Source organism: Dermochelys coriacea, chromosome 8 (genome assembly GCF_009764565.3).
Source record: "Dermochelys coriacea isolate rDerCor1 chromosome 8, rDerCor1.pri.v4, whole genome shotgun sequence".
Taxonomy (NCBI): Eukaryota; Metazoa; Chordata; order Testudines; family Dermochelyidae; genus Dermochelys; species Dermochelys coriacea.
Window position 1 is genome coordinate 103,533,251 of NC_050075.1, and position 121,896 is coordinate 103,655,146.

General features: G+C 47.4%; 3 protein-coding genes and 1 long non-coding RNA gene across 8 annotated transcripts; 2 read left to right on the forward strand and 2 right to left on the reverse strand.

The window, feature by feature from the left end:
* Nucleotides 1-36,615: 36,615 nt before the first annotated feature.
* Nucleotides 36,616-61,599, reverse strand: LOC119860297 (vitamin D3 hydroxylase-associated protein-like). Of its 2 annotated transcripts, XM_043491067.1 has the most exons (17): nucleotides 61,361-61,599; nucleotides 60,061-60,174; nucleotides 58,692-58,829; nucleotides 57,518-57,651; nucleotides 55,616-55,822; nucleotides 54,731-54,756; nucleotides 51,430-51,554; nucleotides 50,805-50,930; nucleotides 48,808-48,905; nucleotides 46,923-47,022; nucleotides 44,732-44,775; nucleotides 42,045-42,084; nucleotides 40,842-40,950; nucleotides 39,956-40,101; nucleotides 37,143-37,643; nucleotides 36,928-37,064; nucleotides 36,616-36,866 (listed from the first exon to the last, which is right to left on the reverse strand). In XM_043491067.1, exons 1-16 carry the CDS (start codon nucleotides 61,568-61,570, stop codon nucleotides 36,948-36,950), a joined length of 2,235 nt encoding a protein of 744 aa, XP_043347002.1. In that variant the 5' UTR covers nucleotides 61,571-61,599; the 3' UTR covers nucleotides 36,616-36,866; nucleotides 36,928-36,947. The 2 variants fall into 2 exon arrangements, with proteins under 2 accessions (XP_043347002.1, XP_043347001.1); XM_043491066.1 differs by having other exon boundaries at nucleotides 36,928-37,643.
* Nucleotides 61,600-68,987: 7,388 nt separating this feature from the next.
* On the forward strand, nucleotides 68,988-91,090 carry FAAH (fatty acid amide hydrolase). 3 transcript variants are annotated; one of them, XM_038414826.2, is made up of 15 exons: nucleotides 68,988-69,205; nucleotides 71,882-71,995; nucleotides 73,378-73,521; nucleotides 74,607-74,740; nucleotides 75,251-75,457; nucleotides 76,813-76,853; nucleotides 78,228-78,352; nucleotides 79,507-79,632; nucleotides 81,230-81,327; nucleotides 81,998-82,097; nucleotides 84,155-84,195; nucleotides 85,745-85,784; nucleotides 88,177-88,285; nucleotides 89,592-89,737; nucleotides 90,794-91,086. In XM_038414826.2, exons 1-15 carry the CDS (start codon nucleotides 69,041-69,043, stop codon nucleotides 90,920-90,922), a joined length of 1,719 nt encoding a protein of 572 aa, XP_038270754.1. In that variant the 5' UTR covers nucleotides 68,988-69,040; the 3' UTR covers nucleotides 90,923-91,086. The 3 variants fall into 3 exon arrangements, with proteins under 3 accessions (XP_038270754.1, XP_038270753.1, XP_043346479.1); XM_038414825.2 differs by lacking the exon at nucleotides 68,988-69,205 and adding an exon at nucleotides 70,714-70,839 and having other exon boundaries at nucleotides 90,794-91,085; XM_043490544.1 differs by lacking the exons at nucleotides 68,988-69,205; nucleotides 84,155-84,195; nucleotides 85,745-85,784 and adding an exon at nucleotides 70,714-70,839 and having other exon boundaries at nucleotides 90,794-91,090.
* LOC122455464 lies at nucleotides 71,508-97,242 on the reverse strand. The gene is made up of 2 exons (XR_006273681.1): nucleotides 97,084-97,242; nucleotides 71,508-72,067 (listed from the first exon to the last, which is right to left on the reverse strand). It is a non-coding gene; the product is annotated as an uncharacterized LOC122455464 (long non-coding RNA).
* Nucleotides 97,243-97,261: 19 nt separating this feature from the next.
* Nucleotides 97,262-118,973, forward strand: LOC119860532 (vitamin D3 hydroxylase-associated protein-like). 2 transcript variants are annotated; one of them, XM_038414330.2, is made up of 15 exons: nucleotides 97,262-97,605; nucleotides 99,376-99,489; nucleotides 101,005-101,148; nucleotides 104,708-104,841; nucleotides 105,164-105,370; nucleotides 107,310-107,350; nucleotides 108,109-108,233; nucleotides 108,532-108,657; nucleotides 109,804-109,901; nucleotides 111,340-111,439; nucleotides 112,510-112,553; nucleotides 115,250-115,289; nucleotides 116,723-116,831; nucleotides 117,785-117,930; nucleotides 118,646-118,973. In XM_038414330.2, the coding sequence occupies exons 1-15, from the start codon at nucleotides 97,396-97,398 to the stop codon at nucleotides 118,826-118,828; spliced, it is 1,821 nt and encodes a 606-aa protein (XP_038270258.1). In that variant the 5' UTR covers nucleotides 97,262-97,395; the 3' UTR covers nucleotides 118,829-118,973. The 2 variants fall into 2 exon arrangements, with proteins under 2 accessions (XP_038270258.1, XP_043346477.1); XM_043490542.1 differs by lacking the exons at nucleotides 112,510-112,553; nucleotides 115,250-115,289.
* The last annotated feature ends 2,923 nt before the right edge of the window (nucleotides 118,974-121,896 follow it).

A 121,896-nucleotide genomic window follows, 5' to 3' on the forward strand; every position in this document is an offset into this window, starting at 1 on the left:
AAAGACTGCAGAACGTGGCCACGGATTTTGAAAGAAAAATTGTTGTTTGTGTTACTAAAAATAAACCCATAAACAATTAAAAAGGAAAGAACTTTAAAAATTGAATGTATATTTCATTATTTTTGCTGGCTGTTTAACTTTCCTGCATTTCACTCAGCTTGGGCAGGGAAACCAGATCAGTGAGTTTCACTTCCCAGTTCTAGTTAGTTTCAGTTCCCAGTCCTAATCATGAGACAGGCCCTAAAAATCATGAGATTGGCTTAAAAATCATGAGATTTGTAATAAATAATAAATGTGGGGTTCTTTTTCTCTGCCTTCTGGTTCTGAGCCTGTAGGTTACACTCAGGTCATGCTTTCTATCTTTTCACTGCAACCATGAGGGCTAGAAACTTTTTTTTTTAAAATGAAAGCTAAGATTCTCACACGTTCACAAGATTCCAGGAGCTGGGGCTTTAAGAAAAACAATAAAATATTGCAAGAGCTGGCAACACTGAGTTTCTGTTTCTGATGCACTAATGCAATGCTGCTAGTCCTGGGTTTCTGGTGCTTGTGTGAATTTTGTTTTTTAATTATTATTAATGCACCCCATACACTGTTTTCACTGAATTTAAAAACAAAATTCATGAAAATATTTCTATTTATTTCATGTAGATTTCGTCAAACTTAAAACAAAAATCTAAATTCTAGGATGAAACAAAATTTGCAGTTTCCCTTCAAAGGGTTTGAGTATTTTTATCCATTTCTATCTTTCACTACCTAATTTCTACTTGTACATCCTATGCCTTGAAGAAAGCACTTTCCAATCTTCTGTTCCTTGAAAGATCATTGATTACACTTCATCTGCTCTCGCATTTTCAAACAGGTTGTGTATGTTTAACATAGAGTGAATAAAGGGCCTTTCTGTTTATCCAGATGGCTTAGAAAGGTAATAATACTGGTCCGGACCTTATGAAGAAAGGATCCAGCAAATCTTTGCTGCTATTAGGTTCATAGCTAAATCAAAACTTTGAAATTTACAGGTGAAAAAGTTGAGATTCCCTATGGTCTTAGCTTTCTGAGGCTAGCACCTGAATATTTCCTGTGTAGATTTCATCCAGTTTGAACATTACAGACCAGGATATCTGAGATGGTGCATTTTTATTATTGTTATGTAGAGGTGAATCCCACTCCTTCTCCTGCCCCTCCCAAAATTGCCAGAATTTCTAAACTTTCAAAAGCATTTGCATTCCATTGATTTGCAAACCTGACCAATGTTTTGGTTTCCAAAATGTTCTGCTGTTCTGGAACTTTGTTGTTTTCCAAATAAGAACCTGTGGGGGAAATTAAACATCTTCAAATTAAACAAACGCCACCATGTGACCAGTCTGACCAATTGGAGTTGCTACGGTAAAATTGGTACTCCTTTTATACCTCAGCCATAGCCTTTTCTGACTTATTTTCAAGCAACAGGGGGGCCCATGTCCACAACATAGAACTCCCAGGAATCCCTGCCTAACTCTGTTGTATATCTGAGCATCATCTGCTCCATCGGGTGGAATTTCCAATATCACATCTCCCCATTCAGGGCAATGATTATTCTTTCATCATTACACTGAAAGCTTTATGTGAAGGGAAGGGCACGGAGAGTGGGGGAGAAATCCCATGTGGGACAAAAGAGTCCCACCACCCTGGGCCGATAAGAAACTTTAGCCCTATTCACAACCTGACAAACGCTGGTAGAATATGATCCTAATCCTGTTTCCAACATTCTTTTCGCCACTCGGCCTCCCAATTCCATGCTGTATTCTTCTAACTGTCGCTTTAGCAAATCCCCCAAATAGAATTACTAGGGAGATAAACATCAAAGGGGATTCAGAAATCTACAGTAGGTTCACACAGCAGGAGAAAGAGGGGCTGGTAGAAAGACACCGCCCACCTCGTTGCGTTTTTCTCTGATTGCATTCCAAAGCTTTTCGGACTCTCTCCTGCGCTCTGAAGATCAGCCATCCTGACCAGCGTTATGTTGTTATGTCTATTACAATAGCGCCTCAAGGGCCCCCAATTGAGATCAGTGCCCTGGGGTGCTAGGCACTGTACATCCACGTACTAAGAGACAGTCCCTGCCCCAAAGAACTTGCACAATCGAAATAGAGAGAGATAAAGGAAGAATATTTTACAGACAGGGATCTGAGACCCAGGAATATTAAATCATCTGCCCAAGGTCACACAAATGTCTGTTGCAGATCTCAGAACTGAACCTAGGTGTCATGAGTTCCAATCCAGTGCCTTAATCACAAAAGCCACCTCTCCTTTCTATAGGTCCGCTCCAGCCAGGATCAGGACCCATAGTGCACAGCACTGTACATAAACATACAAAATCAAGTGTCGTGCCCCAAAAAGCCTTGTAATATAAGAACTGGCTTATGTCACTCAGTTCTGTCACTCACTCAGCATCATTTTTGGGGAATGAGCCACTGTCTGAGGCCACGAACTGCATTTAAATTTGCCATCCAGTCGGCTTTTAGGCCTGTAGGTTCTAGGTTCAAAACCCCAGTCAGTTAGAAACTGATCTGATAGGCGCTGAGAGATAGAATCATAGAATATCAGGGCTGGAAGGGACCTCAGGAGGTCATCTAGTCCAACCCCCTGCTCAAAGCAGGACCAATCCCCAATTTTTGCCGCAGATCCCTAAATGGCCCCCTCAAGGATTGAACTCACAACCCTGGGTTTAGCAGGCCAATGCTCAAACCACTGAGCTATGATGTCCTTTTCACAGCCTCCTTTTTCAGGTTAAAACCACAATTTTAACAGGTTTTTAAAAGTTGAGACTGAAAAGAATCAGCAGCCCAGGAAATAGAGGTGGGAAGAAAATAGAAAAGAGAGAGTTTGAGCTCAGTGTAAATGTGAAATTGCCCTAGATCCGGAGAGATGGAGATTCCAGTAGAACCCTATGTGACAATAGCCACAGCTGGGAGTATAAAGGTAATAATTAAAAACAAAGTGGAGGATGATCAAACATGGCACTCCAACACAAAAGGAAATAGGCAACAGCTACTCCGTACCATACATTATGAGGCCAGAAGTTGCTATTGTGATCATCCAATTTGACCTCCTGGACAGAATAGAAAGCCCCAAGAAAGGTCTGTCTCCTGCCCTGTCAAGCTTAAACTTTATGGCAGAAAATTCCATTGTGCCAGAGGAGGGAGCTGTTGACCACAATATTCACCTCAGAGCTTCAGGTGATCTGGGTCTCTCAGGGATGGTCTAGATAATACTTAGTCCTGCCATGAGTGCAGGGGACTGGACTAGATGACCTCTCGAGGTCCCTTCCAATCCTATGATTCTATCTTTTAGACATGCTGGACCCAGCTCATTGAATGCCTTGAAGACAAGGACCGAGACCTGATTCAGTATTCTATGGGAAGCCAGTATGGAGAGTTGGGGAAAGGTCTTTCCTGGTCATTCATTTGCAGTAAGTCCTTTCAAATATGTTTATCTTGCTTTGAGTGGAATTTGTCAGTGAGCTGTTAAGATGTTGCCCTTGGAAAACCCAATGCTATCCACACACTTTCACTCATATTGAGCCGCTTCCTTTTGTTTAGGGGCCATGTTTGCTCATCTGGCTCTCACCTGACATGTTTTTTCTCCAGTGAAAATGGGGAGAAAAGCATGGAGGCTCTAGGGTTTACACAAAAACACCAGCTCGTTCAGGCCAGAGATGGAAAAGAGATGCTGTTGCGAGTGGATTAATGTAGAAGATTTCTCCTTTAACAAGACTAGGTTCAAATCTGCATAGGGGAGCTTGCATCCTAGTGTCCACACAGGCTAATTATAATGTTCTTGTAATTATATAGGGCCTCTCATCATGCAACATTCCATGCTTCTTTGCTGTTTATTCACAGGGGACAGGAAACTGCGAGTCCGGATACATAGAGCTGCTGCATGATGATCTCTTTTGGGCAAGAGGGAACCGGCAGGAAGTTCTGCCCCTACAACTCTAGATCTTGCAAGATCTGTATAGAGGGCCTCATGCCTCCAAGCCCCCAATAGCTATTGCCATGGGCCCCCAAAGTCCTCCTGGGGTCAGGGTGTTCACTGAGTAATAGGAAAACTAACTCTCATTGATGGGCTGAGTCATCCCTCTGGAAGCTAAGAGGAGGATTTGATTTTGTACTAGGGTCATGCCAGCCATCACTGGGACGGAACACAGCAGCTGTTCAACAGGGCAGAGCATGAGCCGAGTGCAGGGCAGCAAAGACGAATCCTGTATCCAGTTGTAAACACAGGGGGAACTCAGTCCAGCAGACTGGATGTCTTTCTAAAAGATAGGCTCTCGTTCAACCAGATGTTATGGTCTGTGTAATAGACTCAAAGAAATGTAGGCCTGGAAGGGACCTCGAGAGGTCATCTAATCCACCCCCCTGCGCTGAGGCAGTACCAAGCAAACCTAGACTGTCCCTGCCAGGTCCAACCTGTTCTTAAAAACCTCCAGCGACAGGGATTCTACAACCTCCCATGGAAGCCGATTTCAGAGTTTAACAACCCTGATAGTTAGAAAGATTTTCTTAATATCTAACCTAACTCTCCCTTACTGCAGATTAAGCCCATTGCTTCTTATCCTGCCTTCAGTGGACATGGAGAACATTTGGTCATTGTCCGCTTCATAACAGCCCTTAACATATTTGAAGACTATTATCAGGTCCCCCCTTAGTTTTCTCTTCTCAGGACTAACCATGCCCGTTTTTTGGGGGTTTTTTAACTCTTCTCATAGGTGAAGTTTTATCATTTTTGTAGCTGTCCTCTGGACTCTGTCTTCTGGAGTCTCTCCATTGACTTCAATGGCAGTTGAATCAGGTCCTTTGATCTGCCAGATGAGCCCATGAGAGAACAGAAATCTGTTCCTTTTTTTGAGTTTACACCATATCTTTCATTTGCTTTTGCAGTATTCTGGATGGAGGACGTTGCATCACCACAAATTGCTTCGTACAGTCCAGATGGTTTGCATTTGCCTACAAACTTTTTGCCTTAACCGGAATATTTCATTTAAATTGTAGCTTTAATTTTCACATTCCAGCTGCAGTCGATTCCTTCTGTTTAACACACTTCATATTTACGGTGCTACTTCCAGAGAAAGCTGGGACTGATGCTGCTTCAAATTCCAAGAACTCACCTCATCCAGTGAGAAAAAAGCTTTAATCACAATACAGCACAGACATTCTACCATTTGCCATTTGGTCCTAAGCAACCTTTATCAGGGTTTGACAGCAAAGCACCCTGATTTGCATCCGATGATGCAAGCTCTGCACTTGGAAATCTTTAGCAACCAGACAATACCAAATTATTCTGCAACATAAACTTAGTACGGCAGAAGGGCTGCAGGGTGTGATTTGGTTCAGTGTTTCCTTCTTAAATATTTAAAGTGAATTCCATACCAACAAATGGCACCTTATTAAGGACACTAAAGTACTCACTTCAGCTTTTGAATTTCACAACAGATTAAAGTTGAAATTGTGAAATTAAAAAAGCATATTTTAATGGCAGTTTAATTAATTTCCCTCCATTTTTCAACCTACTGTAGTGCTGAATTATTTTTTCAATATTTTGTTTTTTATTAAAGGGGTGGGATGGAGAATTTTGAAAACAAAAAAATCTTGATCAGCTCTTAATAAGCACGTTAGACACTGCAGTAGCATTATGCTAAACTGTGGTGTTTTGGACTATTATTACAGAATTAGATGCAGGAGTGAGGTCAGATTGACAACCCAGGAGAGGCTGTAAGAACAGGCACAGAGAGATGTTCCTAGAATGATCAGGGGATTGGAGGGCTGATCGTATGAGAGGAGACTAAGCCCTGGTCTACATGGTGAGGGGGTGGGGGGGGGGAAATCGATCTAAATTACGCAACTTCAGCTACATGAATAACGTAGCTGAAGTCGATGTACTTTGATCTACTTACCACGGTGTCTTTACTGCGGTAAGTTGACTGCTGACGCTCCCGTGTTGATGCCACCTGCACCTCTCGCTCCAGAGGAGTCCCGGAGTCAATGGGAGAACGTTTGGCGGTCGATTTACCGCATCTTCACTAGACGCGATAAATCAACCCCTGCTGGATTGATCGCTCCGGAGGTAAATGTAGACATGCCCTAAGGCCTGGTCTACGCTAGAAAATTAAGTTGGCTTAACTACGTCACCCAGGGGCGGGAAAAATCCACACTGCTGAGCTGCATAGTTAAGCCGACCTAACCGCTAGTGTAGACAACACTCAGTCAATGGAAGAATTCTTCTGTAAACCTAGCTACCACTTCTCAGGGAGACAGAACCCCTCCTGTCAATGTAGGTAGCATCCACTGTGTAGGTAGAAGCCAAGGAAGGGGAAGAGCTATTGAAGTAGAGAACAATGTGGGCACGAGAACAAATGGAAATAAACTGGCCATGACTGGAAATAAGAAGGTTTCCCTACCATCAGAGGGGTGAGGCTCGGGAACAGCCTTTCAATAGGAGTTGTGGGGACACCCTAACTAGTTATAAGATAGAGTTTGATAAGTCATGAACAGGATTATAGGATAGGGTTGCCTGAAACAGCAGGGGACTAGAACTGAAGACCCCAGAGGTCCCTTCCAGTCCTGTGCTTCTTGACAGAAGAAACAGCAAATAAGCAGCCACCAGAGCAGCCTTCTGATGCACTACTGTCCATCTCTGACAGACATTCAAGCAATTTTACGCCCCCAAATGGCACCAAGATCCAAGTCCTCCATCCAGTTGTCTGCTAGGTCTCTGGTATTAACTCCAGTCTTCCTAGAGTGAGTTCCATGCTATTCCCATTGTATTTCTAAAGCCAGACAACCCTTTCCTCAAACACAAGTAACAGTCATTAGCTAGAGAAGCACTCCACATCCAACAGCTAACGATCTTCCTACCACAGTACACCTGATCAAGAACTAGCTAAAAGAACAACCACTAGGGGGCGCTCTCACCACCAGCGGTCTAGCCCTAAATATGTGCTAGGTCTCTGCAATCTCACCATTTTTGAGCATCTTACTGGTTGCATTTAATATCGACACATCCATCCCCTCCAATAAGATGCAATTTCGGTGTCAGCTGTCCATTGAAAAATGTTGCTATAGCAAATTCCTGTCTATGGCACTTGTAAGCCCCATTACCATGAACTTTTTACAATCTTTAATGGGGAGCTAGGCATGCAGAGACTAAGTGATTTGCCCAAGGCCACAAAAGATGTTGGTGGCAGAGCAGGGAAACTGAACTCTGGTCTCACCACTGTGACATGCTTCCTCATCCTTTGGAGGCTGCTATAACCCAAGATGAATTGGAGCATTTGAGAACAAGATCCTCCTGTGTGAGAAGTGTATTAATCTTGGGTATTTTTGGAGATCTCTCCCCAGTAGGTCAGTTAATGTCTTAGCAATATCTATTTACTTTTCATACCATGTGTGGCATTAAGGTTCCACCATTCACAGATTACAAAGTCAGTCTATGATCATCTAGTCCAGTGGCTTCCAACCTTTTTATGCCCAAGATCACTTTTTGAATCTCAGGGCAACCCAGGATCTACCACACCCCTTCCCTAAGGCCCCTCCCCTTCCCCAAAACTCCACCCCCCTCAATCCATCATCTCTGTTGCTCACTCTCCCCCACCCTCACTCACTTTCACTGGGCTGGAGTAGGAGGTTAGGGTTCAGGAGGGGGTGTGGGCTCTGGGCTGGGGCTGAGGGGTTCACAGTGTGCGACAGGGCTCTGGGCTGAGCCTGGGGTAGGGGGTGCGGTGCAGAAGGGGCTCCAGGCTGGGGCAGAGTGTTGGGGTGCAGGAGGGGGTGCAGGGTATGGACTCTGGAAGGGAGCTGGGGTACAGGAGGGGGGTCAGGGCTGGGGCTTGGGCTGCAGGAGGGAGTTCGGGGTGCAGAGGGGGTATGGGATGCTGCCTCCAGGAGGGGGCTCAGGGATGGGGTGAAGGATGGGGTTTGGGGTGCTGGCTCTGGGAGGGGGGTGAGGGATGGGGGTGCGGGAGGGGGCTCGGGATGCAGGAGAGGGTATGGGGTGCTGGCTCTGAGAGGGGGCTCAGGACTGAGGTGCAGGAAGGAGTTTGAGGTGCTGGCTCTGGGAGGGTGCTGGGGGTTGGGGTGTGGCTTCTCACTGGGCAGCACTTACCTCCAGCGGTTCCCGGTCGACAGCGGGAGCAGCAAGGTTAAGGCAGGCTCCCTGGCCTACCCCGGCTCCCCACCACTCCCAGAAGGGGCCAACGCACCCCTGAAGCCCCTGCGTAGTGCACATGGCTCCGCATGCTGCCCCTCTCTGCAAGCACTGCCCCCACAGCTCTCCTGGCCAATGGGAGCTGCAGGGGTGGTGCTTGCAGGCAGGAGCAACGCGTGGAGGGAGACCCCTGCCCTCCCACCCCCAGAGCCATGGGGCCGCGCTGGCCACTTCCGGGAGTGGAGTGGGGCCGGGGTAGGCAGGGAGCCTGCCTTAGTGGTAGCCACGCTGCACCACTGGAGATCGCGATCAACTGGGAGATCCTCTAAGATCGACCAGTCAATCGCAATTGACCGGTTGGTGACCACTGATCTAGTCTGACCTCCTCCATAATACCAATTAGAGAACATCCCTGAACTAATTCCTGTTTGAATTAGAGCCTGAAAAACATCCAATCTTGATTTAAAAATTGCCCATGATTGAGAATCCATTACAAACTGTTCCATTGGTTAATTATCCTAGCTGTTAATGATACACTCACGATGAGCTCCTCCCAGCTACTGGTTAATGGTACTCTCCTTATGGGATCCACAGCCCGGCTCCTTCTTTCTCAGGTTGACTGAAATGTCTTCCATGATTAATAATGGAATCCAGAGTCCTGGAGGTTGTGAAGATCTTGGGCAGATCTGCGGCAAAAGCAGGATTAAGTAAGTGTTTCCAGCACAATAATGGAAATTCTTTTCTGTAGAAACCGCTACCCCAACTTGAAACTCTAGACTCAGGCGTGGCATCTAATTTAATTGAAGACAAAAGCCAAAAGCATTTAAAATTTGTCACTCTTTTCTTTCTTTTTTTTAGACTGGGCAGCTTTATCACAAAATGGTTGGGCTCTAAATCACTTTTGCACTGATTTGTTTTTGGTTTGTTTGTTTTTCCCTCCGCAGAACATTGAATGCAGAAGGGCGTGTCTCGTCTCTGCAACACAAAGAGGACAGAAGGATCAGAAATCACAGCAATGCCAGGATGCCAATAAACATTCATTCTGCTCAACTTATTGTTCCCACTTATGTTTAATTTACCTTTAAGTCCTCCGGTCACCTAAAAGTTAGTTGCGCACAGATTCAATTGAACTCTTAAATGTCTTACATAGGTAAAGCATATGCTTCCAAAAGGCGAGGCATCAGGCATGCAAACGTGACCTTCTAGCCTCTTATTCTTATACTTCCTGCTTGTTTAGTTTCTTGTTCCCTGGCAAAATGCTGCTTTATTGACACCATTATGGCTATTCCATCATGGATCACACCACAACCCTGTTTCAGGAGAATTCACATGAGCCCTGAAATGAAGGACATGCCAACCCCATGAAGAGCATGGATGTGTTTAGCCTAGTATCTAGCCATGATATAGCTCAGAACATCTGCAAACTGTGGCAGGTTGGCGGGCATGTGAATACCCTGGAGTACCCAGAAAGATGGTGACTGGCCAATGTGACCTACCCAGAGACAGTGAGGACAACTCTGGGTAATAAAATGTTACCCACAAAGAGATGGATTATTCACTGATTACTAAGCTTTAACCTAAAAGGAAAGGAGTACTTGTGGCACCTTAGAGACTAACAAATTTATTAGCTTTAACCTGGCTCTCCTTAAGCATACAAACAAGAGCGAGAACACCAGCATGCATTTTGACTCCAGTATATACCTTCAACTGTAGAGCCACCGTATTTTAAATTTAAATAGAAAGAGGTCTCCACAGAGTTTGATGCTGAAAAATAAAAAAAGTCGAAATGCCTCCGCTCTCATATTCCTTACCCCCTTGCTCTACCTGCTTATATCTAATCTTATATATATGTTATATATGGTTCCATGAGGCACGTAATCTACAGTTCACATGCTAGCAGAACTATGTGGCCTGGTCTACTCTAGGGAAATTAAACCAGTGAGAGCACCTGGAGAGCTCACAGGACATCTGCATCCACACCTCTCTACTGTCTATGAATGGCCCAATGAACAGTCAGAGCAGATAACCTTCCAGCGGGTTTAGCAGCTGGTTCAAAGTTAAACAGTTCATCCGGAACTATGTTTGCATGAACACAGACACAGAGAATCTGAAAGAGGTGGACTAGTCCACCGGATACTGTCCCATAATGCACTTGTTGCCTTTTGAAATCCCCCAGGACTCATTGCTTCTGGGACCTGAGCCAAGACTTGTGGGGTAGGTATGCAGAGTCTATTGCAATTAAAACAGTGTAGGGACAACTGTTAGGGGGGCAAAACTTAAAGCAATTCATCATGACTAATGTGGACGCACCAGCTTGTGCTTGAACCACTTCACTTATGAAAGGGATACAGTGTACCCCCAAGTCCTACCTCACTTAAAAACTACTTGCTTAAAAACCAGACATAAAAATACCAAAGTGTCACAGCACACTATTACTGAAAAATTGCTGATTTTCTCATTTTTACCATATAATTATAAAATAAATCATTTGGAATATAAATATTGTACTGTACTTACATTTCAGTGTATAGTATATTCAGCAGTATAAACAAGACATTGTATGAAATTTTAGTTTGTACTGACTTTATTAGTGCCTTTTATGTAGCCTGTTGTAAAACTAGGCAAATATCTAGATGAGTTGATGTACCCCCGGAAGACCTCTGTGTACCCCCAGTTGTGATTGAGAACCATTGATCTAGTGTAGATAATGTCTCAAGAGCCAGCCCTGCCTGAAGTGCCCTGAACATTTCTTGAAGCCGTTGGGATTAAGCATTAAGTAACATCAGTCCTTGCAAAGTAAATTCCTACAAGGGTTCACTTTCTCATTGACCAAGTCTGTCTACATGGTGGGAACTTCCCCAAAAAATTCTAGCCAGTTTTTAAACTAAATCTGTTGAAATTGGCTTTAAATAAGGGTGGGCAAAAAATTCAGTCAAAATGTTTTTCCAACAGAAAACTGGGTTTTCAACTAAACAAACGTTTTTGTGAAAAGGATCCACTTTCCCTAGAAACCTTTGGTTTTTCAGGGAAAAGCGTGAAAACCAAAATATATTGGCCCAAAACAGAAATATTTTGATTTTCAGCCAAAATTTTTCAGCATTCAAATATCAGCCAAAAAAAAATTAAACTTATCCATGGAAAATTTAGATGAAAATTATGGTTTTATTTTGTTTTCATCAAAATGTTCCATGGGGGAAATACAGCAACCAACCACTTTTTGACCAGCTCTAGTTTTAAACTGGTTGGATCTGTAGCATAGACCAGGTCTGGGTATCCTGAATCATTTTTACTTGTTGTGATGGGTCTGCAAAAGTGTTCAGGCCATCTAAGCCTTGTCTACACCACAGCACCAACCAGTTTTGAAACCAGTTTAGCTAAACCAGTTTTAAAACCGGAGAGAAATTTTTGGAAAATATCCTGGGTGCACACTGACCAGTGGCTCACTTTCCATGAGTTCGGTGTGGAGAAGATTTGTACTTTAAAGTTTATATAACAGCAAATATCCTAGTCAAAGATTCTTCCTCGTTTCTTTCCCCCTCATCTTCCTAAATATAGTGAAATTCACATTTTATGGTATTTTCTACCTATTTCATAGAAATTCCTTGGGATTTATTTGTGCAATGACAAAGCTGCTACCATTATTCAGAGGAATCAATTGCTGTGAGATACAAGCACGAAGATACTGCTTTCCAGTTCAAAACATCGGGAGATTAGATAGATTGGATGGAGACAGCAAGTGAATGAACAAGCCTAAGTACCCTCATAGACCCAGTGACCATAAATCCTTGATTGTGATTGGTCCGGGCTGGATAACGCCAGGAATAGGCATATTAAACACACGAATGTCAAATTCTAATTCATCTCTTTAATGTTGTACAGTAGAAGGACTGTAGCCCCCTGCTGCTGTGTAATTTCACGCTAAGGAGTCTGATGGGGTTTCCTACAGACTGATCCTTTATGGATCAGAAAACTCACTTTCTCTTTGTGTTAGAGGGCCTGGAGATTATCTCATTAACCCCTTTCATGCCAGACCTGATTAAACAGAAGGCTTTGCCTCCTCTAAGGAATCCTATAGCGCATCCCAGAGGTGAACAGCTTGGGGTTTTGCTGTTGTTGTTTTTGTAAGTGAAACCCTACAAAAGGAATAAAAATCAAAGGCCAATAATCTACCACATTTACTTGAGGGATGGACTTGCTTTGCCTCTGCCAAACCCACTCAAACAGCACGGCCACGTCTAGAGAACGGAGCTGGTTGTCACAAGCAGTTTGGTGCATCTACGCTAGCGCTGCTGAACCTGTTTGAGTTTTACCTCGTGTCCACACGAGCGCAGTCCTTAAATGACTTTCAGTCACAATGCCTTCTGGGCGCCTATCCCTCCATTCCTGGCTCAGCTCCCAGGAGATTGTGAAAGGCCAGCAGTGCATTATGGCACAGTCGCCAGAGAACTAGTTGAACGGTTTCAGGTTGTCTGCATCCACACTGGCTCTCAACTGCTTCAGACTGAACGAGTTTAGCTCTAACTGGCTATTTCATTAACCCTCCTTCCAAGTCATCTTTTTGAACTGGCTATTAGACCAGTTTAATTTCCCTAGAGTACATCAGGCTCATGAACCCAAAACTTATGACTTCACAGAATCCGAAAACCAGAGAGACAGAGAGAGCAAAAAAAAGCAGAGAAGGAAGGAGTAATTAGTATGATCAAATAAACATATCTTATAAATCATCCCCAGGTCCACCCCGTTTCTGACAGTCTCACTTATGAAGGAGGGTTAGGAAAGTCTTTTCCCAACGGGATCACAGTTCTGGGATGGCATAGAAGAGCCAAGAGGTGGCCGACTATAAAGGGGATTCTGTCCTGAGGCTACTGGACTCTTTTTCTGTCTGCCAGACTGACTAAAGACAACAAGCCCATTGACCTCCAGCTTTAGACCACTCCGGTGGCAGCAGGACACACCAGCAGGCCATCCTACTGCTCACTCTGCTTGTGAGTTACAGCACTAACCCGTCTGTGTATTTTCTTGTCTATTTCGATTGCAAGCTCGCCAGGAAAGGGGTGACTCTCACTGTATGTATGTACAGCGCCTAGCATCGTGGAGACCTGATCTCAGTTGGGAACCCCAGGCGCAACCATAATACAAAGAGGAAATAAATAATAATAATCAGGAATCTGGTGGATACGATGGCTAAGGTTATTTTTATTATTTGTATTGCGTTCGCCCTAGTCACATGCCAGGACTCCCTGGTGGTAGGCGCTGTACAAACACAGAACAAAAGCACAATCCTGTCCCCAAAAGCCATGATGATGAGGGCTACACACAGATCAATCCCTGGGGGATCTTCTTGGCAATGGGGGACTTTCCAGGTGATGCAGAGCTAGGGGAGACGCCACGTCTTCTGCTCTTACCACTAGATGGCACTCCCTCCCAATGTGGCCCCACATGGGCAATATGTAATCAATGGATGTTCTGAGCTAGAAGACAATATAATGTCATTTTCTACCCCCTGCCCCTCATCTAGGCTCTCCTTCCCCAGCCTGGCAGGGTTAGCTCCTCCCTCTGAAATGCTTCTAAACAGAGTGTGAGACAAGCTGTTTTTAAACTGGCTAATGGCCGAGTGGCAGCGAGTTGATTTTGCACTTTTCCTCACATGCCGTAGAAGAAACTCACAGGATAGAGGGGCCCTAAAAGGCAGCATGCACAATTTAAGATGGTCACAAAGCCCAAGGTTAGATACAGGTTGGTGCTACAAAATTCAGATCTAGCATTTCAAACCTCACACTCTGAAGTTTGGGGTTCTTCAGACCAAAGGACTCTGATTCCTATTGAATGACTGAAGATCAGATCACTTGATGCAAAGTGAAGTGAGAATGGAACTGGATAAAATAAATACAACAGACTCCCCGGGCTACACTGTGAAGAGAGGGAAAGCCCACACCACTGCCATAGGTTAATGATCATCACCCTGAACTGCATTTAGGCCATGTTTGATTTAATTCGTGTTGGTCCTGCTTGGAGCAGGAAATTGGACTAGATGACCTCCTGAGGTCTCTTCCAACCCTAATCTTCTATGATTCATGTCTACACTGCAGGAGGGAGAGCCAGATTCTATTCTGCCTCCTGTATCATCAACAGAACTCTTAACTAAGAAGATCCCACTGCAGAATTTTGTTAATAGAGAATGACAGAAAGAGCCCAGCTGGGATTTTCGGAGCCCAGGCAGAGTTTGCAATGCCTGAAGTGTGGGAAATGCTGAGTATCAGATGTTTTAGAAATGTGTGCCAAGTAATGGAAAATAACAGTACAAGAGGTGGGGCTGTGGGTGGCAAGTTGAAGGACAAGGCCAGAAGATTTTGGCTGGACTGAGGACTAAACTTTGGCTGAACTAAGAACTAATGAGATAAGCAGCACCTGAGAGTCTTTACCAACACAAGATAATGGAACCCAAAGATAAGAATGATGAGAACATTGGGTGATAAACAACAGAAAAGGAATAAACAAGTGCTGTATATATATGGCTGTGGGAAGGGAAATAAAGTGCTTTTTACCAGCAACTGTGTCAGTTGTCCTGTAAGCCAGCCTGCTAGCAGCAACACTGAAGCTAGAAAATAGACTTGAGACTCAAACATTTGGTCTGGATTGGTGTGGAATTGAGGGGAAATAAAACACAGAACCCCATGACGCACAATCATTGCAGAACCCCCCACCTGAGTGTTGCCACATTGCATTACACTCCGTTTGCTAATTTGCTGGCTGCTCCAACAAACCACCACATATGAAAGGTCCTAATTAGTCTTACTGCCAGTGGAATTTTTGCCATTGATTGCCATGGGAGCAGGAGCAAGGCCTAAATTCTTAGAGCTCCAGATCCGGATAACACTTAAACTCACGCTGACGTTCCATTTAAGTCCTGTGCTGAAATGCTGCCCTGGACTAAGAATGCTTTGCTGAATCAGGGCCTTAATATCCCCTCCTGGCCTGCCTGATGCTGTTAAATGCAATCACTTAATCTGGTGCAAGCAACGTTTATATTTCAACTGCTTTGTTTGCTGTATCGTCCCTCATCTACTCACGCTAAGCCTCGCCGAAGAACACAGGGCAAAGGTCACCCCCATCGGAGGCACCTTGTAATGTTAATGAAAAACAACCTGCACTTTATCTGCAGCACTAGCCTTGCCTAGGTCTTATCACAGCCAGTCAATTATTTAATGGATCTCTGAGCATTAAATAATCCTCGCCCAGCTCAATGGTTGTGTAAATCTCTTCCTGGCTGCTATATAGTTGGATTAGGAGGTGCTGTTCAGCATACCCCCACCCCCAGATAATGCTCCAGCAGAGGACACAGAAAGTCTCATAGGAGAGTATTTTTCTTCCTGATTAATCAAAGCATTTTTCATTCCAGTCCCAGAATCTGCCCCTATTTCCCTGGCACCCACAAACTGCCATGCCGGGCATCTGTCGTCAGGGCACATTCTCTACAGCATGGGGAACAGGGGCTTCTGGGTATCTAAAGGAACTACCTCCTTCTCTGCTCTCTGTAGCCGATACGGGGATGAGGAAGCTAGGAAGTTATCCGGTCTTTTATTTCACAGGGTCCAACCCTGGAAGGGGCTGAGACCCAGATCTTCAAAGATATTTAGGGACCTAAATCCTATGGGGGTTAAGTACCTAAATACCTGTGAGAATCTGGGCCTTACTATAAAGACTACACATGGTGCAAGGCAACAGGGAATCATGGCCTGAGAGCTCCACTCATCAATGCCCTGAGGGGCTAGGAGCTTTGGCCCTTAAGCTAGAAGTTTCCCACTGGCTCATTGAAAGACGCGATCCCTGGCTTTGCAAGGGCTGTGAAACTGTCCCTGGGTAGCCATCCCCTTTCTGTTAAGCATTCAGGTTGTGTCCAAAATGTGTTATGTGCTTCCCAAACTTATAAGAAGAGGACGTCCCTTCCCCAGAATTTTGCAGTTCTCCTGTACCAGATGGTTACTGGTAGGGTGACCGGATGTCCCGATTTTATAGGGACAGTCCCGATATTTGGGGTTTTTTCTTATATAGGCTCCTATTACCCCCCACCCCGTCCTGATTTTTCACACTTGCTGTCTGGTCAGCCTAGTCACTGGTCACCTGCAAGAGGATGGGACAGGAGAGGTCTGTGGAACCATGGACCACTTTTTGGAACAATGTTGTGCTGTTTTTCTTCACCCAAAATGTCAGATTTTCACAACATCTTGGGAATACAGCAGCTTCCCTGCAGAACCAAGAGCCATCTCAAAGCATTCACAGGTCTCACCACAAAAAGTTTTGAACAAGAAAGAACACAAGTAAAGTCTCCATGAGAGAGGCAGAGCGCAGTGCATTTACCTCCTCTGGGTGCCCCAAGCTACGAGAACAAAATGGCCAATCTAGCGTACAAGGAAAATGCTAAGAAACTGAAAGGTGCAGGACACAGAAGACACCGTTCCATAGCTACAATCCCATTCAATTCCAGATTTTCAATGCAAGGGGGGAAATGCCCAAGGCTCATGCATGCTAAATGTTACTGTTGGGGGAAAGGACATCTCCCCATCAGCCAAAAAGGGAAAAACATAACAGGGACTTACCAGCTGCAAGGGAGCAAGATGGCACTTGTGGCTGTTAGGTGCAAAATGGCCGCTTTAGGGTTGTGGCTACTGAACTCTGCCCAATTTAAAGGGACAGTTCCAGACCAGCATGCTGGGAAGTCCCAGCCAGGCATGCTTCTAAGAAAGCAACCCAGGACTGGGGAAAGTTAGTAGGAAGCAAGGCTTTATTAGTGAAGGCTGGTTGGTCCAGTGGTTAGGCATTCATCTGTGCTCTAGAAGGCTTGGGTTCAAGTCCTGCTCCTGCCTAAATATTCTCTGCAAGTTAATTAGTCTTTCCATGGCTCAGTTCCCTATCTGTAAAGCAAGCAAATTAGCATTTCCCTCCTTCCTAGGGTTGTGTGTGACCGTAAATACTGTGGTGATGAGGGGTGAGTAAGAGAGCTAGAAAATTCTGCTGGGGAAAGGGCTGCTTTGATGTTGTCCCTGCTAGCATGAAATCACGTGTGAACATTATGTTGCTCTTTAAGAAGGCAGAGAAGGAAGGGTACAGCTGCATCCCAGCTCTGTTATAGGGAACAGCAGTACCGGAAATAAACAAAATCCAGAAGTCATTTTGGACAAGTCGGTATGAAGGGAGACATGGAACTATTTTTTTCCTAAATATATTTAGTTTTTCAATTTTAAGTCTGGGATAATCAGTAATTGTAACCTGTTATTTAAGCCTTACACATCACTGTTGACTACTTGTGCTTTGGGGTCTTTCTCAGACACTTGTGCAGGCTTGGCCTTCGGAATACGATTTCTGCTATTTAGTTTCAACCAAAATTAACCAGGTGGAAAAAACATTTCCAGGTGTGGAAATAACCACAGATAAGCAAGTCCGTAGCCATGAGATAAAGAGCGATTCACTCTGCAGACAATGGACCCAGAACCCTTTGTTTAATCTCTCTGCTGAGTATATGCAACTGCTGCTGGAATACTCTGGCCACTTCTGGAGCCCATTGTTCAAGAAGGATGGTGATAAATAGGAGAGGGTTCAAAGAAGAGCCATGAGAACGATCAGAGGATTAGAAATCCTGCCTTATAGTGATAGACTCAAAGAGCTGAAGCTACTTATCTTAACAAAGGGAAGGTTAATGATGTAACTTGATTACAGTCTATAACAGCGGTTTTCAACCTGTGGCCCATGAGCCGCAAGGGGCCCAATTAGCACACAGCTGTGGCCCAGCTGAGTGCTAAAGGCCGCTGGGCATGCAGCGTGGTCCAGGCTCCTGCCTGCCCCACACAGTGGGAGTCTAGGGTCAGGGTTGCCGCCAGGCCCCGCTTGGCAGCAGTCTGGGGCTGCCGACTGGCCCCACAGGGTCTGGGTCACCAACCAGCCCTGCATGGAGGGGGTCCAGGGCTGCCTGTGGAGGGGTCTCTGGACAGGAGGCGCTGGGCATAGGGGTCTGTGAGGGGAGTTCGGGGGGGGGGCATTGTGGTTCTCAACCTGCGGCCCAGGCCCTCATTGTGGCCCACAATGATAAGTAGGTTGAGAACCACTGGTCTACAAGTACCTACATGGGGAACAAATCTTTAATAATGGACTCTTCTTTCTAGCAGAGAAGGGTGCAACATGATCCAATGGCTGGAAGTTGAAGCTAGAGAAATTCAGACTGGAAATCAGGTGTACATTTTTAACAGTGCGAATAATTAATCATTGGAAAAATTGACCAAGGGTTGTGGTGGGTTCTCCGTCACTGACAATTGTTCAGTGAAGATTGGATGGTTTTCTAAAAGCTCTGCTTTAGGAATTATTTTGGGGCAGTTCTCTGGCCTGTGTTATCCAGGGGGTCAGACTAGATGATCACAATGGTCCCTTCTGGCCTTGGGATCTATGACTCTAAGAGACTGTGTCTCAAGGGGCCTGGCTAAGCAGATTCACAACATCGCTATTTAGTGAATAGTGTACAGATGTGTTTAAGGGCCAAGAAAACAGCTGGCCATTTGCACTCCGGTCACTGTGCTTGTTTCCAATAATAGAATATCCTGGCTAGAGTCATAGAAGATTAGGGTTGGAAGAGACCTGAGGTCATCTAGCCCAAACCCCTGCTCAAAGCAGGACCAACCCCAACTAAATCATCCCAGCCAGCAGATGAGAAGGTGGCAAAGCCCAGGTGGGCATGGCTGAAAGAGTTGGTGATCTGTACTCTCTAGGCACTATACTGCACCAGCATTAGAGGGGTAGCTGAAATTTTGCCCTTGACACAGGAATCCAAGCAATGTCTAGATTTTTACCATGGCTTGGAAGCAACCAGAGAAGCAACCCTGAGACTAGAGCCCAGATCAGGCAAGAGACCACAGCTGCGGTGGATACATGGAGCCTCCGCATGGATGGCCCTGGGTATATCTGGGGTTTCTGGGTGTGACCTGTACTCTTGTCCACAGGGGAACACTGCAGGGGACTCACTTTCCCATGCCAGGAGCTACAGTCCTCCGCTCCTAATGAAGAGCGTCTTCCTCCCGCTGGTCATTCACTCCCAACACCCACCTCACACTGTTCACTCCGAGCCAGTCCCCACTACCCACAAATGCCCATTATTTCAAATGGGCTCGGATCCCTTAACATACAGTTACACTGAAAACTCTCCCCTTATCCCACACTCCCTTTATGAAAGTGGGGCAATAACTATCCTGAAGGTTAAGACTAGCTTACTGTTTCCAAGCCAATTCTTCTGCTGCTCCAGCCAGGGATTGCAGGCCAGGTTCTCAGCTCTGCCCCTTCCCTACCCCCTGCCCAGCCCTGCTTAGCCTCCAACAGCCCCTTCCTCCCTCTGAGACCAAGCAAGTAACCCAGGGGGTGTAGAGAGGACATGGGGGAAGGGACAACACTACAGCAGCAGGGTCAGGAGCTATGCTCCCAAGCAAGAATGGAGCTGCAGACTCTGTTTATTCCTAGTGCTACTGCTAGCTCCAAGGGGGCAGAGTTAAGGTTATGGGGTGGAGTGCGTGGTTTTATTGTAACGCTTGGGTTTTAGAGGTTTAAATTTAGTCACCCTGCACACTCTGGAAGGGGATGGGGCAGCATCCGGCAACCTTAACTCCCTGTTAATGACTTTTTTTTTTTAAAGTGAATCTGAATAAATTGCAAGTCCCCCATTCCGTTCAGATGAACACTTGTCTCTGAGATACAGCTCATTAACTTAATTAATTAGCAATGCTGCGAGTACCCTCTGCAGAAGCACAGTGCTAAAAAAGTCCTATCCTGCAGCATAATGTGACACTGTTTGTTTAGCCCTATCTGGGTTAGGCCATTCTAAATCAGCCTCTATTCCTTCACTTTGATAGGTTCCGAAATGAAAAGCCATTAATATTTTAAGCAGAAGGTGCTCCCATGAAAATCACTTTAAATCCCCCAGCTCATCCTCCCTGAACTCTGGCGTAATGCCGTGGGTTTCAACGGAGCAGAATCAGGCCCTGCTCCGAATCTGGGGAAGGAGCAGCAATTGAGGACACAGGCTCTGCATTAGACTGGAGACTTTTGAGCCGCGTAACCCCTTCAGTGAAGAAGTTCGTCCAAGCAGCTCCAGAGAAATAACACTTTATTCCTGGCGGTGAGAAGAACTGATTGGAGGCTGACTAAGAAGGGCTCATGCAAATGCTCCCGAATTAAGCTCTGGCTGAAGTTAGAAAGGAGGGATGATAAACACTGTGAGCTTTAAAACTGCCAAATATGCTTTGCAGGCATGACGCTGGGGAAGTAACAAACCAGCCTGACATAAGCAAAGCCTTTCTGCAGTTCCCTAAAACCAAAGTCCCATTAAAGAGCCCTAACTATTATTTACACTTCTAAATCTTAAAACCATTAACAAAAGCCACTTAATTCAATTACTTTCCCTGGGCGCCGCCGTTATTACATTCTCGTGGCGGAGCCGCATTTGGCTGTGGTTGGGGAGGGAGGGAGAGGTTGTTGATTTGTTTCCACCCTCTTCATCCCCACCTCACCTCCCCCTTTTCATCCCCACCTCGCCTCCCTTCCCCGACGTCATTGTGTGGAGCTAATGGGGTAAAGTGAAATGATGGCTCTCCCCATTGACAGGTTTATGAGAATTTAATAAAGCGTGGCGCGGATAAAATGAGATATTACAATGCCGCACCAAGCTGACTCCCCCCATGTCAGCATTTTTATGCCGGGATATTGACAACTCCTGGCCTACTCATGTCATTCGAGTGGAAAGACGCTTTTATTTATCTCTTTTTTAAAAACAGGGCCTCTGTGCTTGGTGGGTGTCCCATATTCCTGCCGCCCGGCCAGAGGATGAGAAGCTGAGGGCCAGCCAAAAACTTTTCTTCCACACGCACTTCCCAGTATCTCCTTGGTGCCTAACTCCCCTGTGGAATTATACCAGGGAGGCATCCTGATAGTCCAGGAAAGAGCCTCATAAAAACAAAAAAAATGAGGAGTCCTTGTGGCACCTTAAAGACTAATTCATTTATTTGGGCATAAGCTTTCATGGGCTAAAACCCACTTCATCAGATGCAAAAACAAGTTACTCCTCCCAGCCAAGGTCCTTGCGTTATTACTATTATAGTTCATTTTTTGTATTGTGGTTGTGTCTAGGATGCCCAGTTACGGACTAGCACCCCATCGTGCTAGGGGCTGTACAAACAGCTGACAATCTAAGTACTCCTCAGGGGCTCTCGTCTTCCTGCCACTTCCGACATGCTGGTTCTCCCTCCACTCAGAGCCTGATCCAGTCACGAGGGTCTAGCCAGTCACTGGGGCCCAGATCCTGCAATGTATGTCAGCGCCTAACTTTCATTGATTTCAGTGGAAGTTAGGGGCCTACATACCATGGAGGATCTGAGCCTGGGAGTTTTGCCGAGCCTGACCCCAACATGAAGTTAGCCAGCTGCAGCGCATGGTGGCCCACTGTTCTGCCTGTGCCTTATGCCCCGCTCCTCGGCCCCAGATTCGAAGTGTGATGTCAGCAGGTAGGAAAGAGCAGCGCCACCAGACAGCTGAGCCCTTCCCAGGAACGTCTAACTCCCAACCGGAATTGTACTCAACCGTATTTAGCCATCTAACGGCCATAATTTTTTTTTTTTCTGAGCTGCACCTTTAAGTTTCTTGGTGTCTACTGGAGGCAGCTGCCATTGTGTGTTGTGTTACATGCCACTTTGGAATAAAGGAGACATGCACCTTGGGCTCGCTCTCTCTCTCGCACACACACACAGACTTTATTTTCGTTCTTGTTTCCCCTCACTAAAACAAAAAGTCATTCAGACTCAATGGATCAGGTTGGTTTTGGTTTATGGAGGCCTGGTCTACACTACGAAGTGTAGACTCCTGGCTAGAAAGGGATATACACGCACAAAAAGTCATAACAGCCACGTATCCCAAGCAGTCACCCTTTTAATTAACATAAGAGCAGCCATACTGGGTCAGACCAACAGTCCATCTAGCCCAGTCTCCTGTCTTCCAAGAGTGGCCAATGCCTGGTGCCCCAGAGGGAACGAACAGAACAAATAATCATCAAATGATCCCTCCCCTGTCGCCTATTCCCAGCTTCTGGCAAACAGAGGCTAGGGACACTTCAGAGCATGGTTTTGCATCCCTGCCCATCCTGGCTGATAGCCATTGACGGACCTATCCTCCATGAACTTATCCAGCTCTTTTTTGAACCCTACTATTGTCTTAATAATAAATAATAAAATTAAATTTATTTATCTGTATGGACCAGGACCCTATTGTGCTAGGCGCTGTACAAACAGAACAAAAAGACAGTTCCTGCCCCATTGCCACACCAGGACTGGGAAGCAGCCTGATCTGTAAGAATGAGCATAACTCAAGAGGTCCAGAGTTTCTACACCTGACTAGCTGCATGACCTTGGGCAAGTCATTTAACCTTCCTGGACCTCAGTTTCCCCATCTGCAAAACAAGGATAGGAAAATCAATTACTTTCTCTGAGCCTCAATACATGTCGCTCACCTTATGTCAGAGCAATAGTTAGATACTTTTAAACATCCCTGTAGTTAATTAGCGAGGTCCCCGTGCTGGGAGGTACTGAAGCCAACGGCTTTGGGGATACTCAGCACTTTCTAGAGTATCTGCCAGGCACTACAGTCCTGAGTGCTGGAGGCATGCCAATAAATAAGGGAATTAAGACAGTCATGCTGATGGTAATTACACTGGCCAGAGGGAGCACCACCCTTTGTTCGAAAATGCCTCACCATCCTGACATTCGCAAAAAGAAAAGGAGTACTTGTGACACCTTAGAGACTAACAAATTTATTAGAGCATAAGCTTCTGTGAGCTACCAGCTCACTTCATCGGATGCCTCGCAAAAAGAAAAGGAGTACTTGTGGCACCTTAGAGACTAACAAATTTATTAGAGCATAAGCTTTCGTGAGCTACATAGCTCACGAAAGCTTATGCTCTAATAAATTTGTTAGTCTCTAAGGTGCCACAAGTACTCCTTTTCTTTTTGCGAATACAGACTAACACGGCTGCTACTCTGCATCCTGACATTCAAAGTCTGGCTGAAAGCGCTCGAGGCACCAAAAGGGAGGACAGGCTTATAGTTACAGCTCTGCTACTGACCTGCTGCATGACCTTGGGCAAAGCTTTAACCCCATTGTGCCTCAGTTTCCCTTCCCACCCTTTGTCTGGCTTGCCTATTTAGAACCAGCTCATAGCCCATCCTGTAGGCCCGCACAGAGGAGTCAAGCACCTACGTATGGCCCTGCAGGTGCTACCCTTCCCCTCCATATACTCACATGACGGACACATATACATGCATGCACTGTGTAGGTCTGTCCTCCCATAGTGGCCAACCCCTGAGTAAAAAGAAAAGGAGTACTTGTGGCACCTTAGAGACTAACAAATTTATTAGAGCATAAGCTTTCGTGAGCTACAGCTCACTTCATCGGATGCATTTGGTGGAAAAAACAGAGGAGAGATTTATATACACACACACAGAGAACATGAAACAATGGGTTTATCATACACACTGTAAGGAGAGTGATCACTTAAGATAAGCCATCACCAACAGCAGGGGGGGGAAAGGAGGAAAACCTTTCATGGTGACAAGCAAGGTAGGCTAATTCCAGCAGTTAACAAGAATATCTGAGGAACAGTGGGGGGTGGGGTGGGGGGGGAGAAATACCATGGGGAAATAGTTTTACTTTGTGTAATGACTCATCCACTCCCAGTCTCTATTCAAGGCTAAGTTAATTGTATCCAGTTTGCAAATTAATTCCAATTCAGCAGTCTCTCGTTGGAGTCTGTTTTTGAAGCTTCTTTGTTGAAGGATAGCCACTCTTAGGTCTGTGATCGAGTGACCAGAGAGATTGAAGTGTTCTCCAACTGGTTTTTGAATGTTATAATTCTTGACGTCTGATTTGTGTCCATTCATTCTTTTATGTAGAGACTGTCCAGTTTGGCCAATGTACATGGCAGAGGGGCATTGCTGGCACATGATGGCATATATCACATTGGTAGATGCGCAGGTGAACGAGCCTCTGATAGTGTGGCTGATGTGATTAGGCCCTATGATGGTGTCCCCTGAATAGATATGTGGACAGAGTTGGCAACGGGCTTTGTTGCAAGGATAGGTTCCTGGGTTAGTGGTTCTGTTGTGTGGTGTGTGGTTGCTGGTGAGTATTTGCTTCAGATTGGGGGGCTGTCTGTAAGCAAGGACTGGTCTGTCTCCCAAGATCTGAGAGAGCGATGGCTCGTCCTTCAGGATAGGTTGTAGATCCTTGATGATGCGTTGGAGAGGTTTTAGTTGGGGGCTGAAGGTGATGGCTAGTGGCGTTCTGTTTTCTTTGTTGGGCCTGTCCTGGAGTAGGTGACTTCTGGGTACTCTTCTGGCTCTGTCAATCTGTTTCTTCACTTCAGCAGGTGGGTACTGTAGTTGTAGGAATGCATGATAGAGATCTTGTAGGTGTTTGTAGTTGTAGGTCTGTCTGAGGGGTTGGAGCAAATGCGGTTATATCGTAGCGCTTGGCTGTAGACAATGGATCGAGTGGTATTTCTCCCTCCCACCCCACCCCCCACTGTTCCTCTGATATTCTTGTTAACTGCTGGAATTAGCCTACCTGCTTGTCACCATGAAAGGTTTTCCTCCTTCCCCCCCCCCGCTGTTGGTGATGGCTTATCTTAAGTGATCACTCTCCTTACAGTGTGTATGATAAACCCATTGTTTCATGTTCTCTGTGTGTGTGTATATAAATCTCTCCTCTGTTTTTTCCACCAAATGCATCCGATGAAGTGAGCTGTAGCTCACGAAAGCTTATGCTCTAATAAATTTGTTAGTCTCTAAGGTGCCACAAGTACTCCTTTTCTTTTTGCGAATACAGACTAACACGGCTGCTACTCTGAAACCCCTGAGTAGCGGTTTATGCGAGCAACAGCTGGTGGAACTGCAGCTGGCTTCTTCCTCCGAGACTGTGATGACTTATGCTTTTTAAGATCCAGAAGTCATGGGTTTCATCCCTGCCTGGGGGTACATATAAGGATCAGGACCTCAGTGTTAAAGCTAAATACTGGAATACAGCAACCCGGCCTTGAGGAGGAGGGAGGCAATCCAATGGGTTATGAGCAGCAAAGAATGCTGTCAAGAAAAAGGGCCAAATCTTGAGGGGCACCGAACACCGAAGCGGCAGGCGCTTGGGATCTGGCCGTCAATGCCCGGGTGAAAAAAGTTAGAATCCAAAGAATTTTAACAGTTTCCCCATTTCAAATATTTGCTTGCCCTGGGCCCAACCCCACTCAAACTGCTGCCAAGGGCCAAACTCCCTGTGCATAGTCTGCACAAAGCTAGGTTTAGACTGATCCTGGGCTGGCTGCTTATAGGGGTCAAGCCATAAGCCAAAGCCCCGATCCTGCAATTGGCCCCACACAGGCAAACTCTGTGCCAGGTGCAAGGGTCTGCTCATGCTAATCCAGTTACAGGATTGGGGGCCAAACGAAGCTCTAACACTGAAGGTTTATAGGACGGGTCCCTGTCTATAGGTATGTTTTCACTGCAGAGTTAATTTGGGCTTTTACCCGAGTGTTGCCCCTTACGCCCCTCCCATCCACACACAAAAACCTCTAACTTGAGTGTGATGGTGCTTTCAACTCAGGCTAGCTGGCCCACCCTAGGGGATAGCCTACAACTCAGATGTCACGGTCACTCAGGCTGAAACCCATGCCCGCGTTGCAATGAGGACACAGGCTAAACCACTCCAGTGCTGCTAGTCCCGCAGCGCCTTCCCATTATCCCCCCTGCGTGCCCAACCAGACAGATTCACACTCCCACAGTTCACTGGGACGGAATCACAGAGCGGCTCACCTTAGTGCAGCGCAAAGAAACACGGGACGTGCCCCAGATGTCCCACCGATGCCACAAGGGGAAATGCAGCACCAGTGAGGACACAGTCTTTCAGGATTGGGCTTTTCCGCTTGGCTGCCCACACCCGGGCTGGGCTAACCTGGACCAAGTTAACTCTGCAGTGAAGCCAGGCTCTGTAGAGTCAATGTCACATCCTGTCCGGCTCTCCTGCATGAGCACCATGCTGTGTTGTTTATGCAGGGGGGTGCTTAAGTCTAAACTTTCTATTTAAATTGCTTGCAGCACTAAAAAAAATTCAAAATATTCATTCAGAAATTCATTCAGAATTTGTCCACCTATCACCTGCCTGCTCCCTTTCTTTTTTAAAGACTAGGGGTGAGAAATCCTGCCCCCACTGAATCACTGGCAATGCTCCCACTGAGTTCAGTGGGGCCAGCATGTCACCCCACACCTATGTTTTGATTCTAAGTTAGCTGAAAATGTCCCTTTAATTCTAGTGACTAGATTTAGATCTCCTTCCATTATCAAACATGATCTGGGAGCATAACTACAGCCCCCAGCTGCTCAGGAGTCAACCGGGGGCAGGGGAGAGCGTCAGCTTTCAGCACCAGGTTCTTACCCAAAATCCCAGTTTGTTTGGGTGACCCACATCAAACGGCAGGATGGAAGTTCAATCTCGCCCTCTAGCGGTTTAAATTTGAAAGGCTGCATTGCCCTGCAGCATCTGTCCCTCTAACTGGACAGGACACAAAATAAAGTGATAAGCCAATTTAAGAATTGGAGTATATATATATTTTTAAAAAGCAAATTTTCTTATCTGATTGTAACCCCTTAGGCGATTGAGGCTGGACATGCTTTTAAGATCTAATTACCCTGCATTTTGTTAAGTCCTTCCTCCTGGATATTTAAAAGAGAAGCGCGCAATTCTCTTCTGGGTCGCGTCGGCTTCACTAGCTGGTTCTCAGGCCTAGCACAAGGTGCAATGTTTGCAGGGCAGCAGCAGCGTGGTTAAGCCAAGCAAACCTGGGACTCAGTGGTATTTTAAAATAGCTATTAAATTAAGAAGATTAATTATTATTATTACTAAAAATACCTAAATTCTGGGCATAAACCATCCAACAGTAGGACAGACTCTGTCCCTTGTTCTAATATTAAATATATCTAGGGGACTTATATGGCTCCCATTGGGGGGGTGTCATTTCAGAAAAATTCAGGGAGGGGGAACAAGTTTGTGTCAGCCAATAGAACATTATGTGATTATATAATATCCTGCAATGTCTTGGGGGAAGGAATGGAACATATAGACCTATGTAAAGTTGTGGGGGGCAAACCAAGGTCTGTGGGGCTGTAACGGGGCAGGTCACTTGCCACCATGGTGCCTCCCGTTGGCCGTTCTGGGAATTAGCTCAAGGTCACCAGCCCACCCTCCTCAAGGGGTGTCTCACCCGTCGTCACTTCTGTCTCCACCTCCAGGACCCACATCGCTCTGCAGACCGTGTTGTCCTCTTCCGGACACAGCCCTCCGGTTGTGCCTCACTCCGTTTTTTTCTCCCCTTCTGTGGGACCAACAGTCCCCAGTCATAGAATCATAGAAGATTAGGGTTGGAAGAGCCCTCAGGAGGTCATCTAGTCCAACCCCCTGCCTAAATCAGCCAGGCCTTAAAAACCTCAAAGGATGGAGATTCCACCACCTCCCGAGGTAACCCCTTCCAGTGCTTCACCACCCTCCTAGTGAAAAAGTTTTTCCTAATATCCAACCTAGACCTCCCCCACTGCAACTTGAGACCATTGCTTCTTGTTTTGTCATCTACCACCACTGAGAACAGCCGAGCTCCATCCTCTTTGGAGCCCCCCTTCAGGTAGTTGAAGTCCAACCACTTGCCTCAGTGGCAATTTGCAGTCCAGGTTCTAGCCACTCATCTCAGTGGCAGACTGCAGTCCATACACTGGCCATTCCCCTGGCCCACCCACTACTCCGGGTCCCAACCCAGGGACCCTATAGCCAGCAGCCACATACCGCCCCTCCTCCAACTCTGGCGTCTCCTTCCCTGGGCCACTTCCCCGCAGCCCTAGCACCTTCTCCGCCCTTGTATCAGGGCCTCAGTCTGGCAGCCTGGAGCTTTCTCCTATTCTGCAGTCCCTGCCCAGCACTGCTAAACCAGAGTGAGGAGGTTGGCTGATGGAGTCTCCTGTGACTGTGGGGCCTATTTCCGATCCTCAGTCCGTTCACGTATCCGGGCAGAGTTCCTCTGGGCGGCGTCCTCTGACTCCCTTGACGCCTTTGAGGAGCAGTGGGCGCTGTCCGGGGTTCTCTGCTCGGTGTCCCCGTCCGGTTCCCTTTGTTTGACCCTTTGACCGCACTCCTGTCCCTGTTATTTTATTAGTTGTCCCCCGGAATTTTTTGGGTATCTAGGTCCTGTGGATCCCCCTTTTAGGCTGGGGGGATCCTTTAGCTGTGGACGGGCTCTCCCGCCCATTTCCCAGATCCCAATAAGACTGCTCTATCTAGGGTGCTCCAGCCATCTAATCAGCCAGTCCTCCTCCTCCCTCACCCTCCAGGGAGTGACTACCCCTGCTCTATTGAGCAGCCCTTCTTATACGGCCCTCCCTGGCCCTGATTGGCTGCTCCAACAAGCTTCCCCTTGATTGGCTTTCTACAAGCCCTCCTCCCATTGGTTGGGTTTTGTGCAGGCTCCCTGAAGGCTGCTCTAACCCTCCATCTACCTGTGTGGGGCAGCCACCTCCCACAGCAAAGAATGTCCCTAGCCCCCAAGCATCTCACAGTCTTTATCTTCACAACATCCCTGTGAGGTAGGGATGTGTGGTTGTCCCTATTGTACAGATGGGAAACTGAGGCCTAGAAAAACTAAGGGGACTTGTACACTGCAGCTGCAGGGGAGATTTGCAGCTCACTAGATGTGCCCATCCCAGCGGTACTCTAGCTAGCATGCTGAAAATAGAAGTGAGGATGGCACAAGCTGTACATGCCCATCCGATCCCCCCTGGGTATCGACTTGCTTGTGAGCTTCTATGTGGAGCAAACTAGCTCGCCTGGGTACATTCACACAAGCTGCAAGCCACACCCATAGCTGCAGTGTAGACATAGCCTAAGTGACTTGTCAAAGGGCACACAGGCCGTCCGTGTCAGACCAGAGATCTGACCCCAGCTCCCCGAGGGCCTGCGCGCTAATCACTGGACGATCCTTCCATTCTGCGCACTCTGCAACTTGCCGGGGCTCAGGCCCACGGGTCTTCAGCCAACCCCTGGTGGGTTGGGGGCAGGAGGGGATGGGCCTGTAACCTATGGTGTTTCTGGGCTTCTGGGCTGCACTGCAGCCCATTGGCAATGTAGGATGAGCTGTTGTATCTCCGAGCAGCTGAGACGGCTCTCATTTATGATGGGGGCAATGTGGGAGCCTGGAGCAGCCCAGAATCCAGAGGAAGCACAGCAGAAAATTGGACCCAGTCTCTCCCACTGAAAATCACTTACAGCAGCAGCTCATCTCTTTGCGTATTAACTCCCCTTATTGGGGCAGGAGCAAGGCAGCAGCCTGAATTAATCAAGCTCCCGTGTTACAAGACCACCTCAAAGGGACCCCCATGCCCTGACTGCACCAGCGATCATCCAGCTGGTGTCAGGCCCATGAGTGGCTGTTTTAGGCAGGGTTCACTGTCGCTGAACTGACCATTTATCTAGTCATTTGTCCACAGTTGACTTACGGACTCCTTAAATTCCGGCCGATGGCAAGGGTTCCCAGATACCTCCACTATGTCTAAGCCCTGGTCTACACTATGAGTTTAGGTCGAATTTAGCAGCATTAGATTGATTTAACCCTGCACCCGTCCACATGATGAAGCCATTTTTGTCGACTTAAAGGGCTCTTAAAATCAATTTCTGTTCTCCTCCCCGACGAAGGGATTAGCGCTGAAATCGACATCGCTGGGTCGAATTTGGGGTAGTGTGGACGCAATTCGACGGTACTGGCTTCCAAGAGCTATCCCAGAGTGCTCCATTGTTACCGCTCTGGACAGCACTTTGAACTCAGATGCACTCGCCAAGTCCACAAGAAAAGCCCCAGGAACTTTTGAATTTCATTTCCTGTTTGGCCAGTGTGGCAAACTCAGCAGCACAGGTGACCATGCAGTCCCCCCAGAATGTTTCTATGCTCCCACTATCATCTCCGTCCCTGAGGTTATCGCAGATTAGAAGGCGAAAAAAACGCACTCGCGATGCCATGTTTTCCGAGCTCATGCAGTCCTCCCGCACTGATAGGGCACAGCTTACTGCATGGAGGCATTCAGTGGCAGAGGCCAGGAAAGAATTGCTGTGTTTGCTTAACAGCAAAAGTATCATGCCTCGCTAGCGATCCCGCCTGAGCCAGGTCACTGTGTGACATGAACTCCGCGCTGTGTCAGCCTTGCATGGGGGCATGACCACTTTGTGAGCAGCAAGGCCATAGATATAGATATTGCATTAGGTAGCTTCTGTAGCTAGAGAAAACATTCCTGTCCATTCGGCAAAGGCTTTGGCAAAAAAGAGAAGCCCTGTGACACACCAAACTATTAGTAATACACAACCACATGTTACATAAAGTATAATAGGGACCATGTGAGGGATACATTCAAGTTGGGTTTCTGTAGTGTAGTGGTTATCACATTCACTTGACACGAGAAAAGTCCCTGGCCTGAAAACAGGCAGAAACAGGTTCCCTGTTCCTTTTTCTGACTCCCCTCCTGCATTTTTAGTCTTAGAAGAGACCGCGCTGTGAAATTTTACTTTGAATGATATCAATTATGAGTTAAATAATATGGAAGCTCTCTCTAAGTTATAGTCTCGGGTTCCTTACCCTTTCAGCTGCTCTGATAAATTAACATTTTTGTTAGGGGTGGAGGAAAATTTTCATGAAGCCTTTTATAGGGACTAAATGCTATCTAGGACTGTGAAATAATCTTAATGTGGCCCATAGAGTTCAATCCTTAGTTCTGGATTTGTCATTCCACAAGTTGAACTGCTCCTTACTACTGTCCACGCTTCATGAGTCATGGGAGCAAGGGGCAGGCTGGGGTAGGTTCAATCACCGGCTGGGAGAGCAGCCTGAGGCAGAAGCCTCTAGCTCACATGATAGTCCAGGCAGAACTGCATCTCCATGCGATGAAACTTAAAGAAGAGAATGACCTGGAGTCACTCCCATTCGGTGCTCTAAGAGGAGGATAACCATGTCTGTCCAGGCGCCCCTGATCAACCTCACCGAGGTCAACCAGGAGCACCCAGGAGACGTACGACGGCTATCAGTCCTACTGCACCGTCTGCCGCAAAGGCAAGGAGTTGCTGCTGTGTAGCAATTCAGTACCGCATCTGCCAGCAGCACCTAGGAGACGTACAGTGATGGTGAGCTGAGTGGGCTCCAGGCTTGCCATGACATGGCAAGCATGGCAGCGGGCTGAGCGGAGCCGGCGGATGGGACCCCAGGAGCCGGTGGACAGAGCCCCAGACCGGCAGCGGGCTGAGCTGCTCAGCCCGCTGCTGGTCTCGGGCTCCCTCCGCCGGCCCCGCTCAGCCCGCTGCCTGCCTGGGGTTCCGATCATCCAGGCAAGCAGCGGGCTGAGCAAGGCAGGGGGACGGGACCCCGGAAAAAAGGTGCAAAATGGTTGTATGCTGTTGCTTTCACAGAGGGAAGGAGGAGAGCCCAACGACACGTACCCAAAACCACCCGCGACAAAGTTTTTGCCCCATCAGGCATTGGGAGCTTAATCCAGAATTCCAACGGGTGGCGGAGACTGCGGGAACTGTGGGATAGCTACCCACAGTGCACCGCTCTGTAAGTTGAGGCTAGCCACGGTAGTGAGGATGCAGTCCGCCGACTTAATGCGCTTAGTGTGGACATATGCAATCAACTGTATAAAATCAAATTCTAAAAATCGACTTCTATAAAATCGACCTAATTTCGTAGTGTAGATATATCCTAAAAGAGTCAGGCAATCTCAGACTTTCTGCCGAGGGCTGCTCTGTCTGGCAGCCATCTCTACACTCCCTTTATTGACTAGCCCCTGTCCTTCTGCGAAGGGCCAGCAGAATACTACAAAGAACTGGCGTAGTTATAAAGTCCACTGGTGGATCCAAGATCACTCTGGTGGGCTCTTGATTGGGCCCCTACGAATCAACTCACATGATATTCAATTATTTCAGAATCAGTCACTTCAATGTACAGAGAGTTGGCAAATGCAGAGAGCCCCTTAAAGATGTGTGGTTTGCCATGTTGTTGTAGCCGTGTTGGTCCCAGGAGGAGAGACCTTTCCCAGACCTGAAGGAGAGCCCCATGTAGCTCAAAAATTCACTGACAGAAGTTGGTCCAATAAACGATATTACCTCCCACACCTTGTCTCCCTTAAAGATTTGACTGTTTGCCTGTGATTATGAAGAGCATTTCGGGCTGTACAAAACTATCGACTGCATCTTGAAAGGTTTTATTACCCAAGATCATTTAAACTGAATTTCACACACACACACCCCTTGCTTTAATATATATGCAGGTGCCACCACTAACAGGGAAGTGACCAAACTGTCCCCACTTGAAGGCTTTCAAGCCAGGAGATCAGTTCAACTCTGCTCCCACGTAATCAGCTCGGGCAGCGATCAGCTTTTCCAAATGTAAATGTATGTAAATCTTTGGCAGTATCCAGAATCCACCTCTCTCCTCTCTCCCCCACTCTCTTTCCAAGCTGGTTGGAGTAATCACAGTGTGGCAGTGTTCTGCAAAGCGTTTCTGCTGATGAATGCAGTCACTACGAACATCGTTTTATGTATCATTAATTCCCTTAGCGTTCAAAAAATAACTTTCTCTGACTGCAGATAATACAGTAATCACTCACAATTGCCAATAAAATTATCTTCATTCAGCTGTGTAAAACAACTGCGGGAATATTTTTAGTGACTTACATTTTCTTTTCCTTTCTCTCTTGCTCTTTCTTTTTTAATGTTCACATTAAATGCAAAGCTGTTTTGATGCGGGTTGCTGCAATGCCGGCAGTCCCGGCTAGAAATTAGGCCCCAAGTTAATCTGCAAGGAGGTAAGAGGAAGGGGACATCGATCACAGCGAGTCCCTAATTTTCTTTCATCATGCTGCACAGGGAAACCAATTACAGGCCCAGGGCCAAATCCTGAGCTGGTGTGACTCAGCATTGACTGCAGTGCAGGGAAGGATCCAGATCTACCTTGAAAGCGACATGGGTGGTGGATGGGAGGATCCAGGGAGTCTGGGAGTGGGTGGCTTGGAAGATGAGGGCTCAGCGAGGTGCCAGCTGGAGTGGGAGGAGCCAGAGCTATTGGGAGTGTGGCACCTCACCTGGATAATACAGAGATCAAGAAGTCACCCAGCAGCAACTGGCAGAACAGAGGAATGATGCCTCCCAGAGCCAGGCTGGAAGGGAAACACAGAGACCCAATTCAGAAGCACTGGCACGTCACAGATCTGGGGGCAAATCAGCGTCAATCTTGGAGAATCTGTGTGTTGTGGGGACCTAGTCCTCCTGCTTCTTCCAGCTGTGGCCAAACTCCCTCCCATTGGGAGAAACTCCCTTACAGGAAACTCCACAGGTGGAATCTGCTCTATCAGAGCAGCCCCCCTACACACAGCATAACCAGGCACTGAGACCAACAGGACACACTGGGGGCAAGGTTGCTTCTTCCCTGCATTCCTGTGGTGGAAAGCTGGAGGCGGCACCACCCGCATGTGACCAGCCAGTTCTCCGAGTCATGAGCAAGTGATCCACGGATAACAGTTTGGGAACTAGCATGGACTTGTGTGGTGTCCTCTGGCAGGAGAGCATCTATTCCAGATAGTTATGGCCCCCTCCCACTCCCAGGCCCTGCTGCTGTTATTGCTGAGCATTTCATGCCTGCTTCTACACAGTTCCCCTTGCTAGAACCCATCCGATCTTTTTCAGAGAGGCGACGCGAGCCTGCCGCACTGGCAGAATCAAGAGGATGGAAGCTTCTTCCCAGCAACGCAATATGGCCACTGCCGAGGACAGCTGGTCTCTGCCGACCTGGGAAGTCCAGCTGGATTTGCTCCGATGACATTCCCATGCTTTTAATTCCCTGGGCGTTGGGGCCTGCTGCATGCCAAACTACTGCACCTTCGCAAGGTTTTATAGGAGCCGTTCCTGAGTATGACTAACACACTGATCTTTGGCTATTGAGAGATGCAGCGCACCGGGGACACAAGGTTTGGTCGTCAGTCTTTCACCTCTGGAGACCTGACTTCAAAGGCTGCCATGGGTCATACAAGTTTAAGTTGGGCTCGAGGGTCCCTTTTCTTTGCTCCCCATCTCTTAGCACAGACGTTTTTGCATTGTCACACCTGAGCCCCTCCCAAGCACTAAGGAATTGATCCTCACCCCCACCCTCCATGAGGTGGGAAATTCTGATCAGCCCTCTGTTCCAGAGGGGAAACTGAGGCACAGAGTGATCAGCGTGCCATACCTATGATCACTGATTTTCAGACTTTTCAAGCACTCAGAGCTCTAATTGAAGCCAATGAAAACTCAGCAGCTCTGACAATTAGGCCGAAAGGCTGCAGATGAGTTGAGAACAGAACCCAAATCTCCCGAGGCCTAGCCCAGTGGCTTAACCATGAAACCACTGTGACTCTTTTTCAGGAGCTATCCCCCTGCTCACAGCCCAGGAAGAACCTTGCACACCATCCACTCACGCTCAGCCCTCCCTCCTTCCCGCCCCACAAGCCTGGGGAAAGAGGTGGATTTGTAGCGTATCCTGAACATCAACAGATTCGGACTATTTTGGACCAAGGGAGACGAATCCCAAGGTGGGGGCTCCATCGTTCCAGAGGGGGCCTCCAGCACAAATGCGCTTCTGCGCCAGTGTCACTCAGAAGGCAGGAGCTCAAGATGCCAGGTCCCAGGCCACCTCAGTGGAGGCAAGAGGGGAGGACCGGGTGGGGTTTGTTTGTTGGCTGCTTTGAGAGAGCGAAGCACATTCCAGAGTTATGCTCATTTGCAGTGCTCAATTTGTAATGCAAGCTCAAGCAATTTTTTTGACTTTCATCACTGATGCAGCAGGCCCAGAGGTGCCGGGGCTATGAGCTGCCAGGCGTGGAGATGCGGGGGCTATGAACTGTCAAGCCCAGAGGTGCCGGGGCTCTGAGCTGCCAGGCCCAGAGGTGCCGGGGCTTTGAGCTGCCAGGCCTGGAGGTGCCGGGGCTATGAACAGTCAGGCCCAGAAGTGCCGGGGCGCTGAGCTGCGAGGCCCGGAGGTGCCGGGGCTATGAACTGTCAGGCCCAGAGGTGCCGGGGCGCTGAGCTGCCAGGTCCAGAGGTGCTGGGGCTATGAGCTGCCAGACCTAGAGGTGCCGGGGCTATGAACAGTCAGGCCCAGAGGTGCCGGGGCGCTGAGCTGCCAGGCCCAGAGGTGCCGGGGCGCTGAGCTGCCAGGCTCGGAGGTGCCGGGGCGCTGAGCTGCCAGGTCCAGAGCTGCTGGGGCTATGAGCTGCCAGACCTAGAGGTGCCGGGGCTATGAACAGTCAGGCCCAGAGGTGCCGGGGCACTGAGCTGCCAGGTCCAGAGGTGCCGGGGCTATGAGCTGCCAGACCTAGAGGTGCCGGGGCTATGAACAGTCAGGCCCAGAGGTGCCGGGGCGCTGAGCTGCCAGGTCCAGAGGTGCCGGGGCTATGAGCTGCCAGACCTAGAGGTGCCGGGGCTATGAACAGTCAGGCCCAGAGGTGCCGGGGCGCTGAGCTGCCAGGTCCAGAGGTGCCGGGGCTATGAGCTGCCAGACCTAGAGGTGCCGGGGCTATGAACAGTCAGGCCCAGAGGTGCCGGGGCGCTGAGCTGCCAGGCCTGGAGGTGCCGGGGCTCTGAGCTGCCAGGTCCAGAGGTGCCGGGGGGCTGAGCTGCCAGGCCCAGAGGTGCCGGGGCTAGGAACTGCCAGGCCCAGAGGTGCCGGGGCTAGGAAGTGCCAGGCCCAGAGGTGCTTGGGCTCAGTCTTGGCAAGCTCCGACACAAATGAAGCACTGCACATTAGGCTTTCAATGTCTCAAACGCTTTTGGGAGCTTAGCTGGCCAAAGTGTTTCGAGTCAATTTCTATCCTATTTGTTTCCTCTAGAATGATTAGAAAAGTGGCTTGGCCATCAGCCGTTTACCTCTGGAGCCCTGAATTCAAAGGCTGCCATGCGTCACACAAGTGAAAGCCAGGCTTGGGCAGGAAGTCCCTTTTTTTTTTGCCCCCAGCTGTTTGCATAGATGCTCTTGGACTCTAGCACCTGAGCACCTCACAAGCACTAACCCCTCCCGCCCCCCCACATCCCGGCTGAAGTAATGTAATTAGGGCCTGGCTTTTTTGGATGACTTTAAGAGACTCGCTTGCCACATTCTTGAGAGCACTGAAAGCACTGAGCACTGCAAGCTTCCCTGAAGAGGAGAGGATCATAGTGAGAGGTTTAGCCACTGGCCATTAAGAGAAGCCATTCAATTTCTCCACCTCCCGAGGTTCACAAACCCCACGGGCTCTCAGAATTGCAAATAAGGATTTATTTGGTTTCTCTCTTCGTGGATTCCATGTTGAACAAATGCCCCAGTTCTGTGCTAGGGGGCACTGTGCTATGGGGGGAGGTGCCAACTTTGGGAGTTCAAATGTAGTTCTCGTGACCAAACCTTGGCACTTTTCACAAGAGCTGAGGGGTTGGTTCTGATGTCCTAATCAAACAGAGATGTGGGTAATTACATGAGCTGATCCAAATTCTCCTTTCAGCTGCACGTGGTGTTCTTCACTTCTGGTCCCCAATAAAGGTGTGTTGGTGATGCTAAAAACAACAGCCATGGCCAGAGCTGACTGCATTTTAATGGAGGGCAGAGCGCTCCTCATTCATTAGGCAGTTGGCACATCAGGTTGCACGTCATGGTGGGATGGTTGTGTTTCAATGTCAGGTTGGGTTGGTTGTGTTTGCACATCAGGTTGGGAAGGCTGTGTTTGCACGTCAGGTTGCATGTCACATTGGGTTAGTTGTGTTTGCACATCAGGTTGCACATCAGGTTGGATTAGTTGTGTTTGCACATCAGCTTGGCATGGCTTTGTTTCAGTGTCAGGTAGGGTTAGTTGTGTTTGCACGTCTGGTTGCACATCAGGGCCGGAGGACTGTGGGTACACGTGCGGTTGCAAGTCAGCTAACAAATCAGTTTGAGGTCCTGTTTTTTGCACATCCATTTGCAGAGTCATGAGGGAGGCTTCTGTTTCCACATCACTTTGCACGTCAGCGGCCAGATCAGTTTGAGCTAGTGTTCTTTGCACATCCATTAGCATGTTCATTTGCACGGTCATGCAGGATGTTTGCACTTGAATATCGCTTTGCCCCGCTGTATGAGATAGCGCTCTTTGCACATCATTCTGCAAATCTCTTGCCGCATCAGCTTGGGACCCTCCATGCTGTAAGTTATCCTCAATTTGCTTTTTCTGCCTCTGGGCCAGTCTCTCCACCTCCTTCATGAACCGAAGGCACAGCTCCTCCTGCCAGGGAAGAGCCACACACTGCACCGCCACGGGCAGCCCCACGGCTCCTTCCACAGCCTGCAGAGGAAAGAAAAGCAGTGGAATATTATTAGGGACATTCAAAGGACCTGTGCTGTCATGGGGAGCCGGGCCTATAGACCAGGGGTGACCAACCTGGGGCCCCGGAGCCCCATGCGGATCTTCAAAAGTTAACATGCGGCTCCTTATCTAGGCACCAACTCCAGGGCTGGAGTTACAGGCCCCAACTGTCCAATGGGCTGGGGAGTGTTCACTACTCCACCCCTGGCTCTGCCCCCACTCCACCCCTTCCTGGGCCCTCCCCTGAGTCTGCCGTGCCCTCCCCCATCCCCCCAGAGCCTCCTGCACGCCATGAACCATCTGATCGGGAGGTGCGGGGAGGGAGGGGGAGGCGCTGATTAGCAGGGCTGCCGGTGGGTGGGAGGTGCTGGGAGCGGGGCTGGGCTGATGGGGGGCTGCTGACGTATTACTGGGGCTCTTTGGCAATGTACATTGGTAAATTCTGGCTCCTTCTCAGGCTCAGGTGGGCCACCCCTGGTCTAGAGCCTCCTTCCCTTTGTGAAAGAAGAACGGAAGGATCCTTCCACAGGACCCAAGGTTGGACTACGGGTACCCCCCTGCAGACATACCCCCGCCAGCTTTAATCTGGCCAGCTCAGGAGCAGTGAAGCCACAGCAGTGGACACAAGTAATTATCCAGGGTTCTGGGCCGGCTTGTACATCCCACGCTGGAGCATTCATGGATAGCTCAATGAAGCTCCCTTGGGTATATCTATATGCGCTGCCATCACACCCTGTGATTGCACTGGGGCCAAGAGTGCGGCTGGTAATATGTTAGGCCATGACCCACGTTCCCCAGGGGAGTTGGGTTGCAGGTTATTTTGCCATCGGCAGCAAAGCTGGCCATGAGCTAGTGGGCCTGGCTGTGCACAGGTGGCCACCCACCAGAGTGCTCTCCAGGACACAGCGGCCTGGCCCACCCCAGGGAAATTTTCCCTGGCCCAGCAGGGATCCTGTCGCAGTGGATCTAGGCGGTAGCCTCTCTGCTCTGCAGAGCAGAATTGGGCCTTGTAGTGGGGTGGCTGCCCCACTCCTGCAGAACAGGGTTAAAAGCAGCCCTGGAGAGGGCTGTGGCTGGGAAAAACTAGGCTGACTGGGGAAGCAGCCAGCTGTGGCCAGCTCAACTAGGGCCCAGCTGGCCCCGATAGGAGGGCTGTGGGCCAGAAGCTGGAGGAGTCTCTCTAGTTCTGGAGAGAAAAGGACCTGGCTGCCTGGGAGAGAAGGGTACCTGAAGCAGAGCAGTGCTGGGGATTAGGGCAAGGGAGCTGGGGAGCTCCAGCCTGGTAAAACCCCAGACTGCAGGCCTTGTTAAAGGCCAAAAAAGGTACTAGGGCTGCAGAGGGGCAGCCCGGGAATAGGCAAAGGCAGCAGGTCCTAACCCCTTGCCAATGAGGAGTGGTCATTACAGACTGCAGTCTGCCCCAGTGAGCGGGGGCAAATGATGACTGGCAATAGCCACTGAGGCCAGGTGGATTTAGAGGGCTGGGGGTTCCCCTGGGAGGGGGGACCCAGAGTGTGGAGGTACTAGAAGGGCAGAACCCAGGATAAGGGGCACTGGGGTCCAGGAGGGACACGGGGCCAGTGGCAGGCGAGACACTGGCCAGGAGGAGGCGCGCCGTATGCTGGAGAGCTAATTCCCAAGACGACCAGCAGGAGGCGCCGCACCAGTGAGTCATCGACTTCGCTACAGGCACTATCTACCAAAGAGAGAGACAAGGTCTACTGTATAACACTCAGAACCCGCAAGGGGACAATAAACTAGAAAGCAACCACCCTGTGATCTTTCAGTAACCCCTCCATTGGGATCGGTATGACAGCATCCATGTCTGTGGATATTAGAACCGTCTATGGCCACCTAAGACATCCCCCGGCTGCCATGGCCCCTCAGAATGCCATCGCAACCTCAAGGCCAGGACTCCAATCCTCCCACTCCAGAAACATAGCTCCCTGCGACTTGAGCTAAAGGAAAATCGCCATGAACAATATAGAGACAATGACACACAGTGGAGCAGTTCTGATTCCATTCAATAGAGGGCAGTGGTGCACAAATATACACTAGCCTGGTCATTATAATGGATTGTTATCTACATGCCATAGTGGACAGTCACCCTTGCTCTGAAACTTGTAGACTCTATGGATCTAGGGAATCATTCACCTGTGAAATCTGCATCTGGCCTGGACAGTTTGCTATCATGAGACATAGCAAGATCTGTCGAAAGAAGGCTGTGCTGCCCCCAAATCCTAACCTGCCTATGCCATAAAACGATGGGGATTCATCACTGTGAAACTGACCTGTCTCAGTCTCCTATCCCAGGGGTCATTGTAGTGCCCTGTGTAATGCTTCAGCTCATCCTCATCAGCCTCCGTAACGGTGGTGACCGGCACAACCCCGGCAGGGAAGTTTAAGACGTTGTACAACATGGTAGAGGAAACAGCAGCTGGAAATGGGATGCACAGACTCTGTTACTGCACACTAGGATTATCCTGGCAGCATCAGGGCTAGAACTGAGATCCTCCTGCTCCGAAAGCAGAGACACCTGCCACTTGAGCTAAAGGAGGATCACACTCAGCTCTTAGCAGTGCAGGAGCCTGTTACACAAGTACCCAATTCCCACTGTCTCCAGGACAAGGCAGTGACACACACCTACACAAGCTAATTTAACGCCGGCACCTTGAGCATCTAGCATTCTTGGGAGCTCAAATCTTACTTCTGATATCAGTATATAAAATCTGTAGCCAACAGGGACTGCATGGCTGTCAGCTTGCTGTGCAGCGTAGCCCCTGGAACTTCCTGTCAGCAATAGTATCTATAACTACCATCCATCCTATTACAATATAAAATCTGGAGTTCCCTGGGAGGAAAAACCTAACCAGGGGTCTAGTATCCTGACACTGCAAAATCAGTGAGAGAAATCAGAATCGATCAGCTTCAAACACAGAATCCATTTCTCCCCACTTTGGGGATCTGGCAAACAGCCTCTCTCTTTATACAATGGCCTGGCTCTGAAGACACCCAATCAGGCTGAGATTTAATGGCTTGAACAGTTTTCAGACACAGGCAAAAACTGGGGAGAGGGGAGGAAGAGTTAATCAAAGGTTCCTGACCCACCAAAGAGGTTTGGTTGATTCAAATTTTGCAGGATGCCTTAGGCCAGTTCTTTCTTGCACTGCAACTTACCAATGAGTCTCCCAGGATACCCCAGGGTGAAGGCAGGGCCTAACACAGGACACAGGACGACATCCAGATCCAGGTCTCTCCATCTGGAGAGGAATTCCCTTCGGTATATCTAGAACAAAGCAGCACCAGGATTGCCCCAATTTGTAGGATGTAATTATAACACTTGGCTTTTCGTCTGAGGATCTGATTGTGCTTTATAAATATTAAGTCCCCACGAGGTGATCTGGGTGAGTAATTTGGAGAAAATAACGGGTGCAATTGACCCCTGTATGGAGGGTCAGAACAACTCTTATGGACCCCATGTCAATGAGGGTTTAGGTAAGATTTAAGTAGCATGCAGCTCTTGTGCTTGCTCTTCTGCATGGTATGGTATGAGTTTCACCCTCTGCAAACAGTTTGGAAAATTCTCTTATATATTTCTTATTCCACACAATTTACCAATTTCTCCAATGCCTAAATCTTGATCTGCAGATTGTTTGCAGCTTAGTGGGAATATTTGAATTCCCTCCTTTGATCAGTTGATCAAAGACCTGATAGGTTGATCGGTCCCGTGAGATGATTTCTGTTCCTGGATTAGATGATTTGTGTGCAGGGCCTAACTAACAGCCGCGCAAATTTCAAATTGCATATTTGAGGGGATAGTTCTCTAAGCTTCAAAGTTTTCATTGTGGTTGGTTTTAGTTCTGCAATTCGAGATTCACTGTCACTGACTATTTGTGCATAAAATTTCCTTTTGACCTGCACGTGCACTAGTAAAGCTTGTTTACTAGAATATTTATGGAAAGTAAACACATAGCATGAACACAGCACAAATATTCAGATACCACTAGGCTAGGCCTGGTAAAAGAGCCTAGTTAGAACAGTTAAAATATTCACAGAAAACTCCCTCTCCAATATATATGGCTGGTAATTTCCTGCTAATGTTCCATGCTGCTGGGACCGCATGCAACCTCTTTGGTGGCATGGAAGATGCTAGCAGAAGCCTAGATGTCCAATCCAGAAGAGCTGAGTTTGCATGTGTCCCAATAGGTGCTGTTGTAGGGTGAAGAGCTTATGGGATTTTGGTTTAAAGGTTGTATCAGTTGATGACAATGCAACTGACAGTGCAATGGCCACTATGAGACTGGGGCAATAGTTCATTTCCTCATTTCCTGTCTGGTTAACAGTGGCTTTTTATCTTTTCTATTGAAAAAGTCACATTACCATCAATGCAGCATGCAGCTTCGAGAATTCTTTTGGCGACCTAAAATTAGCCGGACAGAAGAAAGTGACAGAGATTATTGAGCAGGCAGGTGACTGGTTCACTACCAAATTCGGACACAGTGTCTCTATATGGATGGTGTACGAATGGATGAAATATGGATAAAGCACAATGCAGTCGCCATCCGGTTTCTTAACACGCTGACACCCCCCTCTAGATACGCCAGGCAGCATAACTCTCTTTTAACAGAAAACACACTTCAAATATGTGGGCATTTGGAATGGGCCCAGGAGAATAACTGGGGTCCAAATTTCATAGCTGGCCCGTTTCTGCAAAGGCCTGAACCAAGACCCTTGATTCAGATAACTCTGAAATTTGAAAGGGATAAAAAAATATGGCTCTAAGGGAAAGGGATAGCTCAGTGGTTTGAGCATTGGCCTGCTAAACCCAGGGTTGTGAGTTCAATCCTTGAGGGGGCCATTTAAGGATCTGGGGCAAAAATTGGGGATTGGTCTTGCTTTGAGCAAGGGGATGGACTAGATGACCGCCTGAGGTCCCTTCCAACCCTGATATTCTATGAACTGTGTAACTACTGCAGAAATCTCTTGGGTCCTTTAATTTCCAGGAAACTCAGTAGCACCTCAACATGGTAGGTCTAAATTTTTAAAATGATCACTCTTCATCATCACCAGGGCCCCAATCCTGCAAGGAGTTCAGTGCCTGCCCAGAGCAGCAGTGAAAGCAGAAGGGATCCACACAGGAGCAGGGCTCAATGTGCATGGGGATCTGCTTACATGCTTTGCTCTTCAATTCTGAGGCCCTGATTCTAGGATCTCTATCTGGCAAAGCACTTATGCACATTTAACTTCAAGCACTATACAATTAAGTCTACCTCAGGCCACGTCTACACTAGAGACCTTATAGCAGCACCACTGCAGCTGAGCGTCTCCCACTGACATAGTGCTGTCCACACAGGTGCTTCTGTCGGTGATACTTATGTCAGTCAGGCCACTGTTTTTTTCACACAAAAGTTTTACCAGCAAAAGTGCTAGTGACAACAAAAGTTACGTTGATGTATAGCCACCGCAGTCACTGAATTGCTTTTGCACGTCCACATGATGCTTCTTGCATCGGTAGTGTGCATTTTCATCAGGAGTTACACTTGCACCGATTTCACTGTCAGGGTGGGGCACTGTGGGACGGCTTCTGAAAGGCAGCACCAGTCGATGTAAGTGACGAAGCGTCAACACTGACGCTAGGTCGACCTAACTGCATTGACCTAAGCACTACGCTTCTCGCGGAGGTGGGGCTATGAAGTCGGTGCAGTGGGCAAGTTACATCAGTGGGAGCTGCATTTTAGGTCAGCCTAACTCAGTAGCATAGACCAGGCCTCGGTCTCATTGACATAAGCCTGTGCGCAAATGCTTTGTTGAGCTGAAAGCGTCATTGAGGCTGATCAGGTGAACACAGCTGCTGTTCACCGATTCTCAGCCAGGGTCTTTCTAGTCCACAGGAAGCTGCAACCCTTCTCAGACTCTTTCACCCAGATGTCATGTTCTCCCCTCACTGGAGTGGACATTCTGGGCCAGATCCTGAGCTAGTGCCTGCCTAGCTCCACTGAAGTCAAGAGAGCCGTGCTTATTTACACAAAAGATCTGTCCGTCTGTTTGCCATGCACTTTATAACACACACACTGTACAAGGAACTGATGTGGCCTTATTCACCAATGGGAGAGCTACACAGGGGAATAAGATTTGGTCCATTTTCTTTACACTCTTCTACCCTGTGGATTCCTTGGTTTTTAATTAGAAAACAAGCCTCAAATTGGAAATGTCCCTATATTTTGCTTTGAGAATTTAATTTTTTTCCTGTCAGTTGAATTCTCCCGCAACCCAGCCTTGCCTCAGTTTCTCTTCCATTCAAACCCCATCTTTTCTAGACTGCTTTGTGTGTTATGGCAGCTGCTTTTAACATTAACACAGGGATTCAAAATGAAGCCACGATAGGAACTTTGACGTGATGTAATTAACACAGATCCTAGAGCAAAAACTATTAGTTGATTATACCCTCCCCCACATCATGCCCTTCTGTGATGTTACGCAAATGAGCAATAATTGTTTACAGGACTATTCTCCCCAGCAGCTGATAATAGCAATTTCTATGTTTGCTCTAAGGATCACTTGCAATCTTTCAGTTGTACCGACTGGTGGCACTAGCAACTTCGCAATTTGTTCAAAAGTATTTACAATCCATTCATCCACCCCTGTTGATTCTACGACAGAACATATGTCACAATTCACGTTGATTTCCCAGGAACAATGCGATCAGATGTCAGCACAACAAAGTCATTCTGAAACAAAAAGAAAAGGAGTACTTGTGGCACCTTAGAGACTAACAAATTTATTAGAGCATAAGCTTTCGTGAGCTACAGCTCGCTTCATGAAGTGAGCTGTAGCTCACGAAAGCTTATGCTCTAATAAATTTGTTAGTCTCTAAGGTGCCACAAGTACTCCTTTTCTTTTTGCGAATACAGACTAACACGGCTGCTACTCTGAATTCTGAAACAAGGAACTTATGCTGGAAAGATCTTTCTGCTTCTACATGGCTACAAACTGTACTGTGAAATCATCATTTTCTACAGTTACTTGAACAGAATGCTACTATTAAAGTTGAAAAAACAGCCTCTTACCACACTCCACACAGTGCATTCAAATAACTGGAGAATCGAGGGAACTGAAAAGAAACATGAAACCGTCAATGAGCATCATCATCGGGAAGCCAGAATCAGGGCAGATTGTCGAGAAAGGTTTTCAGTGGAAGAGGTTATGCTCAAACAGCTCCAGAGGTACTGATGTGGCACACGCCAGGATGCACATTTTGTCAAGCAAGCACAGACACTGCAAGTGATCCACTAACAAACTTACCATGGGCACAATCTTTTAGTGACAAAACTGAAGATTATAAATAGGGTCCTACCAAATTCATTTTGGTCCATTTTGGTCAATTTCCTGGCCATCTGATTTTAAAAGTAATAAATTTCATGATTTCAGCGATTTAAATCTAAAATTTCATGGTGTTGTAATTGGAGAGGTCCTAACCCAAAAATGAGTTTGGGGGCGAGGAGGGTCGCAAGGTTATTGTTGGGGGGGGAGGGTTGCAGTACGGCTGCGCTGATGCTGACGGCAGCGCTGCCTTCAGAGCTTGGCAGCTGGAGAGCGGCATCTGCTGGCCTGGAGCCCAGCTCTGAAGGCAGAGCCACTACCAGCAGCTGTGGAGAAGTAAAGGGTGGCATGGTATGATATTACCACCCTTCCTTCTGCACTGCTGCTGGCGGGGCGCTGCCTTCAGAGCTGGGCGCCCGGCCACCAGCTGCCACTCTCCGGCCACCCAGCGCTGAAATCAGCGAGAAGTGAGGGTAGCAATACCATGACTCCCCTAAAATAACTTTGTGATTCCCCTGCAACTCCCTTTTGGGTCAGGACCCCCAATTTGAGAAATGCTGGTCTCCTCCGGGAAATCTGTATCATATAGGGTAAAAGCACACAAAAGACCAGATTTCAAAGTGGAAGACCAGATTTCACGGTCCGTGATGCATTTTTCATGGCCGAGAATTTAGTAGGCCCCTAATTATGAATGATCTAACTTCATGTATCTTTCCCAAACATTTAATTCTGCAAAATCAAAACACTAACAATGACACGCTGCTGTGCTTGCACAGCGGGTTACAGCTGAGGAGCTCAACATAAGCATGAATCATTGTCCCCACTTTGCTGATGAGGAAACTGAGGCACAGTGATCAGCTGCAGAACTGGGAATAATGCTCAGGAATCCTGACCTCCTACATGCCTGCTCTAGCCACTAGAGAGACTCTCTTCCCTTAAGGCTGTGGTTTGGAAGAGAATGGAAAACAGTTTACATCCTGCCTGATGGGTGAAATTCACCCCATGCAGAAGGTCAGCACAAACCCTATTACTCACATAAGTCGCACTTTAGCCCCGGGATAGCTTAGTGCTAGGCTTCTGCCCAAGGGCAAATTTGACAGGCTGAGTATTTAAACCAACCAGAAAAACAACATTAATGTTTAAAGAGCCGCACAAAGAGAGGAAGGCTAGCCCAGGGGCTTGGGATGTTGGAAGAGCTAAGTTCAATTCCCAGCTCCGTCACGGACTTCTCGTGTGTCCTTGGGCAAGTCACTTGTCTCAGCTGACCTACAATGGGGATCCCTGCTATGCCTCCCAGAGGGTTGGGAGGAACTCAGAACTGAAGATTATGGAGGTTGTGCACATTCCTATATGGAGAGAGGACCACTCCCATTGTTTAGATTTTCCAAGGAGTGTTTCGCTGGACTCCAAAGCCCCATGGATCCACCCCTGTGTCTCTCCCTAGTGTCCATGTCCTGGCTTGCTCACCAACATTTCTGAGTTATTAGTTTGTTCCTAGGCATCTTCTGCACTCAGTGTCTGGTGTGATGGTTCGTGGTTCACACTGATAGTCAGGAATAACGCTGCAGTGAGGATGTAACTCAGGATGTAAGGTTATAAGTTGGGCTTTAAGCCAGGTTACCATTTTGACCCTTTCCCCGAGCAACTATCCCAAACTGTGTCAATACACTACGTGTTACCCAGAAGGAGATGGTTATACTCTGGGGGACGGCTTGCTTTTCACTCGCCCTGTGTAAATCAGGAGTAACTGCATTGAAGCCACTCTGAGTGAGAGCAGAACCAGACCTCAAAGAAATTTAGGTGCCTGTCTCCCATTGATGTCCATGGGAATTAGGTGCCTAGCCCTTTTGAGGATCGGGGCCTAAGTCCCCCCTGAGCCAGCTATGAGTGTGAAACGTGCCCTCTCTCCAACACTGAAGGGAAGAAGATGTAACTTACCAGGGGTTTGGTGAGGAAAGCCAGAATCTTCTTCAGGAGAAAGGGGAGTTTGTAGCAATTGATCTGGGAGCAGGAGTTGGGATCCACAGTGTCCAGTTCACTGGGAAGGGAGACAGAAAGAGGCAGTCAGGATGAGCCATGGGCCTACCCAGTGCTGATTCCTAGCCAGAAGATGTCTGACATTCATTATATAATACGGACCTCAGCTAGCCCCTTTCAGCCAAAGAGATCAACGTTCTTTGCAAACAAGTAAACCTAAGACTGAGAGATCCCCTGGAGACTAGGCCAGGCTCCTGCAAAGAGGCAGTCACTAGATCAGCTGACTTGCAGTCCCGTGCGCTAGCCACTGCATAAGGCGCAAGAAATAAACTCTCCCCTGTTATTAAGCAAGAGGCTGGAAAAGCCTGCCTCCTAGCCTCCCTGCAGCAGTAGCTTAGGTTACCATGTTACTCTTCTTCATGGCATCACTCAGTGGCACCGGCTGGCTTATTGGCTAGCCCCCTTGCCTTGATAAATGCCTGGGTATGCCCAACAGGATCTGGCCCAGAGGTTCTAGGCCAGTGGCAGCTGGTGTCCAGAACAAGTGGTGGGGCTCGAGCAGCAGGCAAAATGACATTTGACCCCATGCTCTGTGGCCGAACCCCAATAGCCCAGCTGAAGGCCGTATTTCCAGTTCAGTGCTTCCTTCCTCTGCCCCTTGCAGTCTCAGAGTGTGTCTACACTGCACACTAAGCCCAGGCTCTGAATCAGGTTTGCGCACAAGCCCCAATTCCATCGACACCCACATCCACGTGACTCAGGTCTGCAAGTGCTCCAGATCCAGGTCATAAATCCTGCTTGGGGGGCGGTCAAAGCCCAAGTCCCACTGAGACTCAGGTCCAAGCCCTGTCATTTTGCAGTGTGGACACAGCTCAAGCCACAGAGCCAAGTCAGAAGGTCTGTGTGGTGCAGGATGGACATGTGAGCACAGCTGTGAGACCCAGGTCCAGCAACTATAAACCCAGGACTATGAAGCGGTGTGGATGCTCAAGCACAGGCTTGGAAACACTGTGTGTGTAGTGCAGACATACCTAAGGCTACATTTTAGTCATGGGTATTTTTAGTAAAAGTCATGGACAGGTCATGGGCAGTAAACAAAAAGTCACCGCCCCGGGGGGGGGGAGGTTGTCCGGGATGCCACAGGTGCTGGGGGAGGTGGCCTGGGACCTCTGCTGGTGCTGGGCGGGGGGGTTGGCAGGGCTGACAGGAGATCCCTACCTGGCTCCATGTCCCTGCAGCTCCTAGGTGGTGGAGGGGCACAAGCACCGGCTACAGCCAAAGGGACTGCAGCCAAAGGGAGCTGCGGGGGCAGGGCTTGCGGGTGGGGGCAGCGTGGAGCCCCCCCCAGCCCCTCCACCACCTAGGAGCTGCAGGGCTGTGCCAGTGGGAGCCCCCCACCACAAGGTAAGCACCCCCCCTGCACCCCCAACCCTGTGCCCCTAGCCCTGAGCCCCCTCCCACACACCCAAACTGCTGCACCTCTGGGCCAGGCAGCTCAGCACCCCAGCACCTCTGGCCTTGCTATATCAGGTATGAGTGTAAAAACCTTGCTTGTGCCCCGGCACCTCTTTCATTACAAATTAAGCACTGCCTCATTGAGGGGCTTAGCTTCACCGGCCTGTCAGGACCAGCCCCTCCTATGGCAGATCTGGCCCACTTTCACCACAGCTGTAAGCGGGCAGGACTCCATGGAAGCCAGAGCAGTCAGGCCCGCAGCACTGCTAGGCAACGGTCCCGTGTGCCTGTTGCTCTTTCACTCACTCCAGGGCTTCATTTGTGGAGACCCAGCCTGTTGTCGCTAGTTACACCCACCCCTCTGCGTATGGGTGGGCTAGGTCACACTTACAATTTCTCAAGTAAAGCAGCCCCACCATCGGCAAACAGGCCCTTCATGAAGAGCTCGTTCATGACGTAGTCGATCCGGGGGGGGATGAACGGGATCAGCTGGGTGAAAGACGAGGTGGTTCATAAACCAGGGGACAATACTTCCTTGCGATTACTTATATTTTGGTAGAATCCAGAGGCCCCAATTGAAATCGGCACCCCACTGTGTTCGGCGCTGTACGTACACATGGTAAGAGCCAGTCCCTGCCTCAAAGGACTTGCAGTGCAATCTAAAAGGTCCTAAGAGATGTAGGCAACCCAATCCTGTTGCAATGCAGCCCTTGCCCTTACAATCAAACTACACTGGACAAATAACTGGGCGAAGGAAGAGATCAGGGGATTTGCCTGGCAGAGCGAGGAATTAAACCCAGATCTCTGGAGTGTCACTGCAGTGCTTTCTTCACAAGACCACCCTACCTCCACATGGCCAAGATCTGCAGTATAAACAGGACTCTCGCTCAGCACCCATCTGCACCCGGGACACTTCTAAGGGTGCAAGCCACATAGGAGCCCATAATATTATCATAATTTAACTCCTGCCTATGCTCATTTGCTAGATGACATGAACACACCTAGGAGTGTAATAGTGCTCATCAATGGTTGTGGGGTTTTTTAAGAGTTCCTGCATAATATGGGTGTAAATACTTAGATTTTAAAAGAAAGTGGAGAGGAGAGGAGAGAAAACTTTTCCTGTTTTCTTTTATTCAATTTATCCTTTTTCTTTGACATTTTGTCTTACTAAAAGTAATACCATACAGTCATACTATACAGCATCTTCTAGCCAAAATCCAAAAGCACCCTCTAAAGGTCTGATTAGCCTCCTTTTACAGCCGAGGCCCAAAGAACATAAGTGATTTGCCCAAAGTCACATGGGAAGTCCACAGAGAGTCAGGTGCAACTCCCAGTTTCTTAGTCACTAAAACCATTTTGCCAAAGGGTAAAAGCAACGCCAGAACACATAGGATCAGGTCCTTTGCTGGCAAAAATAAAACCAGCGTTGCTCCACTGAGGTCACCAGTTTACTCCAGCTGGCCCACAAGTCCTACATAAATACTATATTTGTTTTTGTTTTTAAAATTAAGAGCAAAAGATACTCCAGACTTTAGTGGGGCCAGGTAACACAGAAGAATTACTGAGAGCGTCCATCTGTTCCCCAGAACAACTTACCTGGTAGTCTGAAATTGGATGAATAATTTACATCCAACGGAGAGACTACACGGCACAGTTATAAGTACATTAGAAATACCTAGACAGAGTCTTAAACACTAATATGCAGGAGGAAGTCTGAGTGCTACCTTTGAATGGAAAGGAGAGAAATTAGAGCTGGCTGAAAATGTCTTTTTCCATCGGAAAATGCCATTTTATCGAAACTGAAATTCCACGGAAACATGCTGATTTCAACCAAATTTTGCTTTTAAAAGTATCAAAATGAAGCATTTCAAGAATGTTGAAGTGTATTTTAAAATTTAAAAAACACATACCAAAAGTCAAAACAGAAACAAAACTGAAATTGAAAATTAAACAAAACACCAGTTGAGCTAAAGCAAAGTTTTCAAGAGTTTTGTTTCATGGGAAGTGTTGAAATTTCGGTTTTTCATTCTGATTCAGGAAAAAATATTTTTCTGAAATGTCGGCAATTCCCATGGAACAAAAATTCCAGTTCCTAACTATCTTTAGTTGCAAGATCTTCTCGTTAGCTGATCCTCCTGTGTTTGTGAAAGGCATTTTAATCATTCTATGTTTCATCCCAGTCACAATCAAGGTACTATGATAACTAGGTACAAATATATGGTTCTCTGTTGCCATCTGGCATGAGACCTGGTAGGCTTCAGACGGTTAGTTAACCTACACCTTGCAGTCAGTCAGATTGCTTCTCCTTATTGCTTTGATTCATGCAGTTACATGGACCATGTGAATGAATCTGGCTATGAACAAACAGGCTGGTGCCACCGAACGTACCGTGTGTCCAGCCTCCTGCAGCAACATCCTAGTTTCATGCACAGCCCGTCTCATGCAAGGAGGTAGCAGAAAATAGCCATCCGTGTCATAGTACCCGATCCGAAGGGGGGTGGAACTGGAGTACACCTGAAAGGAGACATACCTGTCCTTAACATCTCTAGAACTGTGGGAAAAATGGGATTAAATCATCGACCAGACTCTTCCCAACTGGGACTAATGATGGGCAAACCTCCACCTTAAGCCCAATCCTAAGAAGTCTTGATTCTGATCCCTCCCTTCTCCCAACTCAATGATCCTGTCCCCAGTGGGTTCTCTCTCCCAACAAGCCCTGTGGTTGTGATTCCATCATGGATGCTGAGCTCTGTTATTCTCTTTGTCTCCGAAGCACTAGCCAACAGCCTCCTTCAAGCCCCACACATTCCATGGCCTCCCCATGTCAGAGGGACCCCAGAGGATGTCCTCCCACGCCCTGACCCCAAGGATACCAGGTCATAGGATGTGAAGACGTTGGCCAACTAAGCCAACATCATCATGGCTTTTTAGACCACAATGTAAATTTCAGCAAAAGAAGGAGCCTAACCAGTGTGACCGTCTAATGTTAATTGGTCACCATTCAATGACCTACCATCTCGTTGAAGGGCAGGGGTGGCACGGTGGGGTCCAGGTGGAACATGTCATCACACAGGAGCGCCCTCATGCACAGAACCAGGCCGTCCACGTCCCTCGCCATTGGCCCGACCATTCCTGTAACTGGAGTAAAAGAACACACATGCAGCTAACCACTAAGCCAAATGTTTGAGCTTCACCCAAGGTAGCCAGGTGTATCAAGGCCAGGTATGCCTGTAGCATACACATCGGTCTCCATGTCTGTCTACAGTTGTGATAATAGAGGAATAAACTCTTTTATTTTGAAGATCTAGAATGAACTGCATAGCTCATGGAATAAGAAACTCCATTTATTTCTAAGTTTGATCTCTTCATGTGCACTCTGCCCATATACCATCTCTAATGGAACTGCTCCTAAGGTACCAAATCTCGGAGAAAGAAGGAACCCACCCACCCCCCTGCACATGTGCGCGCGCTCACACACACACACACACACACACACAGAGAAAAGCATTCCCCCCCAAAATGTGGATAAGGTCCAAGTTCAAGGTCCGAGGGGTCAGAGCTGTGAATAGTTAGCCCAGCATGAATAAAGGGCTTTCTACGGTCTAATAAGGGGCTGTCACAAAACAGGTCTGCCTGAGTGAGGACTGGAGAAATTGACCTGCTGAGCCTGTCCCAGAGTTGAGCCAGGGAGGGACACAGCAAGAAGTCCATGGGTCAGGGGGACAGAAAAGAGAGTGTATGGGAAGAGAGTGCCCTTCTTGAAGGGCTAGGGAGTGTGGCTGGGAAGAGAGGCTATTCCTAGGGACAGTGGAAGTTTTGGTGGATCCAAGTCCCAGTTACTATATCCCACCTTTGGCTGAAACTTGCACTTAAATGAGCATTTCCCAGATTTCTTATCCAACTGAGTGGCTCACCATCGAGGTAGGACAGTTTCCATTATAATTAGTATTTCTTTGTCCTACAGTAGAACCCAGAGGCCTCACGCGGAGCTCGGCTTTGTACAAGACAGACCGTAACTCTTTGGGACAAGGGACTAAGTAGGCAAGAGACAAAGGAAGGGTTATTAGCTGGCTGTATTTCAAGGAATCCCTGTTGAGGTTACAGGGACAAACCATCCCGATGAGTCGAAAGAATAGTAAATATGGCAGGCGACCAGCTTGGCTTAATGGTGAAATCCTAGCGGATCTTAAACATAAAAAAGAAGCTTACAAGAAGTGGAAGCTTGGACATATGACCAGGGAAGAGTATAAAAATATTGCTCGGGCATGTAGGAAAGATATCAGGAGGGCCAAATCGCACCTGGAGCTGCAGCTAGCAAGAGATGTCAAGAGTAACAAGAAGGGTTTCTTCAGGTATGTTGGCAACAAGAAGAAAGCCAAGGAAAGTGTGGGCCCCTTACTGAATGAGGGAGGCAAGCTAGTGACAGAGGATGTGGAAAAAGCTAATGTACTCAATGCTTTTTTTGCCTCTGTTTTCACTAACAAGGTCAGCTCCCAGACTGCTGTGCTGGGCAACACAAAATGGGGAAGAGATGGCCAGCCCTCTGTAGAGATAGAGGTGGTTAGGGACTATTTAGAAAAGCTGGACGTGCACAAGTCCATGGGGCCGGACGAATTGCATCCGAGAGTGCTGAAGGAATTGGCGGCTGTGATTGCAGAGCCCTTGGCCATTATCTTTGAAAACTCGTGGCGAACGGGGGAAGTCCCGGATGACTGGAAAAAGGCTAATGTAGTGCCCATCTTTAAAAAAGGGAAGAAGGAGGATCCTGGGAACTACAGGCCGGTCAGCCTCACCTCAGTCCCTGGAAAAATCATGGAGCAGGTCCTCAAAGAATCAATCCTGAAGCACTTAGAGGAGAGGAAAGTGATCAGGAACAGTCAGCATGGATTCACCAAGGGAAGGTCATGCCTGACTAATCTAATCGCCTTTTATGATGAGATTACTGGTTCTGTGGATGAAGGGAAAGCAGTGGATGTATTGTTTCTTGACTTTAGCAAAGCTTTTGACACGGTCTCCCACAGCATTCTTGTCAGCAAGTTAAGGAAGTATGGGCTGGATGAATGCACTATAAGGTGGGTAGAAAGCTGGCTAGATTGTCGGGCTCAACGGGTAGTGATCAATGGCTCCATGTCTAGTTGGCAGCCGGTGTCAAGTGGAGTGCCCCAGGGGTCGGTCCTGGGGCCCGTTTTGTTCAATATCTTCATAAATGATCTGGAGGATGGTGTGGATTGCACTCTCAGCAAATTTGCGGATGATACTAAACTGGGAGGAGTGGTAGATACGCTGGAGGGGAGGGATAGGATACAGAAGGACCTAGACAAATTGGAGGATTGGGCCAAAAGAAATCTAATGAGGTTCAATAAGGATAAATGCAGGGTCCTGCACTTAGGATGGAAGAATCCAATGCACCGCTACAGACTAGGGACCGAATGGCTCGGCAGCAGTTCTGCGGAAAAGGACCTAGGGGTGACAGTGGACGAGAAGCTGGATATGAGTCAGCAGTGTGCCCTTGTTGCCAAGAAGGCCAATGGCATTTTGGGTTGTATAAGTAGGGGCATAGCGAGCAGATCGAGGGACGTGATCGTTCCCCTCTATTCGACACTGGTGAGGCCTCATCTGGAGTACTGTGTCCAGTTTTGGGCCCCACACTACAGGAAGGATGTGGATAAATTGGAAAGAGTACAACGAAGGGCAACGAAAATGATTAGGGGTCTAGAGCACATGACTTATGAGGAGAGGCTGAGGGAGCTGGGATTGTTTAGTCTGCAGAAGAGAAGAAAGAGGGGGGATTTGATAGCTGCTTTCAACTACCTGAAAGGGGGTTTCAAAGAGGATGGCTCTAGACTGTTCTCAATGGTAGCAGATGACAGAACGAGGAGTAATGGTCTCAAGTTGCAATGGGGGAGGTTTAGATTGGATATTAGGAAAAACTTTTTCACTAAGAGGGTGGTGAAACACTGGAATGCGTTACCTAGGGAGGTGGTAGAATCTCCTTCCTTAGAGGTTTTTAAGGTCAGGCTTGACAAAGCCCTAGCTGGGATGATTTAACTGGGACTTGGTCCTGCTTTGAGCAGGGGGTTGGACTAGATGACCTTCTGGGGTCCCTTCCAACCCTGATATTCTATGATTCTATTACCTCCACTTTACAGATGGGGAACTGGGACACCGAGAGGTGAAGTGTCCTGCCCAAAGTCACCCAGGGATGGAACCCAAATCGCCTGTGTCCCAGTCTAGTTCCTCTCAGCGACCCTCACTGTGGTTAATATCTGTTGCCAGAGGTTCAGACCGAAAAGGTAGCTGAAAAAATGGCTCACCTGTTTGGACGTAACTGACAGGGCCGCTAGCTCCAGAAGGATCATGGGAAATAGAAATAAACAAACACATAAATACTGTGGATAACAATAGGAGGCATTTGAAGGGGGAAGGGGGGAAAGGCAAGGGAAATAGATTTAATATCTGTCAGCAGATCAACTGCCAAGTTTAGTGGTAAGGGAGAAACCTGCCCAGTTGTGGGATGAATCAGCTTACAGCTGACCCAGCACCTACTGAAATCAAGGAAAAGGCTCCTATGGATTTCACTGCTCACTGGTTCACCTTTAATGAGGAAAGGCCAATACCTTTTCTGCACAGATAATCTGGAAATATACGGTGCCCCTCTCAGTGGGGTAATCACTGAGAATGGAAGGGGAGCAGCTCAGCGCTAGCCCCTCCGTCTAATCCACTCAGGTCCTATTCTCCACCACGGGATACAGATCTGAGTCCCAAATGAAGCCACTGGCAGTTACTCATACCCTGCAAGGCAGAATTAAGTCCCAAGGAGTTTAAAACAAGACCTGCCCATGCAGGCCCCAATCCAAAGATCACTGAGACCACTTGGAGTCTTCCCAATGATTTCAATGGCATTTGGACACAGCCTTTCAAGATCTGTGATGATACTCAGAGAGAGGGGGCTGGGTTTTCCATAGGCTTGGATTTGATTCACAAGGCCGAGGACCAGGCTGGCTCTGGGCAATGGGTTTTCACCCCCAGTGGCAGCAATTCAGGACGGGGGGTACTTGGTCTCAGCACATGCTGTGCCATGGAAGCTCCTTGTTACCTGTGAGGGGCTCTGTAGAAATCAACAAACAATCAGTCCCTTGTCAGTGCCGCAGAAACCAACGCAGCCCTTCGGCTGGCTGGGAACAGGTCTCAGCACCTACCTCAGCCTGTTGCCCGTCGGCTTGAGCCCGCACAGCCCGCAGAAGCTGGACGGCAGGCGAATGCTCCCACCTATATCTGTCCCAAAGCCCAGGATGGACCCTCCTCCAGCGATCAGCGCCCCCTCCCCTCCGGAGGAGCCGCCGGGGCTTTTCTTGTGGTTCAGCGGATTCACCGTCTGGCCGAAGATCAAGTTGCTGCAGTCGTAGCTGAGGAAGATGGAAAGCAACAGTCAGTTAATGGAAGTGAGCTCAGTTCCCGACATCACATTCCCTTCTCTAGTGCTGAAGGACACGGAGGCCTGCTTAACCTCTCACCTTACCGGGACATGACTGAAGGGTCTATGGCACCCAAATCTCAGTTCAGAAGACCATTGAAGCCGACAGGCAAAAGAGCTCAGCAGATCATCCGAGACCAAATGTCCTGACTCCTACTTCAACAGTGATCTCAATAAAGGGGGACAACTATAGGCCACTCGCTGCTGGTGAATAAGGTACAACGCAGCTCACAACTGGAGAACAACGGCAGGGGGCGGGGGCGGAGTAGAAGTTTGGGTCTCCATTATGCCCTTGATCGACCTACAATATAGTCCTTTATTGGCAGGGGCCTACCAAATTCAGGGTCCATTCTGGTCAATTTCACGGCCATAGGATTTGAAATTAGTCAATTTCACGTTTTCAGATGTTTACATCTGAAATTTCACAGAGTTGTAACCAACCCAAAAGGGGATCACGGGGGATTGCAAAGCTGTTGTAGGGGGTCACAGGATTATCACCCTCATTTCTTGCAGTCCTGGAGCTTCCTGCAGCTGGAGGAGGTTCCCAGAGGTGGAGGTGAGTCTGATCTCCCCATTTCTGCTGGGAGCACCCCAGCCAGGGTCTCCCAGCTGCTAGTCTTGCCCAGTGGATTAACTGTGCCCAGGAGCTCCAGATCATTTGGGGGCACCCTGAGCCCAGCTCTGGGACTGCTGCAGCACAGAAGTGCGGGTGGTACCACCCTCACTTCTGCACTCCCTCTGGAAGTGGTTCTGATCTCCCCACCGAGAGCAGTAGTGTAGGGGAAGGACAAGTCATGTCCCACCCCATCCCACCCGGACTAGCAGCTAGGACCCCACAGCTGGGGCACTTCCAGCAGTATGGGGGAGATCAGATTTCACAGGGAAGGACTTATTTCACAGTCCATGAGACATTTACCATGGCTGTGAAATTGGTAGGGTCCTATTTATTGGAGAGCAGTAACCTCAGCATATTTCTCCTGCATAGGTGCCTGGACTATTGCGGCTGATGGCACAGCAAGAGAACTGCACAGAAATTTCCTCCCAGCGGGAGCTGCCGGAGCCCTTGCTGCTGCCCTGTGTGAGCATTTCTGAGGTAAACGCACGAAGGGGGAGCAGGGCCTGAGCCGCCCAAACCGCACAGAGTTACTAAGAGCCGCATGGCTCTCGCTCAGCCCTTTCCATCAGCGCCTTCCTGAAGCAAAATCCCCAGCTGGGGAGGCTCTCTGGTGGGGTGGGGGGCACTCTACACTGAGTACAGAAAGAAGGGATACATTAACTTCCACTGGATCTTGAATGTTGATGGTCCAGTTGGGACCACCTTGCTGCTGAGAGTAGTCCCAGTGAAGACAACGGCCCAGTTCCTCAGAAGTTATTAGGCGCCTAACTCCCATTGATTTCAACTGACGTTAGGTGCCTAAATACCTTTGGATCTGAGCCAACATGATTAGTCACACGGGCAAGGCAATGACAGTCTGGCCTTTGGAGTTTCTCTCTCACTAAGCACTGAGGGCCAGATTTGAAGGCTACTGAAGTCAATAGCTGTTTTTCCACTCTCCCACACCGATCGCCACAGCAGGGGAATATGGAAAAGTAGCAATCCTTGTCATGAGGAGAACCGGCCAATTACTTGATCAAGCACTGGGAGATGTTGGTTTTCACAAACGGAATGGCCCCCTGGTTCTTCAGCACCTTCACTAAGACGCTGTCCTCTTGCTCCGGGTAGCCGAGGTACTGTCCCAAGCCACAGGTGGAGACATGACCCTTAGAACAGGGACAGACACAGAGCATGTTAGATACACGGGACTGACACATGGTCACCACAGATGAAACCTCTGAGCCCTGATCTGAGGGGTGGAAACGGACAGGCAGCTGCCTCCCCGTGTCCTCTGGTACGTGGCCACTAATGATGATACAAGGGCTGGCAGCTCCATTGAAGGTCCTCCTCTCTCTCCTGGGGGTCATATTTCTGAGCGATTTCCCCCACATATCCTGACTGCTGTCCAGTCCCAGCCATGAGATGCCTTCTTACAGTCTGACACCATCTTTCGCCCCCACAGCCCTCTGCAAATCACCCCCCTCTGATAACTCCACACCCCTCAAGGCAGCTGACTCAATAGATCACAGGGATCTTTCTGCCAACCTGGCCATGGTGCTGTTTCGGTGCAGTCTCATTGCGCTCACACTCTGATACAATGCAGAGGCATAATCAAGCTCACCGATATTTCAGGGCTGAGCCAACACTTTTAATGAAGTTTAATGACACTGTAATGAATCCGCAGCCACATGGAACTTCATGGCATCAGTAGGGACAGAACTCAGACCCCCTACTCCAAAAGCACAGCCCCCTACCCATTGAAATAAAGGAGAATCTCTGTTCACTGGCAGCAGCATAGAGCTTTTGACACATATGAACAGTTCCACTTCTATCCAGCAGAGGGCAGTAGAGCACAGCCACATGAACTAACACTTTTACCATAAAGAAAAGGAGTACTTGTGGCACCTTAGAGACTAACAAATTTATTAGAGCATAAGCTTTCGTGAGCTACAGCTCACTTCATCGGATGCATTAGCTCACGAAAGCTTATGCTCTAATAAATTTGTTAGTCTCTAAGGTGCCACAAGTACTCCTTTTCTTTTTGCGAATACAGACTAACACGGCTGCTACTCTGAAACTTTTACCATATCAATTGCTCTTTATACCTGTCAATACAGGTTCATGTATTTTATTACCAACGCCAACTTATTGCACTCCCTTATCTCAACATTACATGCTTCTTTAAAAAAAGGAAATACAAAAGCACCTTGTATCCAATGGGATCCTTGATACTGACAGGAACTCCATACAACAATCCTTTCTTCTTTTGTGTCCTCACTTTCTGGAGCAGACACTCCTGAATAAAATCTGTCACACAGTTCACGTCCTTGTTCACTTCTAAGGCCTTGCCGAGGAAACACAGGAGGGAAAGAAAGGGTCATTCACCTCTTTAGACCTTTAATTTTCACCCTGCATCTGAGTTTATGCTTTATAACTAAGGAAGAAAAGCAAAACCTTGTACCCAGGTCTACACTGGAAAGTTGTTTCTGATTAAGGTAGGGTGTGACGTTAAAGTGCAATAGCTATTCCTGATTAACTTCAGGTGTTATTCTGTTATTATTATTCTCTTATTCTGAAACAAGAATGCCTTATTGTATTTCATGGCATAGAAATAGAGAAGTTAGATAAAAAAAACACAAAATACTTTTGCTGCAAGGTTACAATGTAACACAACTTTGCTTCTCAGAATTCAGACCCATAACACGCACACACAAGAATGCAAAAAAAAAAAACCCCCAACAACAGAGAGAGACAAAACAGGCTGCTCCCTAAAACAAAAAGGCACAACACACCCCACCTTACTAGCTAGCTGCAGACTGACTGCTGCTGCGTGTAGGCAGGTCTTATGCTTTCCTACAGAGCCTCCTAGTGTGCAAGAAGGACGAGGAAAACCTGGCACCTTAGAGACGAACAAATTTATTTGAGCATCAGCTTTTGTGAGCTACAGCTCACTTCATCGGATGCAAAACCTGAGAACTTAAAGTGATAGATCACAATTTTCAGTTTTCAATACCCCACAGAACAAGCCATTCTGTCTCTGGAATAAGCATTTCCACCCAAGGATCTAATCGGGAACAACTTTGTGTGTAGACAGACAAGCCCTAAGTGGCATTGGTCCAGGCAAAACTCCTAACAAATCTACAGGGGAAATTCGCCCTAGTACAGAGGGCCAGCCCTAGATCTAACCAACTCTGATAAATTACTTCAAAGAGAAATTTTAAGCAAACCATCCCAGTTTATCCTAAATCTAGCACCAGTTATTGTTATTGTATCTGTTAGAGTAGGCCTGGAGGACCCAACCAAAATCAAGGCCACCCATTGTGCTAGGCACTGTTCAGACACATAATGCATCAGTCACTGCCTGGAAGATCTTACAGACGAAACAGCAAGTTAACGGGAGCGTTATAACCCCAATTTTACAGTTGGTTAGCTGAGCTTAAGGCAGTTAATTCATTTGCCCAAGGTCACACAGGAAGATGTGTGTCAGAGTCTACAGTTGAAGCCAGATCACCTGAGTCCCAATCCAGTGCTTTAACCACATCCTTGCTCTCCTGAAGAAGGAATGAGTTCCTCACCTTGTCCATGTACGTATAGAGGACACTCTCTGGTGACAGGGAACCTTCCTTCAGTTTCTTGACCAGCTCAATAAGCGGCAGAGAGAGGATGCGACTGGCCTGTACCTCTGGGTTCTGCAAGGTGTAGTAGATACGTGGCAATTATTGTGTAGAGCACAGAGCTGGTTGGAAACTCTTGTGTGTATAAAAAAAAATCAGGTGAAAACTTTCAATCAGTTGTTTTCCCCCATAAATATTTCCCCGTCTTCTGACCAGGCCTTGCAAGAATTGCCCCCCAGTTACGGGGTCAGCTTCTCTTTCTATCTTGTCTCTGGGTTTGCGATTCCCATCAACATCTGAAGACCTGTGAATTCAAGACAGTTGCATTTCATTGCAAAGATGGTCAAATTCCACCCCAGCCAAAAAAAACCTCCAAAATCTGCAAGATTTCCTGTTTTCACTCCCAAATGGTTCTAATTTCTGAGCAAACAGCTGCTTTTCCCCCCAGTGCTGTCCCAGGAAATTTGGCTGAAAACACAAACAAAATCAGTTTTTACATCAGTGCAGTATAGGGTATATGACACATAGACGATCATTTGCAAGTTTCCATGCCGAACGTGGTCTGGACTCATTGCTAAGGATCTCTTGCTGCTACATTATTTATAGCAGTCCTCTGCGTAGCTCTGAACTGTTAACTTGAGATGCGGTCTGGTCTATGACGCAATGCATTACATCAAATTCAGCCTGCTCCACCAGCGCCAACTGCTACCGGCAGGGTGCACGGTAAAGTCGAATTTCATGTAACCCATAAAAAATAATTAGCTTAGGGTCTCCCCAGATGGTAGGTCACTGCGTAGACAGGAGATGTGGCTGTAGCTCAGACAGCATTCAAATGAGTTCACTGATTCTGACATACCAGGTCGCAACTCAGCTAAACAGTCTGGTGTTATATAGGAGACTTGCATATAATTTAGGGTCTGATCCTGTTGCCCTTAAGATGAGCAGTTCCTTATTCTGTGCGTGGGGCTAGCAAGCTTGGAGCCCTCCTGGGGTCCTGGATGATCAGGGGACAAAGCAAATCTCACGCTGGGAGACAGGTCTGTGTGCTATGGGGTGAGGTTGACAGCTAAGACCCCTCTGTGCAGGAGATTATAAAGGAAACTTTCGGGCAGAAGTCGCAAGACTTCAGGGATCATTCATTCTCTCGGCTCTGAGGAGAGTTTTTTTGCATCTGGACCCAGGACACATGTATGTGAGATTGTTAATGAGATGAGTGTGCATGATCCTTTCTGAGGAGGAGAGGACTACCCAGGTGTGTCACCTCTTGTTTGAACTGCTGGACAGCTTCTTCCATCTGTCTAAGGGCACGCACTCGGTTCCTCCTCGCCTCCTCCTTCTTCTGCTGCACCAGCTTCTTCACCATCCACTTGAGCACCAGGAAGGCCACGGTGGAGCTGCAGAGCAGGACGGAGATAACGCTGGGATCCAGCTCCACCTCCGGCAGCAGCTGCCGCATCTTCTCGGGGATCATAGTGAGACAGGCCTCACCAGCTACCAGGGCGCCCTGAAATCAACAGGGCCAGTAAGGAGGGGCCGCTTTGGAGCCATTCGAATACCACCCATGATCAGCCACCAGCAGCACAGACCACTACCGCTGGAGCTAAAGGAGGGTCAGAAAACGGAAGTGCTGGTTGTTGGTGCTTCTCAAGGGGTCTCGTTTTAAGGCCCTGCTTTCCCAAAGGGCCTAGGTCCCTGCTACAGCGAGTGCATTGACGTGCCTGCGTGCTCGGTTTGCAGGCTGTGGGAGTGGGGACATTTCGCAGGGCCTTCCTACCAGGAGGAGCTCTGCAAGGTCTAGCCACGCGGCCGGTAAGATCCGTTCCCCTCACCCCCCGCCCTGGTGTCCTGTTGCTGCAGGATCTGAGCAGCCTCCATTGACGGGAGCAGGAGCTACTGGTGGGAGAAGTGGGCCCCAAGCTGAACAGCAAAGCAAAGGTCAGCTCATTGCACCAGGCTGGCTTAGGTGGCCTGCTGGGGCAGACACTAGGGGTCCAATCCCCTGGGGGGGTTAACTCCCAGCAACATCAGACAAAGACGAAGCAGGCGGGGATTCAAACCCTGCACCTTCCCATCCTTGCTCCTTCCCTGCACTCCCCCATCCATCCCCACCCCCATCCTCGCTCCTTCCCTGCACCCCCCATCCATCCCCACCCCCATCCTCGCTCCTTCCCTGCACCCCATCTCCCCACCCCATGCCCCAACAACCCCCCACACCTCCACCCCATCTTCATTCCTTCCCCAAACTCCCTCACACCCCACCCCCCTTCCTTCTCTGCACTCCATTCCCCCACCCCCTCTTTACCCACAGCCCCCACACCCGATCCCATCCCCCCTCCTTCCCTGCACCCCACCCCATCCCCTTCCTTCCCTACAGCCCCCCACACCTCCACCCCATCTTCGCTCCTTCCCCAAACTCCCTCACATCCCATCCCCCTTCCTTCCCCCACTCCCATTCTTCCCTGCACCCCATTCCCTCACCCCATCTCTTTCCCCTCAGCCCCCACAGCCCACCCCATCCCCCCTCCTTCCCCGCAGTCCCCACACCCCACTCCATTCCTCCTCCTTCTCCACAGCCCCCCACACCTCCACCCCATCTTTGCTCCTTCCCCAAACTCCCTCACATCCCATCCCCCTTCCTTCCCCCACCCTAATCTTCCCTGCACCCCATTCCACCACCCCTCTCCTTCCCCCCAGCCCCCCACACCCCATCCCATCCACCTCCTTCCATGCACCCCCACCCCATCCCATCTCCTTTCCCAAAGCCCCCCACACCCCACCCTATCCCATCTCCCCTCCTTCCCTGCACCCCACGCATCCTCCATCCTTCCCCACCTACACCCCATCTTCCCTCCTTCCCGAAACTCTTTCACATCCCTCCCCCTTCCTTCCCCCACCCCCATCCTTCCCTGCATCCCATCCCCCCACAACCCTTCTCATGTCCCCTCCTTCCCCACAGCCCCCCACTCCTCCACCCATCTTCACTCCTTCCCCAAACTCCCTCACACCCCATCCCCCTTCCTTCCCCCACCCCCATGCTTCCCTGCACCCCATTCCCCCACCCCATTTCCTTCCCCAGAGCCCCCCACACCCAATCCCATCCCCCTCCTACCCGGCACCCCCACACACACCCAACCCCTTCCTCCTTCCTATCCTTCACCCTCCATCCCCCCTCCCTGTACCCCCATCTCTGAGCCAGGAGCAGCACATTGACCTCTCTGTTGGGGGGCGTTCCAGGCTCTCTCCCTATTTCCCCTCAGGCTAAGCCTTGCTTCTCTCTCTTCAGCTCATCTTCCCGCCCCTGCTCCCCAGACCCCGTCCCTCCCAAGCTCATCGCCCTGCTCCCTCATCGCTGCCTGGCCCCTCGTGCGACGCGCAGGGGGACCCCGCTGCGCTGGGCGTTGCCTTCAGCCTCCCGCCAACTGCCCACTTCCAACTGCCATTCCCCGGGGCCGCAGAACCTCCCCGTGGCTCGGCCAGGGGCTCGGCGCTCCCTGAAAGGCAGGGGGGCCCCGACCGCACCATAGCGATCCACTTACATCCAGCACACGGAGCAGCACTGGCTGGGGTGGAGAGGCACAGGCTATGTCTACCCTGGAAAAACAACAACCCCGTGGAAGCGAGTCTCGGAGCCCAGTCAACTGACTCCAGCTCGTGCTACCGGGCTGAAAACAGCCACGTGGGCATCCTCACTCAGGCGGGAGCCCGGGCTCCAAGACCCAGCCGCCTCGCAGGGTTTCACAGCCCAGGCTCCAGTCCAAGTGTAACGCCGGCAGACCCCGGTCGTCAGCAGGCGGGATCGAACCGGGAACCTCTGGAGCTTAATGCATGAGCCTCTACCCATGAGCTAAAACCCAACTGGCTGTTAGCAAAGGCTCTAGAGCAGACTCATTAATCTCTCTCTAAGTGGTCTCAGGGCCACTAGATGGGACAGAGCACCACACCCAGAAGGTGTGTGGGTTACACAAGCAGGAACACCTACATTGCTATTTTCAGCCGTGTAGCACAAGTTCGAGGTCTGACTCGCTGCTCTGGTTTAGTTTTGCAGTGTAGACGTGTGAGATCAGTGCATCAGGGGCAGGGTGAAAGGAGTGGGGTGTTTAATGAGGAAAGGCTGATGGTTTTAAAACTTTAAGTTGCTAAGAATAAGCCATCAGTCTGTCATCAGAAGTTTATTCCAGCAAGGATCTAAATCCACCATGGTCAAGGCCCATATACCGGGCAACGTCCTGCTTAAAACACTACTTTGCTCTTATGTATTTGGCTAACAGTGGTGTGTATCCAGTGTTAAACCATTACAGAGAAAGCCAATGGAATGGGAGGAAAAAATGGAAGTTCAGACTTAGCCAGAATTGTAGGAACTCATTACTCAAAAAATTCATTATTGTCTCTCTTTCAACAACTTCAATTTACAGTTTGGGTGTCCCACGCTTTAAAATTTGACAGCCTTTAAAAAACTAGGGATTTTAAACTGAGCTGGTTGGAAAATAGTCCCCCATCCCCCCCAGTTAATTATTTTTCATTTTTGTCAAAAATATTTCACTACAAAAATTGATATTTTGGTGAAATTTCAGCCAGAATAAACACTTTTTTTGATAAAATATTAGAATTTTCAGTTAAAAGCAGATAATTTGCATGATAAATTTCATTTCGTCAGAAAAATTTTAACTAGCCCTAATTTTAAACCTCTAACAGTCACAGATAGTCTTCATATTATTAGCCTAGTAACACCCATTGTGAACGAGTATTTGAAGATTAAAATAGTTGCTATCAAAGTTGTCAAGCACAAAACCCTCACCTTACATTGCATTTGTTTTGTTCTGATTTCTAACATGGCCAGAGGGCTGCAATACAAATAAAACTGTAGTTTCTGTGTTCACAGCTACATAAATTATCAGCAACTTAATAGGGTTTGGTTGGTTTCACAGGATATATCTACAGCTGGGAATGAACTGTCCAGCCCGGTAGACAGACTCAAGTTAGCAGTTCCTGCAGAGACTCGGGCTAACCATCTGAGCTTTGATCCAGGGACAAGGGTGAGCTTGAGATCCCAAGCCACAACGTCCACACTGCTATTTTTAATGCTGAAAATGTATCGAAACTTACAAGAATTCTGCATTTGGGCACAGGATTGCTGTAGGTTTCATTACTTTGTTGGGTCACAAGAGGTATCCAGCAGACAATTCGGAAGGGAAGAGAGACACTACTTCAAACCAAAACAAGTCTGATGGGTGTCATTTCAGATGAGCGTTCAGGGTCTTTTTCAATCAATTTACCCAGAACTGTGGTGGATTCTCCATCACTTGAAGTCTGTGAATCCAGCCTGAATATCTTTCTAAAGGATACACTCACCAGAAGTGATTGGCTTAGCTCACGAAAGCTTATGCTCAAATAAATTTGTTAGTCTCTAAGGTGCCACAAGTACTCCTTTTCTTTTGGCTTGAAGCAGAAATCATCATGTGAGTTTCTTTGGCCTGTGTTATACAGAGATCAGAATGGTCCCTTCTGGCCTTAAAAGTGATGACTCCTAATTGTAAGTTTCCTTGTTTTCATGTACTACAATATAGTTAAGTGGGAAGAAAGCCAGAAAAATATTTTTATAGCTATATTTTTAAAAAACGCATCACTGCAAATAATGCACTTTGTGTAGCCAGCGCTTGATCTTTTCCCTTTATCTGTACAAAGTCTGTGTAATTCTTTGTTGGTATTTTTATGGGTTGAGTTAAGTTTCCTTGACGCATCAAAGATCCATCAAGTCCTCCTCCTAAAGGAAACAAACCACAGTACACCAACAATTGACAAACTGCTCAAGTCAGAAAGGTGTAACACTATTTTGATCATTTCTGAAGAGGAAAAAATAACACCAATACCAGCATTTCAGCATTCCCATGATCCAATAACCGAACATTTACAAATGATTAAGGAAAAGAGCTAGATAGAAAATGGTTTTCCACAGAACATTTTGGCTTTTTATTAAAAACCAAACAAACAAAAACAAAAGTCAGCTGAAAATGGCTGAAAACCACACACACACACACACTAGTTTCCTCATGAACGAAAATTGATTTTTTTTTTTGCAGAAAGCAGACACTTTGCATTTTGTCAAAAAAAAAATTTCCATCTCTAAAAAAAAGGGTTACGTGGAAAATTTGTGCCCAGCCCTATTCTTGGGGAACTATTTTAACCTCATTTTTCTGCAGAGGAGACTTGTAGTGAAGAAAACAGAAATGATGAAAACTTGGATAATTGTGTACATGCATCAGAACCTAACGTAAGAACGGCCACACTGGATCAGACCAATGGTCCATATAGCCCAGTACCCTGTCTTCAAACAGTGGCTGATGCCAAATGCCTCAGAGAGAATGAACAGAACAGGGCAATTCCGCAGTGATCCATCCCATGTCGTCCAGTCCTACCTTCTGTCAGTCAGAGGCTAGAGACACGCAGAGCATGGGGTTGCATCCCTGACCATCTTGGCTAATAACCATTGATGGACCCATTCTCCAGGAACATATCTAATTCTCTTTTGAACCAGCTAGACTTTTTGCCTTCACAACATCCTCTGGCAATGAGTTCCACAGGTTGATTGTGCATTGTGTGAAGAAATACTTCCTTATGTTTGTTTTAAACCTGCTGCCTATTAATTTCATTGGGTGACCCTTGGTTCTTGTGTTATGTGAAGAGCTAAATAACACTTCTCTATTTACGTTCGCCACACCAGTCGTGATTTTATAGAGCTCTATCTTATTCCCCCCCCGCCCCCACCTGTCGTCTCTTTTCCAAACTGGACAGTCCCAGTCTTTTGAATCTCTCCTCATATCTCTCCTCATTTTTGTTGCCCTTCTCTGTATCTTTTCCAGTTCTAATAGATCTTTTTTTTTTAGATGGGGTGTCTAGCGCTGCACGCAGTATTCAAGATGTGGGCATGCCATGGATTTATATAGTAACATTATAAAACTTTCTGTCTTCTTATCTATCCCTTTATTAATTGTTCCCAATATTCTGTTCGCTTTTTGACTGCCACTGCACACTGAGCAGATGTTTTCAGAGAACTATCCGCGGTGACTCCAAGATCTCTTTCTTGAGTGGTAACAGCTAATTTAGACACCAACATTTTCTATGTATAGTTGGGATGTTTTTCAAAGTGCATTACTTTGCATTTCCTGTCACTGAATTTCATCTGCCACTTTTCAGAATAGCAGCCGTGTTAGTCTGTATCTGCAAAAAGAAAAGGAGGACTTGTGGCACCTTAGAGACTAACAAATTTATTTGAGCATAAGCTTTTGTGAGCTGCCACTTTGTTGCCCAGTCACCCAGTTTTGTGAGATCCCTTTGTAACTCTTCACAGTCTGGTTTGGACTAAACTATCCTGAGTAATTTTGTATCATCTGCAAAGTTTGCCACCTCACTTGCTTAACTCTTTTCCAGATCATTTATGAATACATTGAACAGCACAGGTCCCAGTACAGATGCTTGGGGGACCCTGCTATTTACCTCTCTCCATTGTGAAAATTGACCATTTGTTCCTATCCTTTGTTTCCTGTCTTTTAACCAGTTGCCGATCCATGAGAGAACCTTCCCTCTCATCCCATTGCAGCATTGTTAATGAAAGGGAAATGACAGACCAGATTGTTGAGTGTATTTCACTAAACATAGATCTGGGCCTTTGTAATCTGACCTCAGATTTGCTACAAATCAGGCTTAGTGCCCTCTTGGTAAATTATCTGTAAGCAATGACTTTCCTCCCTTTTCCACGAAACTGTGATCACACAGATAGGTTTCAGAGTAGCAGCCGTGTTAGTCTGTATTCGCAAAAAGAAAAGGAGGACTTGTGGCACCTTAGAGACTAACAAATTTATTAGAGCATAAGCTTTCGTGAGCTACAGCTCACTTCATCGGATGCATTGAAGTGAGCTGTAGCTCACGAAAGCTTATGCTCTAATACATTTGTTAGTCTCTAAGGTGCCACAAGTCCTCCTTTTCTTTTTACAGATAGGTTTGGAATACACCTTATCTTCTCTCCAAAGTGCAGCTGCATCCACGCACTGCTGAACTAACGGATAGTTGTCCTCTTCCATATACTATAAGAACTGTGCCATATTCCGTATGAAGGGATTAGTGTAGTAAGACATCATTACTTTAGAGTGGAGTGTGGAATTTAGACCAAAAGTTTGAAATTCAAACGGGACATAAGATGTAAATTCTTTAGCTGAGAAGCCATTGGAACAGATTACCGAGGCTTTAAATCAAGGGTGAATATCTGTGTAGGTATTCTGTGCTTCAACCATCCATTAAAGCTTGACTAAAGGGACCAAAGCAATACATTAACTAAAACCATTAATTAACTAACTAACTCATTGAAACTAAAACCCGCTTCTTGCCATTTGGAGAAGTTACAGACGGGCTCCAATTCAGGTTCCACCTGTCCGGGATCCTAGCGGGGGGGGGGGGGGGGAAACGGACACTTTATTCGCTTCCAGCAAAAGTCAAGCCGAGCTGGGAAATGAACATGTATCCCTGGAGGCCAGGTGATGCGGGGGGGGGAGGCTCCAGCAGCTTGGCCGTGGCTCACGCAATCCCTCCCCGGTTGGAAAGACATCTTTCAAGCAATGCACGGGAGCTTTTAAGCCCCCCCCCCCCCGCATAGTTCAGCGGGGGGGGGATGCACACCTCTTCCCAATTTAAGATCATGGCGGGAGGAGGAGGGGGGGCTGGCAATTCCGGGGGCTTGGTGCTAGCTGCGCTTGTCAGCAGCGTTCCGCTCAGCTGCAGAGAGGCGGGGGGCGGCTGTCAGCGGCAGCCTCCCCCCCCCGGGGCGCTGCATTGCACAACGCCCCCCCCCCCCGCGCTGCGGAAGCGACACGCGCATGCGTCTGTCTTGCGGGCCGAGCCGCTGCATCCGGCCCCGGCAGGCCGGCCCGGGGCGTTCACACGCGGCGCCGCGATGGGAGCGGGCGCCTCGGCGATCGCCGCCCTGCTGGCCGCCGCCGCCGCCCTGCTGCTGGCGCTGCTGCTCCGCGGGCCCCGCCGGGCGGTGGCCGAGGCTGGGCGGGCGCGGGGGCGGGCGCGGGCGCGGATGGAAAAGGCCGCCGCGCGCTTTCGGGAGCAGGTGGGCGCCCCGCTGCTCCGGCTGCGGGCCGAGCTGATTATGGGGGGATCAGACAATGCGGGGGCCAGATAGGGTGGGTGGGAGCTACTGTCCGAAAGAGAACCCCCCCCCCCCCCCGGGGCCCTGTCGCAAGGCATTAGGGCGGGGGGCAAATGTAGGGACCCTCTGAGCCGCCCACGATCATCTTCGGAAGTTCTAGAGCTGGGGGGGGACTTCAGCCCCTCTGGGGCTCGGGGCTTCCGCCCCCTTCCTGCTCCAGCCCCAAGCCCCGGCAGGTGTCTCCTACAGGGCTGAAGTTCCGAGCTCCCCCCCTGCCCTGGTCTGGTAGGTGGAGAATTGGGGCAGCTCTGTGAGCTGCCCTGGAAATGGAAAAGAGCCACATGTGGCTCAGGAGCCGCGGTTTGGCCACCCCTGTCATAGGGTTTAGCGGAAATCCCTATTACAGACCCCTATGGAACTTGTTCAGTAGAGAACTCTACAGCGGGGGAGTTAATTCTCTGCTGAGCTCTATGGGACTTTTCCAGACGCGCCGGACCGGAAGGCAGGGGGAGAGTTATGGGCAATGGACTAAGAGTGAATTGAACTGTCAACTCCCTGACTTTCCAGCATTGTATCTTTGTTCATAACGTGGTTTTGCTAGGGACAAAGTTCAACTGGCCTGGGGGCAGGGAGCTGCGGCCAAGGTGCATTTCAATTCCCTGCACACCAGCAAGATCAGAAGCAAGAAAAGGGAGGCCTGATCACCTTGCAGGCTTAATGTCAGTGAATTTGGCTCCTCCGTCCAGTCCCCGTTTGTTTGCCCACTTGCTGCAGTTTAATCGCAAGGCTGATCAGCGAGTTTGATTGGTGAGCAGCCCACATGCACAAAGCAATCTGTTGCATCACATGTGGCAGGGTTATAAAACTGGAGAGAGCAGATTCATACAGGTTTTTTTAAAAACCTGAAGCTTCAAAGGTTGCATCATAATTGCAGCCACATCTTGCGTCACCTCTGCCCACTTTAACTCTGTGATGTGAAAGCACCAGTGCCAAAGTCTCACTGGGCTGCGATCATTAGTGTATTTCACCAGGATGAATAGATTCAGAAATAAAGGCATGTAGTTGATCAGATGTAGTAGGCCCCTGCTGTTTAGGAAGGCAGTGTGGTCTGCTAGATAGAGCTATGGACTGGGAATCAGGAGACCTAGCCTGCTGGAGGACCTTGGGCGAGTTGTTTTGCCTGTGTGCCTCAGTTTCCCTATCTGTATAACGGGGATAAAGATTCTAACCTCCTTTGTAAAGCTCTCTGAGATCTACTGATACTGTGGAAGAGTTGTGTCTTCTTATTACCTGGATAATATTCAGGATGCAGAATTTCTTTAGAGAAATGAGATTTGGATCAATTCAGATTTCAGTGCTAGTGATATATGGCAAGGGAAAATAGGGGTTTTCATTGCACATGGGCCCAAATGCAGTTCTGGTGTGTTCAGCTCAGCTCGGGGGCCAAGGGGGGGGGTTGCTTCAAAGCCAGTTCTCATTTTGAGATGAACAAGGTTCTACCTTTTGCCACCAGGGAATCTGAACCTAGAGAAGGTAAGCGTGGCGTGGATGAGTTCCAGAGATACCTAGTGCCCTGCTTCCATAATCACTCTTGGGTATGTTTGTAAGCTAACCTACAGGCATCAGTGTTTGAGCCAAATGCTCAATCCTGCAGGCTGCTGAGTACTGTACTCTGTCCCTGATCCAGCCTTGCAACTTAGGCATGTGAATAAAGCTAGTGGCTTCAGCTGAGACTACTGAACTTTGAGGTTGGGAGTACCTGTTTGAAGTGCTTTGCTGGGTCAGGATCAGAGGCACTCAGCTGCCTGCAGGACTGAGCCCTGAATTTGTTTCCAGGAGGCTGGAAAGTTAAAGGAGGGGCTTGGGAAAGCGGGAAGGTCTGGACTAAAATAAAAGCCTAAGAGATGAAAGGGCCTATGGTACTTCTGTTTTTAATTGCTTTTTTCCATAGTGCCTGAGAGTTTCTCGTGATCTTTGAGAGAGGCCTGGGGGCTGTTTAGCTCTCTGACCTCCCCAGAGCTACTCCAGAAGTGACCTTTGAGCCAGCTGTTGTTACTTGTCTGTTTTTACACTTGTTCTGCTCAATCCAAGGAGCATGGCCCCAGTTCTGCTGTTTGACCCTTACACCACACGGCATCCCTCGACACCAAATGGCAGAACTGGGGTCTCTCTCAGTGTTAAGATTCACTGTTGGTTCTATTTTTGCTGTAGCAAGATTTTTTTAAAAAAAAGTGGTTTTAGTTTTTGGTTTGGTTTTGTTTTGTTTTAATTCAGGGTGGGAAATTGTGCTAGCTTTGACCCTTCCATCATCCAAAACCAGAAGAAACGACTTTGTTAGAACTTTTTAAAAGCTTTTTAGGCAGACAGCAAGCATGGGGAAAGTCAGCCCAGAGGCGGCTGGTTTTGAAAAGTTCTGAGCGTATGACAACCATAGCGTCCTGGCTGTTCTGCGGCCTTAACTGTGCACCTTTAAGGGGTGTTTTATTTAACATAGATTATACACTGAGATGGCAGCAAGTGCTGCCAAAATAGATCTGTCTCTGGGGCAGGTTGCAGCAGCTGTCTGAGACCGCAGCAGCGTTTCCCGGCGCTTCACAAGTATAGATGTGTGGATTTCATGTTTAATTCCTCCCTCAGAATCCTGATGTAGATGCAGACCCAATCCTCTCTCTCACCTTGGTGGAACTCTCTGAGAAACTCCGGGATGGTTCTCTTTCTCCAGACTGGGTCTTCTATACCTACGTGGACAAGGTGGGGAATGCACGTATTTCCAAGGCTTGTTGCTAATCAGACTGTGTGATTTTTTTTTTTGTGCTTGGAGATCTGAAAAGAGAGGATTGCTCAGTGCAAACAGAATATATGGTTGGGGCTTAAGGCTTTCCAAACAATTCACGTTGGAACAAAGGGGATGCTCCAAATTACTCAGAATTCGAGATGACTGCAAAGAAAACCTATTATTGGGGCAGTGTCTAGGCTCAATCTGTGTCCCAAAAGAGTTTATGAAGCAAGCTAACGTTCTGAAAGTTTGTATCCTTAACCACGTCATGACCTGACTCATGAAAAAGCCGGATTTGCTAACAAAGTCCTGCACTGCCCCAAGCTAGGGGAACTGCTGTGGAGTATTCTACAACTCAGGCTAAGGTAAATAAAGAACAGTAAAGCCCCAATTGTGCAAAGGGACTTATATGGGTTGATGCTTGTGAGGCTGTGAAATCAACGAGGCCCCACGCTGTCACGCCATCTGCCTACGTGGATTCGGGCATGGTGGTTTCTGCCTTCCAAAAATCAATACATCCATTTGACCAACTTATTTTTATGGGCAAATAAAGCATCAAACTTTTCATTGTCCTCCATCACCATGTCTAAGGTTAAGATTTTGGCATGGGGATTTTTTATTAAAATTCGTGGGCAGGATGTGGACAATAAATAATGAATCATGGAAGCCAAGCCTCGGTGGGGGGCTTACAGCTGGAGCCAGAAGTCACTGAGGTCAGCTAAAATCATGGAATCCATGACCCCTGTGACAAAATCATATCATTAATCATGGCTAGTAAACTTTGACATGTACTTAGAATTGACTTTATTTAAAAAAAAAAAACAAAAAACAAATACTTAATGTCCAACACGTTATTTTAAAAATATAATCACAGACACTTCTCCAAATAAATTGAAGCACTGTCTGTACCAGATCCTCAGCTGGTGTCAATGAGGGTAACGCTTCTGGAATACATCAGTTTAAAGGCTGGTCTGCACTAGAAAATTAGAGCGACCCATCTATCTGGCTCAGAGGTGTGAAAAATCAACACCCTGAAGCAACTTAGTTAAGCCGACCTAAGTCCCCATGTACACAGCAGTAGGTTGACAGAAGAATTCTGTCCATCTGAACTGATGGGAGAATCCCGTCTAATTGTAGATGTTGCCATACCATCTGAGGTTGTGTCTCGGTTTCTTTCCCTAATGATCATTTCACACACATCCAGAAATAATTGTCCTCAGATAAAGCTGCCTGAACGGGGCAAAGAATTGACAGAGCTACTTTTTGCTCTGATGTAGGCAGCTTCAGAACGTGGCCTGGTTGTGGGATTATCTCTGGAATGACTGTCTCCCTTACTGGCTTTGTCTGCTTTCCAAAGGCCCTTCAAGTGACCAAGGAAGTCAATTGTGTGACTGATTACCTCCAGGAGTCTGAATCCCAGCTTCAGCAAGTGAAAAGACAGGAGAAGAAGGACTTGCTGTATGGGATCCCAGTCAGTATAAAGGATTCCATTAACTGCAAGGTACGGCACACATCAGCTAGTTGCTTGAGAACTGCAGGATCATAAGCCCAATGCAATGTTGTGAACAAAACACTTTCTTATTCACTTATCTTCAGCTGTCTATATCTTCATGATTTGTAATGTCAGTAGCAGCCTCTGGGTCAGGCATATTCTGTCAGTTAATAGCTGGATGGGTTAAGACAGGTGCTCACAAACCTTTCCATAATGTAGGCAACCTCTTAATAGAGAAATCATCTCATGGGACACCTCCCTCTCAGTAACAATTGCAACCCATCCTGTGAATTGCTTGCATGGGAAAACGATATTAGGAATGTATTTAGCTGCGAGTAGGCTTGGCAGAATTCCATGGGTTTTTTTATCGTTTTGATGGATAATATCAGTGTTTGATTTTTTTTTAAGCATTTTTTAATTTTTATCAAGTACAGTTTTCACAGTTGTAGAAAGTTATGGGGGGATCAGACAATGCGGGGGTCAGATAGTCATTAATGATAGCAGCTGTTGAGATTCAAAAAGTTAAAGCTTTTATAACCCTTAAAACACAAATGGTCAACATTGTGTGTCAAAATATACAAAGCAAATGTCCTTAAATCAAACTGTAGGTTCTCAAGCAGCGTTGCTTTTGTTTTTTTACTTTGCCTATCTGTACATTTCAATTATTATTGGAAATATTTTTTCCTAGTTTTGTGCTTGTACAGTGAAATCAACACGACTGAAATTTTACCAGTTTAAAAATCGAATCCTTCCAAGTTTGGCTATGAGCAGGTGCTAGTATCGCTCCTTGTGACCTGATACTCTCCTATTGACCACTCCTCCCCCTCTTTATTTTTGTTCGGGGGCTTCAGTCAGGCATCATTCTGCGTGGCAATGGGTCTCCCCAAGCCAGTTTGAAATGTTCTAAAGTGTGTGTGGGTGTGTGTGTACACATGAATACACACACTGTTATGCATGCAGACATGCACACACACGCATACGTTGCTTCATAAAGTAAACTGTGCCAAACACTACTGCTTAATCGTGAGAAAATTGCAATCCTCCATTTGGAAGTTTGAATCGATTGTCTCTTTTCCTTTGATTTTTTTTTTCAGGGCCACGATTCCACCCTGGGGCTTGCGAAGCGTCTCAATCAGCCTGCTGCTGAGGACTGTGTGGTGGTGCAAGTGTTAAAGAGACGGGGGGCACTTCCGTTTGTGAAGACGAACGTTCCCCAGTCCCTGTTAAAGTAACTGGAATCCTTTTTATTGGATCTGACCCATTTTTGTTGCTTTAGCATGTTTATACGCAACTAGAGTTGGTTGAAATTTCAATGAAAAAATGTTGATGGTATTTCTAATTTGAATGAAAAATGGGGGAGGGGGCAAAATCTAATGATTCCCTCCCCCAATTTCCCCCTACCTTTTCAGCCAGTTTTAGAGCTGTTCAAAATAGAATTAATTTAAATTTCTACAAATAAGTGGACTTTTAAAAAAATTAATATTATTTCCCCTCTTCCTGTCCTCCCACACTTATCTGTAAACTTAACTGGAAAAGATCATGTTAATTACAGTGTACTTAGCTAAGTGGGGGAAGGGAAATCTACTGTAACTGATGACTCCATATTACACTGTAACGGCCTGACACAAAGCCTATTGAAGTCCATGGAAAGACTGTCATTGACGTCAATGGACGTTGAATCAGGTTTTAAGTGAGCCTTGTGTGTACCTGATGTTCTTTCTCTTTCGATCCCTTTCAGCTACGACTGCAGTAATTTAATCTTTGGCCAGACAGTGAACCCTCTGGACCACACCAAGACACCTGGCGGCTCCTCCGGAGGAGAAGGGGCACTGATTAGCAGCGGCGGATCCATCCTGGGCATTGGGACGGATATAGGAGGAAGCCTCCGGTTTCCAGCTGCCTTCTGTGGGATTTGTACGCTCAAAGCCACTGGGGGAAGACTGAGGTACAGTGTATCGCTGGGTCTTGCTGCCTTGGAGTAACTCATGCTTCAATGAAAACCATTCCGGGGTGGAAACCCTGACCCACTGACGTCAGTGGGGTGTTTTGCCATTGACTTCAGTGGGACCAGGATTTTGCCCGTGTGTCTAAAGTATGACACTGCGTAACTTCACTATGCCAGCATGTTGAGTGGGCGCCTCTTCAACCATGCACAATGATCATGCAAATCTGAGAAAAGGTTTAGAAACCTGACCTACGTGGAAAGGTTAAGAAAAGGGGACATGTTGAGTCTTGAGACGAGATGACTGTGCGGGGGACACGACAACAGTCTTCAGATACTTAAAGGATGGTTATAACAAGGACGGTGATCAATTGTTCTCCATGTCCACTGAAGGCAGGACAAGAAGTAACAGGCTTCATCTGCAGCAAAGAAGCTGTATTAGAAAAAACTTTCTAATGACAAGGGCAATTAAGCTCTGGAACTGGCTACCAAGGGAAGTTGTGGAATCTCCATCAGTGGCGGTTTTTAAGAGCAGATTGGACGAACACCTGTCAGGGTTGGGCTAGGTTTACTTAGTCCTGCCTTGGTGCAGGGGGTTGGGCTTGATGGCCTCTTGAGGTCCCTTCCAGCCCTATATTTCTATGATTCTATGTTGGCATTTGACAGACAAGTTTATCACAACTCAGAAAACTCCTTCTTTCGCCCCAAAAGCAAAACCCATGAGAAGCACTCTTACAGTGTAGTTCCTTCCCCACCACATGTAGCCTTCCCGTAAAGAGAGAGAGGCTGGGATTAAAAAGACACTGAAAGGCATTAGGTGCTCAACTCTCATTTCAGTGGAGATGGCTACCTAATTAACACTACCTAACTCTCTATCATCAGTAGATCTCTATCCCCATTTTACAGATGGGGAAACTGAGGCACAGAGGGGCGCGACTTGCCCCAGGTCACCCAGCAGACCAGTGGCAGTGCTGGAACTAGAACCCAGGTTTTCTGTGTCCAGGTCTGTCCACATGCAAATTCTCCTTTGGGCAGAGACTTAACTCCCCGAAACTTCAGCCCAAAGTGTGAATGCTTTGGAAGGATGTGACGGTGGTCGTGGGCTAATGGAATCCTCCATAAGCTTGGCTCCAGCATTCACGACCAAGTGAAAGCGGGAGGAAATAAAGCAGATCCTTCTGGAATAGACCTGATTCCTTTTATCTTAGAAACTCCTAGTTGTTTTCAAGTGCTGTTGGGGTCCAGCTCAGATCAAGGAACAGCAATTCACAGAATCTCTGCTGGTTCTCCACTTTGCTTAATATTGCCCACGATCTTAAAATAAATCTCTGTTGTCTGTCTTTATATTCTCTCCACAGCAAGAAAGGAGTGGTCTCCAGTATTCCTGGGCAGAAATCAGGTAGGACTTTTATCTTTTGATTATTGGGGAATCTTTCTTTCTTTGGTTTTTGCTCCTCTTAAACAAGATCCACATGGTTGGGGATCTGCGAAGGGACATAGTGTCCCTTAGGGGCTCGAGAGAAGAACCTATCCAGAGTGAGAGAACCCCACCCTGAGATGTTCTCTGGAGATGAGCTGGGTTGTATTCAGGTCAAGAGGTTGAGTTTGCTAGACATGTGAACTTGGTAGCCTGCCCGTTATCGCAGCCGGAGGCACATAATCCGCTGCTCTTGCATGGGAGTTGGGGTGTGGAAGATCACAGAAAACTATAGACCCTGGGAAAGTGTGGTTATGGGGAATATATAAGTGCCTAAATAGAGAGTCTTGCATGCAGGACAAGTGGCTGGTGAAGATGTATCTTTGCTTGGACTCTTCTATTTTGCATTCTGCACTTCGGTGCTGAAGGGAGCACCTAGCCTATGATTCTGGATAAAGGGTGCTTTGCTCTTGGGTTTTTTTCATGACTTGTTCTGGAAAGGCCAAATATGAAAACCCTGTGTTTTCAGCCAGAGCCTGGTCTACCTGGTGTCTGTTCTTACTGAAGGACAGATCCCGATTAGTAATCTATTCACAAGGGCCAGCCATAAAAATATCTGAAGGTTTCCTGAGATTGCTGGCGCTTCCCTTTCCCAAATCCCTTAGGTATCTTATTGGGCACTGATTCACATGTCCTGTTCCAGGTCTGAACTGTGAAGTGTTGCCTCTCTCACTGGAGTGCGGAGGCATAGCAAGAGATTTGGCGGCAGGCCGGAGCTTAGACCAACTCTTCCTGGAATTCTTCAGAGTTCCCTGCCTCTTTTCCAGCTCAGGCCATCTCCACTTGTGACAGAGCTGTGGGGGTTCTTGTTAAGCCTTGTTAAGCCTGTTAACCCAACAACAAAACTCAACACAGTTTGGCAATTTTCTTGATTAGAAATGAATGAAATAAATAAGTATCAGAGATACCTGGAAACCTTCTATATTTACATGGCGAATGAGAACATCCAGAATTGTTATAGTAAGAATTGAGGGAGTGGGAAAGAGTTCTGGCAGAGATATCAACCCTCATGCTTCAGGGCATAAATCTGCCTCTCATTTTGGGGTCAGGAGGAAACATTCCCTGGGGACAGATTATCCCATCTTTGCCTGCTGCAGGATTTCTAGCACGTTCCTCAGATGCAGCTGGTACTGGCCACTGTCAGAGGCAGGTCGTGCATTAGGAGGCAGGTCATGCACTAGGAGGACCGCAATCTAATTCTGTATGGCAATTCCTATGTAAGCTATGCCTCCTGAATATGGACCTTGTGGGCATCTGTTTGATTGCATGAATGTTCTCTCTGATTTTTTGTTCCAGCTGTAGTAGGGATAGGGCCAATGGCGAGGGACGTGGACAGCCTGGCTTTGTGCATGAGAGCACTCCTGTGTGAAGACATGTTCCGCCTGGACCCCACTGTGCCGCCCCTGCCCTTCAACGAGAAGGTAAAGAACCAGATACGTCTCTGAAGGACGAGGAATGTTCCAAGAGCATCCCACTGATGAGCAGCTCATTATCCTTTACCTTTGAAAATAGAGCAATAACAGTCACTTGCATTCTGCTGGGGGGATCTCAAAGCACTAATTAACAAATTAAGTCTCCCCAACTCCCTTCCCTTCTGTGAGGTTAATATAATCTCCATTTTACCAGTGGGGAAACTGAGGCACACAACAGGGGAATAACTTGCTTGGGGCATGCAGTGCAATAACGACCAAGTCAGAGGAGACCCAGTTCTCCGAGTCTCTGGCTTTACCTGCAAGACTATTCTTTATATAAACTTTAACTCCTATCCAAATGTGCATGAACTATATCCATCTTCGCATAAGCCTTTGGTGCTGAGACTTCGCCAGGGCCAAGAAGAGCTTGGCCCTGATGAGGTCTCAGCTGGAGAACTGGATCCAGTTCTGGGCGCCACTCTTTAGGAAAGATGGGAATTCATTGGAGAGAGTCCACAGGAAATCAACCAAAATGATCAAAGGGTTAGAAAACCTGACCTGTGAGGAAAGGTTTAAAAAAGGGGGCATGTTTAGTCTTGAGAACAGAAGACTGAGGGCTGACCTGGTAACAGTTTTCAAATATGTCAAGGGCTGTTATGAAGAGGACGGTGATCGATTGTTCTCCATGTCCACTGAAGGAAGGTCAAGAAAAAATGGGCTTAATCTGCGCCAAGGGAGATTTAGATTAGATATTAAGATAAACTTTCTAACTCTCAGGCTAGTTAAGCTCTGGAATAATTTTTAAGTTTACAAGGGAGGTTGTGGCATCTCTGTCACTGGAGGTTTTTAAGAACAGTTTGGACAAACACCTGTCAGGGATGATCTAGGTTTACCCCACCCTGGTGCAGGGAGCTGGACTTGCTGACATCTCGAGGTCCCTTGCAGCCCTACGTTTCTATGATCTGTACCCATCGGTATACGGGCAGAGGGAAGATGTGAACGCTGGCACAAGAGGACCTGCAAGTCTCGCCCAGTGGGATTGATTTAATAGGTGTATGTTCTTGGCTTTAAAGCCTCAAATGTGATTGTAGTTCTTGGTAAAAGCTTCACTTTCATTCGTACTACCACCACCAACAACCTTCCCTTAAAACCCTTTCTTTCAGGTGTTCTCCAGCTCACGGCCCCTCCGCGTAGGATATTATGACACTGATTCTTTTACAATGCCAGGTCCTTCCATGAGACGGGCGGTTTTGGAGACCAAGCAGCTTCTGGAGAATGCAGGCCATACGGTATTTATAACAACAATGCACTTGTGTGTATTGCGGTAGCACTTATGAGCCCTAGTTATGGACAAGGATCAATGTTCCCTCTCATTTTTTACATCCATGTGCGGAATGAATTTTGTTATGTGCACCAATTTGGAGGTGATGTATGGCGGGGTGGGGCTGAGGGGTTTGGAGTGTGGGATGGGGCTCAGGGCTAGGGCAGAGGGTTGGGATGTGGGGGGTGAGGGCTCTGGGGTGGGGCTAGGGATGAGGGGTTTGGGGTGCAGGCTGTCCCGGAGTTGCAGCAGGAAGAGTAGACTCCCCCACAGCCCTCTCTCGCCGCAGCTCTGGGGCCAGGGCCGGGGGAGAGGTGCCTCTCCCCAGCCACAGTCCAGGCCCCTGTGGCTGAGTGCGTGTGCGGCCTTTGATAGCTTGCTGCACAGCCACACAGCTTAGAAAGAACTTAGACCAGGACCCCGTTGTGCTAGGCGCTGTACAAACAGAGAACAAAAAGACAGACCCTGCCCCAGAGATCTTACAATCGAAGTATAAGACAAGAGACAGATAGGATAGCACAGGGAAACAATGAGACGTTATTGGTTGGCTCACCAGCTGCCTGTTGTCAGTGTATCAGCCTTCCCCATTTCTTTCATGCCTCAGCCAGCATCCCACCCAAAGAGCACAAATCAGGGCTTCTGTGCATAAAGCCTGCTCTAAACACTTCAGATCAAGCCCCCAGTGAAGTCCGTGGGAATTTTGCCATTGACTTAAATGGGGTCAGGACTTCACCCTTGGGTCCAGTATATAGCCATTCTTAAAGCAGCCTCCATGACGTTAGCATACACTTACTGCAAGAAATAAATGGTCATTTGTGTGGTAATTTTGTGCATCTTGGGTTTTTAATTTTTTTTAATTGAGAAATGCACCATTTAAGTAACTTGTTTAAAATTCTCCAGTCCCTTGTGAAAGGGTTCTAATGAATGCAATAGAAAATAATGTTAAAACCATTCTATAGGATTCAATAGACAACTGTATCCCTGGAACAGAATTGTATAGAAAGGTTCAAAAAACCTACAGAGAGGCTCTTTCTCTATTAAATACTGTAGGATTTTAATTTCTTTGGGAGCTATTCAATTCCTAGAGGTCCCCATTGTTTGGGGGATCCCTTTTGATCACCGCAGACATGATAGTGTAAGAAATCAGGTCTTTGTTTCTTATTCAGTTTCCACTATGATTAGGAACGGGGGCTGTATATGGGGTGAGCAGAGCAGTTGCTGGCTGCAGATCTGCTTTTCTTTGGGCCAAACTCTTTATGGGTGTAAGTTAATACAGCTGCTCCATCCTTACGTGCTTAAGTGCTCTAAGCAGACTCGGGCTCACCACTGCCCCCTGCAGAGTAACTGGCTTCAGGAATAGCAGCTTTCTTTGTCTTTCGGGGGTTTTTTAGGTTTGGGGGCTGGAACATGAGCATCAGATATTCCTTGTGAACCCTGGTGAACAGGGTGTGAGTGAATTGTGCTAATGTACAGATGCAGAAGCCCTTAACTGGTTTGCCATCCCAGTTCTGTGCCACTCACGTCACTAAAGTATCTCCTACCCCACTGTCACTTGTCCCTTTTAGCTGGTGCCGTTCAAACCCTGCCGTGTTGAGCAGCTTGTGTTTGATGTTTTTGTAAGAGGATTGTTTGCAGACGGGTGCTCCACCTTTTTGGACCACTTGTAAGTATCCTCTCGAGCAACTGTTTGCATGTGCATCTACATCTGCATTTCTAGATACACAGGAATTTTAAAATGTGCATATGGGTCTCATTAAAAAATACAAATGGGAACGAAGGATAATCTATTGGGTAAGGCCAAGTGACAAAGAGGGGTGAAGGACGAACTATTGGTTAAGGTGCTGGACTGGGACTCCGAAGGCCTGGGGTCAATGGTTCGCCACAGACACTTTGTGTGAGACCTTGGGCAAGTCACTTAACCTCTCTATGCCTCAGTTTCCTGTTTGTAAATGAGGGTTAATTCTTTCCTGTCTCACAGGGCTCTTGAGAGGATAAAGCCATTAATGATTGTGAGATGCTCAGATGCTGTAGTGATTGGGGGAGCGGGGTGGGGGGGAATAGTTAGAAAAGCAGATCTTCTGGATGTTGAGGATAGCTGACACCCTCTGATATCAGTGGTATTGGCAGCTTAAGAACATAAATTTTGAGTTGAATTTTAGGTAGGCTGATCTGCTCAGGAATGTTAGAAGTAAAGCTTTCAGGAGAACCCAATGGAGTATTTCATGGAGTTCAGGTATATGGTCCTTTAACATGCTACGCAGGGGAGTTGATGGTATGAGAACTATAACTGCAGCCTTAAGGCCTAATAAACTGAACGTATTGTTCTCTTTCAGCAAAGGGGAGCTAGAAGATCCCAACATTAAACAATTGCTTCTGTTGTGTAAAGCACCAGGCTGGCTAAGACGCCTCTTGTCCTGGATTCTCAAACCAATAGTAAGGTTCATTTATTGCTAACTTACTTAGAATGTATTGAACAGCTGATGACTAAGGGGAGCACTGAGGGCCTGATTCTCAAATTGCACTGAGACCCCCCTGTTCTGCAAGTGTAAAGAGGGCTTAAAGTCGGCATATATTATTTGCTGCTTTAAGGCCCCTTTGTGCTGCCAGAGTGGTGTAAGCCAGAACTTGGCCCTGAGAAGTTTAGTAGGGTTTGAGGGAGGAGGCATCTGACAGCCCGGGGGCAAGGTGAACCCCCTGCATATGCCTCTTTCTATCTGCAAAAAATATCATCCCTAGAATGGTTCAGTGGTTTGAGTGCTAGCCTAAGACTTAGAGGTTCAATTCCCTGTGTGACCTGGAACAAGTTACGTAGGCTTTCTGGGCCTCAGATACCCAGTATACAATAGGGATGAGAGCAGTCCCTATGTGAGAATAAATACACTTAATGATTGCGAGATGCTCCGATTCTACAGTCGTGGGGGGCCAGCTAAATACCTAAGATAGAAACATTTTTGTCTTTAATCAGCCGTTTTCAGTCCACTGCTGTACAAAGGCGTCTCCTTTTAAGCCCCACTTCCTTTGATTTTTGCACCGTGCCTATCCAAGTGACAGCCACCTCTGGGCCACTACTTGCTGTACATATTTATTCAGCTAATTTAAATAGGTGACTCACCACTCATCTATGTATTGAGATTATTAGTGTTTATCTGTATTCTGGCAGTGTCCACAATAGGCCCGGGCATTTGCCACTGATGTAGGAAGACTCCATTTCTGCCCCAAAGAGCTGGCCGTCTAAGAAGGCAGGCAACATACACAGGGGGAGAGAAATAGCAATGATCTGCAGATGGCAGGTTCAGTCTCAGTTTCTCATGTGATTTGGCTCAGCTGGCAGTCTCTGGATGGGAACCCCATTCTCACTCCTTAGGAAGCATGGCCCTATCCAGTACACACAGCAGCACAGAGATACTAAAAGTAGCAGTGTGGCCATGGTGTCTCAGATGGCAGCTCGGGATAGGTACGTCCTGAGATCACTAGCCTGCTGTCTTTAGCACGCTAGCTCGATCCAAGCTAGTGCATGTGTGTCTGTCCAGAATGGGGATTGCACCCCCCAGCTGCAGTGTAGCTGTATCATTAGTGAGAGAAGGGGTATGGTCTGGCGCTTTCCTCTCTTCCAAGTGGGCAGGGAATGGCAATTTCTCCCACTTTGCCATGACCTTGAACTAGAGCCAAGCAAAACATTCACCGGTGGAGCTGGTTGAATAGTGAGGTGAATGATTTGTTGATAGACAGGGGTGGGTGGGAATTACAGGTAACTTACTGGACAAATTGTATTCACCCATCTGCAGTGCTGGCTGAATAATGCACCAGTGGTGCTCACAGGTCCTTCGTTTATCACTTGGGGCAGTGGAGGGGGATAATTGACTGAACTGTTCAGGAATATTATTCACCCAGCTCTGTCTATTCCCAGTCAAATCAGGCTCAATTTATGCAGTGTGGGATTTCCGTACAAAAGCAAAACTCAGTCCAGCTTTGTCAGGACTTCGGTCCAAACCTGGGCTTGGTCACAGATCTGTGGGTTGGTTAGTTGTATTACAGTGACATCTGGGGACCCATTGCGCTAGGCGCTGTACATAGGTATAGTAAGGGTATATTTAAACTCGAGCTGGAAATTACACCTCCATCTTGAGCGTAGATGGACCCTAAGAGATGTGCTCTAAATGGACATGGCAGACAAAGGGTGAGAGTGATGAAGTGGTGGTATCCCCATTTTGAGGTGACCTGTCCAAGGTCACGCAACCAAGAAGTTACTCCAGGAGTCCTCACCCCTGGATCCCCTCTTCCAAGCACTACCTTACACTATTTCCCAGAGCTGGGAATGGAACCCAGGAGTCCGGACTCCCAGCCCCCTGTTTGAACCACAAGACATGCACATTTCATCTTTAATTTCTCACGTTTGTTGTAGCCAGAGTCATCTGAGTTGTTAGACATATCTTTAAACAAACAAAACTGTATTCCATGTCAGTTTTCTTTCCTCCTTTTTTCCCTTCTAGGAGCCTAGATTAGCAAATGTCCTGAGAAACATGAACGAGAGGTAAATAATTCTGAATCTGAACAAATACATCAGGGCTTCACTCTACTTTTCTGTGTTTTTTTTTTTTTTTTTTTTTTTTTTTTTTTACCATTTTGAGTTTAAAAATTAACCTCATATTATTATGCCTAAGCAATAAAATGCTCCCTCTGAAGCACCTGCCATTGGCTACAGTCGGAGGACAGGATACTAGATGGACTGTTGGTCTGAGTCATTGTGACCATTCTTATGTTCTAACCTTCCCGGGCTGCCCTATGGGCCACAGCCCCTGAATCTGTGTACTGCACACTGGGGCGCTGCCTCTAACACATCCTTCCTTCCCTCCTGCCCTGGCTTCCCCCGCTGGCTCCTAACCCAGGACTTTTAGGGACACTTTACACCACTCTAGCCCTTTTACATGATGCAAGGGGGCCAGAGCAGGGTGAGAATCTTGCCCAACGTCTGCCCTGAAATGACAATTTCCTCTGGAGGGAATAAACCCAGTCTACAAAGTGCTGTCCTGTTACCCTCCATGCCAGCAGAGGGTGCTGAGCCTTCCCCGGTTCAGGCCAGTAATAGGGATCAGTGATGCTTGAAACCATTAGATCGTAAAGTTGGGGTCATACGATGTTTGAGTGCCGTATAACCGCTGAGAGAGGCAGATGGACAGCCAAGCACACCCATCTCTGTGCAGAGATTCTAAGTTCAGAAGGGACCATTGTGGTCATCTAGTCTGACCTCCTCTATAATTAGGCTTGGCAGAATTCAATTCTGATGGGTGATTGTGATGTGTTAAAGAATTTTTCTTTGTCTCGATTTTAAATTTTCATAGTTGCAGGAAATTATAGGGTGGGAGTGAAACGATAATTATGTAACGAGAGTAGAAATCGAGATGTAAAAAGCTAAAGCTTCAAACGCAGATTGTCAACATCACATGTCAAAATATGCAAAGTAAATAGCCTTGAATTAAACACTTAAGTTCTCAAGCAGCATTTCGTTAGCTCCACTGTCTGTCAGTTTCAGATCTCGCCTATAGAAGTATCTTTTTTCCCATCGGTTTGTGTGTGTTCGGTGAAATCATTTACCAACATTTACAGATTCAAAATCTAATCTTTCTGAGCCTGTGTCTAACACAGGCCATAGAACTTCCCCGAAATAAATCCTACAGCAGATCTTTTAGAAAACCATCCAAGCTTGATTTAAAAATGATAGAGAATCTACCTTGCCGTTATCACCGAACACTTGTCTGGAATGTGCTAGCTGTCTCTTTGATGGTGCCTCCCCTTGACAGGCTGTGTTGTAGCCCGACTGTCCTGCCACAGCCCAATACTGAAATCCTTACTTGTAGTGTAGAATGGATGAAATTCTGGCCTCACTAAAGTCGATGGCAAAACTCCCATTGACCTGTATTTCACCCCATGTCTATAGCCAGCCTCAGTCAAGTCATAATCACCCCCCCACTTTCTTAATTGCACACTGTGACAGCAGATTATGGGGTGCGAAAGCCGCTTCTTTTTAATTGTGCAATTGCAATTGACTTTAAGTCTTTCAATTTTCTTTCTGACATCTATAGGTCGGTGAAAGAACTCTGGAAACTTCATTGTGAGATTGAGGTAAAGCACCATCTGGAGCAGTTGGTTCCACTCTTTAATTCTTCTTTGTCAGGCCTGATTCAGTGCTCATTAACATCAGCAGAAAGGCTACCAGTTACTTGGGTTGGGCCCTAAACATTTCTTGGGTAAACCATGATTGAGTCAATATGTTTGCTCAGCTACTTTATTTTGTCAGCTCTGAAATATCTTCCTGGAGCCTAGGATTGAATTGGGGGTGTCCTTCCAGGTCGGGTCCACTAAACAAGGAGACTTTTTTTTTTTAAAGACCATAAAAAGCTTGGAACTCATTAGTGTGATAGACCCTAGAGGTCCAGCCAAGATCAGGGGCTTGTCTACACTTAAAACACTACGTGAGAAGTTCTCCCATTGGCATTGGGATTTCACCTCCCTGAGGGGTGGCAGCTAGGTTAACAGGAGAATTCTCTGTCAGCCTACCACAGTCTACAGTGGGGGTTAGGTCGGTTTAACTGCGTGGCCCAGGGGTGTGGATTTTTCACACCCCTAATCGATGTAGTTCTACCCACCTAATTTCCTAGTGTAGACCAGGCCTAGAATTCCACTGTGCTCAGTGCTGTATGCACATGGTAAGAAACAGTTCACGTCCCAAAGAGCTTACTGTCTAGACAACGAATAAGAGGGGAAACCAAGGCACGGAGAGACATGACTTACCTGGGGTCACCCAGCAGGTTGGTGGCAGAGTTTGGAATACTGGACTGAGACCTGGATTCTGTCCTCTAGACCACATTGCCACTGGATAATTCTGTGAGTTTCTCAGTGTATGAAAACAAGGCTCCTCTCCCACGTATTCTAATCAGGTCTCCGCTCCATAGCTTTACTGTTAGCAAATACAGAGGATACACTCTGCTCCGTGTATCTTCTAACTGAAAGTGATGGAAAATTAAACAAAGGCTTTGGGATCTGCTCCTTTCCCAAGGAGTGTTTTGGCCGATACTTTCAAATCCCAATGCCTAAAGCTGGGGACCCTAAATGCATAATTAGGCTCCTAAATAGAAGTGGTGTAATTTTCAGAGATACTGATCACCTGCAGTTCCTAAAGTGACTTAACTGGGGTTGCAAATTCTTAGCAGCTCTGAAAATCAAGCCACTTGTATTCAGGACCCTAAATAGGCATTTAAGAGCCTAACTTTAGTTTTGGTAGCTACAGCTGGTTGGGAATCTTTTTTTTTTTTGACACTGTTTTCTGGTCAAAACCAGAGAGACACTCGCCCTCTGGGTTGTGACATCCAGGTTTACACAGTAGAACCTCAGACTTATGAACTGACTGGTCAACCGACAAACCTCATTTGAAACTGGAAGTACACAATCAGGCAGCAGCAGAGATGAAAAAAATAAAAGCAGAGCCCGTACAGTGCTGTGTTAATGTAAATTACTTAAAAAAAAATAAAATAAAGGGGAAGCTTGAAAAAAGATTTGACAAGGGAAGGAAACTGTTTCAGCGCTTGTTTCATTTAAATTAAGAGGGTTCAAAGCCGCATTTTTCTTCTGCCTAGTAAAGTTTCAAAGTTTTAAACTTTTGAAAGAATGTTTTGTTCAGAGTTACGAACAATCTCCATTCCTGAGGGGTTTGTAACTCTGAGATTCTATTGTACCCTGTGATCTGAAGCAGGGATTTGAATTCTTGAGTCCTCTCATCACCAGGCTATAGAGTGTCTCTGTCTCTTCTGTTGGAGCTGATCCATTTTGTCTAAATAATAGCCATTGGCCAGAGAGAGAGAGATGCAAAATGAAACCAAATTCTGAATCCTCAAAATGTTTCAAAAAACAGAATTCTTGCTTTCCAGCCAGACCTGTTAAAACACTGTCTTGTGTGTTAACAGTCATAGGTTGTGTTTTATCTTCAGCAATTCACAGGTGGAAGGAAGAGGATAGAGCAGACTGGGATCTGAGTTCTAGTCCTGACTCTTCCGTTGGCTTGCTGCATGACTTTGGGCAAGTCAGTTGATTGCTGAATGTCTCAGTTTCCCAGGGGTATTGGTGTTTACCCACCGTTAAAAAGCACTTTGAGATCGGCAGTTGAAAGGTGCCAAATGCTGTTAATTATTATGTACAGGCTTTGAGAAAAGACTGGAAAACTCTTTGCTATTCTGAAATTGTAATAGCTGGGAGGCTTGTCAGGAGGAGAGATGTCCTGGCAAACTCCCACTGCCAAGAACACTTAAAACTCTGTTTAATGGTGGAGCCCCACTGACAATTCTACTAACCCAGAGCCTGACCCAGAGACAGTTGAAGTCGATGGGAAGGGTTTTTTATTTCATTGACTTGTGCAGGAATTTGGATCTGGCCCCGGGTTTATTATTTTAAGTATATTCTTGGTAGGATCATTTTTATGATCTTATCGACGCTGAACTCCAAGTGTGTTTTTGCTTCTTAGGAGTATTGCCAAGAATTCATCGCCGAATGGAGGAAGCTGGATCTGGATGTGATGCTGTGTCCGGTTGTGGGCCCTGCTTTTCAGATTGGATTTCCTGGGAAGATCTCAGGTAGAACTCCTTGGGAGCTTCTAGACTTAGGCCCATCTCAACTCTTTGGGTTGTTCAAGGAACTCTGGCTCGTCTGTTCTTACTCTGCTTAATAGCCCTCGCAGTCCACTGTGAAATGGCTGGAGTTTAGCCTACATCAGGAGCACCTGTCCTTCTAGCTTGGCTCTATCTAGGACCCAGCTAGGACATTTAGCAACATGGAAAGACCAGGGTGGTCGCAGCCCCCAGACTCAGAAGCCCTCCATTAGGGTATATCGTAGCACCAACAGATTTCTTCTCCCTGGAAATCCCTGCTAATGCTAGGAAGTTGAGCCGTTGCTGAAAATGGGTTAGTTCTAATGTAGATTGGACCAAACCATCTTCAATATTGTTTTGGAAAGCGTGACTGAGGTTTCGTTCCATGCCGAGAATGGATTTGTCCTGTCTACGCTAGTAACTCAACCAGTTTTGATACCGGTTCAGGAGGCACTTGTTAAAAATTCCTTTCAATGCTGGTCCAGTTTCCGAACACTAATGCCGGAGGGTTTAATGTAGTCTCACTGCAGTGGTTTCTTTGCGGAGTGCTCTGGTTTTGATGACACTTGTCCATCTGTAAGTCAGATCACAGCCACAGGACACATAGCAAAGGGTGCAGGATGACATTTTCAAAAGCACCTACATCCCATTTTCAAAAATAACTTAGACCAAGTTCCATTGAAAGTCAGTGAGACCTAGCCACATAGGTCCAAATCCTCAAAGGTATTTGGGGGCCTAACTCCTTTTGAAGTTAATGGGATTTAGGGCTAAGTCACTTCTGAAAATGGCACAGAGGCTCCTAAGTCGCTTGCACACTTTTGAAAATTTTACCACGATGTTTTATAAATATCCTCCCTAGCACAGCCTGAAGTTTTCGCAGTATTGTGGTTCTTACAGAGAGTTGCATAGTCTGTATATGGAATAATCTTGGGAGCAGATACCATGGTGATAGACGTGGGATAAGCCCCTGAATACAGAAGGGTAGCTGCCAGGCGTTTGAGAAATGTCTGCTAGAAAAGAGGTATTCTTGGATGGAGTGACCTCCAAAAGACAGATGTAGAGGGGCTATCAGGCGTTTTATGGTCCAGTGTTCCTACCATGCTGGTTCCTCACGTGCAACAGTGAAAACTTCTCTAAGCTAACAATGTTAACGCCTCCCTCACAAAGGGAGTCGATCACCAATGAAAAATCTTTGCTCTTGGTGTCGTACCCCAAATAGAAGGAGGCTCTTCCATTAGAAATGGGTACCAATTGGTCACCTGAATGTGACACCTCTTGTTCTCTCTTGCAGTGGCAGTGAGTTACACTATTTTGTATAACTACTTGGACTTTCCCGCTGGGGTTGTGCCTGTCACTACGGTGACGAAGGAGGATGAGGAAGAGCTCAAGGCCCACAGAGGACACTATAACGATTGGTGGGACAAGATCTTTGTAAAGGTCAGTCACTAACTGCTCTCGGGAGACTTGTGTAGGAGGAAGAGCCTGAGAGAGAAGTCCTTGTTTCAAAGGCCCGGTATGAGGCCTGAGCTAAACTAGTGGACAAGCTTTGCTGATTTAAAGCAAAGTCAGCCAAAGTCAGGCTGTGAGCAAACGTCACGCTCTACCTGCAAGTTCACAGAATCTGGCAAGAACAGGGCTGATATTGCAGAAATACACATTCCTAAGAAGTGCTAAGCACAAAGTACTCACACAAACACATCCCAATATCAAGTGGTACCAGAACATCCCGATATCAAGGATGGTATAAAAACATTCCCCCAGGATAACAGGAAGACACTGACCCCTCCTAAAAGATAAGGTCAGGATCACAGTGTAATAAATAGAGATGTTTTGATTAAACGGCTCAAGATTGGAAAGCGTCCAGCGGAGGGCAACAAAAATGATTAGGGGACTGGAACACGTGACTTATGAGGAGAGGCTGAGGGAACTGGGATTGTTTAGTCTGCGGAAGAGAAGAATGAGGGGGGGTTTGATAGCTGCTTTCAACAACCTGAAGGGGGGTTCCAGAGAGGATGGATCTAGGCTGTGGTAGCAGTGGTAGCAGATGGCAGAACAAGGAGTAATGGTCTCAAGTTGCAGTGGGGGAGGTTTAGGTTGGATATTAGGAAAAACTTTCACTAGGAGGGTGGTGAAACACTGGAATACATTACTTAGAGAGGTGGTGGAATCTCCTTCCTTAGAAGTTTTTAAGATCAGGCTTGACAAAGCCCTGGCTGGGATGATTTAGTTGGGGATTAGATCCTGCTTTGAGCAGGGGGTTGGACTAGATGACCTCCTGAGGTCCCTTCCAACCCTGATATTCTATGATCTTAATGGATCTGGTGGTCATTAGGCAGTTCGCTCGAGGTCTGCCGTGCCGGCCATCTGCACAAAGCTGGGGCAGCACAGTGGGAGAAAAACCCACACGCAGCCGAACATCTAACCACAACTTGTATTGCCCTCGGCGGCTTCCCCTGGACTTCGGGCATCAGTCTGTTTCCCTCTCTCTGTCAGGCTATCCGGGGAGGAGTGGGACTGCCCGTGGCGGTGCAGTGCGTGGCTCTGCCGTGGCAGGAGGAGCTGTGCCTTCGGTTCATGAAGGAGGTGGAGACGCTGACCCAGAGGAGGCAAAGAAACCTTTGAACGACGGGCAGGGTAGAACGTTGCTGTGTTACAATGTTGCTCATCTGCCCCAGCCAGCCATCTGCATCAAGCAGTGATGTTAAACCTTTGTTTAATTAAATAACTTGATGGTGCTTTCTGTTCTCCGGCTAATCACTGGATCCTGCCCCTTCCAGGCAGCAGGTGGGGGAGGCGCGCTCAGCTGTGGTGGGGCTCACATCAGCACTGACATTCCAATACAATACATGTCTCTTGCATTCAAGGATCTCTGAGCTCTTTGCAAGCATTCGCTAACTCCGGCTATGTCTATGCTGCATCAGCTCAGCTGTGCCACTGTAGCGGAGATGTGTCCTGCGGCAATGGAGGGTTTTTTTTCCATTCCTGTAGTTGATCCACCTCTCCGAGAGGCAGTAGCTAGACAATGGAAGGATTTTTCTGTCAACCTAACTGCAGCTATACTGGGGGTTAGGTCGGCCTAACTATGGCAACTGGGGGCAAAACCTATCATCGCCCTGAGCAGCGGAACTGGGTCAATCTAATTTTCGAGTGTAGACCAGGCCGAAGGCTCCCACCACGTGCTTGTGAAGTATTGGTTTCCCCATATTATAGGCAGAGAAACTGAGGCACGGAGCTGTTTGTAAGTTGGTTCAGGCCTCGTAGGGTCTGTCTTCACTGCAGAGTTCGCTCTTACTCAGACATTGCCCGTAGCCCCCCTCCTGTCCACACACACACAACCCTCTCCCCTGAGTTTGGTACTTCACAACCAGGCTCGCTGGCCTGGCTCAGGGCGCAGGTTAGACGTGGGTACTGCTTTCACTCAGGCTGATGACCCACCCACTTCGCAGTGTGGGTGCAGATTACATCACTCCCGTGCTGCTAGTCCTCCAGTGCCATCCCACAATCCCCCGTGTGCCCAGATGAGTTCTCCCACAGGTCACTGGGAAGGAATCGGCGAGTAGCTCAGCTTATTTGCAGCACAAAGAACCCTGGGATGTGACACCGGAGGTCCCAGCGACACACACACTGGGAGGGCGGCACTAGTGAGGACACAGTAACGCTAGTAAGGCTTTGCAGGGTGGCCCTTGCACTTGGGCTAGGCTAAGCTGGGTGCTCCGATCCGGTTGCCGATCGCCTGCGTTAACTCCACAGCGAAGACTTGACCCATAGCATGTGGTGGAACGGGCCATGGAAAGAGCTGCCCGGGCAGCTGCAGACCCTCCATCTGCCCTGGTTGGGGGCCCAGAGGGCGGGGACATGGGCTGGGAGCTGCTCTCAGGCCCCCCCACCCCAGGCAGATGGAAGATTCACGATTCCCCAGTGGGGCTTTAGCTGCCAGCTTGGCTGGGGAGCAGAGAGTCAGGGGGAAGGGGAGGGACACGGGGCAGGGCCTGTGGTGAAAAGTTGGAGGGCCCTGGCCCCCTCCCCGTTCCAGCGCCCCACCTCCTGGTTCTTTTTCCCCTCTTGGTCGCAGACTGCCAGTCCTCCTTCAGTTTCCACTCTTTCCATTTGCCTTGTCACGGATCCTTCCCCTGTGGGTTCTGTGGTAACGATTTCTTCCTAAATCTGGTTGTCCAAGCCGACCTTGTCTTCTCAAATGCTATTCAGGGTTGAAATCTGCACTTCCAGCCCACGTATCTTCTCCTCCGGTATGTCGGTCAGCCTGCACCAGGAATCTCTTCGGTTCTTTGGCAGAAATGAAAACCTAGCACATCCAAGGCAGGTCACCTCACTTGCTTCTTCATCATTCATATCTGCTGTGGAGGTAGCTGTCATGGGGTGCTCTGCTCATGGCAGATATGGCATCTCCTCCTGGCCGTTCTGGGAATAGCTCACCAGGTCGATGCCCCTTTCTGCAGTTGTGCGCTGTCCTGCCGCCTCTGTCTCTGTCTGCAGCCCCTCTCTCACCCCAGGCATGCTGCAGCCCCCTTGTGACTCAGGTCATTATTGTGGTTTCCCCTTGGGGGGTAGAAAAGTCTCTCCTCGCACACAGGCTCCAGCAGTTTCCTTACTCGCTGCCCTTCTGGTGCTACTTCCCCAGTGGCTGGTTGGAGAACCTGGGCCCACCCTCTACTCTGTGTTCCGCATCAGGGACCCTCTAGTCAGCAGTCTAGGCCTGTTCCACCCCAGACCTTGCTGCATTTCCCTGAGCCCTTTCCTAACTTTCTGACCTTTCTTTCTCTGCATGGGTGGCAGATGAATGTGCCATTGTGGGAGGCTATCCCACAGCCTCTGCCCAAGGCCCTGCCCCTCCCCTTCTGCCCCCCTCCCCCACTGGAGACTGGAGTGAGCGCGCGCGCGCGCACACACACACACACACACACACACCCCTGCGTGTCCCCGGCACACTGGGAGAGCAGGGAATTGAACCCACATCTTCCTAGACCCAGATGAGTAATCCAATGACCCCTGCAATCCTATTTGGCAGTGATGTAAATGTATATATTTACAATCCACTCATCTGTTCTGACTGTCTGGCAGCGCCTTGAAATTTATGTAACCGAACTAGGAGCAATGTGGAGAGCCCGCTCTTAAGGTAATTATGGAAAAGGGAAATCGTTTTTGCAAAGCCAGTTTGAAAGCTCTTGGGCCTAACTCCACGCTGGGTGGTGATTTCAGAGGAGTTTCTCTCGGTTTAAGCTTGAGTAACACAGGGCCTGATGTAAACGCATGGAAAGCTAAGGAAGACTGTTCTCTGGATCCGACGCACGTTTTTTCTGAGGATGGTTGTTTGCACTGGGCTGTGATTCTGGAATTTGCTATGAAGTTTCAAAAAAGTTGAATTCTCTGGGGTGTTTAACATTGTGAGAACACTGCACAGCCCTGCTGTCCCCTGCTGGTCAAAACATTGGGGAAAAAAGGAGAGAAACTACCTATATAACTATTGATCTCTGTGATATTAGCCAAGATTTTTTTAGGAAACTATTGAGTTTTGGGTGCTGAGCTTGAGCCACTTTAAAGATCCTGATTCACAGATAGTGCCGAGCATCCACCCTCTGAAAATCAGACCACTTTAAGACACCCTAAATTGGGTTTCCAAAAATGGAGGCACCCATAAGCAGATGTCATTTTTGAAACTCTTGGCCTGGCAATTCTAGCGCCACGTTCTAGAACAGAAATCCATTGCTGTCGAGTATGCTTGGGCCCTTCGCACGGCCGCAGGTGGCTTCCCTTAGACGTGTGCTCTGTGTCCCGTGATGGCTGGACTAAAGATGAGCAGCTGCCAGGAGGGGATCAGGGCAGAATGGCAATTGGCAACAAAACCATAGGCTGTGTCTTCACTGCGCAGTTAGCCCTGGGAATCAGCCCCCTGGTCTGAGCACATGGCTTAGCCTAGCCCTGGGGTGAGCAGCCCCCCAGTGAAGTCTCACCTGTGTTTCTGTGCCCTCCTGGTTTCTGCATTAACTCCCAGGAGACTGAGGGGCACATTCCTTTGTTCTTTGAGCTGAGATGCTCCGAGTTTTTCCCAGTCCACTGTGTGACTTGCAGGAGAACTTGTCTGTCCTTGGGGGGCCATTGTGGGAAGGCATTGGAGGACTATCCGCACTGGAATGGCTTAACCTGCGTCCTCACTGCAGACTGGGCGCATTCTAGCATGAGTGAAAGCAGAGCCTGGGCTACCCCCAGGCCATGCTTGCTCATCGGAGCTGAGAGCACCTCCAACCCAAGCAGTGCTTAGTGTGCCAGGAGGCTGATGGGGGGGCTTCTTTGATCAGCTGCTTCCCCAGTGCCCTGCCACCTGGGGCAGAGAAATCAGAGATGCGTCAGAAAGCAGGCAGAGTGCTTTCCCGTTTCCCTCCGGAGCTGACGGCTTTCTCGCTGGAGGGTGCAAAACTGATGGTGGGCAGAACAGACATGGGGACAGAACTGATGGGAGGTCTTGGGGCACAGCATTAATTTGGGGGGTTGAGTTCTAAGCAAGAGGATAGGCACATCTGGGGCTGGTGATAGACCCCCTCTCTCACCCTCCACAGACACTGTTTTCTCAGACCACTGTAAGCACCGAATCCCAGGCCAGGAGGTTTTGTGTATGGAAGATTGGAGTGGGGGGGGAAAGGGTTGGGCTAAAACCCGGGTAAGAGGCCAGGTTAACAGTGTAGTGAAGACACACCAAGAGAGGCAAAAACAAAAAACCCCAAACCGCTTGCAGAGATTGATGAGTTAAACTTGGTTGCATTGTAGCCAGGGTATGAGAAAACATCTACTCCTGCTGTAACCTTTAGTTAGTGGGGTTAGTTACTATATTAATTATTGCTAGAGGTGTGTCTAAGCCACACAGTTCAGAGCTGGATTTTGAGCACCCTAAGCTCAGGGTTGGTCAGATGTCTGTCCATTATGGAAAGAGGAAGGACCACACAGTGGTTAGGACACTAGATGTAGGACTTGGGAGCATGGGTTCAATTCCCTGCTCAGCCAGAGGCTTCCCATGTGACCTTGGGTAAGTCAATCGCTCTGTGCCTCAGTCTCCCGTCTGTGCAATAGGGATAATACCCCCGCCCAGCCTCACAGCAGTGTTGAGGATAAAAGAATCAGAGTGTGAAGTGCTCTGAGATCACAGTGAGAAGGGTCAATCGTAAAAGTTATGGGGGGAGGGAAAAGGGTTTTCCCTCTCAACCCACCCTGTCCCCAAAGCTCTGGGATTTTAGTTGGGCCCCATCTCAACCTCTCTCTTTTTCTGATTATGAGCTAGTTACAATGATTGCTGTATTCTGGATTTCTCTATTTGTGACAACCACAGAGTCTGATGGAGACATCCTTCAGCTTGCCCCAGGTGGAGTGCTGCTGCTCTTTGCCCCATGTCCACATCTTGGGAAGGAGATGGGGGAAGCTGGGACAAATGTGGGGGTGCTCTTTGATAATGATTGATACTGGTCTCTGAATCTGGCACTAGCCTGGTGTATCTGTCCGGAGGGTTTTGATTAAATGCTTCTGTCTAGGGTGCTCCAGGCAAGGAGGCCGTTTCTACGTAAGGGTCAGTAGGAGACCGTGCCAGAAGCAATGGCCTTAATAGCCCTGGGCCAGTCTCCGGGGCAGCCCCCAACTTGGCTTGATAGGGTGGGTCAGGACTCACTTACATTTGGGAGAACCTAGGGGACAAGGGGAGAGATGGTAAGGTTGATGGGCTGGAAGGAGACCAGCAGGGCCTACAGCCAGTTGGGGTGGTCCCAGAACGACCCAGACTGCAGTGTTTAAAGCACCGCCTGGGAGAAAATCCCCCTGACTGGCTGCTTTCCTGCCTTGTTTGCCTCCTGGGGATGAGCAGCCAAGCAGGGCTGCTGCAGGAAACAAGCAGAGGGAGAGGAGGGAACAAAAGGAGGCCAGCAGCTCAGGGTGGTTCCAGTCCCCTCCTGTGAGCAACCGCATCACTCCTCTGTGCTTCCCAGCAATGCCTGGCAGGAGGAGAGGGGACCCCGCTGTCATCCCCAGGCCTTGGAGATGGGGGTGAAGAACCCCAGGAGGAGCAGAAGTGGGGCTATGGGGTTAGAATTGATGGGGGGACAGGATTGACTTGAGGGTTAGGTGCAGAATTAACCGGGACAGGGGACAGGCAGACGTGGGAGTGCTGATTTCTTTCAGGCCCCTTTAAGCGCTGCTGGGCTGGCTAGGAGAACATGAGTTGGTTTGGTTCTGTCTGTTAGATAGGGCGAAATAAACACAGGGGGTGGGGGGATAGCTCAGTGGTTTGAGCATTGGCCTGCTAAACCCAGGGTTGGGAGTTCAATCCTTGAGGGGGCCATCTAGGGATCTGGGGCAAAAATTGGGGATTGGTCCTGCTTTGAGCAGGGGGTTGGACTAGATGACCTCCTGAGGTCCCTTCCAACCCCGAGATTCTATGTTTTCAAAACCCTTTATTCTCTGATACTTTGTTCCAGCCGCTCAGTAAAAATACTGTGTTGCAAGGAGGTGGATGGTCACTATAACAGGGGCCCCAGGTCCCCAAAGGGAGGAAACACAGGGACCAAAACCCAGCTGGACCTGCAGGGGGATAAGTGGTTGATACACAGGGCAGTGTGCCAGGGTCCTGGTCTGAGAGTGGAAAATTTGGGGTGAATCTCACGAGACAGGGTCAGGCAATCCTGAGGTCCCTTCCAACCCTGAGATTCTATGAAAGAAAGAGGCTGATCCATGGAGAGGAGGCTCTCAGAGAGACCAAATAAGGGACACGGGTGCTGCTTGTCTTGTACCCGTGAGGCTCTCGTTGGTTCCCGTTGACATTCAACATCTCACTCCAAACAGGACAGCCTCTTGGCCTGCACAGAGGAGAAATGAAGCCCCCACTTGGCTCTCGCTGACAGGGCGAAGGTTCAGTGCCAGGGTGAAGTCCAGGGTATAGGACGCACAGCCCTGGATTTTTACGCTCTCTTGTTTCAGAGCTGGTCTCTAGCTGACTGCGCGCTGCAGGCGGCTAAGTAGCACCTGCCTTTGCCTGTCCTTTCCTGCTCGCGTGCCCGAGCACAGCATATCGGCAGGTGTGAAGGCTGGGAGACGGTCCCGCTATGATTCAGGCAGATCTGTGGCTGCTCCTGCCCGAGGGCAAGGTCGATTCTCGTGCCGTGGTAGCTCTGCTCTGCGGCTCAGCCGCAGCCGTGCTGGCACTGAGATGGGTGGGGCAGAGGGGGATCCAGGAGAAGATGGAACAGGCAAGGAGGACGCGGGATCTCAGTCTAGAACAAATGGAAAAGGTGGCTCAGCGGTTTAAACAGCAGGTAACTTTTGATTTCTGGCCAGGGGCAGATTTGTGTCACCTTAAGCAAGTGGGTGGAGGTTGTTCATTCCCTAAGCAATCATTTGGGGGCAAGATCATGCTGAGCAGTGGCCCACCTCGAGGGGGAGCTCCCTTCCATATACAGTGACATACTCCCTTTATCAGGTGCAGCCTGCTGCACCCCCATTCTCCATGGCCTCAACCCCACTCCCTTTGGAGAGCCATGGGCCTTCGGTGCAAGGCCCAAGTAAAGGGACTTTATTTCTGCTTAACTCTTGCATACAAATGAGCAGAAGTTTTGGCACACGCTGCTGTAGGATGTATCTACTAGTTCTTAGATTGTAAGGTCTTTGGAGCAGAGATTGTATAAACTGACAATTATAGCTAATTGCAAATTAGGGGGCAGAAGAATGCAAACGTTTCTTTTCCCATCTAAATATTACCTTTTGAAAATGTTGACTTGGTCTCAGCTGAAAAATCAAGGCACTAACTAGACAAGGAAAAGGCTGTAAAGAAAAGTAATGCAAGTGTGTCACACAACTCAAACCACTAAGGTTGCTGCAGCTCCTTGGACAAAGAGGTAATTAGTGGGTTTTCTGTATGAGAAGGCTCAGTATTATTAACAGGATCTTGCGTGTCCATGCATTCCCTCCTCCTGCACGGTCTGTTGCATTGCAAGGCTACCTCTTTAAAGTGAACAACTTGACAAAGCCCTGGCTGGGATGATCTGGGGGTTGGTCCTGCTTTGAGCAGGGGGTTGGACTAGATGACCTCCGGAGGTCCCTGCCCACTCTGAGATTCTATGATGATTCTGCAAAAAGAAAAGGAGGACTTGTGGCACCTTAGAGACTAAAAAATTTATTTGAGCATAAGCTTTCGTGAGCTACAGATGAATGCATCCGATGAAGTGAGCTGTAGCTCATGAAAGTTTATGCTCAAATAAATTTGTTAGTCTCTAAGGTGCCACAAGTACTCCTGTTCTTTTTGTGGATACAGACTAACACGGCTGCTACTCTGAAACCTATGATGATTCTATGATCTTAAAAAATCCCCTGTATGAGGTGTTTAGCAGAGCTAGGCAGAAATCATCCAGCAAAGTTATTGCTGATCAAAAATGGAAAAACAATTTCATAGGGAAACTGCCACAAAATTGCCTTTTACAAGACTCAGACTGGAACTATTTTCTGGCTTGTTTCCTGCAAAATGTATCGTGATTCTTCTGTTCTTACTAAAAGTTTTTATCTGCATCACTTTGTAAATCACTGTCAGAATTTGTAAAATAAAATTTCTGCAACTATTTCCCACTCCCCTAATTTGCCCAGACCCAGCTAACTCGTTTATATTGCTAACTTATTTTAGCAGACAACCTGCTTGAGTGCTCTCGCTGAAATCAAACAATGTTTTTATTTTTCAATAAGTCTCTGCTTTGTCCCATAATTTAACCCAGAAGATAAGTCCCAGTGCTGTAAGAAGCTTCACCCGGGAGGACTCACATAAGAGTCCAGGAGAATGGATTCTACCATGTTGGCAGGGGATATATCTATTGAGGAGGAGGAGCGTGGACTTAGGTAGGAGGAGCATGAATAAATCATCACCAAGAGGTTTTTAATACTCCTGGGTGGTGTTTATAAGCTCACCCAGGGAGCCAAGCTCATCCCTGCTGTAACTCAGCAGGCTTCAGCAGAGTTACTCCCTGAGTGTAATTGATCCACTGTTTGTAATATCTTTTCTATAAACCTTCCCTGTGTAACAATGCATCTACACCTTGCAGAACCCAAGGATACAGGCTGGTCACATCCTCTCCCTGCCGCTTGTGGAGCTGGCTGAAAAACTGAAGGAAGGTTCCCTCTCTCCAGAGAGTGTCCTCTACACGTACATAGATCAGGTGAATACAACAAGGTGTACTGGCCCTATAAAGTTAGGAGGGGAAGCCTTTATGTTTCTGCTGAGCAAGCTGGGTAATGTAGTCTCGGGTGGAGAGAGAGGGGAATTACCACAGCGATGCTCAGATATTCCGGTAATGAGGGGCAAGTATGAAGCCCTAGGAAATTGCATGCATTGCACTGGAATTTTTAGAAGTGGAGAATGGGTACTGCACATGTCCTCTGAAGTGGGGTGTTTGCAGAGGTAGAAGAGCGAGCCATAAATGTAACATTGTCAGTAGACCTGCTCAGGAATTTTTCAGCGAAAGGTTTTTTTAATCAGAAAATGCCGATTTGTGGAAAAAGAAAGTTTTGGTGGGAAAGGGTTGGTTCTGATGAATTTTATTGACCTGAACATAGTTGAATTTTTTTAAATTGGCCACATGATGATGTTTCAATAATTTCTAAATGAAAAATTCTGGTTTCCCAGTTTGAGATGGCTTTTTGTTTCAAAATTTAAGCTAATTGCCGTTTAAAAAATTAAGAAAGGATTGAAATCTAAATGAAATGTTGCAATTGACCCAAATCACTTTTTTCCTTTGGATTTTCAGTTCATGAAAATTTCAACTTTGTTCCATTTAGGATGAGAAAAAATTTTATGGGAAAGGAAAATCATTCCCCACCCACCCCTAGTTATTGGAAGTGGGGATAAAACCCAGGACCTCTGGATCTAAAAGTGTGAGCCACTTTGCGTGAACTAAAACCTCTTTTAGCTCCTGTTACCCAAGCCTGTAGAAGCCTAATCATTTATGTATGGCCCAGCCACTAGAGGGTGACAGAGCACCACACAAGTATGAGCTATGTTCTCCAGGTGCATTCTGGGAAGTTGGGTATCTTGGGGGGAGGCAGGAAGAGGGATTGGTAAGGAGAGATGTACTCTGGCACCTCTAGCTCACCAATTGGAATTTGGCCCAGACTCATAGAGACTCAGTATTGCCAAGTCACGAGTCAAGTGCTAAAAATCAAGAGATTGGCTGGCTTAAAAATCCTAAGAATTAAATAAACATGGGGGTTCATTTTATTTGACTTCTGGTATCTGAGCCCTTCGGATTGACATGCTCAAGCTTTTCTCTGCAACCACCAGGTATTATTTTTTTTTAAATGAAAGCTGAGAGTCTCAAGTCATCACATGACTCCAGGAGCTGGGACTTTAAAAGAAACCCTGTATGTTGCAAGAGTTGGCAACATTGGAGACCAGAAGTCATCACAATCTTAATAGCTGTTTGGTGGCCTATGTCAGATGAATAGGACAAGTGCTCAGAGCACAAAACTGTCCTAACAACTGATCACAATGAGCAAACTTCTTAACAGTCTCTATAGAAAGGCCAAGGACTGAATCTAAAGTCTGAAAAATGGAGCCCCGAAGGTTTGGCAAGGTCCCTCTTTTCAACCTCAAATATACTGTCTTTATTAATTGTTATACCCCCTTCCCTTCTTGGTGTATTTGCCCTGCCGCTGTTCTCCGTGTCCACGGAAAGGCTTTGGAGGTGACCCGGGAAGTGAACTGTGTGACAGATTTTATGCAAGGCTGCGAGGAGCAACTGCGGGAAGTGCAAAGGCAGAAGGAGAAAGGGTTACTGTATGGAGTTCCCGTCAGCATCAAGGATCATATTGGCTGCAAGGTGGGCACGGTATTTCCTATAAACTGCTGGTCTATTGACTACCTTGTACCGTTCTAAGTAAGCAGGGGTGTTTGTAAAAACCGGGGAGTTTAGACTTCTGAAAGGGGTGTTTTATCTCAAACAAGTCACCCTAAAAATGTCAGACTAAAGACAGCTAATAAGCAGTTGACTCTCACGATTAATTCACAAAAAGAAAAGGAGTACTTGTGGCACCTTAGAGACTAACAAATTTGTTAGTCTCTAAGGTGCCACAAGTACTCCTTTTCTTTTTGCGAATACAGACTAACACGGCTGCTACTCTGAAACCAACGATTAATTCAAAAAGATTAATCACAATTTAAAAAATGAATCATGATTTTCCACCGAATGCATCCGATGAAGTGAGCTGTAGCTCACGAAAGCTTATGCTCAGATAAATTTGTTAGTCTCTAAGGTGCCACAAGTACTTCTTTTCTTTTTGTTAAACAGTAGAATACCAATTTGAAATTTATTAAATATTTTTGGATGTTTTCTACATTTTCAAATTTATCAATTTCAATTACAATACAGAATACAAAGTGTACGGTGCTCACTTTATATTTTTATTACAAAGATTTGCATGGTAAAAATGAAAAACAAAAGAAACAGTATTTTTCAATTCAACTCATACAAGTACTGTAGTGCAATCTTTTTATCATGAAAGTGCAACTTACAAATGTAGGGTTTTTTTGTTATGTAACTACTCAAAAACAAAACAACGTAAAACTTTAGAGCCTACAAGTCCACTCAGTCCTACTTCTTGTTCAGCCAATCACTAAGAGAAACAAATTTGTTTACATTTATGGGAGATAATGCTGCCCACTTGTTAATTACAATGTCACTTGAAAGTGAGAACAGGTGTTCGCATGGCACTGTTGTAGCTGACGTCACAAGATATTTACGTGCCAGATGTGCTAAAGATTCATATGCCTCTTCATGCTTTGGCCATCATTCCAGAGGACATGCTGATGATGCTCGTTAAAAAAAAATGTGTTAATTAAATTTGTGACTCAACTCCTTGGGGGAGAATTGTATGTCTCCTGCTCTGTTTTACCCAAATTCTGCCATATATTTCATGTTATAGTAGTCTCGGATGATGGCCCAGCACATGTTGTTCATTTTATGAACACTTTCACTGCAAATTTGACAACATGCAAAGAAGATACCAATGAGAAATTTCTAAAGATAGCTACAGCACTCAACCCAAGGTTTAAGAATCTGAAGTGCCTTCCAAAATCTGAGAGGGATGAGGTGTGGAACATGCTTTCAGAAGTCTTAAAAGAGCAACATTCTGAAGCAGAAACTACAGAACCCAAACCACCAAAAAAGAAAATCAACCTTCTGCTGGTGGTATTGGACTCCAATAATGAAAATGAACATGCTTTGGTCTGCACTGCTTTGGATCATTATTGAGCATTACTTGTCATCAGCATGGACGCATGTCCTCTGGAATGGTGCTTGAAGCATCAAGGGACGTACGAATCTTTTTAGCGCATCTGGAATGTAAATATCTTGTGACGCTGGCTACAACAGTGCCATGCAAATGCCTATTCTGACTTTCAGGTGACATTGAGAACAAGAAGCGGGCAGCATTATCTTCTGCAAATGTAAACAAACTTCAGGTTTCAGAGTAGCAGCCGTGTTAGTCTGTATTCGCAAAAAGAAAATGAGTACTTGTGGCACCTTAGAGACTAACAAATTTATTAGAGCATAAGCTTTCGTGAGCTACAGCTCACTTAACAAACTTGTTTGTCTTAGCGATTGGCTGAACAAGAAATAGGACTGAGTGGACTTGTAGGCTCTAAAGTTTTACATTGTTTTATTTTTTAATGCAGTTATTTTTTGTGTGCATAATTCTACATTTGTAAGTTCAATTTTCATGATAAAGAGTTTGCACTTCACTACTTGTATTAGATGAATTGAAAAATATTATTTCTTTTTTACAGTGCAACTATTTGTAATCAAAAATAAATATAAAGTGAGCACTGTACACTTTCTGTTCTGTGTTGTAATTGAAATCAATATATTTGAAAATGTAGAAAACAGCCACAATATTTAAATAAATAGTGTTCTCTTATTGTTTAACTGCATGATTAATTGCGATACATTTTTTTTAATCGTTCAATAGCCCTACTAATAAGCTTTCTAATGGATGGCCTCAACCTTTGAACAGCTTTTGATGAGACTCTTTAACCACAGACTCCTGGATATCACCCACCTCTTGGCGCTGTGAAAATTGGCCAAATCCTTAGCTCATGTAAATCAGGCAGTTCCGATGAACTGGGAGCTTTGCATCAACTGCAGATCTGGCCCTTCATGTCTATCCCTTTCTGAAGGAAGGGAAGTTTAACTTAAATACTCGATTGATCCCACCACCATGTCTCCTAATTTATAGCATCAAAGAGATGGGCCGGTTGTATGGGACCCGTGGACATACCTTGCTTTGCAATGCACACTGCAATAAGACACCTGCGACTGGCCCAGGTCAACTGGCTTGGTTCACAGGGCTCAGGCTGTGGGGCTATAAAATTGCACTGTAGGCATCTGGGCATGGGCTAGAGGCTGGACACTGTAGTCTCTCCCCTTGCAGAGTACCAGAGCTTGGGCTCCAGCCCAAGCCCAGATGTCTCCACTGTAGGTTTATAGCCCTGCAGTCCAAGCCCTGTGCATGGGAATCACCTGACATGGGCCAGCTGTGGGTGTGTTATTGTAGTGTAGCCATACCCTCCGAGACACGGATATAATTGGTGATTCCTCACTGCCTTGAGTATATTGTGGAGACCTCATCATCCAGCTAACGGCACAGAAGCCAGCCACACTCTGGCCTGGTCATTATGGGAGAAGAGAATATCAGAAAGAAATGGAAACTCCTGAGGACAGTGTGTTATCCTGGGACTGGGGAGTCCCAAGCCATGGAAATGAGCCATGGAAAAGAATCAAGGCTGGATGAAGAACCCTTGGGGTGGACAATATCATGGTGTGGATGCCACAATACTCAAAAAAGGTCTTCGATGCTGTGTACATGCAGGCGTAATAACAGAATTGAAATATGGACAGGTTCCGAGAAGATGCTAAAATCTGGACAAATGACACATGGTGAAAATGTGTATAATGCTTGAAAGCTCATGAAAATCATCTTGAAGACTGTAAAGCTGCAGAGGCCATGTACTGACTGACCATGTAGCAAGAAGAGGGATGGAGGATGAGCTAGACTTATAGTGAAAAGTTGAGCAGTAGGCCACAGGTCCAACAATATACGCCCCCAGGGAGGAAGGTGGGAATGTTATCTGGTTACCTTTGCAGGTCCATTTTGATCAGTTCTGATGATGCTTGGTGGCCGAGTGGGGAGACCATCTGCCTCCAGTTGCCACAGAGCAGCTTCTCCTTGTAACAAAGAGCCTCCGAATTAAAGAGTTGGGGGTCTTCTATTTTCTTTTTACCAATAGGGCTGCCATGTCTGGAGCCTGGGGAGAAAATCTACCAGCTTCCAACCATGTCAGCCCAGCATGTCTAATGAGCTTTGTTTCCCACTCCCCCAAAGGGTCACGTCTCCACTGGTGGCTTGGTGCAGTTTCTCGGCAGAGTGGAGGAAGAGGACAGCGTGATAGTCCAGGTTTTGAAGAGGCAGGGGGCGATTCCGTTTGTGAAAACCAACGTCCCGCAGAGCATGATAAAGTAATAGCTTGTTCTCTGTAGTACAACTGTCTCTGTCGTCTCGCTAAAGACATCATGCAAGTGAGGCATTGGCTTTGCTTTCTTCTCCCTTTCAGCACTTCTCCCGCAGAATCCGTTCCTCCCACCTCTAGCGCAGGAGAAAAGTTACCTGCCCCTCCTGCTTCTTATCACCATCCCACCTTCGCTCCCCTCCAATCCAGCGTCATCCGCAAACCCTTCCCATGCTGATCTCCCGCACTGGCCCGTTTCCACACCCTGAACTCTCGCTGTCTGTGCAGAGATAGAAATAATTAACAGACCTGCTGCTTTCCGTCTTGCTCAGCTACGACTGCAGCAACTTGATCTTCGGCCAGACGGTGAATCCGCTGAACCACAAGAAAAGCCCCGGCGGTTCCTCCGGAGGGGAGGGGGCGCTGATCGCCGGAGGAGGGTCCATCCTGGGCTTTGGGACAGATGTCGCTGGAAGCATCCGCCTGCCGTCCAGCTTCTGCGGGTTGTGCGGACTCAAGCCGACGGGATTCAGGCTGAGGTACGTGCTGAAGTAGAGAACGACCACATGACCACTAGCGAAATCTGTTTTACTAGTCAATGGAGCAAGGCATCAGATGTCCCCAAGCCATGGTTGTGCCCTGCATAACCATTGTATTATGGCTGCTTCCCTGCCTAGGACATTTCTAAAACGCCCAGAGGCAACAAGCACTGATGCCTAGGTGCTAACCTGGGAATAATGGCTTCAGGGGAGTTGCTACGTTCATGGCCGCATGACAGGTGGGGCTGCTAGAAATTGATTTTGGACCTCCGTGTCTCTGGTCCTGGATGGTATTTTGTATTTCCTGATTTTCAAAGGGTTAAGTTTAGCCAGCCTTCACGTTCTAGAAGGGTACAAGGCACTGAGGGTACTGAGCAATTGTAACTCTTTGTTAACTAAATTTTGGTGCATTTAATAGAGACAAGAATTCACCTGCCCTTTTCAAAGGGTGTGGACTATCCTTTGTAGAGGAAGTTAGATTATATCCACGCGGGAAGACATATGACAATTTATCCTGTACCCATCTTTGGATCCACTTACTCAGCTCTGTCCTCCCACGTTGCTCCTGCTTTAATGAGACCCTTTGCTATAGACAAGATACAGTGCAATGCATGTTGGTAACACATGTACAAGTAGTGTTACCCGGGATTCTTTCAACTCAAACCTCTTGGTAACTTTTACTCAGTGCGAGGTGGTGTCAGGAAATAAATCAGGGGAGACATGGCTGTCCGACTGATCAATGGCTGGCACAAACGGGACAACACAAGAGTCCTTTCACTTAAAGCTAAACTTGACTTAGTCTCAAGCACTTACACACGTCTGCAACAGTAAAACAGTAGTAAACAGTAAAGTAGTAGTAGTAGTAAAACAGACCCAACCCTTGATGATTACTGAAGCTGATTGTGGCTCTCAAGTGGCACAGCGGCAGCCCGTCTCCCAGGGGGGAACACAAGATGCATCCAGAGGGAGAGACCACTCCAGACTTGAAGAGTCCCCCCTACCTCAAACTTTTTCCCTTATTTCTAATACAATGACATGTCCCTTAAAAAAAAAAAAGGAGGATTTGTGGCACCTTAGAGACTAACAAATGTATTTGAACATAAGCTTTCGTGAGCTACAGCTTACTTCATCGGATGCCCACGAAAGCTTATGCTCAGATAAATTTGTTAGTCTCTAAGGTGCCACAAGTACTCCTTTTTTTTTTTTTTTTGCAAATACAGACTAACACGGCTGCTACTCTGAAACATGTTCCTTAAAAAAAACTTTAAGTAAGCAGGTTTCAGAGTAGCAGCCGTGTTAGTCTGTATTCGCAAAAAGAAAAGGAGTACTTGTGGCACCTTAGAGACTAACAAATTTATTAGAGCATAAGCTTTCGTGAGCTACAGCTCACCCGATGAAGTGAGCTGTAGCTCACGAAAGCTTATGCTCTAATAAATTTGTTAGTCTCTAAGGTGCCACAAGTACTCCTTTTCTTTTTAAGTAAGCAGTTTCAATGGTCCAGCAAGAGGTTTCCTTCTGATTATCGATTAACAAGGTGTGGGTTTTTCCCAGAGTTCGCAGCCTTGAGGCCCCAATAGACATTCCTGGAGCACATCCTGCTCTTCTAAAATGCATGTATCAGCAACTTCAACACAATTCTTATCAGGAAGGACAGGGGATCAAGCTGCCCTTTCACTGGCACCCAAAACTCCCTCCCCTCCTGCCGTGGTTATGCTGAGGCTGCTGCATGGCCACTTTACGGCCTGCTGACTTGGCTGCTTTTAGCAATAACCAATAGCAGTTTCAGGCACTTGACTGGTTTGCCAAAATCTCCCTGTACAGTAGCATCGGTAGTCTGTTTCGGAAGCAAGTGCAGTATCTGCAGTTCAGGGAGAGCTATTCCCTCCAAAATACCGTTAACTGTTGCTAATTTGTTTTTCCCATTTTATATATTTCATAGCATCCATGGTCTCGCCAGTCCTATAGCCGGCATGAAATCAGGTGAGTCCGTCCTAGTTACCTGGAGGATAATGTATGGATGCTAGTTAAAGACATGCTTGGTTTATGACAAGTTCTGAGCAAGGAAAAATGGAAGAGGTGGTTAGCCAGATTCTGGCCCCTGCTACAGCCCCTTTGTGCTGTCACTTTCCATTTTTATTAGTGGTGAGTAGGTATTTTAAGAAATACAACACTGTCCCTTTAAATTTCACACTGCCATAGCATAGAAGAGGATCTTAATTATTTTGATGATTAAGCACAAGATTGTCTGCTACATCCAGCTGTCTCTGGGTGCAGCGCAGAGGGGTGTGTTGTTGGGGAGCTGGGCAATGGCACCCTGATTCTCTGCCTGGCCTGTCCCCAGATACAGGTTAGAGCAGCCTGGGAGCTGCCCTAACCTGCACCAGCTGGCATGGAGTCCCTAAAGCCAGTTGGAGATTGCCAGAGCAGGTTGCACTCTGGCCACCTCTCTGGTCTGGGAAATGGCAGGTGGGGAAGGATAGGAACCGGCTTTGCTGGCTCTGGGGTCTCTTCCCTGCTAGGGGTATCCCCAACAGGGAGATTACAGACACAGTCTGCTCCTTTTGCTCTGCCTGATGCAAAGGAAACAGAATAGGATTGAGGATTTGGCCCCAAGCTTTTGACCCACCATGCCGTGTGTTGTTGAACAGCCTCCCCCGTGTTAGTCAAGAGATGGACTATGTAATGGGGTACCTCTGCATTCCATCTTCAGTGATGGGTACTTGTATTTGTGGTTGCAGTTACAGGAGCGGTAGGGCCAATGGCGAGGGACGTGGACAGCCTGGCTCTGTGCATGAGAGCTCTCCTGTGTGACGACATGTTCCGCCTGGACCCCACCGTGCCACCCCTGCCCTTCGATGAGGAGGTAACAGACTCAGAATGCTCCTCAATGAGGGAGACTCTGTGAGACAGGGCGCCGTGGATTAAAATATCTTAATCTTTGCAAACCTATGATCTGTATTCTGGAAATAGCCCTGTGGAACCAGCTATGGCCAGACCATCTTAGAACATGGTTTACTGTTGGACAGAACCTCAATTCACCCACAACTGAGCCACCTGGCAGTGGCCACTGTCCAAGACGGGATACTGAGCTAGATGGACCTCGGGTCTGATCCAGTCTGTCAATCCCCCCCATTCCTAAGTGAAAGCTCCTCTGCTTCTAGGTGTACTCCAGTTCAGCCCCACTTCGGATCGGGTATTACGACGGAGACGGCTATTTCCAGCCCTCGCCCAGCATGAGACGGGCTGTCCAGGAAACCAGAAAGCTTCTCCAGGAGGCAGGGCATACGGTACGTTTCTTGTGCTGAGTGCTGGCCTGAGGGCCAGGAATGGTCAGAGTTCTAATCCCACCAGTAACATAAAATATGATGCATGTATATTTTCATAGTGCCTAGGAGCCCCAAGCAGAGACCACGACCCTATACTGTTTGGTGTTCATGCAGCACCTAGCGTAAAACAGTCCCTGACCCAAACAACGTATCATCTAAATAGACAGGAGAGAGACAGCCTGGAGGAAGGGGTAGAACTTGCAAGTTGGAGGGAACAATGGGATGGTGGCAAACGTCATGTTAATTCCACCATTTTTGGGGGGGGCAGGAGTGGATTTACTTAGGAGGTGATCAGTTAAATAGAAAGAAGGGAAGGGAGGGGGACGAGGCAGGGAAGAAAAGGGCTAGAGGGCCAGGTGGCTTTGGACAAATCATGTACTTCTCCGCTTCCCCCACTTCTCCATCTGTCAAATGGAGATCATGCTTATTCACTAACCTGTTGTGAAGATTAGAAAGTGAAAAGCTTAATTCAATAGTCTTTGTTCCCAGCCACTGCTCTCTCACTAGCCTCGCTGGCCCACTGGTCTGACGTTGACATCTTAAAACATTGTCAAGTCAAAATTCTTTCCATACCTCCAACCATGGCTCAGGGCTTCCGAACAGCAGTGGGTGCCAGTTCCCCATAATATTGCTTATGGTTGTGTCCCAACGAATATCAAGACATCTGAATCTCTATGGCTCCTGGTCTCTCAGTCCCTTAATCCAGCTCAGGTTTGCCAGGCAAAAGGGCAACTCTCTTCAGGGGGCATAAGTCAGCAGAATGGGCAATTTTTCATATCATCAGGGAGACCCAGGTTTATGAGAGTTTGAACCTGGGACAATCAGTACCAAAGCACCTCTACCACTTGAGTAAAGGAGTAATTTCATTAGCTACCGGAAGTAGTAGGCTGTTATTCACTCTGGACCCGCCACTAGAGGGGGCAGTGACACACACTTTGCAGATGTGTTCCAACATTAGTGTTTAGGGAAAATGCATCTGGGCACCCGTGGCTAATCTGAATTTGGAACAATTTTTTTGCTTCTCTAGCAAGGTTGCAAGGTTTTTACAAACGTACATTTTTGTATAATGTCTTTGCCTCCTCTTGAGCAATGATGGTCTTCACGCAGCTCATCCCTTTTACCCCCCCTCGGATTGATTACATGGTGGATGAGCTTTTCACCAGAGGCCTCTTTTCTGATGGAGCTGCAAATCTGTTGGACAAATTGTAAGTAAATCCCGTCTTCTTTGAACAGGGCTGGTGGCTGATTGCTGTGGCTCTATGGGTTGTGCAGGCAAGGGGGCGTAAGGAGGAACCAGTAGACAGGTTCCTTCTGCAAGGAGGCCAGGTTTGGTTAGCTTGGAATTAACATGGAGGATGGGTTGTCTCTGCATGTCCTCTTATCCTGCTGAGACTCTTCTGAGGAATGCTATTAAGAAACTAAGGTTGTGGCTTCCCAGGACGTACTAGTTTGGGATAATTTACAGGATGTTAAACAGAGAGCAAGCTCTGTCAGTCCCATTATTCTCACTTCTAGTGGGTGCTGAGTTTCAATTGTCTAGGCTAATCAACCTGCCCATTATATTTGTATAGCATCATCTGCCACATCACACTAACCTGAATCATATATGTCCACACACCTAATGGGTCCGGTGCTGTAGCATCAAAGCGACATTGAGACCATTAGGAATTGCATAATTTCTGTGGGGTAGAACTATATTCTCCACTTCATCATTTGCACCGCTGTGGTGGTTCTTGGTCTTCTGTCTCCGTGACTGCTGGCCGTTCTGTTCTTGTGGTTCGATGGAAAAGGCTTTTCAAAGAGAAGAGTCTGAAAGGGATTGAAGCTCATTCTAATCCCTGCTGGTAGGGAATTCCATGGTGTCTGGTCCTTCACTGACTACGTCCAGCCCCAGTGAGTTTCACGCTGGGCTCCATCCGCTGTGGCATCCTGCCTGATCACAGCTGTCAAGATAGGTTTTCGGAGAGTGAGGCGGTCCCTGAGATATCTGGGTCCCACCCCACTTTACACAACAGCATCCGAATTCCAAATCAAAATATGCTGCCAGATGTATACAGTACTCTGCAACCCAGAGCACCTCCCCAAACCAGCATAATACATGTACAAATGGAAAGGCCAGGAAAGAGGGTCTTGTGGCTGAGGTGCTGGATGGGACTCATGAGATGTGGGGTTGATTCCTGGTTCTGGCACAGACTCCTCGCATGACCCTACGCATGTCATTTAATATCCGAGTGTTTCAGTTGCTCCAGCTGTAACATGGGGAGAATAACAACAGGATTGCGTGAGGATACGTTTACTCATGGTGGACGTGTTCAGAACTAGGGTGATGGGACATGAATGTAGAAGGCCAGTAGAGTGCAGGCAAGTCCCCAAGGTATATAAAAACAAAACAAAAAATCCCGCAAAAATGGAAATATAGTAAATGAAGCATTTGTGTCATGTTGCAGAGACTTATTCCTGAGCATCTACACTTGTACCCTGAGCAATGATTTCTTTTACGCTCAGGGGTTCAGGACTCGATACCTTGGGTTGGTGCCTGTGTGGGTTGTTGTTTTACTGTTTAAAGATGCTAAAATGCTGCCTGGGAAGCAGCACTCTACAACTGGATTAGCCTGACTGCCTCCTTTCTCCCTTACCTCCCAGCAAAGGGGACATTGTGGATCCGAACCTGAAATCACAGATCAACTGTTACCGTCTTCCCACTCTGGTGAAGAGGATTCTGGCCCTCATCTTAAAGCCTGTGGTAAGTATCCTCTTTGCACGCTTATTGCAGTGGGAGATGCTCAAACATCTACAGGCTGGGAGGGTTCCCACAGATGGAGAAGGAAGACCCTCTATCTTGACACTTCTTTTCTGCTTAGTGTTAGTTTTGGGCCTAGAGCCTCCAAGGTGGTACCTGGGAGTTAGGCCCCTAAAAACTTTTGATGATCCGGGCGTTAGTGCCCAGTAGGCATAAAGGGTGAAATTCAATGACGTGCAGAGGCCTACATACTACTAGAGACCTCAAAGACAGGTTGAGGTGGGTCTGAAGTAGCATAAGAACCTTTTGCTGGCCTTCTGCACCGCTTGGGAATGAGCCCATAATATGTTCCTCTTCCATGGGTCTATGGCCAATATACCTTGTACAAAAAGAGCTCTTTGAAACCAGTTATTTTCCCCTTAGCCATACGCCAGCAAAGAAGTGATAATATTTTTGATGCAAGCTGTCTCAGTACAGACCCATTCAGGTAATCTCCCAGAAAGAATTGAGCGGGAACGCATGGCTCCCTTTGGATGTGTACTGAATTCCTGATTATTTTTCCCCCCTCCCCATTGGAAAATGAGATTGCAAACAGGCATCCAAAGAGCATCTATACAGCAAGCATTTGTGGTGAAGTCCCGGACCCTATTTGCATTGTTCTGCTGTTGTGATATAAATCAGTCTGAAGCAACGCTGGAATCTTGGTGTAAAACCAAAGCTATTTACTCCAATTTAATTTGAATGAGAACTTGTATTTAGGACCATTTCCCTTACGACAATAATTGTGTCAAGAATATGATTCTCCTCCTTCTGTCTTAAACCCTAGTGGGTCTAACAGGTGAACCAAAATAAAACTATGCTCTCCTTGCTTCATACTGTATGAAGGCCTTATCAGAGAGCAGAACAGGTCATTCAGGATAGTAATAATCACAAACCTTACAGAACTGGCAGTAGGTTAGCATTTGGTTTTCGTGGAAAGCTGAAGCAGACTAGCTGCTTTCTTCTGAAAGATGCTGCTTTTGACTTCCCTGCACTGTGTGACCCACTCACTCCAAATGTTGTTTCTCTCCAAGTATCCACGAATCGCCAGAGATCTGAATGCACTGTGTGGAGTAGGGTAAGTGGCTCTGTCAAAAGCTCCTCTGCAACATCAAATTAAGGGAAATAGAAAGGGTGCCCTTGTCGTGGTATCAGAAGTGGAAAGGAAGACGATATCTCCCAAGGAGACTCTGCATTTTAACACTTTCCTTATAAGAATCAAGGCTGTACAGATAATTTTTATTTAAACTGGAGGCCTGATATGACCTCAGGGAATGTAGAGCTCCCGGTTCTTGCTTGGGTTTTGATTTGTGCTCTGTGCTCAGTGTCTTCTGTGCCAGACTAGGTCGCTGTTTTCCTAGTGGGGCAAAACACACATCCGTGGCTACATACCTGGCCTGGGGAATCCCTGCTTTAGCTCACAAAGGTACTTGGATGGCAGTACAAGAGGTATGAATTGTGAATCACAGTAGGACACTGGTCTATATCCAAACTGCACTTCCACTTCCAGCTCGTAGCTGGTGTCCGAGTTTGAGAAACATACTGAAGAGTTTGTGTGTTGCATGTGAAAGTCTTTTGGGAACATATTTTGCAAGCCAGGGGCTGGATCCAAAGCCCATTGAAGCCAATGGAAAGGGTCCCATTAACCTCAGTGGAATTTGGATGAGATCCCCCAGATTACAGAATGCTATCCCCACATGTAAAGCCTGAAGCAGCTCCCTTGAAATGAGTTGAGGTCTTTTCCATTTGCCCTAATGGAAATTAGATCACGCCATTAAGCCTTTGCACTTTTATTCTGTATGTGTTGAATGGAACTGCCCCAGCTTGTATATCACATAGAAATAGCAAGTAACGTTTCTTTTCCCCAAATCCCATTAATCTAATAATCTATAACTGTTATCAAACAATCTCTAGCTGTTATCCTCAGATCTCAAAGTGCTTTACAAAGGAGGTTAGTGTCATTATCCCCCATTTTACAGTTGGGGAAACTAAGGCAGGGAACTGACAAGAGCCAGGAATAGAACCCAGATCTTCTGAGCCTCAAGGGCCATTAAATCATCCAGTAAATGATGGAAATGCTTACATTTGTGTGTGTATATGACTAATGAGGACTTCTTATTTTTCAATTTTTTTTCTGTTGTTCCTCTGAAATACAGTAATTACAAAAGTAGCTGTGATTCCCAGAAAAAAGATAAATAGGTGGGATTTTATACATATAAAATGATGGGGTCTAAATTAGCTGTTACCACTCAAGAAAGAGATCTTGGAGTCACTGTGGATGGTTCTCTGAAAACATCCACTCAATGCGTAGCAGCAGCTACTAGCTAGGCTGGGCAGGGACGCAGCCCCATGCTCTGACTGTCCATAGCCTCTAATTGCCAAAACACTGAAAGTGGACAACAGGGGATGGATCACTCAATAATTGCACTGCTCTGTTCATTCCCTCTGAAGCACCTGGCACTGGCCACGGTTAGAGGCAGGATACTGGGCTAGATGGACCATTGGTCTGACCCAGTGTGGCCGTTCTTTTGATTTCACGACATGTATGCATCTGTGGGAGTATTGACTCACCACAGTCACTCCCCCTTGTGGCTGGGCATGGTAAGGCGACTTCTTTATTTAACACCCCCCCGGGAGGATGGTCACCGCAGTCCCATGGTAAACTGCCTCTTCTCGTCGCTCGGCCCTCCAGCCAGGTCGTCTTGTTCCCACCCCTTCCCGGCTCCCTAGAGTCTGTTAACGGATCCAACAGAAATATAAAGACAACTGAGTCTTCAGAACCAACTGGGCTTATCTGGCTGCCCTCTCACTCAGGCCAGCCTCAGCTGCAACCCAGTGACGTCACGTCTGTGCTCTGGCTCCTGTATCTCATTCCACTGCACAGTGTATGGCTGGTGCAGTTCTCCCCATTCCCAGGGTTTCCAGCAGGCTGTTGTCCCTCAGCAACTCTTGGTCTTCCCTTGGGCTTCAGGTTGACCTCAGGAGCAGCCGCCTCCCTGAAAGAGGGAGCTCACTACATCCTCTGCCCTGGGTCTCCTCTCAACAGAATGCAGAAAACTCCAAACAAACCCGGCTGAAGGAACCTCTGCCCATCCAGGCTTGAGCTGTTAGTCCTGGTGGGTTCTCCCCAGCTCCCTGGTCCTGTTGTGGAACACTGACCCATAGGGCTACTTCCCTGGACCCTTGCCCAGCTCCTCTTCTGGAGCTTCCCTGTGGTTCCTGTCTCAGAGAGAGGGGCCTCTAATCCTCTCTCTCCTGGGCTTCTCTGTCCTGGGTCTCCTCCTAGCTTTCACTTCCTTCTTTTATAAAGAAGACCCAGCTCCTCCCCAGGTGGGTCTGATAACAAATCAAGCCTGACACACCCTCCAGGTGCAATAAAGTGGGCTAACTGAGCGCTGTCTCCAGTTAACCTTTTTGCCCATCCACATGGGATTTACACCTCATCACAGTATCACATATTCTCTGTGTGTGTGAGAGAGACAATGAAGCTAGATGGGAATGGATTTAAGTGAATTCATTGTGGATTTTGTCCATATGGCTGAGTGAAAAGAAATGTGATGATACCCTTTTAAAATAAATACTGAAAAGCTCTTTAAATGTATTCCTAGCTGTATTTGGCTCATATGTTATATGATTGCTTGATCTATATCATTGTCATATATGTGGTCATTTGTGTTCTGTAATAATGACACTCATCATTTTAACAGCATTTTTATCTGCCTTTTATTTATATGATGTACTGACAATGACTAATTAATCCTGTAAATTTTCCAGATCAGCAAAAAACCTTTGGAAGCATCATGTTGCAGTGGCGGTAATATTCTTTTCTCACTAAGACAGATCATCAGGATTTCATATTGATATTTAAATGGTCATTTCAGCTACACAGTCAGTGCAGTACTGAAGCAGATCACGTGAAAATAAACCAGACATACTTCGCTTTGAGAAACGTTTCTAGAATAGGTGATGAGAGTATAGGCAAAGCTAATATGCACAGAGGCTTTTATTCACTCAAGGGAGAGATGATCCTTCAGCCTGCTTTCTCCAAGCAGAAATAGCACAAGAAGAACTTATAATGGACAATTTCATGTATTTCCTTGTGAAGCATATCCATAGCTTCAAACACTGGATACCATTATTGCTAGTTAAACCACATGTAGCGGTATCGAGCCTAGAACCCAGAACCTAAGGATTCAAATACACAGATGGTCAGCACTTGACTTAAAGTAGAATCTGCATGAGAATTTGTGGCCTCTGTTGCAGAGCTGGTTGGGAATTTTTGGACTAACTGGTTTCCCATTGGAAAATGCCAATTGAAACTTCTCACAGCAACGTTATTGGTTTCAATGGAACATTCATCAGTTCCAGGATGACTAACCAATAGCCCAGTGGTTAGGTCATTCACCTAGGAAGTAGGGTCTCTAGGGTCAAACCTCTGTTGTGCCTAATTTGGAGCAGGGACATGATCCTGGCTCTCTTTCTCATATTAGGCAAGTGCCCTAACTGGCTATTCTGCAGTGTGTGTTGGTGTCTCATTCTTGATTTCTTGTGAAAAAATTCTAAAGATCTTGCTTTCATTCCAGTGCGGAACAAAAACAAATGTCAGAACTTTGAATTTTTTTTGCAAAACAGAATTCTTGGAGGCTTCAACCTCTAATTGAAGATATATTCATGCTTAAGCAAGTCTGGTAGTCCATCCAGCAAAGGGCAGTCATGCACACGTAAATCGGTATATTAGTAGAGGTGGCTGAAATTTTTTAGTTTGGAAAAACCTCCTTTTTTTGAACCAGAAATATTTTGTGAAAAATTATCAACCTCATGGACATGTTTTTTGTTGTTTTTCTCAATATTTTTAATGACCTGGATAGTCAAAAATTTGAGTTTACCAAATCACTTTTCAGGAAATGGAAAATTTCAACATTTTGAAATAACTATTCAAACAGTTATCAAACAGTAACTATTCAAACAGCTTTGTTGACCAAAAATTTCGTTTTCAGTGAACAAAAGATTTTTGATGAAAATAGATCTCAAAAAATAGGCCCACTTTGAACCCCGTGAATTGGAAATTACTTTGCAGTTCTGAAATTTTGGCCAAATTTTCATCTTTTGATCAGGTCTGTATGTTATACTGTAGTCTTCTAGGAAGCACAAGATGTGTGAAACAAAACCCCCAAGTTTTCAAAGAAAATACAGATTGGCTACAACTGTAGCTTAGTTACAACTGTAACTGTCTCCCTTTCTTTCTAGGCTTACCGCACAGAATTCATTGCTAAATGGAGGGAGCTGGAGCTGAATGTTATGCTGTGTCCTGCTTTGGGTCCGGCATTTAACAAGGGCTATCCTGGGAAGTTATTTGGTAATCCCCAGCTATGTCTAACTCTAGCAATTTAGACTGGTATGGTTGAGGTACTAGCAGAAATGGAAGCAAGTTTTCAAGGTTGAAAAACCTACTCAAAGAGTAGTTATCAATCATAGATACGTAGGGCTGGAAGGGACCTCAAGAAGTCATCCAGTCCAACCCCCTGTGCTGTGCTAGGACCAAGGAAACTTAGACCATCCCGACAGGCATTTGTCCAACTTGTTTTCAATGATGGAAACTCCATGGCCTTCCTTGGAAGCCTGTTCCAGAGCTTAACTACCCTGAGAGTGAGAAAGTTTTCCTAAGATCTAGCCTAAATCTCCCTTGCTGCTGATTATGCCCATTACTTCTTGTCCTACCTTCAGTGGACATGGAGAACAATTAATCACAATTCTCTTTATAATAGCCCGTAACATATTTCAAAACTGTTACCAATCACCCTCAGTCTTTTTTTCTCAAGACTAAACGTGCCCAATGTTTTCAACCTCATAGCTCAGGTTTTCTAGGCCTTTAATCATTTTTGTTGCTCTCCTCTGGACTCTTTCCAGTTTATCCACATCCTTCCTAAATTGTGGTGCCCAGTATTACTCCAGCTGGGGCCTTGCCAGTGTCGAGTAGAATGGGATAGTTAACGCCTGCGTCTCACATACAACACTCTTGTTAATACACCCCAGAATCACATTGGCCTCAGCCCAAGGCTAGGAGACTTCTGACTGCCACCGTCTTATAGAAATGTCCTGGGAAAGGTAATTGTCCAACGTCTCAACAGGGAGCCTTTCATGGCCGCCGATCATTCATCATGAGTGAAGATTGCACCACGCAGCAAATCCTCTGAGCGTTCTATTCCTTGGAGTAAGGACTTTGCCCAGAGCTGGGATTCAAGATGCCAAGCGCGGCTCGACAGAATTGGAAACCTGATGATCAGTGCTCTTTCTGTTGTCTCTTCCCAGCTGCTACTTCCTATACCAATTTATACAACGTCTTGAATTTCCCCGCTGGGGTTCTGCCGGTCACGGTTGTCACGGAGGCTGACGAAGAAGAGCTGAAGAATTACAGAGGGCACTACAGCGACCCCTGGGATAAGAGACTGAGAGAGGTTAGCTGACATTACAGAGGACGATTTCCTGATCAATACGAAGGGAAGCCTGCCCTGCCAATCTGATTTCCCTCTGAGTGGTCGGGTGGGGGGAATTTCACATACTCCTTAGTGACGAGGCTGCATTACAGGATAGGGTGAGGCAGAGGGCTGGGGAAGGGATGGAAGATGCATGAGATAACTTTGTTAACAGTGAGCACACAGGAAAGCAGAACTCCATTGATTTCAGTGTCGCTCCTCTGATTTCCACCAGCTGAGGATCTGGCACCCTGTATCTCTATGCCATCTGCTAGCAGTGCCCTTGACTTCAGGAGGACTGCTCTAGATAGGCCACGCGTGGGAGGGACTAAAGGGGGGCACGTGACCACCCCACATCCATTCCCCATCCCACGTGGGGTTCTGCCCTCCCGCGGCGCCGGCTCCCCCTGGCATGTTCGGCTGCTCTTCCTTGCAGCCACTCCCGGATGCTGCCCGGTGCACCAGACAGCATCGCAGGCAGCATGGCTGGAAGAGGAGAGGCTCTGGCCCCACCTCTTCCCTTCTGGCTCTGGCCCCACCCCTTCCTCTCCCTGCCTGGTCCGGCGGGGGGGCACTTGACCCTGGGGAGGGTCACGTGACCCTTTGTGCCCCTCTCACCCAGTTGGTAGGTCCCTCTGACTGTGCCGTCAGGGCCCAAGTGCCCTGCGTGACATCAGGACGCTTGTCTCCTCTGCAGGCCGTGGAAGGAGCCACGGGGCTGCCCGTCGCCGTTCAGTGCGTGGCTCTGCCGTGGCAGGAGGAGCTGTGTCTGCGGTTCATGAAGGAGGTGGAGACGCTTGCCCGCAAGAGGAAGAGGAACGTGGGACCCACTGATGATGATGATGATGATGACGATGACGCTGATGATTTGCACTTATAAACCGAGTCACTTCCTACTAAGACATGAAATAATGTGAGGACACCTCTGTGAATCAGACAGTTTCTTTTAGTGATTAATAAACCTCTTCAAAAGCCCCTTCTCCTCGTTAACAATTCACTAAAAGCCAGACTCTGTGCAATCAGTGCTCCATTTGCCTGGGTTCAATTTTTAACCAAAGGGTGGGAGAAGAGCAAAAAAGGATCAAAATCTCACTGAAGGATCAGTGAGCAGCAGGAAAATAATTTTTTTTTTAAAAAATTCTAGGGCACACATGCATTCCCCAGTTTACTCATTACTGCACATGGGAACCTGGGATTTGATATCCCTGTCACCATTTGCGATCAATATCTGCCAATGATTCGTTGCGTCTGGGACCCTCCCTGGCCATAAACTCACTGGTGAGAAGCAGGAAGGGGAGTGAGAGCCGCAGAGGCGGCTGAAAGGAGTTGATTAATTGGTTTTCTTGGAGAATTGTTTGAAGTAGTCACACAGCTCTAATAACCAAGCATGGAAAAGAAATGGCTAAGGGGGGGGTACAATTAAGGTCTATACAATCATGACTGGTATGGAGAAAGTAGATAAGGAAGGATTGTTTACTCCTTCTCATAACACAAGAACTAGTGGTCACCAAATGAAATTAATAGGCAGTAGGTTTAAAACAAATAAAAGGAAGTATTTCTTCACACAACACACAGTCTACCTGTGGAACTCCTTGCCAGAGGATGTTGTGAAAGCCAAGATTATAACAGGGTTCAAAAAAGAACTAGATACATTAATGGAGGATAAGTCCATCAATGGCTATTAGCCAGGATGGGCAGGGATGGTGACCCTAGCCTCTATTTGCCAGAAGCTGGGAATGGGCAACAAGGGATGGATCACTTGATGATTACCTGTTCTATTCATTCCCTCTGGGGTACCTGGCATTGGCCACTGTCAGAAGACAGGATACTGGGCTAGATGGACCCTTGGTCTGACCCAGTAGGGCCGTTCTTATGTTATGTTCATTTCTTTTCTAAGGTCTGAAGACACTTCACCCACATAGAGCAAGGGGTAGAGCAGGAGGAGAGTGTGAAAACAACAAAATACATTTTTTAAAAATCAGTCAACATTGGCAGAGGGTCTCCCAGAGCATCCTGTCTTACCAGTGTCTGCCTTTAGACTATAAGCAATTTGGGGCAGGGATTGTTTGTTTGTTCCATGTACACAGTCAAGAACATAACTGGTGTTTAATAATAAATCTGGCTCCAGCCCAAGAGCAAGAGCAGAAAATAAAGAACCACCTGGTAAATGTTCTTGATCTCAAACAAAATGCAACATTCTTCATTTGGGAGGGCAGGCTCAGCAAAGGGTCTCACATCCTTCAGTTGGTTAGTGGCAAACACAGGAAGCTACAGGCTGCAGAAGGGTTTGATGGGTGGACTTTGAGATACTGAAGTTCACTGCTTAGAAGGCACTTGGATAAATCTGCATTGGAACTCTTCAGACTCATTGCTGCTGAGATCTTGGGGCTCTGGGGGACAACAATTTCAGTGGAATTCAGTGGAAGCCAATCCCTGGGAAGACGAGTTGGCTCACAACCTCATTGCTCAGCTGGTGGAGTCGAACAGACAAGCGATCGACCACTCTGAGATCTGGACATGGAAAGCAGAATAAAACCAAGAGCCACTCATCCCTGTGCTAGGGACTCCCAGTCCTGGTTGACCAGACTGATCCACAGATTAGCCATTAGTGGCAAAGCTCTTTGTGCCCGGTAACTAGCTCCGTGCAATAAACAGACTTGGCTGTGATCTACAGCAACACTTTAACAAAAAAAAAAAAAAAAGAGAGAGAGAGAGAGAGAGAGAGAGAGAGAATTTTTTTGTCAAAAATGTTCTGTTTGATTCAACCACCGAAAATGGGGGGGGGGACTTTTTGGTTCAAAATTTTCAACTGTCAGTGAAAACTTTTGGCTTTCAAAAACGGATTTTTTTCTGGACGACTCTTTTTTTAAAACTAAAAATGATCTTAGAGAACCAACCTTTTTTCAGTTTCAAGTTTGTGTTGAAAAAAAATTGGAAAAACTTTTGCAGGAAATTTTGGAAAAAAAAAATCACAATTTCTTTAAATTCCCATCAAAGATATTGGCAATCTTTGGAGCAGCTCTAGTTTGTATATCTTATTCCAGCTTCTGCTAGAATTCACCTGTCATGGGGAGCAAAGCAGGCTCAACTGTTCTGCTGCCCACACTGGCTGCTGAACTCATTTGGGAATCGTTCTACTGATTTCTGTAAGTGTTGGAGCAGGCCCCGTAAAAACACAGACAGCAGCCTAGAGGCAGGATATGGCTGTAAGGGAAAATGGTGAGGTTTTGCCTTGTTGGTGGATTCCCCCAACTCGTTCACCAGGGAGGGTTCCATGCTCTGGGCATTTGCCTACAATCTCTCCCTGGTACTTATATAACCCTGGGATGGGGTGTTCACCCCTCACTAGCCTTGAGTGGGCTAATGTGGGCCAGAAAGGGCCCATTAATCTTATATGTTATGCAGCTAGCGGTTGATAAAGATTAACTGCAGCTGAAGCCAAGATGTGGGAGGAGGGAGGCTAGATTAAAAAGCCAGGAAGTGAGAACTAGGGTGGAACCTGCAGTTTCTCTCTAGAGGAAAGGGAGTTGGTCAGGGATAAGGAGGAAGTCCAGGGGCAGAGTAAGTCCTGGGTCTCCTGTCCTGGCCTAGGGAGATTGGCAAGAGGCATGAAGTATGCATGGGGAGTAGAGAAAGATCCCGTGGTAAACCCAGACACAGACCAGGAGCTAGGAAGAGCCCAGGGAACTGGACTGAGTAGACATGGGTTCATAGTTTATAGGGTCCCTGAACTGGAACCCGGAGTTGCGGGTGGGCCCAGGTTCCCCTACCACCCACTGGGCAGTGGTTCAGGATCCAGAAGTGGGATGGAGACTGTCCAAGGTGGCATCCAGACAGCTTGTCCAGTGGCACATTGATACCTCAGAAGCTGGAAGGGGGGCCCATAATCACAATCAGGGGGCGCTTTGAGTCATGAAGAGAGAGACACCACAGCAGGGCAAGATCTAG

Excerpts from the sequence above, each read along its gene's own strand:
- LOC119860532 (XM_038414330.2), top strand. The coding sequence starts at position 97,396 with ATGATTCAGGCAGATCTGTGGCTGCTCCTGCCCGAGGGCAAGGTCGAT. Across the intron at positions 108,234-108,531 it reads CCCTGCCCTTCGATGAGGAG|GTGTACTCCAGTTCAGCCCC; the intron begins GTAACAGACTCA and ends CTCTGCTTCTAG. Across the intron at positions 108,658-109,803 it reads TCCAGGAGGCAGGGCATACG|CTCATCCCTTTTACCCCCCC; the intron begins GTACGTTTCTTG and ends GTCTTCACGCAG.
- FAAH (XM_038414826.2), top strand. The coding sequence starts at position 69,041 with ATGGGAGCGGGCGCCTCGGCGATCGCCGCCCTGCTGGCCGCCGCCGCC. Across the intron at positions 73,522-74,606 it reads AGGATTCCATTAACTGCAAG|GGCCACGATTCCACCCTGGG; the intron begins GTACGGCACACA and ends TTTTTTTTTCAG. Across the intron at positions 76,854-78,227 it reads TATTCCTGGGCAGAAATCAG|CTGTAGTAGGGATAGGGCCA; the intron begins GTAGGACTTTTA and ends TTTTTGTTCCAG.
- LOC119860297 (XM_043491066.1), bottom strand. The coding sequence starts at position 61,570 with ATGATCCCCGAGAAGATGCGGCAGCTGCTGCCGGAGGTGGAGCTGGAT. Across the intron at positions 55,823-57,517 it reads ATCTCCCAGTGCTTGATCAA|CTACGACTGCAGCAACTTGA; the intron begins GTAATTGGCCGG and ends CATCTTCCTCAG. Across the intron at positions 51,555-54,730 it reads TGTCAGTTACGTCCAAACAG|TTACAGGAATGGTCGGGCCA; the intron begins GTGAGCCATTTT and ends CTTTTACTCCAG.